Raw genomic sequence first — 121896 nt, forward strand, 5'->3', positions numbered from 1 at the left:
TAATAAAGAGGCAACTGATGGTTCAGGCGGGACGCCATGAGGTCGATCTGTGGTTTTCCCCACCGGCGGACCAGTTGCCAAAACACCTGGGGATGTAGTGACCATTCTCCCGGGTGCATGTCCTGCCGGCTGAGATAGTCGGCTTCCCAATTGTCCACTCCCGGAATGAATATCGCCGAGAAGGACAGAGCATACCTTTCTGCCCAGAGGAGGATGTTGGTGACCTCCCTCATCGCTGCTCGGCTGCGAGTGCCGCCCTGACGGTTGATGTACGCCACCGTCGTGGCGTTGTCGGACTGAACTCTGACTGCTCGACCGCGGAGTAGGTGATGCGCCTGAAGCAGAGCATTGTACACCGCCCTTAGTTCGAGAATGTTTATGGGGAGAGCGGATTCGTGTATTGACCAGCGCCCCTGAAACCGATGTTCCAGGGTCACTGCCCCCCAGCCTCGCAGACTGGCGTCCATGGTGAGGAGAGTCCAACCCCGAACCGCCTTCCTTCCAACAGATGCGTCGACTGGAGCCACCAGAGAAGCGACGACCGGGCCTTTGGAGATAGCGTCACCCTTTGATGAAGGAACAGATGAGATCCTGACCACTGATGTAGAAGACACAGCTGAAACGGTCGAGAGTGGAAGCGACCGTACGGAAGAGCTTCGAACGCTGCTACCATTTTTCCCAGAAGGCGAATGCACAGATACACTGACACCCGACGGTGTCGAAGAACCGACCTTACCAGTGTCTGCAGAGACACGATCTTGTCCTGAGGAAGGAAAACCTTCTGACGGACCGTGTCGAGAATCATCCCCAGAAACAACAGCCGTTGCGAAGGGCACAATTGAGACTTCGGGAAATTCAGGATCCACCCGTGTCGAAGCAGAAGGTCCTGCGTCAGCCGGATATTCCGAAGCAACAGTTCTGTCGAGCTTGCTTTTATTAGCAAATCGTCCAGATAGGGAACAATCGTCACACCCTGCTTCCGAAGCAGGGCCATCATGACCGCCATGACCTTTGTGAACACTCTGGGAGCCGAAGAGAGACCGAAAGGAAGGGCCTGGAACTGGAAATGAGCGTCCTGTATTGCAAACCGGAGAAAAGCCTGGTGAGGAGGCCAAATGGGAACATGTAAGTATGCATCCTTGATATCTAAGGATGCCAGAAACTCGTTTCTTTCCAACCCCGCAATAACAGACTGAAGGGACTCCATCTTGAACTTGAAAACTCTCAAATGTGGATTGAGATCCTTCAAGTTCAGGATTGGCCTGACCGAGCCGTCCGGCTTCGGTACGAGAAACAGGCTTGAGTAATAGCCCTGTTTCCGATGATGAGAGGGAACAGGGATCACCACCCTTGCGGATAGAAGCTTCTGGACCGCTGCCTGCAAGGCACTTCTTCGTTTGTCGGAAACTGGCAAACCCGTGGTAAAAAAACGCTGGGGCGGTTGTTCCTGAAAATCGAGCTTGTAACCGCAAGTGATTAGATCCCGGACCAAAGCGTCTGGACAGGACTGTACCCAGATCTCCTTGAATTCCCACAGACGAGCTCCCACCCTGTGATCTCCCAGGTGGGAGGGAAGCCCGTCATGCGGTGGTAGTGGTAGAGGACTTACCCTCTGAGTGGGCTGAGGCTGCGGAACCTCTACCCCTGCCGCTGCCTCTACCTCTATGGCCACGGAAGGAAGAAGTTCCTCCCCTGGCCTCGAAACCTGGAAGGGGCACGAAAGGAGGGACCCCTATATAGCCTGAGAGTGGCTGGAGCAGCCGAGGGAAGATAAGTCGACTTACCACCGGTGGCCTGAGAGATCCAAGCATCCAGATCCTTACCAAATAGAACCTCACCCGTAAAAGGGCAACGCCTCTGCTGCCCTTTTGGATTCCGTATCCGCTTGCCACTGCCGGAGCCAGAGAGCTCTGCGGGCCGCAATTGCTAAAGCGGAAATCCTAGCTCCGAGTATACATATGTCCTTGGACGCTTCGCAGAGATAAAGGGCTGATTCACGGATGTGTTCCGCCCACTGTATCAACTGATCCGCCGGCAATTCGTCACGAATTCCAGCGGACAATTGCTCCGCCCAAGCTTCGATCGCCTTGTTGACCCAACAACTTACCTGCGCCGGGCGTTGCAATACCCCCGCCGCCGAGTAAATAGTCTTCAAGGTGGATTCCAACTTCCGATCTGACGCCTCCTTAAGCGAAGTTGCCGCCGGAACCGGTAGGACCGTCTTTTTGGACAGATGAGACACCGAAGGATCCACAATCGGAGAGGTCTCATAACGTTTCCTGCTATCTGCTGGAAAAGGATAGGAAGACAACAGTTTTCTTGATACCTGAAATTTTGCGTCTGGATGCTTCCAGGCTGCCGTGATGAGCGCATCCAGCTCCTCCGAAACTGGAAAAGTCACCGGCAGGCATTGGTTGGTGCCAAACCTTGAAGGGCGTAAGGCATCCTGTTCTGTGTCCTCCACCTGTAATACTGAACGAATAGCAGTAATAAGAGCCTCTATACCCTGAGCTACTGGTTCAGAGTCCCCGTATACCTGATCCTCATCAGTATCCTGTACATCTAACCCCGCCTCATCTAATTGAGGCATATCATCGTCCAAGTCCTGTAACACAGAGGCTAGCAATCTCTTTTTAGAAGCCTGTTGAGAGGGACTAAAGGACGGGGCTTGGGAAGGGATTACAGCCCTAGAGAGCCCTTCTACTGACTTTGCCAAAGAGACCGCCCATGCAGGTTCTGGCTCCGGTACCGGGACAAGCTGTCGGAACCGGGCCGCCTCTCTATCTTCCCGAGAGGCCTTCAGTTCCCTAGTCAGCAAAGACATAACTTCTGAGAGTTGTGTCGTCCATGCAGGGGCACTCTGGGGTTCTGAGGAGGGCTGAGCAGATGGCTCTGACTCCTCACATAAAATATGAACCGGTTTTTGTGTTGTCCTGGAGCCTTTATTGGCCATGGCAGCACCAACCACTGTGACCCTCCCCCACAGGAAACAGCAATAAGCAGAAGTGGAGGGAGGGGAGAGAGAGTAGGGAAAATGCAGCCACAGCAGCCCGATCTATCCTGCCCTATAATGTGCAGTGACAGGATGTACTAAGGATTTTATGCCCCCCGTCCCCACTGTAACTGTCTCACATGTGTACAGGCTCCCTCCGTTGCGCTTCTCCATCCCGCGCTGTGAATGGGAAGTGGCCGCCAGCGCGCGCTGTTTCCGGTGGAGCAGAGCAGGACTAAGCTCCGCCCCCTTCCGCAAAGGCGCCAAATTTGAACTTGCTCTGCGCGCTTTAAAGGATCCCCGTAGCGGCTCTGTGAGCCGCGCTGAGCGGGGATCCGAGCGGGAAGGGGGGCGGACGGGAGCGCGGGCGGGAGAAAAGCCGTCTGAGTGCCGTGTCTCTCCCCCATGCAGTAAATAAATATGTAAAGTGCGTAGCCAGAGCTGCCCAAGCCCCGTGTCACCTCCTAACTCAAACTTGTAGCGAGTGGTGGAAGAGGGGGGAGGGAGGGGAAGGAAGGGGGGGCTTTCAGCATAATGTGGTAAAGTGACCGTGACACGCGCCGCACGCAGCTGTGTCCGGCCACGTATACTTACCATTGCCGCGCTGCCGGTATCTTCTGCCGACGGAGCGGCCCCGACACGCGCCGCACACAGCGGTGTCCGGCCGACTCCAGAGAGCTTAGTGTCTCCTTCAGCCAGGGCCCATCCCGAGCCGCACGCAGCTGCGATGGGACCCCGCCGGCAGCTTCCCGCGGTGCAGACTGGCAGTGGCAAAGCTGCCAGTCTGTGGATGTAAGTAAGATTTAAAAAAAAATAATAATAATTTCTTCAGAGAAGACCCAAGTGAACCAGCTCCCTTGGGCACAAATTAAAGACTGGCTTGGAGGGGAGATAGTAGGGGAGGAGCTAGCCACAGTGTTAGAATTTTTAAAGTGCCAGCTCCCAATTACTGCCTACTATTTCCCCATTGTAACTGCGCTCCAGTGGCCCCTAGTGGATGAAGGAGAAATGTGTATACGTTTTAAACTACAATATCCGGACAGCCTTCAGAACTTCTCTTTGACATGCCCAGGAATGGGGGAGCCCGAGATGGCCCGTCCTAGGAAGGAGGCTGGGAGCAATGAAAGGTGAGAAGGAGCCCGGGACAAGGAGGCGTCTAATAAAGTAATTTTGATGGCACTGAGCGGTGCGTTCTGTCAGGTGTATAGGGGGGTGGCGGGGGGAGAGAGTGCTGCCCTTTGTACCTTGTGGGTTGTTGCCCTATTGTTGCTGGTTGCAAAGGGGCCTCCATAACAGTTCAAGCTTCAGTGTCCCAAAAATGTAGGTCGGCCACTGTATAGACCCCTAAATTACTAAATGGTGCTACAGCTAAGATAAACTCACTGTGGCAGAGTGACACTGCCCCATGTGAGAAATTGCTGACTTCCTATGATTTAGGTGGTGAAGGTGGGGAGAGCATTCATTACCTAGGCTCAATGGAGGGGGCTGGGTTAGCCGTTGAGAGGGACACAATTTACAGAATTGGCCAAACCCATTCAAACCCCCCCATGTCAGCTCTTGCCAGCACTGCTCACACCTGGCTAATTCAGGGTGTATTTAAGGCCTGGTAAGTGAACCATATTGGTTCTGTGCTGGTGGAAGGACCTATAAATGTGGCCCTCTGTGGTATGCTGTAATCCTGCCTCATCACTGCTGAAACACTAATGTGCTGCTGTGATTACTTAATGTCTCCCAGTGTTTGTTTACAACTGTGTCAAGACTCTGCTTGAAACTATGCCTGGTACAGTCAATTAGAATGCCAAGGAATGAAATGGCTACACTGCATCCTATAGCAAAGGGAACCAGCAGTAATGTAATGTGGGGCTACAAATCGCAAATACACCCAAAAACAGCGGTTCATGTTACCTGACCAGATACATTAATATATATAACAAAATTAACACAAGTTATAGTTACTTTGGGAGATTGCTACCATACAGTACCAGTAGTATATATTATTGTCACTGGCACCCAGTGTATTTATGTCATTACATTGTTACTTGTACATTATATATAGGTCACATTTTCTAGTCAACGGTTTAGTGGTGACATGGTCAGCAAGTTAGTATGTGTTCCTTAAACTATAACAACTGTATTATTAGGTATATGAAAAATGTATTTACTGATAAACTCATCGCATTTACAACCATGTTGTATTAGGTGTTTTATTAGTTTTGGTCATACTCAAAATAGGCTCCTCCCACCTGCAATAATTAACATACTTTATAAAGTAATGCATAAATTATATACATGCCATAATGGGATTTAACCGGTCTATAGCCTTCTCTCTATTCAACTCATTCCAGGTAATTTTTCAGTACCAGGTTCCATACTTTATTCAAATCCTTAAAAGGTGTCATCCACATTTGGACAAATCCCTCTGACATGGATCCACACGTAGCAGAAGGTTGGGATCTCCCTCCAGTTAACTGAAGCCAAGGCCGTATTAATGGGAGACCCCCCAACGTGGGAAGGTCCAGTGCATCCGGTCCTCTACAACGGAGCTGAAGAGGAATAAGACAGTGCGAGCCCTCCAACAATATGGAGCTATCAGTGCAGTACAGTTACCAGCTTCAGGGCATAGGCTTGGTCCCAGGGGAAGGGAAGTGGGAGGCAAGTAAATAAAAAAAAAATAAAAAAAAAAGAGGGGGGGGGTTTAAAGTAATCAAATATTTTTTCAGAATGATTCAAGTCTCTGGTGACTGTTTATTATACAATGGGACACAGGCAGCAAGAGCACAGACTCACAAATAGCCATAATCGATTTGATGAAGTGTCTCTGTCCACCTCATTTTACCCTAATACGATAAAACATTAAAAACTTTTCATAACAAAAAAAACCAACAGTATTTCACCATGGGAAAGGTCCACTGTTGTCTCTCTTGATCCAATTAAGCAAGTGTGACTATTGCCAGCCACAAAGCAAAAAAAAATAAAATTCATAGGCAACAAAGTGGACTCAATTTTGTGCCCAGTCTGACTCACCTTGGTCCATCCACGGTGGTCTCCACTGAGATGAGTGAGCCACCCCACAGAGAGGACAAAGGGCAGTTGCAGTCAAGCGTTTCCAAGGACGCAGACCAAGGAACACTTTTTGTTTGGATTGATGGAAGCCTGTTACCTTATCCAGAAATGAGGAAGGCAAGTCTAACAAATGGGAGGCTCCTCCGGTGCAAAACAAGCTTGTAACCTCAAACTGTATTGCCGCACAAATTGCCAGAAGTTAGAGAGCGGCCATATTTATTAAACCCAAATTACGCATGTTTATTCCAGGAAAAAGGGTCATGGATGAGACTGGGGAAGAGACACAACACAATAGAAGTATATTAGAGAGGAAGAAGCGCAGGTAGTAGAGAACCTGAAAAGAGGACCAAGAGAGAGCATGGCAGAAAAGTATGAGGGAAGGAGGACAGACAAAGACAAAACCGTATGACAGACAGCAAGGAAGCGGGTAGAGAAAGACAATTCACAAGAAAGCAAAAAATATATAACAGCCCCCTATTGGCAGATGTAAAGAGAATATTTAAAAGTTAGAAGATTATACCCAAATGAGATACTAACTACCATGCGAGCCGTACCATAAAATGAACAATTATTTATTGCACATTTATATATTAGAAGAAAAGAAAAAAAAAACAACAACGTAGTAGCCGTAAATAACAGCATGCTTTCAAACAGTATCCTCATCACCGCCACACCAGACAAATTTAATTTAACAAGGAGAAAGGAAAAGGTCTCCTGGGGGTATATTTACTAAAGCGAAGATCAGATTCTATAATTTTCTAGAATACAATCGGGAAGTGACAGATAGAATGATTGGTTGCTATGGGCACACCACCACTTGTCTCTTAGAAGCTTTTGTAAATCTACTCCCAAGTACACTGAAACTGCAGCGGTCAGAACTTAATATAACTTAAGCTGGGTACACGCTGGCCGATGTATGAGCCACTCAAGCAAACGACCAATATATCAATGAGCCAGCCAGTCGGTGGGTGTGTACCCGATATGTCTGTGAATGACGTCTGTCACACATATTGCAGCAGCTGTGCAGCACAGCAGATATAACTGCAGATATATTGGGCCATCTGGCTGTGTGTACGGACGGTCCGCCGACCACTCATACGCTTACTGTAGGGGTCTGACATCACAGTTGGGTAAGCAAATTCAAATGCTGGCCCAGCTGGGCCTCCTGTCCGACACGTTGAGTGTCTGACCGGTAAGTGTGTACACTTACCTTGAACGTCCAGCATGGAGGCGTGTCCGCCGACATGTTGGTCAGGGGTGTACCCAGCCTTAGACTGATGTACTCTGGTGTTTGCAGAGATATCTACAGTTAGTGAATTTTATATTTACAGTTGGGTTGTGTCAAGTATTTTTTCTTTTTAGATGCATATGCAATAAAAAAAAAAAAAAATATTTTACAATACGGCTCACACAGTAATTACTATTGCATTTGGCCAGAAAAAGACAAACCTCACCAGTCCCATATACATATTTCTAGATGGGGAAATGCCGTCTCAACAAATGTGGTCAGGGATGGGGGATTCATATATAAAACAGCAGCTGATTTACCCCTCAGAGGGGGCTGAACAGTTTATGTAGGGGTGGGGGACACAGGAAGAAGAAATCAGTCTTTCTTTTTGTCTTCTGCTGCTTTTGGTGTTGACGTGTCTTCAGTGTCAGAGGAAAGGAGTGCTGGCATTTCCTGTACAGGGGCAGAGGCGGATGTATCGCCAGTCGTTCCAAACTCATTCAACCGTGTGGGGTCCACTCTATAAATCCAGCGTTGGTACAAATAGATAAAAAACACCACGTCTGGGGAAGGTAAAAAAAAAAACCCATTAAAACAAAATCTGGAACAGGTTGTGGGGAATACTTTAAAACAAAAAGCAAGTAGTTTATCAGGACTACTGTATTCTACGAGTCAAATCCCGGAGATCTGACCAATACAAACAGGGTGGATTTCTAAATCAAACTTGTACGTGGTGACACTGTATTTATCACACACGGGGACTGGATGATTCCCTACAATATCACATCCCACCTAGTGAAGATCAATAAAGATACACTTTCATTCATAATAGACTGTAGCCCCTTTCCTATAAAAGTATTAGATGCATTTTCACATTTTCAACCTTGACCTTAAAACACTTCTTTAACCCTATGGAGTCAGGGTCGTTCTTACCGTCTCGCAGACACCCGATCCTATACATCATGGGCATCTTGATGACAAAGGCAAACAGATCATCTATGAAGGTGTTCAAAGCTTTGTATGTTAACATCCTCCATGGGAGGTGGGCAACCGACTTCATCTTGTAGTTAATAAACAGCTGTGGAGTCATTGTGATGAACCCTGTAACATAGAAAGGGTTAATATACCTGCTGCCGTCTCGGACGGAGCTCTCTCCACTAAGCCAACGCAAGAGGAACAGTTATAAAGTAGAATTGGATTCTATTGCCTTATGCATTATCATGGAATTCATGTTCTAGAGCCACCCATGGAGTTCCACGGCTTGTCCAGCGGTCACAGATTTACTGTATATGTATCTTTAAATTATTTTTATTAAAGCACTATGTGACACGGTAACATATGAGGATAAAGCAAATGAGTGTCGCAGAATATTTAGTTCTGTGGAGTAACTTGTTTAGTGACTGCTTATATACTTGTATAGAGAGAGAGAGAGAGAGAGAGAGAGAGAGCGGGGGAGGGGGAGGGAGAGAGGGTCGGGAGTAATGAGACAGGAAAAAGAAGAAAAAAAAACCCAACTAGGACTAAACACTTCACTGAGCACAGATGAGAGAACCACCTTCATGCCTCACAGATACAGCTAACAACCTGCTGCACCAATTTCCAGACACCCACCTGTCTCATTTGTTTTGGCTTTGCATCAGAGTATTCAACTCAATTTTCTGCTTGTTCAGGGTAATCAGCTTATATATCTTATATGTCTATAATACTTGAAATCATCTATACATATCTCACATGTTATGTGAACATTGAAGTGTTCACCACGATTATTAGTGCTCCCCCAGAGTAGCTCTACAGTATTTTGTTATTTCTTCCTGAGGGTGTCCCCTTTACCATAATATGGGGATTTTTGTTTACTTACCGTAAAATCTCTTTCTCTGAGTCCATCTGGGGGACGCTGCGCCGTTACTTGTGGGTTAGAGGTGTGTGGTAGTGGAGATTGGCACAGAACTATCAAAAGCTGACTCCTCCCCCCTCTAACCCCTCCCATCTCCTTCCTGCTCAGCCCTGATCAGTTAACGTTTAGCCAAGCCAAAGGAGATAGACCAGAATAAAAAATTAACCAATTAAACCAGACAAACTATGGGAGGGATCGCAGCGTCCCCCAGATGGACTCAGAGAAAGAGATTTTACGGTAAGTAAACAAAAATCCCCATTTCTCTGTCCTCCATCTGGGGGACGCTGCGCCGTTACTTGTGGGATTTCCCAAAGCAAGCTAATGAGAGGAGGGAGACGTTGACGGCATAGCCGTCTGTAAAATACGACGCCCAACAGAGGCAGTCTCCAAACTAAAAGTATGAAACCGGTAAAACTTTGTGAACGTATGGACTGACGACCAGGTCGCCGCCCTGCATAGTTGCTCAACAGATGCACCACCGCGAACAGCCCAAGACGCTCCAACTGCTCTAGTCGAATGAGCCTTAATTGAGTCAGGAACCGAAACGCTTGAGGACACGTAAGCCTGTCTGATGGCCGAAGTTATCCAACGGGCCACAGTGTTCTTAGAGGCAGGCCAACCTCGTTTGGGAGCATCAATCAATACCAGCAAGGAATCCGTACGACGGAAAGCCTCCGTGCGAGACAAATAAATACGTAAGGCCCGAACAACATCCAAGAGAGCCAAATGGGAATCCTCCCCCTGAGAAGATGACGGATTAAAAGCTGGAAGAACGATGTCCTGATTTAAATGGAATGCTGAAACAACCTTTGGAAGAAATGAAGGCTTTGTCCGCAGCACCACCCGATTTTCATGAAACACTAACAAGGGTGGCCTGCAAGAAAGAGCCGCCAACTCAGACACTCGTCTAGCTGAGGCAATTGCCAACAGAAAAACAACTTTTTGTGTTAGATAACGTAGTTCCACAGATTCTAGAGGTTCAAATGGAGACTTTTGAAGAGCCTTAAGTACCAAGTTTAAATCCCAGGGAGGAATCGGAGGAACAAAAGGTGGTTGAATTCGAAGTACTCCCTGCAGGAATGTTTGAACCTCTGGAATGATTGCTAATTTCTTTTGAAAAAGGACCGACAAGGCCGAAACCTGACCCTTCAGGGAAGAAAGTTTTAAACCCTTGTCAAGACCCTCCTGGAGAAAGGAGAGCAGGCGAGGAAGTCTAAACAAATGCGGAGTCAAGTTCCTTTTCTCGCACCAAGCAATGTAAATACGCCATACTCTATGGTAAATGCCAGAAGTCACCGGCTTTCTAGCCCGAATCATTGTCTGAACAACCGCACGAGAAAGGCCCTTTGCCTTCAGAATGTTGGATTCAAGAACCAAGCCGTCAAAGCCAGCCGATTTAAATCTGGGTGGCGACAAGGTCCCTGAAGCAGAAGATCTGGTCGCAGAGGGAGGCGAAAGGGGTCTCCGACGACCATGCTGTTTAGAAGAGTGTACCACTGTCGGCGTGGCCAATCCGGAGCCACCAGAATTATTGCAAGGCCTTCTCGCCGAATGCGTTGGAGTAGACGTGGGAGCAGTGGAATTGGTGGGAACACGTAACCCAGCTGAAATTGCCACGGAGCTGTTAGTGCATCGATCAGAAATGCTTGAGGATCCTGAGTTCTTGATCCGTAAACCGGAAGTTTTTTGTTGAGCCGTGACGCCATCAGGTCTAATTCTGGCACTCCCCAGCGATCCACTAGAGAAAGAAACACTTCCTGGTGAAGTTCCCACTCTCCCGGATGAATCGTGTGACGACTCAAAAAGTCTGCTTCCCAGTTTTCGACTCCCGGAATGTGAATGGCTGAAATCACGGGAATCCAACGCTCCGCCCACGTGAGAATCTGAGCAACCTCTCTCATTGCGGACCAGCTGCGAGTTCCTCCCTGTTTGTTGATGTAAGCCACTGCCGTGGCATTGTCGGATTGCACCCGAACTGGATGGCCCTGCACCATGGTCTGAATCCGAATGAGAGCATACCGGATCGCTCTCAATTCCAGAATGTTGATTTGTAGTTTTGACTCTTGATTGCTCCAGCGCCCCTGTAAATGATGAGTCTGGAACACTGCTCCCCAACCGCTGAGGCTTGCGTCCGTGGTTACCATCATCCAAGACCAGACCGTGAACGGCGCACCCTTCCTCAGATTGTGACTGTGAAGCCACCAGTAGAGCGACTGACGAGTTCTTATCGACAAGCGTATCAACTGCAGTTCGAGGCGCGAATCCGTCCGAGTCCAACAGTGGAGAATCTGAGCTTGAAGAGGTCGGGCGTGGAATCTGGCGTATGGAACTGCCTCGAATGAGGCTACCATCTTGCCCAGTACCTGCATGCATCTGAGGACTGATACTGCCGGCAATTTTAACAAGGTTCTGATTCTGGCTTGTAAGTCCTGAATCTTGTCTGTAGGAAGAAACACCTTCTGGCTGTTGGTGTCGAATAGAAGACCCAGAAAAACCATTTTCTGTGACGGGAGTAGAGATGACTTTGGAAAATTGATTATCCACCCGAAAGACTGTAGAGTCTCTATCGTTAGACGCAGGTTCTGAGTGAGAATCTCCGGTGACGGGGCCTTGATCAACAGGTCGTCCAAGTATGGAGTGATGTTGACCCCTTTGCAACGGAGAACTGCGACGACATGACCCAGGACCTTCGTAAACACCCGGGGAGCCGTAGAAAGACCAAAGGGAAGGGCCCGAAACTGAAAATGCCACGGACCTACTGCAAATCTCAGAAGTGATTGATGTCCTGTCCAAATTGGAACATGTAGGTATGCGTCCTTTATATCTATTGAAGCCAAATATTCCCCTGGCTCCATGGCTGCGATAATGGAGCGAATGGATTCCATCCTGAATTTCTGGGATGAAAGGTACGGATTGAGGGCTTTTAGATTTAGAATGGGTCGAAACGAACCGTCCGGCTTGTCTACGAGAAAAAGACCCGAGTAAAAGCCCCGACCTCTCTGAGGAGCTGGGACCGGAAGGATTACTCCATTTTGTAATAGTTTTGCTGTTGCCTGAAGGAGAGCCTGACGTCTGGAGGGGTCGTCTGGGAGAGGCGTTACAATTAGTCGGGCTGGGACTGCTTCTTCGAAATCCAACATATATCCTCTGGAAATGACCCCTATTACCCACCGATCCGGTTTCGATAGGAGCCACACTTCCCTGAAGTGAAGTAAACGAGCCCCAACCTGTATTGATCCCTCCAGAGGGCCCGAAGCGTCATGCCTCAGGCTTGTCGGCAGGCTTACTGGACGGTCTGCGAGTAGCCTGAGCTCCTCTACCTCTGAATGATCCCCTTCGTGGAAATCTGGAGAAGGGTCGAAAGGACTGGAAATTACCTCTGCCCTGCGTACGAAAGGACCGAAATCTTGTAGGCTTTGGTTTGTTTGGAGCAGACGGAAGGAAAGGGCTCTTTCCCCCCGTAGTATCTGAAATAATTTTCTTTAACTCTGATCCAAAAAGAAATTCGCCTTCAAAAGGGACTGCCGTCAAGGTCTGCTTTGAGTCCGAATCAGCATTCCAAACCCTAAGCCAAAGAGATCGTCTTGCGGATACTGTTAAGGCAGAAACACGGGACTGTAGCGCCACCGAATCCAATAATGCTTCACCCACGTAAGTAAGGGCCTCAGAAATCTGTTCTGCTAATTGAATGGCCTCCGACGGATCGTCTGACTGCATCCCAGATACAACCTGTGCAAGCCACTCATCAACGGCTTTAAGCACCCAGGCACTCGCCAGAACTGGACGGAGAGAAACACCTGATAAGGAAAACATAGATTTTAGTAATGCTTCTATCTTCCTATCGGTAGAGTCTTTTAAAGTCGCAGACTGTACTGACGGAATAACCGTAGCTTGCTAAATGCGAAATAGGGGCGTCTACCTTTGGGGCGGTTTCCCAAATTGTTGTATCCTCTTCTGTAAAAGGATATAGAAACTTTAACTTTTTAGGCGCCTGGAAACGGGAATCCGGTTTTAGCCAGGGTTCTTTTAAAATATCCGCAAAGTGCGAGTAAGAAGGGAACGCAGTAACCTGTCTCTTCTGTCGTTTAAAGAAAGAGGAAGAAGTCTCGGCTACTGCCTCATCCTGAATATTAAGGGTCTGACGAATGGCTTCTATTAGTAGCCTAACACCTGAATTAGTAGATAAATCCTCATCTTCCCAAGCCGAATTTTCGTCCCCTTCAGGATCTACCTCCCCTTCTTCCAATGGAGATGTCAGAGTATCCAACTCCTCTCCTGGAAATGCAATAGCGGGTAACGGCTGCGTTCGCTTAGAAGCCGCCGAACTACTGGCCGAACTTACAAATTTATTTACAGACTGAGTCAAATCAGTGAGACATTTTCCCATATTCTGGGCCCACAGCGGTTCCACCTGAGTCTGGGCCAAAGCTGCTTCCGACCTTGACTGACGCAAATCTGAAATTGCGTCCACCATGGCCTTGACCCAAGGGGGCATTGACTGATCTGTGGATCTGCCCTGCTGATCTGCCGCTGGTGCACCAGAGCATGATGTACAGAGGGTCCCTGCGTCAGCACTCCCCTTAGCCAGCTTTGTGCCACATTGTGAACATGAGAAATAAACCACTGAGGTTGTTTTTCCCTTAGTAGGTTTCTCTGGCTTGCTGGTCATCTTTACTCTGGTGAACTATGTCCCCCAAGTTGTGTTAAAAAATATCTGAGATTCAACCCACTAGACTTGCTCTTTGTAAATATGCTGCTCTAGCCACCAGACTAGAGGAGACACTGTGATCCCCCTCCCCCCCTTTTATACTTGCGGTTTTTATCCCCCTGTGTATGTAATCCTCCTCCGTAGCACAGCGTCCCCTGTGTGCAGGCAGAGAAGATGGCGCCGTGACCAGCCGTGCGCGCGCGCGGGCAGAGCTGAGCGGGAAGACGGCTCTGCCCGCCTGACGTCATTCTCATCTCGTCAAAAACCGGAAGTTCGGCTCCCGTGCGCCGCTACACAGAGCGGTTGTCACGGCAGCCAAGTAACGGTCCAGGGAGTGAATAACACCCTCCCGGACCTAACACAGTCCTCCACCTCACATTTCACCCCAGATCAGCCTCCGTGCTGTCTGTGGGTGATCGCGCGCTCGGGGGGGGGGGGGGGGGGGGGGGGGGAGGGAGGGGAGGAGGAGTTTGGTAGTCCCAATAAATTCACCATTAATAACAGGAAATAGGGACATTAATAATAGGAAATAGGGACAGCCCAATACTGTCAATGACAGATTGTGGCTGTCCAGTACCTGATGCTGCTGTCTTCTCTCTTTCTCTCTCTGAAGGCCCCAGTGACCGAAGGTATAGTGGCCTCCCTGCAGCAGTCTGGAATGGGATACTAACCCCTTCCACTGTTATACCTGTCACCTGTAAACAGGGACTAGGTATTTGTGAAAGAAGAAATAATAAAAAAAAAAAAAAAATTCCTAAAGAGAAATCAAAACTGTGTCTGTACTCCACAGGCACAAAACTAAAACTGATCAGGGCTGAGCAGGAAGGAGATGGGAGGGGTTAGAGGGGGGAGGAGTCAGCTTTTGATAGTTCTGTGCCAATCTCCACTACCACACACCTCTAACCCACAAGTAACGGCGCAGCGTCCCCCAGATGGAGGACAGAGAAATAACTGCACTGCTGACTTATATTAATTAGGGTACACAGGTATATTTATTTGCAATAAGCTTGTTAATATTTCCAGATTTCCTTACTTACCAAATGTGAGGAGGAAGCCATACAACATACTCAGCACGAAGGAGTACCAGCCCTTGTGCTCCATGTACAGCAGGCTGTAGACTGAATAGCATCCCAGTAATGGGTACAGGATCCAGGACAGGTACCGGAAGGCCATCTGAATACAGGAAACCAATTTATGATCACATCCTAAACCCAGATTAAAGCACCAGAAACCCTGTTCCTCTACCCACCCAGTGTGCTACAATAACGCCATATTACCTGCATCAAACTAAACCAGAATGTATTATGCCCATCCACAGACCGTAAATAACTTCACTTCTACCACCTTACAGAAATTCTTTTGGATGAGTCATTTACACAATTAAAATGTAAATTTGACTTGAACATAAAAGTTTCTTAAAGTCAACATCTTTAGCTACATATACACTCATCTAAGGCTTTGTCTACCGGACGGAGTGGGACGTCGGGCCTTTCTGTATCACAGGAGAGCACTACTTCCGATACAAAAGCTCCATCTCATAGGGCTCAGAGCACTTACGTCATCATAGATCTTTGTAGCGGATTCAATGTACGTGGACTTGTCCTTCACTGTGAGCCTGGGGAAGATACCAGCTATTTTATTCTCTCTGTCCAGCTGTTGGAAAACCAAAAGGGGCACATTAACCACTTGGTAACCAATGTCACATAAAAGTTCTGTTCTTTGTCCCTTTATGAACTCATCAAGTTTCACTTTTGAATAGCAGTAACGAGGAATATAGTCTTACATTATACTTCAGCTTAAATAATCGGCCTGTTCTCATGAGTACATCATAATCAAATGGACTCACTTTAGGCAAGGTCCGACGCTTACACAGACCAAACAGTAAATGCTCTTATGTGTTGTGAATGATTTGCCCCCTGGACCTGGTGTTATGGCGTTACGCCCAGCAGTTCATAAATCTGGGTACACGTCTAAAGATTTATCTGCCTGGTGGAGAAAACAAATCTGGTAATTGGGAGCAAAAGGACAATCTACAATTTGCTCCCAAACACCGCCAAACAGAAAATGGTCGTTCATATTGCCGTATTTAAAAACATTTTTGTCCAATTGCCAGCATTTGGGAGCAAACGATCTACTGTCATATGCTCCCATACATTACCAGATTTTTGTTCCCACCAGACAGATTGGACACGATTGTTACACTGACACATTGTGGCGCTAGACCAGTGGTTCCCAAGCTCTTTCCTCAAGTACCCCCAACAGTTCATGTTTTCCAGGTCACCTAGCAGTTGAACAGGTGTATTCATTACTCACTGACACATTTTAAAAGACCCACAGGTGGAGCAAATTGTTTCACTTGCAATCCTGTGAGGAGACCTGGAAAACATGAACTGTTGGGGAAACTTGAGGGCCGAGGTTGGGAACCACTGTGCTAGGAGAATATCATCTGGGTTTGGCAACATACATCTATGTGTGCCAGTTATGCATTACGGACTGAGGGGCAGATTTATTAAGCCTGGTGAAGTGATAAAGTGGAAGGTGACAAAGTACCAGCCAATCAGCTCCTAACTACTATGTCACAGGCTGGGTTTGAAAAAATAGGATTTTGGTACTTACCAGGTAAATCCTTTTCTTTGAATCCATAGGGGTCACTGGAGTACTCTTGGGATATGGACGGGCTTCCGTAGGAACACAGCACTGAATATTTAAATTTAGTAACACTCCACCCCTCCATATCCCTGAGCACTTACTCAGTGTTTTTTACTGAGCCGAACAGGAATTAAGAGAGGTTAATAATGGAGTATTACATATAACATAACTGACAATAACGAAGTTAACCCATAACGTTACTGACAACTAACAGTTGACACCCTAACCAGCACTTGTAACTTGAACCAGTCGGTGAAAATGTGTTACCATAAGATCCTCAGAACTAACCCCAAGTAAGTAAACTGCTCTGGGTGGGCGTCCAGTGACCCCTATGGATTCAAAGAAAAGGATTTACCTGGTAAGTACCAAAATCCTATTTTCTTTTTCATCCACTAGGGGTCACTGGAGTACTCTTGGGACGTACCAAAGCTTCCCCCGTGGGCGGGAGAGCAGTTTGGCACTTGTAACACTAGGCGGCCAAAGCTAGATGCTGATGCCGCAAAAGTATCAAACTTGTAAAAGCGCACAAACGTGTGCACTGAAGACCATGTAGCCGCCCGGCAAAGCTGCGTCGCAGAAGCCCCACGACCAGCTGCCCATGAAGTTCCCACAGAACGTGTGGAATGAGCGGTTACTGACGTAGGCGGTTGTAACCTAGCATGAAGGTAAGCCTGGCGTATGGTCAGTTTTATCCATCTGGATAAAGTTTGTTTAGATGCTGGCCAACCCATCTTGGCAGCATCATAGAGAACAAATAACGTATCCGTCTTACGAACTGAAGACGTTCGGGTTACATAAACGCGTAACGCACGAACCACATCCAGAGTTCCAGACTGTGCTGTCAACACAGGAACTACTATTGGTTGATTGATGTGAAAAGATGACACTACCTTTGGTAAGAAGGCGGGATTCGTCCGAAGTTCCGCTCTGTCATCATGAAACACCAAATACGGTGGCTTGCATGACAAGGCACCCAAATCCGAAACACGCCTTGCCGAAGCTAAGGCTAAGAGAAAAATTGTTTTCCAAGTGAGAAACTTTATATCCACTTGTTGTAAGGGTTCAAAATATGAAGACTGTAAGAACTCCAAAACCAGATTCAAGTCCCATGGCGCTGTAGGTGGAATGAAAGGAGGCTGTACCCTGATTACACCTTGGAGAAAGGTGCGTATAGACGGCAATAGAGCCAATCGTCTTTGAAAGTAAATTGACAAAGCAGATACCTGCACCTTTAGTGTAGATAAACGCAAACCTCCATCTAAGCCTGATTGTAGAAACAACAAAAGGCGGCATAACTTGAAAGCTGATGTCGGAAATTTCCGAGCTTCACACCAACCTATATAGGCACGCCATATTCTGTAATAATGAGCTGCCGTAACCGGCTTCCTAGCTCGTAACATGGTTGGTATAACTGAATCTGGAATGCCCTCTCTTTTTAAGAGGGCGGTCTCAACAGCCACCCCGTCAAACGCAGCCGCGCTAAATCGGGGTAAAGAAAAGGACCCTGTTGTAACAGGTCTGGACGTATCGGGAGCGGCCACGGATCGTCTGCGAGTAATCCTCGAAGATCCGAGAACCAAGCTCTCCGAGGCCAATGAGGCGCCACTAGTATGACTGTGAGCGACTCTCCTTTGATCCGTTTTAGCACCAGAGGGAGCAGCGGAAACGGTGGAAACAGATACACCAGACTGTACGGCCACGCGACAGTGAGAGCATCCACCGCGACTGCCTTTGGATCTCTTGTTCTGGACACATACTGGGGCGTTTGATGATTGTGTCGAGATGCCATCAGGTCCACCTGAGGATAACCCCATCGCTGAACCAACATGTGAAACACTTCTGGATTTAATGACCATTCGCCTGGGTGAAGATCCCGACGACTGAGATAATCCGCTTCCCAGTTGTCCACTCCCGGAATGAACACGGCCGACAATATCACCTGGTGGTATTCTGCCCAATTGAGGATTCGAGCTACTTCCCGCATTGCCATGCGGCTTCTCGTTCCTCCTTGTTTGTTGATGTATGCGACCGCTGTCGCATTGTCCGACTGCACTTGGACAGGCTGAGAGCGAACCATGTGCACCGCTTGTCGTAGCGCATTGAAAATCGCGCGGAGTTCTAGAACATTTATTGACAGCAATTTTTCGTGATCCGCCCAGAGACCCTGGAGCTGACAATTTTGAATTACCGCTCCCCAACCTCTGAGACTGGCGTCCGTAGTTAGAATTATCCAATTGCAAACTCCGAACCGTCTTCCTGCGGTTAAATTGTGTTCCTTGAGCCACCATAGCAGAGAAACTCTTGCTATTGGTGACAACCTCACTCTGTGGTGAATCTGCAGATGCGAGCCCGACCACTGGGCAAGCACGTTCAGCTGAAATGGACGAGAGTGAAATCTCCCGAACTGAAGCGCCTCGAAAGCTGCCACCATTGTGCCTAACAGGCGAATGCACAAGTGTACTGACACTGTGCGTGGTTTGAGTACTAATTGTACTAGATGGCGTAGCATTTGTACTTTCTGTTGTGGTAGGTAAATCCTTTGATTGACCGTATCGAGAATCATACCTAGGAACTGAAGGCGTTGAGACGGAATCAGATGTGATTTCTTGAAATTGACAATCCAACCGTGGTGAACCAATACATTGTAAGTTAGCAGCGCATGTTGGGTAAGTATCTGTTGAGACGGAGCTTTGATGAGCAGATCGTCTAAATACGGAACTATCGTCACTCCCAGGGATCTGAGGTGAGCTATCATCACAGACATTACTTTGGTGAATACCCGAGGCGCTGATGACAGGCCAAACGGCAGAGCCTGAAACTGGTAATGGTTCTGGCGTATTGCAAATCGTAAGAATTTCTGATGAGGCTGCCAAATTGGAATGTGTAAGTACGCATCCTTGAGGTCTAGCGCAATCATAAATTCCTTGGTCTCTAACCCCGCAATCACCGACCGTAGAGACTCCATTTTGAATCTGTAGTAAGTTACGTACTGATTGAGGCCCTTTAAGTTCAATATTGGTCTGACTGAGCCATCCGGCTTCGGGACCACAAACAGGCTTGAATAATAACCCTGACCCTGTTGGTGTACAGGGACCGGAATCAACACTGCCGAATCCAGTAAGGACTGAATGGCAATTTGCAAAACTCTCCTCTTGTCGTCCGACAGAGGCAATCCTGTCTTGAAAAACCGCAGAGGCGGCAGACAGTCGAACTCTATTTTGTAACCTTTTAACACTAAATTGCGAATCCAGCCCTCCGCGGATGTGTGGAACCACGCCCCATGGAACGTCTGAAGGCGTGCTCCCACAATTGGAGAACCGAGATGGGCTGGTAACCCGTCATGCCACTGGCTTGTCGGTAACCTTAGCGTCTTGGCGAGTTGTGTTGGTTTGATGGAAACCACGTCCTCGACCACGTCTAGCAGGCGTGGCTGATCCTCTGCCACGTCCTCGAAAGGGCTGAGGTCTAAAGGATTTGAACGAAGGTCCAGCGTACCTTCTTCTTGGCGCAGGTGGAGGCAATGGTAAGAACACAGACTTACCTCCCGTAGCCTCCTTAATCCATGCGTCCAATTCTGGACCAAACAACTTCTTGCCATCGTAAGGCAACGCCTCTATACTTCGTTTGACCTCTGCCTCCGCTTGATAAGTACGCAGGTAGAGTGCTCTTCGTGCCGTAACTAGCGAAGATGAAATACGAGAAGTGAGCTGACAGACGTCAGTAGACGCTGTACAGAGATACTCTACAGCCTCAATCATTTGATTCACCTGAATTATCAGGTTTTCGTCATGTAAAGCCGATTTGAGTTCTGTAAGCCATATTATGAGCGCCTTAGTGACCCAAATGCCAACCAATCCAGGTCTTAGCATCACACCTGCTGCTACATACATGGATTTAAGCATAGTTTCTATCTTACGATCTGACGGATCTTTAAGCGTAGTAGCTGATGGCACTGGTATGGTTAATTTCTTGGTAAGCTTTGACACTGAAGAATCAACTATTGGTGGATTCTCCCATGTACCCGTTACCGATTCTGGAAACGGATAACTAGACTTAAATCTGCGAGGTATAGAAAACCGTTTATCTGGATTCTGTCTGGATTCTACTAACATCTGATTTAGAGAATCCGACACAGGAAAACTTACTGGCGTCTTCCGTCGTTTAGTAAATATGACCTGATCATTGGTGAGAGGCTGCTCAGCTTCAGGAAACCTTAGCGACTGCCGTACCGCTCTGATGAGATCATCAATGCCGGAACTGTTAACATCCTCGCCGTCTGACTCCACTTCGCCCTCCTCCCCCTCATCGTGTTCCGTGAGGTCTGGGATGGAATCGTCAGACTGCAACATAGCAGACACTGGAAAATCATAAGACATATGAAAATTATCCCGTTTGCCCAAAATGGATTTGGACCCTACGCAAGGCTGAGACGCCTCCGGTAGTTCTGGCGGTCTCACCCTAGACTCAGATCTTAGCGTTTCTCGCTCCAGACGAGCAGCGGTCATTTCAGTCTGAAATTTCTCCAGTACATTTACTAACATACCCCACGGAGGGTCCGGTGATGAAATTGGTTGCAAAACCGGAGCAGAAATGGTATTCTGAACGGAATCCACAAAACATACGTTACATGTGGTAGATCCAACCGGTAACACACTGCCACATACTTTGCAAATATGCTTTTTAGTTTTTGCTGGTGCCTTACTCATTATGGCGACAGACAATACAATACACAAAACACAGACACCTGCACGACTCAGTAAAATAGCAATAAGGTGGCTCTGTATATATATCTGGCCCAGTGCAATACACGTGGCCAGTACTATGAAATTTGATCCCAAATTCCCACGAACACCCCTGCGCCTCCGGTGGAGAAGAGATGTAGGACAGGAACGTTCTGGAATCACAGAGGAAGACACAGGAAGCTGTTAAAAATGGCTGCCCTGCTATACTTATACACATAATCACAGTGCATTCACTGATTATACTGTAACAATCCCTCTGCTGCTGCAGTATTTCACTGATATGTCCCCCCTGTAATGGCTGTTTATCTTATTACAGCGGCAGCGCAGCGTGTGGGCCCCCAGCGGGTATCGTAGAGCGCTACGTGTGTCCCAGCGGTGGGCTCCTATATATAGCGTGTCAGCTACCAAGGTAGCGCTGCTGTTCCGAGGTGCCTGGCCGGAGGCTGTGGCCTAACGGGCGGGTACCTGAGCGGGGAGAGCCGCGGCGCCTGCACGGAGGTCTGTGGCCGAACGTGTGGGCGCCTGAGTGGATAGAGCCGCTGCGCCTGCACGGAGGTCTGTGGCCGAACGTGCGGGCGCCTGAGAGGGGAGAGCCGCTGCGCCTGCACGGAGGTCTGTGACGAACGTGCGGGCGCCTGAGTGGAGAGAGCCGCGGTGCCTGCACGGAGGTCTGTGGACGAACGTGCGGCCGCCTGAGCGGGGTGGAATGGGCGGGCGCCTGAGCGGGAAGATGCCGGAGGCTGAGAGGGGAGAGCCGCTCCTTGCCGTCACCCAGCACTATGTCTCCACACGTCGGGGCGGCAGCGGGAGCTGACCGCCCCGTTTCACATACCTCACTCCTGCAGACGTGCGGAGGCTCCGACGGGGCTTTTCAGTAAGCGCCGGCCAGCCAGTGCAGGAGGATGTGAGGGCTGTGAGGGAGCTCTTTCAGAGAGGCCCGACACGCCCGTGCTGCAATCAGCAGCTGCACTATCCCTGACCCTGCCTTTTGGAAGGGGGACAGGGATGTGGTCAAACAGTAGAAAAAATAAAAATAAAAATAAATAAAAGTTTCTTCAACAAAACCGTGACTTCAGCTAAGCATGTGTTGCCACGTTCAGCACAGAAAAAACACTGAGTAAGTGCTCAGGGATATGGAGGGGTGGAGTGTTACTAAATTTAAATATTCAGTGCTGTGTTCCTACGGAAGCCCGTCCATATCCCAAGAGTACTCCAGTGACCCCTAGTGGATGAAAAAGAAATGACAGTTAGGCGCTGACTGGCTGGTGCTTTATCACCTTCCATTTTATCACTTCACCAGGCTTAATAAATCTGCCCCCATATTTTACTCTCAGGTCCCATCTTTCAATCAGCTTCTTCAGTAACCATCAGTGATCTAATGTGAGCTGGATAATCTTTATTGGGACCACACTTTTAGGGATTTTAAATTGAAGCAGGATAAGCAATCAATAAATCCTTAATGAGGCACTACATTCCATCACTACCCTAGCAGAAGTGGTTTTACAGATGAGGCACTAGTAGCCATTACAAATATACACGCAAACATTTAGTAAGTTTATCGGACTAGTTACCAGCCCGTCAACATGATGGAACATCATAACAGTAATGTCAGAGCTGACGGCTGTGGGTGCCCAAATGGAGCAACACTTGAATTTGTCTATCAGGGGCCACCGGTTTGCAAAACACTTACATTTCCCCCATTGAGCAGCATTAGCTCTTTATTATATAGGATAAACTAATGCCCTGACTGGAAGGCTATTTTTGAGGCACCGCAGTGAGCATAAAGGGGCAGAAATACAAAGGACAGCTCACGTCTCTATATACCACCACTGCATCCTAACATGGTTGTCCACAGGATTAGTGCATTACGCCTCAGACAGGAGATACTAGATTCTATACAACTGCAAGCTTTAAAAATGACACATAAGGCCAATGCTAATATTGGGAGCAAATGATGTTGTCTCTGATAATACCCAGCTACGACTTCCATGTTTGGGATCTGAAACTAAACATCTGGGAAACCAGGAAATAAGGGTCAGGAGTTTGTAAACCCACACAACCCTTCAAGAGAACATAATGTGCTACCATGAAGGATAGACTATAGTGGCACTACGACTTGGGGTGGCCCAGTCACCAAAACGCCTTATCCTACTATACACGCCTCGCACAGAACAGTAAGGCCTTTTCATGGCTAACCGCTAATAACTTACATAAACAGAAGCACTTATATTAAAAATCAAGATATGAGGCTGCTATTTATGCATGTGAAGAAACAATAAATGTAGATGTAATAAAAAATAAAATAAAACACTTCTAAGAGTTTAGCAAATACAGCCTCACCGGGATTATACAGTAGGTGATGCAGTTCCTTTTACACAGAGAACTTACACACAAAGCAAAATTGTATGAAGTGTCTTTGTTTATTCTGTATTCGTAAAAGTGTAATATATAAACAGATGAAGGGAAACGGTCTGCTGCAGATAACAGGGAGGTCTATTCGCAGATTATAGTCCGTGACTAAAGGTAATAGAAAATGGTTTCCAGGTTAACATCTCCAAGCAAAAATCTGACAGCTCTCAAGTACAAATCTATGGAGGGTCCTATGTTAAAATATTTAAGGAAAGGCTACAGAAAGTAAGGGTATGGCACCCAATACACCAGCAGACCTCAAGATACCCTATCAGCCCGGAATACATACTATTTACCGGCGGACGGGATGCCAACTGTCAATATCCCAACAGTGGCATCCCGTCCGTCAAAATGCCGGCAGCTGGGCGAGCGCTAAGAGCCCCCTTGTGGGCTTCTCTGCGCTCGCCACGCTGCGGGCTCGGTGGCTCACCACAGTATCTATTCCCACTCTATGGGTGTCGTGGACACCCAAGAGTAAGAATAGCTCAGTTGTGCCAGGATTCCGGCTGTAGGTATTGTCGGCTGTCGGCATTTTAACTGCAACCCATCAGCCCTGATGTATGCTTGTGTATAGATAGCATTATCAAACTGACTGCGGTACTGATTTAACCGCATGTGCTTAGGGATGTAGGGTGCGCCGTGAGGAGAGTTTAAGAACCACCGCTAAACACCATAACCTGTACAGAAAGGACACCTCACCTTGACATCCATAACCTTGGTGATCTTCCAGAAGTCAATCAGCAAGCCGATGCCCACGCTGACCTGCACCACAAAGTTGGTCTCATTGTCCAAGATGTAAAGCAGGACCACAAGGGACTGAAATACCCCAAAGATGACCGATCGCACGGAGAGTCCCTCCAGAGACTGGCGACTGTTCCAGAACTGGATGTCTGAGAGAGGCAAGAAACAAATAAATGAGAACAACCATACTATACATAGAACTTTTACTATCTTTTGACTAGTGCTAGTTATGTCCAGAGAAAAATACGTACCATTTTTAAAAGCCAGAAACTCAAAGATGCTGTGTACAATGGACACAGTGATGGTAAGAGCAAGGAGGTAGGGGTTTGTCTCCAAAAGAGCCACCTAGAAAGATAATCATCATTTATACACTTGCTGGTCACATACTATGGAAACTATACATATTTTGTATCATTGCATTTGACTGCCAGAATGAGAGCTGGTTTTAGTTACTTTTTATGATTTATTGCATATACTAAACAAAAAGAACTAAATAAAAAATGCCTAACACTCTGTGAGGAATGTTTCCAAAAAAAATGCAACAGAGTCGTACTAAAATGCTTGATGCCCATCCTGAGTTGCTGTCTCCCTGTGAATTGTTAAGACTATGGGGTATATTCAATTGAAGTCGAAAGCTGCTGTCTGTCGAAAAGACGTCAGTTTTCGACTTTTAGGTCGGAAGGGGTTCCGACCTATTCAATATAACCCCAAATTATTCGACAAGCAGAGGAATTCGACCTGTCGAAAAGTACGTGGATTGGCGGAATAGCTGTCAATCCGCGTGCTTCTGTCGAAAACGGGGCCAAAACCGACCGTTTTTATCACCGTTTTCAAACATCTCAAAACAGACTTTAAAAACGGTTGGATTGAGATGAGGGAGCAGAGGAGGAGGAGGAGGAGAGGGAGGAGGAGAGAGGGGAGACCAGCGGGGAGACGGGGAGAGCCGCGCTACAGCAGTGACTATAGCAGCATAGCCGGAGCAGCGTCCACCCGGCTCCAGCAAGCGAGACCTGCTGGAGCCAGATGGACGCTATCGTGAGCGGCGGCTGTGACACATCCTTCGGCTACGCTGCTATATCGCTGCTCTCCCCCGCCTCAGCTCCCGCATCTCGATTCGACTTTTTTTAAAGTCGAATTGAGATGGCATTGAATAGCCCTTGTCGGATCCATTCCGACAAATGAATGTCGGAATGGATCCGACTTCAATTGAATATACCCCTATGAATATGAACCATGACTATAGATTAAGCTTACAATAAACATGATGGTTACAGGCTCACTTGATTGCTCGACAATGTAGCCCCCAGTTTCCAGTCTCCAGTACAGGGTTCCCCCTTGTATCTTATTGTTTACACCATTCCTTACATGACACACTTCTTAGTTGCCCAGCACTTGCCTTAATAGAGTCCTGCTCTTCATCTGACTGCTCGTACATGTCATCTCCAAGAAAGCTCCAGGGACTGCGCGAGTTCTGAGCTGCGTAGAGCTGCCACCGCCACAGGGACAGGGGACAGAATGACAGTCGCAAGGGCAAACTGGTTACACTGGAGTTTACTGGGATATAATCTTTCTGAAGGTTCCAGTAGTCGTTGAAGTATAAGATTGGGTAGTAGTCACCACTGACAGCATCAAATTTCACATCTATGGTGGAGGAGATTTAATCGTTAGGGAAGCTAAAGAGGAGACGGAGCCATTGCACCAGTGTAGCCAAGGAGGAGGTGGAACCAAGCATTAATAATCATTACGTCAATGTAGCAAAGGCAGGGTTTGCGCAAAATATGGGACATAGATCACACGTGTCCTGCAAAGGCTCATCATGCACCCAGCAACAAAACACAAATCCAGATCCTCCACTCCGGATTAATGTTAAAGTTTGGCTGTTTGTTGCGCAGTGGTAAGCCATGGAAATTGAGTAAACATGGAGGCTGTTATAGGCTATGTGCATGTAATGATGAAATTCTTGTATGAGGATGGCTTGAAGACTATAGGAAGGCTCCCTCCTTGGGTCACCAGCCTGTGCAGTGACCGGGGTCCAATTCACATGGTGTGATTCTGAGCAGGAAAAATGGGCGTTTAATGTTGTGGGCCGTGCATTTAGGGTTCATGTCTATGGAGGAAATGTCCGGGATCAGGCCACAAAGTGGGCAAGTACTATTTACGATGTGTCTATCGACTGATGTAGATATGTGGTGGGGAGGGGGGCAGTAACTACTGCAGAAATGCAAAGATGTGGGTGCTAAATTACTGATATAGTTGGGAACCGACTGATGGACTACTAAGGTACAAGTCTATGGTAAAGAGTTTGATGGGGTCAGTAACATGCACAGAACTCAATTAGTGGTATGGAGCTGAGGGTGTATATCAGAATAGAGTGATCATGTTATATTAATGGCTGGTGTGAAAGAACTTAGGTACATGCAATTTGATCTTAAATTGAAGGGATCAGTGTTAATTACATGAAGGTAGAAGTGGTCTGTCTGGACAGAAACAATGGATACCAGTAGAAAATAAGATTTTACTCACCGGTAAATCTATTTCTCGTAGTCCGTAGTGGATGCTGGGAACTCCGTAAGGACCATGGGGAATAGACGGGCTCCGCAGGAGACTGGGCACTCTAAAAGAAAGATTAGGTACTATCTGGTGTGCACTGGCTCCTTCCACCATGACCCTCCTCCAGACCTCAGTTAGGATACTGTGCCCGGAAGAGCTGACACAATAAGGAAGGATTTTGAATCCCGGGTAAGACTCATACCAGCCACACCAATCACACCGTATAACTCGTGATACTACACCCAGTTAACAGTATGAAATATAACTGAGCCTCTCAACAGATGGCTCAACAATAACCCTTAGTTAGGCAATAACTACATACAAGTATTGCAGACAATCCGCACTTGGGATGGGCGCCCAGCATCCACTACGGACTACGAGAAATAGATTTACCGGTGAGTAAAATCTTATTTTCTCTGACGTCCTAGTGGATGCTGGGAACTCCGTAAGGACCATGGGGATTATACCAAAGCTCCCAAACGGGCGGGAGAGTGCGGATGACTCTGCAGCACCGAATGAGAGAACTCAAGGTCCTCCTCAGCCAGGGTATCAATTTTGTAGAATTTAGCAAACGTGTTTGCCCCTGACCAAGTTGCAGCTCGGCAAAATTGTAAAGCCGAGACCCCTCGGGCAGCCGCCCAAGATGAGCCCACTTTCCTCGTGGAATGGGCTTTTACTGATTTAGGATGCGGCAATCCAGCCGCAGAATGCTCCAGCTGAATTGTGCTACAAATTCAGCGAGCAATAGTCTGCTTAGAAGCAGGAGCACCTATTTTGTTGGGTGCCTACAGGATAAAAAGCGAGTCAGTTTTCCTGACTCCAGCCGTCCTGGAAATATAAATTTTTAAGGCCCCGACTACGTCCAGTAACTTGGAATCTTCCAAGTCCCTAGTAGCCGCAGGCACTACAATAGGTTGGTTCAAATGAAAAGCTGATACCACCTTAGGGAGAAACTGGGGACGAGTCCTCAATTCTGCCCTATCCATATGGAAAATCAGATAAGGGCTTTTACATGACAAAGCCGCCAATTCTGACACACGCCTGGCCGAAGCCAAGGCCAATAACATGACCACTTTCCACGTGAGATATTTCAAATCCACAGTTTTAAGTGGCTCAAACCAATGTGATTTTAAGAAACTCAACACCACGTTGAGATCCCAAGGTGCCACAGGAGGCACAAAAGGGGGCTGAATATGTAGCACTCCCTTTACAAATGTCTGAACTCCAGGCAGTGACGCCAGTTCTTTCTGGAAGAAAATTGACAGAGCCGAAATCTGGACCTTAATGGAACCCAATTTTAGGCCCATAGTCACCCCTGACTGTAGGAAGTGCAGAAAACGACCCAGCTGAAATTCCTCTGTTGGGGCCTTCCTGGCCTCACACCACGCAACATTTTCGCCAAATACGGTGATAATGGTTTGCGGTTACTTCTTTCCTGGCTTTTATCAGAGTAGGAATGACTTCTTCCGGAATGCCCTTTTCCTTTAGGATCCGGAATTCAACCGCCATGCCGTCAAACGCAGCCACGGTAAGTCTTGGAACAGACAGGGCCCCTGCTGTAGCAGATCCTGTCTGAGCGGTAGAGGCCATGGGTCCTCTGATATCATTTCTTGAAGTTCTGGGTACCAAGCTCTTCTTGGCCCATCCGGAACCACGAGTATCGTTCTTACTCCTCGTTTTCTTATTATTCTCAGTACCTTTGGTATGAGAGGCAGAGGAGGGAATACATAAACCGACTGGTACACCCACGGTGTCACTAGAGCGTCCACAGCTATTGCCTGAGGGTCCCTTGACCTGGCGCAATATCTAGTTTTTGTTTAGGCGGGACGCCATCATGTCCACCTGTGGCCTTTCCCAACAGTTTACCAACAGTTGGAAGACTTCTGGATGAAGTCCCCACTCTCCCGGGTGTAGGTCGTGTCTGCTGAGGAAGTCTGCTTCCCAGTTGTCCACTCCCGGAATGAACACTGCTGACAGTGCTAAGACGTGATTTTCCGCCCATCGGAGAATCCTTGTGGCTTCTGCCATCGCCATCCTGCTTCTTGTGCCGCCCTGTCGGTTTACATGGGCGACTGCCGTGATGTTGTCTGATTGGATCAGTACCGGCTGGTTTTGAAGCAGAGGCCTTGCCAGACTTAGGGCATTGTAAATGGCCCTCAGTTCCAGAATATTTATGTGTAGGGACGACTCCTGACTTGACCAAAGTCCTTGGAAATTTCTTCCCTGTGTGACTGCCCCCCAGCCTCGAAGGCTGGCATCCGTGGTTACCAGGACCCAGTCCTGTATGCCGAATCTGCGGCCCTCTTGAAGATGAGCACTCTGCAGCCACCACAGTAGAGATACCCTGGTCCTTGGAGACAGGGTTATCAGCCGATGCATCTGAAGATGCGATCCCGACCACTTGTCCAAGAGGTCCCACTGAAAGGTTCTTGCATGGAACCTGCCGAATGGAATTTTGCTTCGTAAGAAGCTACCATTTTTCCCAGGACTCGTGTGCAGTGATGCACCGATACCTGTTTTGGTTTCAGGAGGTCTCTGACTAGAGATGACAGCTCCTTGGCTTTCTCCTGCGGGAGAAACACTTTTTTCTGTTCTGTGTCCAGAACCATCCCCAGGAACAGTAGGCGTGTGGTAGGAACCAGCTGTGACTTTGGAATGTATAGAATCCATCCGTGCTGTTGTAGCACTTCCCGAGATAGTGCTACTCCGACCAACAACTGCTCCTTGGACCTCGCCTTTATAAGGAGATCGTCCAAGTACGGGATAATTAAAACTCCCTTTTTTCGAAGGAGTATCATCATTTCTGCCATTACCTTGGTAAAGACCCTCGGTGCCGTGGACAGTCCAAACGGCAGTGTTTGGAATTGGTAATGGCAATCCTGTACCACAAATCTGAGGTACTCCTGGTGAGGATGGTAAATGGGGACATGTAGGTAAGTATCCTTGATGTCCAGGGATACCATGTAATCCCCCTCCTCCAGGCTTGCAATAACCGCCCTGAGCGATTCCATCTTGAACTTGAATTTTTTTATGTATGTGTTCAAGGATTTCAAATTTAAAATGGGTCTCACCGAACCGTCCGGTTTCGGTACCACAAACAGTGTGGAATAGTAACCCAGTCCTTGTTGAAGTAGGGGCACCTTGACTATCACCTGCTGGGAATACAGCTTGTGAATTGCCTCTAGCACAGCCTCCCTGCCTGAGGGAGTTGTCGGCAAGGCAGATTTGAGGAAACGGCGGGGGGGGGGGGGGACGCCTCGAATTCCAGCTTGTACCCCTGAGATACTACTTGAAGGATACAGGGATCCACCTGTGAGCGAGCCCACTGATCGCTGAAATTTTTGAGGCGGCCCCCCACCGTACCTGGCTACGCCTGTGGAGCCCCCGCGTCATGCGGTGGACTCAGAGGAAGCGGGGGAAGAATTTTGATTCTGGGAACTGGCTGACTGGTGCAGCTTTTTCCCTCTTCCCTCGTCTCTGTGCAGAAAGGAAGCGCCTTTGACCCGCTTGCTTTTCTGAAGCCGAAAGGACTGTACCTGATAATACAGTGCTTTTTTAGGCTGTGAGGAAACCTGAGGTAAAAATTTTTCTTCCCAGCTGTTGCTGTGGATACGAGGTCCCAGAGACCATCCCCAAACAATTCCTCACCCTTATAAGGCTCTATGTGCCTTTTAAAGTCAGCATCACCTGTCCAGTGTCTGGTCTCTAATACCCTCCTGACAGAATGGACATTGCATTAATTCTGGATGCCAGCCGGCAAAATATCCCTCTGTGCATCCCTCATATATAAGACAACGTCTTATGTTCGCAAAATAGTATCCCTGTTTGACAGGGTTACAGACCACGCTGCAGCAGCACTATCTGCAAGTCTCAGTCTAGTACCTGAGTGTGTAAATACAGACTTCAGGATAGCCTCCTGCTTTTTATCAGCAGGTACCTTCAAAGTGGCCGTATCCTAAGACGGCAGTGCCACCTTTTTTGACAAATGTGTGAGCGCCTTATCCACCCTAGAGGATATCTCCCAGCGTAACTTATCCTCTGGCCGGAAAGGGTACGCCATCAGTAACTTTTTAGAAATTACCAGTTTCTTATCGGGGGAACCCACGCTTTTTCACACTTCATTCACTCATTTGATGGGGGAACAAAACACTGCCTGCTTTTTCTCCCCAAACATAAAACCCTTTTTTAGTGGTACTTGGGTTAATGTCAGAAATGTGTAACACATTTTTTATTGCCGGGATCATGTAACGGATGTTCCTAGTGGATTGTGTATAAGTCTCAACCTCGTCGACACTGGAGTCAGACTCCGTGTCGACATCTGTGTCTGCCATATGAGGGAGCGGGCGTTTGAGCCCCTGATGGCCTTTGAGACGCCTGGGCAGGCGCGGGCTGAGAAGCCGGCTGTCCCATAGCTGTTACGTCATCCAGCCTTTTATGTAAGGAGTTGACACTGTCGGTTTATACCTTCCACCTATCCATCCACTCTGGTGTCGGCCCCACAGGGGGCGACATCACATTTATCGGCATCTGCTCTGCCATCACATAAGCCTCCTCATCAAACGTGTCGACACAGCGGTACCGACACACCGCACACACACACAGGGAATGCTCTGACTGAGGACAGGACCCCACACAGCCCTTTGGGGAGACAGAGAGAGAGTATGCCAGCACACACCAGAGCGCTATATAATTTTGGGATTAACACTATATTGAGTGAATTTTTCCCAATAGCTGCTTGTATATACAATATTGCGCCTAAATTTTGTGCCCCCCCCCCCCCCCCCCCTCTCTTTTTAACCCTTTGAGCCTGAAAACTACAGGGGAGAGCCTGGGGAGCTGTCTTCCAGCTGCACTGTGAAGAGAAAATGGCGCCAGTGTGCTGAGGAAGAAGCCCCGCCCCTTTTTCAACTGACTTTCTCCCGCTTTTTCTGGAATACTGGCAAGGGTAATTTTACATCTATATAGCCTCTAGGACTATATATGATGTAGATTTGCCAGCCAAGGTGTCATATATTGCCCTCAGGGCACCCCCCCCCCCAGCGCCCTGCACCCTTCAGTGACCGGAGTGTGAGGTGTGCATGAGGAGCAATGGCGCACAGCTGCAGTGCTGTGCGCTACCTTGGTGAAGACCGAAGTCTTCTGCCGCCGATTTTCCGGACCTCTTCTTGCTTCTGGCTCTGTAAGGGGGACGGCGGCGCGGCTCCGGGAACGAACACCAAGGCCAGTTCCATGCGGTCGATCCCTCTGGAGCTAATGGTGTCCAGTAGCCTAAGAAGCCTAAGCTAGCTGCAAGCAGGTAGGTTCGCTTCTTCTCCCCTTAGTCCCTCGATGCAGTGAGCCTGTTGCCAGCAGGTCTCACTGTAAAATAAAAAACCTAAAATAAACTTTCTTTCTAGGAGCTCAGGAGAGCCCCTAGTGTGCATCCAGCTCGGCCGGGCACAGAAATCTAACTGAGGTCTGGAGGAGGGTCATGGTGGGAGGAGCCAGTGCACACCAGATAGTACCTAATCTTTCTTTTAGAGTGCCCAGTCTCCTGCGGAGCCCGTCTATTCCCCATGGTCCTTACGGAGTTCCCAGCATCCACTAGGACGTCAGAGAAAGGATGAGCAAAACACGGCCCGTTGACCACATGCCACCCGCAAAGCAGTTAGGTCCGGACCCACTGTGTTTCAACAGCTCCCTAAAACCTGCCAAGTAGTCCCCTAGCTCAGCCCACCCTAGAGCTAAGGTACAAGTGCAGCCAAGGAGCGCAGGGCAACGAGGCCGAGCGCAGGGCAACGAGGCCGAGCGCAGCCAAGGAGCGCAGGGCAACGAGGCCGAGCGCAGCCAAGGAGCGCAGGGCAACGAGGCCGAGCGCAGCCAAGGAGCGCAGGGCAACGAGGCCGAGCGCAGCCAAGGAGCGCAGGGCAACGAGGCCGAGCGCAGCCAAGGAGCACAGGGCAACGAGGCCGAGCGCAGCCAAGGAGCACAGGGCAACGAGGCCGAGCGCAGCCAAGGAGCACAGGGCAACGAGGCCGAGCGCAGCCAAGGAGCACAGGGCAACGAGGCCGAGCGTAGCCAAGGAGCACAGGGCAACGAGGCCGAGCGCAGCCAAGGAGCACAGGGCAACGAGGCCGAGCGCAGCCAAGGAGGATGGACAAAATTAATTTGGCTACAGAAGCTACAGAGGAGAATTTACTTTTAGGATAAAAACACAATTGAGGGGATGTTTCGATTGAGTCACGAGGAGCCCTAGTGGTTCTCCTTCTAACTTCCATCTAGACTACATGTCTTAAGAAAGTGAAAGTAATCCTATGAGAAGCACAGAAGGGGAGTTATACAAGTGGTACTAAAGGTCCATACACACTGGGCGATTTTGAGCTGAAAGCAGGTCACTTTTGGTGTCTTGAGCTGCTTTCAGCTCAAAACCGCCCAGTGTGTATGCCCCGGCGATGAGCACTGATGCGCGCTCCCGCTTCATCGCCGGCGGCCGCCGTTCATCTGCTGGTATTACCAGCAGATGAAAGGCGTGGTGGATGGCTTTCCATAGCGTCCTGCTATGGAAAGCCATTCACCCCCGCTGACATCGCCGGGCAGGGGGGAAAAGTGCTCAGTGTGTATGCACGGAGCGACAGAAAGTTTGAGCACACACAATCCCATAAAGGCGGCAAGGACAACTGTTGAGCCACTTTGTATTAAACACAGTCACAGAATGTACAGGAATCCTTTCTGCACACATTTACATACAAATCTATTCCTGTATTACATGGGGAAACTATAAAAATGGTGATTAATGTGCACTTAAAGACAAATGTGTTTATGTCATATTGGAGCTTCACTTACATTGGTCTAGAGGTGGCGGGACACTGCCTTGCACCCATGGAGTGTGGTCATCAACAATATTAATTGTTAAATTTGGATGCCAGTGAGAGATGATCTCGATAGGACCGAAATCCTCAGCTCTCTGAAATGAGAGAGCACAGCTGTCAGTATATGCATAAGGTAACCACAAAGTAAATGACTGCTCGATAACTAGACAGCCTCCCACCTTGATAACTTCTGGATCAGCCTCTGTCTCTCCCGTCAGGAGGTTCTTGGTCTTGAGAAACCGCTTGCGTTTGTATTTATTAAGCACTGCAAGAAAGAGGTGTCACATGAGAGATCGTACCACTCAGTGAGGGAAGACAGTGGCGAGAGAGAGAGAGAGAGAGAGAGAGAGAGAGAGAGAGAGAGAGAGACATAATATATTCTTACTACGAGTTGTATATACAGTGGCCAGCCTCCGATGCAGAGCCTTCTGGCTGGGGTCTGGGTGGAAGCCGCTCTTGGTCAGGTATACGTGAATGTAAAAAGAGCCATTGTTCTGGACTCCCTGCGAGAGACGAGAAATAATGTGTCACCACTACGTAGAAATAATCAGCATAATCACCAACTCATGACTGTGTCTCTGAGCTTCATCACTTTGGGTCACCTACAGCTATATGAAATGAAATCTATAACATAAGTGGAAGCTGCACTGCTTGCTATAACAATATACACAGTGGTCAGGAAAGCGCTGTTTACACAATGCATGAAGCGTTAGTTACTAAAGCTTCCTGCTCAGGAGAACAGACTCATCCTGCACCAATTGTATGATGGTCATAAAACTGTAGAGGACAACGTGTGCATAAGGATATATAGGTTAAACAAGAATAAAAACAAGATGCAAAGCCAATAAAAGGAAAGGAGATTACCCAAACTACACCAATGTACATCTCTTCGTTTATCTCAAAATATCTCCCAACCTGACCTCTTCACAAGATCTACGTCTCATCCACACTCATTCGCTCCCATTCACATATGCAGGACTTTCTTCGGGCTGCACCCATTCTGTGGAATGCCCTCTCATGCACAATGAGACTCTCCTCTAGTCTACAATCCTTCAAGTGTTCCCTGAAAATTTACCTCTTCAGACAAGTTTATCAAAATTCCGGAACCACCTACATAAACGGCATAATCTTTCCCATCCAATTACATCCCCACTGTACAGTCCACACATATTCTCACATATTTTCCCATCCTCCTGACGACAGGCCAACATTGCTGTGACCATATCATATAGTCCACCAAAAACCTTTGCAATCTGGTGTGTAATATGATGGACACTTATTCCTATTTATCAGTGCCTATTTCTCTATAGTTTGTAAGCAGGGCCTTCCAACCTCTATGACTGTCTGTTATTACCCAGTTTTGTTTTATCACTGTTTCCAATTGTAAAGCGCAACAGAATTTGCTGTGCGATTTTATTATAATATAATAGTATTAGTATATTGTATAGGTAAATATACATATATAGGTAGATCTAAAACGAAGAAACTTTTGGTTAGATTATATTAATATCTACCTATAGCTTTATCGGAAATTTACTAATAAGGCGTGAAAGCCAATTACATGGGGAAATACAACTACAGGGCAAAGACAACCATCTTTACATATAAAATTTAGACCGTTCTGAAAGAAAATCAGGATTTTGGTACTTACCGATGAATCCCTTTCTCCGATTCCACAGGGGCCACTGGCGTGTAGTTACAATGGGGAAATAGTAGGCAGTAATTGGGAGCTGGCACTTTAAAATTCTCACACTGTGGCTAGCTCCTCCCCTACTATCTCCCCTACAAGCCAGTCTACGTAAAACTGTGCCCGATGAGAGATGGAATAAACAAACCTTAAGATAGAGGAGGTTAATGACGCCCTGTAAACCAGGATAACCCAAACCAAACCTGGAACAGAACCTGACAAAAACCAGGCTAGCCTGAACTCAACAAGCAGTCATATGGTGATCTGCAAACCTTTAAGCAAAAAACAAGGAGGAACAGCGCTGGGCGGGCGTCCAGTGGCCCCTGTGGAATCGGAGAAAGAGATTTATCGGTAAGTACCAAAATCCTGACTTCTCCTTCATCCACTAGGGGCCACTGGAGTGTAGTTACAATGGGGACGTCCCAGAGCTCCCAAAAACGGGTGGGAGAGCGCTGAGAGTCCAGTAAAAACTGCTCGGCCAAACTGTGATGCAGAGGCCGCAAAAGTGTCAAACTTGTAGAATTTGACAAAACGAATGTCGGTTCGACCAAGTAGCCGCCCGACAAAGTATTCATGGAGACCCCACGGGCAGCCGCCCACGAAGGTCTTACAACGCGCGTAAAGTGCGCTGAAATGGAAAACGGAGGCTCCCTAGCAACCGCCAAGAAGACTGTCTGATGGTCAGATGTATCCAACGGCCCAGCGTATGCTGGGACCCCGGTTATTTAGCACGGGAGCATCGTACAGAACAAAGAAGAAAAACACTTAAATCGAATAGCCTAAGACCTCTGTAGAGAGAGTCGGCGAGCCCTGACAACATTCAAAGAGGACCGAAAAATACTAGTGTCAGATTTATATGAAAAATGGACATCCCCTCTGGAAGAAACGACCGCTGAGGTCGAAGCTCAGCCAGGGGAGTTGCCAATAGAGTACTCCCTGAAAAACAGGCCGAACTTACGGCCGCTAGGCTAATCTCTTTTGGAAGAAAACCGAAAAAGACAGAGACCTAAAATTCCGGTCAGTGTGGTTTGAAGCGCAGCGGAGCAAAACCTCCCAGAGAAACCAAAGATGAATGGTAACTGAAAGAAGGGGAAAACCCCTTTTATCCTCATGTCCCATAAAGTTTTCCAAAAGTGGCAAAAGCGAGAAGAGGTAACAGACTTCTGAAATCGGGGCCCAGTAGGCCTAACCGAACTAGGGAACTCCTCCCTTCTGAGGTCTCGTGAACAGTCACACGGTTAAACGAAACCAGTGTAAGATTGAACAAAGAAAAAGGAGCCTGTTGAAGTAGACAGTCCAGTCGAGGTAGGAGCCAAGGCTCCTCTACTGACAACAGGCGTATCTGTATCTTCAAGTCATGCGTGGCCCAACCAGCGCCACCGAGAGGACTAGCACGCATAATCTCCTCCTGTGTTACTGAACATGAGGTAGAAATAGAAAAGGAGGCAGGATAGAATAACCAGAAAACTCCCCGGAGCCCTGAGGGCCTCCTCGGCTACTGCCGCCAGAGCTCACGTCAGAGAGTAATAAAGGGTTAAAGAGTCAGTCAGAACGCCCTGAGGTCGATCCTAAATCTCCGCCCACAGCGGACAAAACTCCGGGGAATGTTCCCTCACCCGGGAGTCTGACCTGGTGGCTTGACATGGAAAGAAGATTGTTGTCCCCCGCTCAGAGAGGAATGGAGGCGACCACTCACTGCGTCGCAGCTTGACTGAAGGAATAGAGTACCTGGTGCAGACGAAGGAAAAATCCTCTGACGGACCGTGTTGAGAAACGTCTACGAGGAGCATAAATTGGATCTGTGTCGAATCAGAAGCTCCTGGATCCTCCGGATATTCAGAAGCCACCTAATGTACAGAGTGGGATAGTAGCATTAGATTGTCCCATTAGGGAACCAACGTCACCCACTGCCCTTGAAAAAGAGTTATTCTGTGATCTTCCTCAACTCTGTGGGAGCGGAAGAGAGACCAAAAGGAAAGGACTGACAGTGAAAATGAGAATCCTGTAATGCGAATCTGAGAAAAGCCCATCCAACGGAAATCAGTAAACAGGCATCTCTGAAGACAAGGGACACGTAAAACTCCCTCTCTTGTTAAAACTAGCAATCACAGACTAAAAGGATTCTAAGGCCAGAATAGGCCTGTCCAAGACAACTGGCTTCGGAACATGAAAAGAAAACAAAGGCCTGAGAACTGTCCTGATTCAAATGATATGTGAAAAACAGGGATCAACACCCTTTGCGGTTAGAAGCCTATGGAGCGCAGCCTGCAGTATGACTCTCTTGTCATCGTAAATCGGCCGACCCATGCCGAGGGACTCCTGAGACGGTTGTACTCCAAAATCTAGTTTGTAACCGCCCAAGACTTCTCCCACCGACCTGCGCCTACCCTGGGACCCTCCAGGTGGTAGGAAAGTCTGTGTAGTGGGTGTATAGGATGACATAAAATCAGACTGGACCGAGGATGTTGAACCTCTGCTTCAGCTTTTTACCCTGAGAACCCCTGGCGACGGAGATATCGCCCGTGTGGAGTCGAAAGCTTGAAAGGGCACGGAAAAATCTAAAGGAAAGACCAGTAAAGGTCTGTCTTGGAGCTGGGGCAGTAGTAGGAGAAAGCAAAGTGGACTTACCTCCAATGGTTCAAGAAATCCTGCAGAAAGTTCCTTCCCCAGAACCATCTGCCCAGTAGGATTTCATGTTCACCTGTCACTGTCGCAGCCCCAGAGGTCGTCGAGTTAAGACAGCCCAAGCGAAGATGCAGGGTCCGAGTCTGCAGACGTTGAGAACTCCAAAGAACATAAAGCAGAATCGTGATTCTGACCTGTACCAAAGTATCAATTGATCCTGATGCGAAACATCATGTAACCTAGAAGACAATTGTTCCACAACCTACCTGCCCCGGACACGGTAGAACCGCGCTGCCGTATATGTCGATGGATCTCTGAGCAAGGTTGCCTCAGGAAAACGGCAGCTTGATGGACCGGCGATACATCGAGGGGTATACCCTAGAGAGGTTCTGATACCATCTCCTGCCGTCTGCAGGGAAAGGATAGGAAAACAAACATTGTTTGATACCTGATATTGTGTATTCGGGTGTCTGTCGGCCGCCTACCGGAGCCTGCCCAGCTCATCCGAAACTGGACCAGTCGCTGTCATTTCGTCATTGGCGTGGAACCCTGATGGACTTGACGTGTCCGCCTCCTTTACCTGCAGTATCAGATGAACTGCTGTATAATGCATCTGGATATTCTGAGACACTGGTTCAGATCCACAGAAAACAGACATCATCAGTAATGTATGGAATGTTAGCAAGGTTCCTTTAGAAACCTGGAAAGGTGAAATGACGTATCAGGTCTCTGGTTAACAGTGACATTACCTGCATAATCTGAGCTGTTCAAACAGGAGTGTTCTGCCGGTGCGTGGAGGGCTAAGCAGATGGCTCCACCGCATACTTCACACCTAAGAGGGAATTCTTTGACTATCCCAGCTGAGACAAACGAAAGGAGAAAATAAGAATTTACTCACCGGTAATTCTATTTTTCATAGTCCGTAGTGGATGCTGGGGACTCCGTAAGGACCATGGGGATTAGCGGCTCCGCAGGAGACTGGGCACAACTATAAAGAAAGCTTTTAGACTACTGGTGTGCACTGGCTCCTCCCACTAAGACCCTCCTCCAGACTTCAGTTAGGATACTGTGCCCGGAAGAGCTGACACAATTAGGAAGGATTTTGAATCCCGGGTAAGACTCATACCAGCCACACCAATCACACCGTATAACTCGTGATACAATACCCAGTTAACAGCATGATAACAACTGAGCCTCTCAACAGATAGCTCAACAATAACCCTTTTGTTAAGCAATAACTATATACAAGTATTGCAGACAATCCGCACTTGGGATGGGCGCCCAGCATCCACTACGGACTATGAGAAATAGAATTACCGGTGAGTAAATTCTTATTTTCTCTAACGTCCTAAGTGGATGCTGGGGACTCCGTAAGGACCATGGGTATTATACCAAAGCTCCCAAACGGGCGGGAGAGTGCGGATGACTCTGCAGCACCGAATGAGAGAACTCAAGGTCTTCCTCAGCCAGGGTATCAAATTTGTAGAATTTTGCAAACGTGTTTGCCCCTGACCAAGTTGCAGCTCGGCAAAGTTGAAGAGCCGAGACCCCTCGGGCAGCCGCCCAAGAAGAGCCCACTTTCCTTGTGGAATGGGCTTTTACTGATTTAGGATGCGGCAGTCCAGCCGCAAAATGTGCAAGCTGAATCGTACTACAGATCCAGCGAGCAATAGTCTGCTTAGAAGCAGGTGCACCCAACTTGTTGGGCGCATACAGGATAAAGAGCGAGTCAGTCTTTCTGACTCCAGCTGTCCTGGAAACATAAATTTTTAGGGCCCTGACTACATCCAACAACTTGGAAGCCTCCAAGTCATTTGTAGCCGCAGGCACCACAATAGGTTGGTTCAGATGAAAAGCTGATACCACTTTGGGGAGAAACTGGGGACGAGTCCTCAATTCTGCCCTATCCATATGGAAAATCAGATAAGGGCTTTTACATGACAAAGCCGCCAATTCTGAAACACGCCTGGCCGAAGCCAAGGCCAACAACATGACCACTTTCCACGTGAGATATTTCAAATCCACGGTTTTCAGTGGCTCAAACCAATGTGACTTTAGGAAATCCAACACCACGTTGAGATTCCAAGGTGCCACTGGAGGCACAAAAGGGGGCTGAATATGCAGCACTCCCTTAACAAAAGTCTGAACTTCAGGTAGTGAAGCCAATTCTCTCTGGAAGAAAATCGATAGAGCCGAAATCTGGACCTTAATGGAACCCAATTTAAGGCCCATAGTCACCCCTGACTGTAGGAAGTGCAGGAACCGGCCCAGCTGAAATTCTTCCGTTGGGGCCTTCCTGGCCTCACACCACTCAACATATTTTCGCCATATGCGGTGATAATGGTTTGCGGTTACTTCTTTCCTAGCTTTAATCAGCGTAGGAATGACTTCCTCCGGAATGCCCTTTTCCTTCAGGATCCGGTGTTCAACCGCCATGCCGTCAAGCGCAGCCGCGGTAAGTCTTGGAACAGACAGGGACCCTGCTGCAGCAGGTCTTGTCTGAGCAGTAGAGGCCATGGGTCCTCTGACATTATTTCTTGAAGTTCCGGATACCAAGCTCTTCTTGGCCAATCCGGAACAATGAGTATAGTTCTTACTCCTCTTCTCCTTATTATCCTCAGTACCTTTGGTATGAGAGGAAGAGGAGGGAACACATAAACCGATCGGTACACCCACGGTGTTACCAGAGCGTCCACAGCTATCGCCTGCGGGTCTCTCGACCTGGCGCAACATTTTTCTAGCTTTTTGTTTAGGCGGGACGCCATCATGTCCACCTGTGGTTTTTCCCACTGGTTTACAATCATTTGAAAGACTTCTGGATGAAGTCCCCACTCTCCCGGGTGGAGGTCGTGCCTGCTGAGGAAGTCTGCTTCCCAGTTGTCCACTCCCGGAATGAACACTGCTGACAGTGCTAACACGTGATTTTCCGCCCATCGGAGAATCCTTGTGGCTTCTGCCATCGCCGTCCTGCTTCTCGTGCCGCCCTGTCGATTTACATGGGCGACCGCCGTGATGTTGTCTGACTGGATCAGTACCGGCTGGTTTTGAAGCAGGGGTTTTGCCTGACTTAGGGCATTGTAAATGGCCCTCAGTTCCAGAATATTTATGTGCAGGGAAGTCTCCTGACTTGACCATAGTCCTTGGAAGTTTCTTCCCTGTGTGACTGCTCCCCAGCCTCGAAGGCTGGCATCCGTGGTCACCAGGACCAAGTCCTGTATGCCGAATCTGCGGCCCTCTTGAAGATGAGCACTCTGCAGCCACCACAGCAGAGACACCCTTGTCCTCGGAGACAGGGTTATCAGACGATGCATCTGAAGATGCGATCCAGACCACTTGTCCAACAGGTCCCACTGAAAGGTTCTTGCATGAAACCTGCCGAATGGAATCGCTTCGTAGGAAGCTACCATTTTTCCCAGGATCCGCGTGCAGTGATGCACCGACACCTGTTTTGGTTTTAGGAGGCCTCTGACTAGAGATGACAGCTCCTTGGCCTTTTCCTCCGGGAGAAACACTTTTCTCTGTTCTGTGTCCAGAACCATCCCTAGGAACAGCAGGCGTGTCGTAGGGACCAGCTGTGACTTTGGAATGTTTAGAATCCAGCCGTGCTGTTGTAGCACATCCCGAGATAGTGCTACCCCTACCAACAACTGCTCTCTGGACCTCGCCTTTATCAGGAGATCGTCCAAGTATGGGATAATTAAAACTCCCTTCTTTCGAAGGAGTATCATCATTTCCGCCATTACCTTGGTAAATACCCTCGGAGCCGTGGAGAGACCGAACGGCAACGTCTGGAATTGGTAATGACAATCTTGTACCACAAACCTGAGGTACTCCTGGTGAGGATGGTAAATGGGGACATGTAGGTAAGCATCCTTGATGTCCAGCGATACCATGTAATCCCCCTCGTCCAGGCTTGCAATAACCGCCCTGAGCGATTCCATCTTGAACTTGAATTTTTTTATATATGTGTTCAAGGATTTCAAATTTAAAATGGGTCTCACCGAACCGTCCGGTTTCGGTACCACAAACATTGTGGAATAGTAACCCCTTCCTTGTTGAAGTAGGGGTACCTTTACTATCACTTGTTGTGAATACAGCTTGTGAATTGCCTGTAACACTGCCACCCTGCCTGAGGGAGTGGTTGGCAAGGCAGATTTGAGGAAACGGTGGGGGGGAGATGTCTCGAATTCCAGTTTGTACCCCTGAGATACTACTTGAAGGATCCAGGGATCCACCCGTGAGCGAGCCCACTGATTGATGAAATTTTTGAGACGGGCCCCCACCGTACCTGGCTCCGCCTGTGAAGCCCCAGCATCATGCTGTGGACTTAGAGGAAGCGGGGGAGGACTTTTGCTCCTGGGAACTGGCTGTATGCTGCAGCTTTTTCCCTCTACCTCTGCCTCTGGGCAGAAGGGACATGCCTTTAACCCGCTTGCCCCTATTGGGCCGAAAGGACTGTACCTGATAATACGGTGCTTTCTTTGGTTGTGAGGGAACATGGGGTAAAAATGTAGACTTCCCAGCTGTTGCTGTGGAAACGAGGTCCGAGAGACCATCCCCGAACAATTCCTCACCCTTATAAGGCAGAACTTCCATGTGTCGTTTGGAATCTGCATCACCTGTCCACTGCCGACTCCATAACCCTCTCTCTCCTGGCAGAAATGGACATTGCACTAATTTTGGATGCCAGCCGGCAAATATCCCTCTGTGCATCCCTCATTTATAAAAGTGCGTCTTTTATATGCTCTACGTTTAGCAAAATAGTGTCCCTGTCTAGGGTATCTATATTTTCTGACAGGGAATCTGACCACGCAGCAGCAGCACTGCACATCCAGGCTAAAGCTATAGCCGGTCTCAATATAACACCTGTGTGTGTATATATAGATTTCAGGATAGCCTCCTGCTTTCTATCAGCAGATTCCTTCAGGGCGGCCGTATCCGGAGACGGTAAGTGCTACCTTCTTTGACAAGCGTGTGAGCGCTTTATCCACCCTAGGGGATGTTTCCCAGCGTGACCTATCCACTGGCAAGAAAGGGTACGCCATTAGTAACCTCTTAGAAATTACTAGCTTCTTATCAGGGAAAGCCCACGCTTCTTCGCACACTTCATTTAACTCTTCAGATGGAGGAAAAGCTACTGGTAGTTTTTTCTCTCCAAGCATTATACCCTTTTTTGTGGTACCGGGGTAACATCAGAAATGTGCAACACATTTTTCATTGCCTCAATCATGTAACGTGTGGCCCTACTGGAAGTTACATTAGTCTCCTCGTCGTCGACACTGGAGTCAGTATCCGTGTCGACATCTGTGTCAACCATCTGAGGTAGCGGGCGTTTTAGAGCCCCTGATGGCTTTTGAGACGCCTGGGCAGACACAGGCTGAGAAGCCGGCTGTCCCACATTTGGTATGTCGTCAAACCTTTTAAGTAAGGAGTCGACACTATCACGTAATTCCTTCCACAGCACCATCCACTCAGGTGTTGACCCCGCAGGGGGTGACATCACATTTACAGGCATCTGCTCCGCCTCCACGTAAGCCTCCTCATCAAACATGTCGACACAGCCGTACCGACACACCGCAAACACACAGGGAATGCTCTGACAGAGGACAGGACCCCACAAAGCACTTTGGGGAGACAGAGAGAGAGTATGCCAGCACACACCAGAGCGCTATATAACACTGGGATCCCACTATCAATGAGTGTTTTCCCTATAGCTGCTTTTTTATATATTATATATATATATATATATATATATATATATATATATATATATATATATATATATAATATCTATACTGCGCCTAAATTTAGTGCCCCCCCCCTCTCTTTTTTATCCTTCTGTAGTATTCAGACTGCAGGGGAGAGCCAGGGAGCTTCCTTCCAGCGGAACTGTGAGGGAAAAATGGCGCCAGTGTGCTGAGGGAGAAGCCCCGCCCCCTTTCCGGCGGACTTTCTCCCGCTTTTTCTGTAATACTGGCAGGGGTAATTTTACATCTATATAGCCTCTAGGACTATATATGATGTATATTTGCCAGCCAAGGTGTTATATATTGCCCTCAGGGCGCGCCCCCCCCAGCGCCCTGTACCCATCAGTGACCGAAGTGTGAGGTGTACATGAGGAGCAATGGCGCACAGCTGCAGTGCTGTGCGCTACCTTGGTAAAGACCGAAGTCTTCTGCCGCCGATTTTCCGGACCTCTTCGTTGCTTCTGGCTCTGTAAGGGGGACGGCGGCGCGGCTCCGGGAACGAACACCAAGGTCGGGTCCTGCGGTCGATCCCTCTGGAGCTAATGGTGTCCAGTAGCCTAAGAAGCCCAAACTACCACCTGTTAGGTAGGTTCGCTTCTTCTCCCCTTAGTCCCTCGCTGCAGTGAGTCTGTTGCCAGCAGATCTCACTGTAAAATAAAAAACCTAAATATACTTTCTTTCTAGGTGCTCAGGAGAGCCCCTAGTGTGCATCCAGCTCAGCCGGGCACAAGAATCTAACTGAAGTCTGGAGGAGGGTCTTAGTGGGAGGAGCCAGTGCACACCAGTAGTCTAAAAGCTTTCTTTATAGTTGTGCCCAGTCTCCTGCGGAGCCGCTAATCCCCATGGTCCTTACGGAGTCCCCAGCATCCATTTAGGACGTTAGAGAAAAGGTGGGTTAAATAAACCGAGCCCTACGTAAGGTCTGCACTATAATGTGTAGTGACCGACACGATTCAAATAAACTTTCTGGAGCAGCGGAGACCTGAACCAGTAGCGCTGCGCTGTGGGACAGGAGTCTTAGCCCTAGGCTACAGGAGCTCTCCTTAAAGTTTTGTTTGGATTCAAACCCTGGTGTTCAGATACCCGCTACTAGCGTACTGAGCCACAGCGCTATTTGTCTGATGCCACACGCATTCCCCAAATTACAAATAGCATTAGTAACTAGTGACACCCAGGAATAATAAAGGGAAGGCAACACCCCGCCCTGTATGTAGTGTACTGCTAATTTAGGTGCACCAGATGTTTCTCGGAGGTTGTGCTGGCTTTTCAAAATGGTGACCAGCCTGTGAGAAAAGATGGGGGAAAATGTTATGTGGCAAAGTGGGGTATTCTGTTATTAGAAAACATTGCGGAAATGTTTGTTTTATCCCCTATATATGGTATTGTATGGATATACAGGTTGAGTATCCCTTATCCAAAATGCTTGGGACCTGAGGTATTTTGGATATCGGATTTTTCCGTATTTTGGAATAATTAGATACCATAATGAGATGTCATAGTGATGGGACCTAAATCTAAGCACAGAATGCATTTATGTTACATATACACCTTATACACACAGCCTGAAGGTCATTTTAGCCAATATTTTTTATAACATTGTACATTAAACAAAGTGTGTCTACATTCACACAATTCATTTATGTTTCATATACACCTTATATACACTGCCTGAAGGTCAATTAATACTATATTATTAATAACTTTGTGTATTAAACAAAGTTTGTGTACATTAAGCTATCAAAAAACAAAGGTTTCACTATCTCACTCTCGCTCAAAAAAGTCCGTATTTCAGAATATTCCGTATTTCGGAATATTTGGATATGGGATACTCAACCTGTATCTATATACATACCCACACACACTTAAATATATATATATACAAACATAACTATATATATATATATATATATATATATATATAATCAGCAAAATCAGCCCGGCACTCTGTTCGGAAGTCCAAACTATGCCCTGGTGCCTTCAGTGAAAGTTTCAATATCCTGCAAAGAAGACTGCGGCACTCAAGGTCTTTAGAAAAAGTCAAGTGTATTTAAATTGTCAGAAACATTCCATCGACGTTTCGGGGACTCCAACCCCTTTGTCCAGATGTGTACAAGTATACTTGAGTGCCGCAGTCTTCTTTGCAGGATATAGATATATATATATATATATATATATATATATATATATATATATATATATATATATATATATATATATATATATATATATAGATATATATATATATATATACACACACACACCCACACACACACACACCCCACAGTGGACCCAACCGGGTAGATAAACACTGTCTATGTGAACCTAATAGGGTAGATAAATACTGTGGATTTGTATGTAAAGAAATACTGCACAGTAGATTTTTAATTATTAATGAGCTGAGCCCCAGCTCCTGTAATAGAGCAGGTTCCCTGATCTACATGTATGAAATGCCGGGCAGAGGACTCTACTGCAGGGAGGAATGTAACTATATTTTAGCAGCACGAAGCATGGAAAAGCTAAAAAAACCCAGATACAGGGTCTGTTGCCTAGAGACACTGAGCTTGGGAGCCCGCTGAGTAAAGCGGGTTATAAGCCTTTACTCCCCCCTCCTTCTACATGCAAATAAATCCTCCCTGCACAGCCAGGAGAGGAATGAGCCTTCAGCGGGAGACTGCGGAGCGGCGTGCTGCAGCGGGGCGGGGAGCGGAGAGAGCCCGCCGTACAGAGCGGGAGTTAGCTCCGCACCCCCCCCCCCCCCCCCCGCTTCGGCGCCCAATTTAAATCTGCTGCCAATGTATCCCCCGGCCGCCTTGCTGCGGCCGGGGAGCGGGTAAATGTAACCCCCGGCCGCCTGTATGCTGCGGCCGGGGAGCGGTGTGTAACTGTAACCCCCCGGCCGCCTGTATGCTGCGGCCGGGGAGCGGAGAGTCTGAGCCCGCCGGACGGAGCGGGAGTTAGCTCCGCCCCCCTGTTCCGGCGCCACTTTTAATTTTAAAAACCCGCTATGTATTACCCGGCTGCCTGTAAGCTTGTATGCTGCGGCCGGGTAGTGTAAATGTATCACCCGGCTGCCTGTCTGCTGCAGCCGGGGATTGAAGAGCGCTGAGCCCGCTTACAGAGCGGGCTGAAGCTCCGTCCCCCTCATAATGGCGCCAAATATTAAGTGCGCCCTCTCCTCTTCTGATGCACTGCAGCCTTATAAGGGGGTTAGGAGGTTAGGCTGGAGACACAAAGCAGTAAAGACAGCACATCTAAAGAGTCTCACTCTGCACATATTAATGTAAAATCACATCAGTCTGGAGGGGGGTAGATTGTACTCACCGCTGTGATGTAGACCGATCGGCCCCGACACGCGCCGCACGCAGCGGTGTCCGGCCCCTTTTGTCTTCTGCTGGTGGAGCGGCCCCGACACGCGCCGCACGCAGCGGTGTCCGGCCGCTGATACTCACCGCTGCCGTGCTGCCGTAATCTTCTGCTGGATGGAGTGGCCCCGACACGCGCCGCACGCAGCGGTGTCCGGCCAACTCAGGAGAGCTCAGTGTCTCCCTCAGCCGGGGCCCATCCCGAGCCGCACGCAGCTGCGATGGGACCCCGCCGGCAGCTCCCACGGTGCAGACTGGCAGTGGCAGAGCTGCCAGTCTGTGAGTGTAATAGGCCCTACACACTGGCCGATTTTTGGAAAGATATGAACGATCTCGTTCATAAATGAACGAGAACTCGTTCATATCTTTCAGTGTGGAGGCTCCAGCGATGAACGATGCGCGTCCCCGCGCTCGTTCATCGCTGGTCTCCCGTCGGCTGTGCATGCAGGCCAATATGGACGATCTCGTCCATATTTGCCTGCACTTCAATGCAGCCGCGTGACGGGGGGAGTGAAGAAACTTCACTCCCCCCGTCACTGCCCCCCCGCCGCCGGGTCGCTCGTCGGCTGTATCCGCCGTCGGGCAGCTCGGCGGCGGATCGGCTAGTGTATAGGGCCCCTAAGAAAGAAAAATAAAATAATAAAGAAAAAAGAAAAATTTCTTCAGCTAAACCCAAGTGAACCAGCTCACATCGGGCACTAACTAAGACTGGCTTGGAGGGGAGATAGTAGGGGAGGAGCTAGCCACAGTGTGATAATTTTAAAGTGCCAGCTCCCAATTACTGCCTACTATTTCCCCATTGTAACTACACTCCAGTGGCCCCTAGTGGATGAAGGAGAAATATTAACATTCAGATAGAAAAGAACACAAAGGATATAAGTATACTAAAGTTATTGCACAATGTTACGCTATTACTGGCTCAGTGTAACACAAGAAATGTAAACACATGAACAAGATTGCCAAGTGCTTTGAGAAGAAGCCAAAAGAAACCGCAGTTAAGTACAGGGATTATGTACAAGTGGAGAGGACAGAGCTTGGATGACAAATGTCTCATTTCACCACAGAAAATCTGCTTTGTTACTACAGAGACAGATGTCGGGTATATTGTTCCGTAACTATGTAAGAGCACAATGCCAAAAGCATTCTGCTTCTGAAGCTGTATAAACTCAGCCTGGCCTCTAAGAAGGACCTGCAAGGCCAGAGGCTGCAATACTTGCAGCATGAATCTTTCGTCTGAGCTTTATTATTACCATCCTTTATTTATATGGCGCCACAAGGGATCCGCAGCGCCCATTACACAGTACATAATCAAATGAGCAAACTAGAAAACAGCACTTATAGTTCAAGACAATATAGGATCTGTATAGAAAACCAGGGTTTAGGTGCCATCAAAGGGAGTATGGAGTATAAGACAGTGCAAGTCAGAAAAGGAAGGGCACATGAGGAAAGTAGTCCCTGCTCTTGCGAGCTTACAATCTAAAAGTCTTATTGTTTAGCAAGTGCTGACTGCCAGGGCCGTGTTCCCTGGTTACTGAAGGAAGTATACATCAGAATAAAGCTGGGCTCGCTGATCCAGTCTGCAGCAACATGACACTCTGCCTACCTCCCAGCTTTGAGGGCTATTTACTGCATCTATGAAAGGAGCGAGTACTAGTTTCAATCATCACTGAATACCTATTTATTTGGACTTCATAAAGAAAAAACAAAATGCAATCCAATGCAAGTAATTCTCTCAACCACAGAACAGCAGGTTACACAAGTGATGGGTGCTGGAGCCCCCTAGTGGCTTGAAACTTGTAACTGACGGACAATTTAGATAAAACACAGAATTTAGCATGGCTGCCCTCAAGTCGTTTCATTTGCATCTGTGTGATGCGGTAACGAAGACATTAGCAAAAACTAGTAGGTAGGTCTATGTAGCTGTAACCATAGCAACATATCAGATGTTTGTTTTTGTTTTTTAGTAAAGTTTACTATTATTTTTTAATCAGCCACTGATAAGGAACTGGGTGGGTGCAAGGCAGTGTCCCACTACCTCTAGACCATGTTAAGATGGAGCTGGCTGAGGATGGCAGATAATAGCTACAGCACAGCCCAGAGAAGCAGCAGTTGCCAAACTTTATTGAATCATGATGCCCTAGAGCACGCCTGGCCAACTTGTAGCTCTCCAGCCACGTTGGACTGGCCCACAGGGGTACAGGGGAAACCACCGGTGGGCCCCACTGTCTGGGGGTCCCTTCCCCTCCACTATGGATCAGGTTCCAGACTGTGCACTTGAATTGTACATTATACATGTTACCTTATACTGCACAGAACTATGGTGTATTACTCTGAAACATTATCATGCATGAGCAGTATTTACTGTATATTTATCAAGGGGCCCAGCCCATGCACACTCTCAAGGTAAACCAATGTGGCGGCTGGCCACACCCATTCAGGAGACGGGCCACACCTCTAAACATGGGCCCCTACCACTGCATTCCCCTGGTGGGCCCTTTATGCCTCAGTCCGACACTGTCTCCAGCTGTTGTGAACCTACAAATCCCAGCATGCCCAGCCACAGTTATGCTATTAGGGAATGCTAAAGCTGTGGCAGGGCATGCTTGGATGTGAAGTTTCACAGCAGCTGGAGAGCCACATGCTGGCCAGGCCTGCTCTAAAGTACCTGCTTTTTTCTCGTTACCCTAGACAAAAAGTCTTTACTGAGAAATGCAGAAAAGAATATTAAATTAAATTGTGTCTACCTGTCATCCAGTTCTGTGGTGGTGGACAGGGCTGGGCTTCTGTTTGTCCAAATATTATATGACTGGCAGCCACTTGCACAGGTATTGCCTATCACATGGACCATAAACTTCATTTGGTTCAGGACCATCAAGCTGTGGCATCCCTGCAAGTGCCCTGTGGCACCCACCTTGGGAACCACTGGCTCAGAGCATGCGATAAATAAACCCACCACTGCTTATACGATTGTATTTAAAATATTTTGTGTGCTGAGAAATCTTCCAGAATTAATGACACAAGAGAAACATTTGTGAGGTAGGTGTTCGCAGTACTGGTGGATATTTTAGTATATTCAGGCACTGAGCTTCAAATTGTGGGTGCAGCAGCTGATCATCCTACTGGTGAATACGGTTACTATACCGTAAACAAAAGGAATCCCAAGCACAAAAATCATATTGAACAGGTTGGTTTGTTAGCAATAGAGTTCATTAACCATCGGGAAAGGGGCAGTAGGCTTCCCATCTCACAGACAGTACATACCTCTGGTACATTGATTTCAGAGTACTGCTCGTAGCAGCCATCACCATTATCCCCGCTGCTCCAGTCCCCGTACACCAAATCCCGCTGCTCCCAGAAGAGGGCTGTGGTGGAGTTGAACTCTGTGAAATGTTCATTCTCTGAGAGGAACACATGGAGGTCCTATAAAACAAGACAGAACACAGGTCATCATACATCACACCTTGCTAGAAGTAACAGTGACAGATCACACGTTGACAGTAGACCAAACAAAATGTATGGGTACCATTAAAGTGTCCTTAGGAAAGAGATTGCGGCTGGGGGGACGGGGAGCCCCGGGAGATGTGGTTTGGTCCTGGGGAGCAGATCCCCTGCGAAACCAGCTGCTGATGGCCCATATTATAAAGATCCTATATGAGACACAAAGCGCAAATGGTCATTACAGTTTACTGCCATAGCGGAACAAAAAGCAGTCACTCTAAACTGGACATATGGACAGTATGCAAAGATAAATACAGCTCAATACAAAAACTTTATCACTTAAATCCAACTAGCACCAAACTCATTTACACCTACCAACAAAAATAAATAAAACTTTGGGGGGGTATTCACTGTACCTGCAAAATTTGTATGCAATTTTTGACTGATGTTTCGCATTGAGCCATTCAATTATAACCCTTTTTTTGCGCAAAAAAACAGGATCTGAGATAAGCTCCCAGACCTACATATGTGTTTTCGAAAAAAACCTGGGCTGATAGGGCTGGTTTCCAGGTATTTTTACATTTCAGGCAGGTGAGGGGGGGGGGGGGGGGGGGGATTACTGTGGCTAATTGTATATCCCCCCTATGCAATAGTATTGCCATACATGGTAATGCAAAATCTCCACTATGGGTCCAATACTGAGCAAAGAAAAATAATCAAGTAACCGTTTACACGGCGCAATCTCCTCATTACTGCCAGTGAGGACTTCACAGCTGGACGACATCTCCTGTGATCATACTGCTGTCTACAAAGAAGTTTTATCTAGTATGACGGCCTCCATACCCAGCTACTGTACATGCTATACTGTAGATGGTCACCACAATGATCTGTAGCGATGGACAGAGTAGACAAAAGGGAGTTATATTTTGGTACTGAAAATGTCAAAGTAAATCAACTGGATTCTCACTTATATTGCGGATCTGTATTTGGCAGTAATGGGTATATTCAACTACACAATTCATATCATTAAATAGGACGAAGTGTAAATCCATTTTAATAGATCAGATGGAACAAAGGGGATCTCTGCAAGTTAATGCAATAGACCCAGCTCTTATGAGATTACAGATTGGAATGAATGACAGATATACAGGGTAATCGGATCACAAGGGACCAACTGTTTCAGATAAGGGGAGAACCAGTTGTAGCTAGAGCACAGGTTCTCAAACTTGGTCCTCGGGACTCCACACGGTTCATGTTTTGCAGGTCACCTGTAGATTTTTAAAATGTGGCAGTTGGTCATACACAGTGCACCTGCTGGGCGACATGGAAAACGTGAACCATGTGGGGTCCTGAGGACAGAGTTTGAGAACCACTGGGCTAGAGCAATTAAACTTGCCGTTTGTGAAGACTGACCGCTAAAAGCAGAAATGTTTGAAATTAACATTTTAAAAACTTAGATAAATGTATTTCTGAAGCATATCTTTAGGATCCTCTGACTAAAGGGGTTGTCACAATTTAAACCGGTATGGTGTCCAAATATCCACCTACTCTACAGTGGTCTGGTTAGGGCTCCTCCATTAGCACCACTGGTTGCTGTGTTACAGTGGTTCCCAAACTTGGCCCTCAAGGACCCCCAACATTTCACGTTTTCCAGGTCACCCAGAGGTGCACTGGTGTATTCATTACTAACTAACACATTTTAAAAGATTCCCAGGTTTGTAAACTTAAGATATTTTTTCACTGCACAGTCTACGAGACTTCTGGTAAATGGGGTTAGGAGTGAGCCCATAACTATGCACAGGGGCACTCGTCAAGTGTGTCCTCTGTTATTTACCGTATATACTCGAGTATAAGTCGACCCGAATATGAGCCGAGGCACCTAATTTTACCACAAAAACCTGGGAAAACTCATTGACTCGAGTATTAGCCTAGGGTGGGAAATGCAGCTCTAGCCGTACACAGCCCTCATACTGCCAGATATGCCCCACAGTGCCAGATATGCCCTCATGCTGCCAGATATGCTCCACAGTCCAGATGTGCCCTCATGCTGCCAGATATGCCCCACGGTGCCAGATGTGCCCTCATGCTGCCAGATATGCCCCACAGTGCCAGATGTGCCCTCATGCTGCCAGATATGACCCACAGTGCCAGATGTGCCCTCATGCTGCCATATATGACAGATATGCCCCACAGTGCCAGATGTGCCCTCATGCGGCCAGATATGCCCCACAGTGCCAGATGTGCCCTCATGCGGCCAGATAAGCCCCACAGTGCCAGATGTGCCCTCATGCTGCCAGATATGCCCCACAGTGCCAGATGTGCCCTCATGCTGCCAGATATGCCCCACAGTGCCAGATGTGCCCTCATGCTGCCAGATATGACAGATATGCCCCACAGTGCCAGATGTGCCCTCATGCTGCCAGATAAGCCCCACAGTGCCAGATGTGCCCTCATGCTGCAAGATATGCCCCACAGTGCCAGATGTGCCCTCATGCTGCCAGATATGACCCACAGTGCCAGATGTGCCCTCATGCTGCCAGATATGCCCCACAGTGCCAGGAAGGGTACTTACCCTCCATCGCTCCCGCGTTGTCTTCTGAAGGAGGGACACGGAGGGCACAGCGCGCAGCTGTCCTGTGTCCCTCCTGCGTCTCCGTCTCCGGCGGCGTGTATGTGTTAAATGAAGTGCCGGTTCGTGAGCCAATCAGAGCTCACGAACGGGCAGTTCATTTAACACACACGCCGCCGGAGACGCAGGAGGGACACAGGAGAGCCGCGCGCTGTGCCCTCCGTGTCCCTCCTTCCACTGACTCGGGTATAAGCCGAAGGGGCTTTTTCAGCACAAAAAAAGTGCTGAAAAAGTCGGCTTATACTCGAGTATATACGGTAATTTAGTATTCATCACCTCTTCAGGATTTTGCAGGAATAAAAGAAAGTACGACTGAATTGAAAATTTCTGCCTTTGCAGAGACGTATTACTCTATATTGCCAACCAAAAGAGGCTCTGCAAAGTATATTGGCTAAACTTGATGAATATGGCGATATCTCCGGTTACACTTAACATGGCTAAATCGGAGGGATTGTTACCTCACTCGCAACTGATTATCCTGAGATGGGCGAGACGGTTGCCATTAAAATGGGCGAAGGGTGCAATTACTTACCTGGGTATTCGACTGCCTAAAAAGATTTTGGAGCTTTATCACCTTAACATCACAAAATTGTTGATGGAAATTACTAGGGAGCTGGAAAAATGGAGCTATCTTCTACTGTCTTATGTGAGTAGGGCTAGCCTCATAATAATGGTGACATTCCCTAGATGGTTATATTTGCTGCAAGCTCTGCCACTTATGTTCAAACAGGCAGACTTATTAGCTTTAAACAAAACCTTCAGCAAGTTTATTTGGAAATCTAAGTTCCCACGTATTAACTTGTTAAAGCTGCAGCAAACTAAAGTTAACGGAGGAATCAATTTCCCTCATATTCAATCTAATAAATTATACTGCGAACCTCCGATTTCTACGTGACTGGTTACATGGTACGGACATATATGCAAATACCTCTATTAAATGTGGATTTTTGGAAAACTGTAATTTAACTAGTTTTTTTACATCATCATGATGCTGAGGTTTCTGAAGATCTGAAGAATAATCCTTTGCTATGGTCTGTCCGAAAATTGTGGCATATACTTAGACATAAAAATACATTATTCATGCCATTTTTACACAATCCGGACTTTGTGTGGTCGGGAGGGACACTTCTTCACACTTTTACAGAGGGAAGGTTTAGCGAATGTGGGATCATTTATTGAAACAGATACTAGACGTCCACTCCAATACTCACAGGCTTCCGAGAAATTTCCAACTTTTTGGTAATTTTTCTTTCGCTTATATGCAAGTGAAACATTACGTTTGTAGTGTAATTAGGGTTTTTTCGGATGATGACTGAAAATAAGAATTTACTTACCGATAATTCTATTTCTCGTAGTCCGTAGTGGATGCTGGGGACTCCGTCAGGACCATGGGGAATAGCGGGCTCCGCAGGAGACAGGGCACATCTAAAAAGCTTTTTAGGTCACATGGTGTGTACTGGCTCCTCCCCCTATGACCCTCCTCCAAGCCTCAGTTAGGTACTGTGCCCGGACGAGCGTACACAATAAGGAAGGATCTTGAATCCCGGGTAAGACTCATACCAGCCACACCAATCACACCGTACAACTTGTGATCTGAACCCAGTTAACAGTATGATAACAAAACGAAGTAGCCTCCGAAAAGATGGCTCACAACAATAGTAATAACCCGATTTTTGTAACAATAACTATGTACAAGCATTGCAGACAATCCGCACTTGGGATGGGCGCCCAGCATCCACTACGGACTACGAGAAATAGAATTATCGGTAAGTAAATTCTTATTTTCTCTAACGTCCTAGTGGATGCTGGGGACTCCGTCAGGACCATGGGGATTATACCAAAGCTCCCAAACGGGCGGGAGAGTGCGGATGACTCTGCAGCACCGAATGAGAGAACTCCAGGTCCTCCTTAGCCAGAGTATCAAAATTTGTAAAATTTTACAAACGTGTTCTCCCCTGACCACGTAGCTGCTCGGCAAAGTTGTAATGCCGAGACTCCTCGGGCAGCCGCCCAGGATGAGCCCACCTTCCTTGTGGAATGGGCATCTACATATTTCGTCTGTGGCAGGCCTGCCACAGAATGTGCAAGCTGAATTGTACTACAAATCCAGCGTGCAATAGACTGCTTAGAAGCATGAGCACCCAGCTTGTTGGGTGTATACAGTATAAACAGCAAGTCAGACTTTCTGACTCCAGCCGTCCTAACTATATATATATATATATATATATATATATATATATTTTTAGGGCCCTGACCACGTCTAGTAACTTGGAGTCCTCCAAGTCCCTAGTAGCCGCAGGCACCACAAGAGGTTGTTTCAGGTGAAAACGCTGACACCCCTTCATGAAGAAACTGGAGACGAGTCCCAGTTCTGTCCTGTTCAAATGGAAAATTTTAATATGGGCTTTTGTAAGACAAAGCCGCCCATTCTGACAATCGCCTGGCCGAGGCCAGGGCTAACAACATGGTCACTTCCCATGTGAGATATTTGTCAACAGCATGGTCACTTTCCATGTGAGATATTTCAAATCCACAGATTTGAGCGGTTCAAACCACTATGATTTTAAGAAATCCCAACACTATGTTGAGATCTCACGGTGCCCCTAGGGGCACAAAAAAGCTGTATATGCAATACATCCTTTACAATCTGGACTTCAGGAACTGAAGTCAATTCTTTCTGGAAGAAAATCTACAGGGCCGAAATTTAAATGTTAATGAACCCCAATTTGAGGTCCAAAACACTCCTGTTTTCAGGAAGTGTAGAAATCGACCTAGTTGAATTTCCGTCGTGGAGCCTTCCTGGCCTCACCCACGCAACATATTTTCACCACATGTGGTGATGACGTTGTGCGGTCACCTCCTTCCTGGCTTTGACCAGGGTAGGTATGACCTCTTATGGAATGCCTTTTCCCCTCAGGATCCGGCATTCAACCGCCGTGCCGTCAAACGCAGCCGCGGTAAGTCTTGGAATAGACATGGTACTTGCTGAATCAAGTCCCTTCTTAGCTCCCCAGGCCCTTAGTCCTCTGTGAGCATTTCTTGAAGTTCCGGGTACCAAGTCCCTCTTGGCCAATCCGGAGCCACTAGTATAGTTCATACTCCTCTATGTCTTATAATTCTCAATACCCTGGTTATGAGAAACAGAGGAGGGAACACATACACAGACTGGTACACCCACGGTGTTACCAGAACATCCGCAGCTATCGCCTGAAGGTCTCATGACCTGGCGGAATACCTGTCCCGTTTTTGTTCGGGCGGGACGCCATCATGTCCACCTTTGGTCTTTGCCAACGGTCCACAATCATGTTGAAAAACTTCCCTATGAAGTTTCCACTCTCCCGGGTGGAGGTCATGCCTGCTGAGGAAGTCTGCTTCCCAGTCGTCCACTCCCGGAAAGAACACTGCTGACAGTGCTATCACATGATTTTCCGCCTAGCGAAAAATCCTTGCAGTTTTCACTGCCCTCCTGCTTCTTGTGCCGCCCTTCTGTTTACGTGGGCGACTGCCGTGATGTTATCCCACTGGATCAATACCGGCTGACCTTGAAGCAGAGGTCTAGCTAAGTTTAGAGCATTATAAATTTGCTCTAAGCTTATTTATGCGGAGAGAATTCTCCAGACTTAATCACACTTCCCTGGAAATTTTTTCCCTGTGTGACTGTTCCCCAGCCTCTCAGGCTGGCCTCCGTGGTCACCGGCATCCAATCCTGAATGCCGAATCTGCGGCCCTCTAGAAGATGAGCACTCTGTAATCACCACAGGAGAGACACCCTTTTCCTTGGATATAGGGTTATCCGCTGATGCATCTGAGGATGCGATCCGGACCATTTGTCCAGCAGATCCCACTGAAGAGTTCTTGCGGGAAATCTGCCGAATGGAATTGCTTCGTAATAAGCCACCATTTTTACCAGGACTCTTGTGCAATGATGCACTGACACTTTTCCTGGTTTTAGGAGGATCCCGATTAGCTCGGATAACTCCCTGGTTTTCTCCACTGGGAGAAACACGTTTTTCTGGACTGTGTCCAGAATCTTCCCTAGGAACAGTAGACGTGTCGTCGGAAAAAGCTGCGATTTTGGAATATTTAGAATCCACTCGTGCTGTCGTAGAACTACTTAAGATAGTGCTACTCCGACCTCCAACTGTTCTCTGGACCTTGCCCTTATCAGGAAAGCGTCCATGTTTCTTTTAAGAAAAATCATCATTCCGGCCATTACCTTGGTAAAGACCCGGGGCGCCGTGGACCATCCAAACGGCAGCGTCTGAACTGATAGTGACAGTTCTGTACCAGGAACCTGAAGTACCCTTGGTGAGAAGGGCAAATTTGGACCTGTAGGTAAACGTCCCTGATATCCAGTGACATCATATCGTCCCCTTCTTCCTGGTTCGCTATCACTGCTCCGAGTGACTCCATCTTGATTTGAATGCTTGTATGTAAGTGTTCAAATATTTCAGATCTCACCGAGCCGGTTGGCTTCAGTACCACAATATAGTGTGGAATACTACCCCCTTCCTTGTTGTAAGAAGGGTACTTTGATTATCACCTGCTGGGAATACAGCCTGTGAATTGTGTGAGGGGGAGACGTCTCGAATTTCCAATGTACACCTGGGATATTACATGTAGGATCCCGGAGTTCCCTTGCGAGTGTTGCTGAAACTCTTGAGATGACCCCCTACCGCACCTGAGTCCGCTTGTACGGCCCCAGCGTTATGCTGCGGACTTGGCAGAAGCCGTGAGGAGCTTCTGTTCCTGGGAATGAGCTGCTTGCTGCAGTCTTCTTCCCTTTCCTCTCCCCCTGGGCAGATATGACTGGCCTTCGCCCGCCTGCCCGTATGGGGACGAAAGGACTGAGACTGAAAAGACTGTGTCCTTTTCTGCCAATATGTGACTCGGGGTAACAAAAGGTGGATTTTTCAGCTGTTGCCATGGCCACCAGGTCCAATGGACCGCCCCTTTATACGGCAATACTTCCATATGCCGTCTGGAATCTGCCTCACCTGACCACTGTCGTGTCTTCGTCTGGCAGATATGTACATCACATTTACTCTTTGATGCCAGAATGCAAATATGCCTCTGCGCATCACACATATATAGAAATGCATCCCTAAAATGCTCTATAGACAATAAAATCCTGTCCCTGTCAAGGGTATCAAAATTTTCAGTCAGGAAATCCGACCAAGCCCCCTCAGCGCTGCACATCCAGGCTGAGGCGATTGCTGGTCGTAGTATAACACCAGTATGTGTGTATATACTGTTATGATATTTTTCAGCTTCCTATCAGCTGGCTCCTTGAGGGCGGCCGTATCTGGAAACGGTAACGCCATGTTTTTTATATGCGTGTGAGCGCCTTGTCCACCCTAAGGTGTGTTTTCCAACTCGCCCTTACTACTGGCGGGAAAAAGGGTATACCGCCCATAACTTTCTGTCGGAGGAACCCCACGTATCATCACACACTTCATTTAATTTATCTGATTCAGGCAAAACTACAAGTAGTTTATTCCCACCCTACAAAATACCCTTATTTGTGGTACTTGTGGTATCAGAAATACGTAACACCTCCTTCATTGCCCTTAACATGTAACTTGTGGCCCTAAAGGAAAAATACGTTTGTTTCTTCACCGTCGACACTGGGGTCAGTGTCCGTGTCAGTGTCTGTCGACCGACTGAGGTAAATGGGCGTTTTTACAAGCCCCTGACGGTGTCTGAGACGCCTGGACCGATACTAATTTGTCCGCCGGCTGTCTCATGTCGTCAACCGGCTTGCAGCGTGTTGACATTATCACGTAATTCCATAAGTAAGCCATCCATTCTGGTGTCGACTCCCTAGAGAGTGACATCACCATTACAGGCAATTTTCTCCGTCTCCTCACCAACATTTTCCTCATACATGTCGACACACACGTACCGACCTACAGCACACACATACAGGGAATGCTCTGATAGAGGACAGGACCCACTAGCCCTTTGGGGAGACAGAGGGAGAGTTTGCCAGCACACACCAAAAGCGCCATAATGTATATAACAACCCTAGAAGGTGTTGTTTCTATATATGGGCTCTTAATATATAATTATATCGCCAATTTATGCCCCCCTTCTCTTTAACCCTGTTTCTGTAGTGCAGGGGAGAGTGGGAGCCTTCCTCACCAGCGGAGCTGGTCAGGAAAATGGCGCTGAGTGCTGAGGAGAATAAGCTCCGCCCCTTTCACGGCGGGCTTTTCTCCCGGTTATTAGGAAAACTGGCCTGGGTTAAATACATACATATAGCCTTAATGGCTATATGTGATGTATTTATTTGCCAAATAGGTATTTATATTGCTGCCCAGGGCGCCCCCAGCAGCGCCCTGCACCCTCCGTGACCGTGTCAGTGAGCCGTGTAGCAACAATGGCGCACAGCTGCAGTGCTGTGCGCTACCTCTCTGAAGACTGTGAAGTCTTCTGCCGCCTGTTTCCGGACCTCCGTTCCGCCGTCTTTCTTCAGCGTCTGTAAGGGGGATCGGCGGCGCGGCTCCGGGACGAACCCCAGGCTGACCTGTGTTCCGACTCCCTCTGGAGCTCAGTGTCCAGTAGCCTAAAACTTCAATCCTCCTGCACGCAGGTGAGTTGCAAGTCTCTCCCCTAAGTCCCTCGTTGCAGTGATCCTGTCGCCAGCAGGAATCACTGATAAGAAACCTAAAAAAAAACTTTACTATACAGCTCCTTAAGAGAGCCATCCAGTTTGCACCCTTCTCGGACGGGCACAAAAACCTAACTGAGGCTTGGAGGAGGGTCATAGGGGGAGGAGCCAGTACACACCATGTGACCTAAAAAGCTTTTTAGATGTGCCCTGTCTCCTGCGGAGCCCGCTATTCCCCATGGTCCTGACGGAGTCCCCAGCATCCACTAGGACGTTAGAGAAATAATAATTTGGATACCATACTTAATTCCACACCCACGAATAGACGAGCTATCTCCATCCATTACTCTACTCTGCGTCCTGAGATCAAACGTGAGGAGACATGTATGGAAAGGTTAGGCAGGGTGCGGGCTATCCCTTCTTTGTCTTGTGGAGATTTACTGAAAGCACTTAATAGGTCCAGGAAATTATTGCCGGCAATACAGTATCAGGATATGTTCCTGAATGTTTCCAGAAAGCATATTTCTCTCCTCATAGACCATTTCTGGCAGGAATGTCTACCTCTCCGTCTTGCCCTCGTTGCCTTTCCCTAATAGCAGATACATATCACTACTTTTGGGGTTGCCCCTTAATACGATGACTTTGGTTACTAGTACGAAATTATGCACTAGTTCATCTGGTAAATTATGTTCCACTTACTGATGTTTCGGCGTTGTTTGGTATACTACCGGAGGGGCAGCAAGTGGCGAGAGGGTGTAAGAAATTACTATTATTAATCGTAATCTGTCTCTTTTTAAAGAAAAGCTTTTCCATGGTTTTAATATGGAGTGGATTGAGACGATATTGGATGTAGCTAGGCGGGCAATGAGGTTTATGGATACGTGGGAAAGTTACATTGGGGCCAATGTATCAACAGTTCTTTTGTGTTAAAAAATGTGATATATTTCGATTTTCAATACTTTTTTGCAGTATGGTCTGAATGTATGTAGGTTTTTCGATTTTATTTATCTTTTTTTTTTTTGCAAAATTCACTTTTCGCATTGTTTTTCACACTTTTCCAACCTCTATTGAAAATGAATGGAAACCTTATGTATCATTGTATTATCGTGAAAATTGTCTGAAACTTTTCATATCTTTTTTTCGCCAGCTTTTACTGGTGAGTTTAGCAATAGGCCATGATTGTTTTTGTAGTTCCACCTCTAAATTTACTTTTTTTTTTACAAAAAGAATATGATAGATAGATAGAGATAGAGATATATATATATATATATATCTCTATCTCTATCAAAAAAGTCACACAAAAAAACAACACGATAAGTGACCATTTTTTTTCAAAACATCACATTTTTGATACATAGGCCCCATTGCCTCTTTATATTTAGAAGTAAGATTCATGCCTCTCACGCAGGTTATACAGCGGGGATTGAAAGTTTGGGCACCCCAGGCAAAAATTAATTTTAATGTGCAAAAAGAAGCCAAGTAAAGATGGAAAAATCTCCAAAAGGCATCAAATTACAGATTAGACATTCTTATAACATGTCAAAAAAAGTTTGATTTTATTTCCATCATTTACACTTTCAAAAGAACAGAAAACAAAAAATGGCGTCTGCAAAAGTTTGGCCACCCTGCAGAGTTAATACCTTGTACTGCCCCCTTTGGACAGCTGAGACCTGGCAGTGTCATGGATTGTTCTCAATCATCGTCTGGAAAGACCAGGTGATGTCAATCTCAAAGGTTTTAAAAGCCCAGACTCATCTGACCTTGCTCCAACAATCAGCACCATGGGTTCCTCTAAGCAGTTGTGTAGAACACTGAAACTGAGAATAGTTGACGCTCACAAAGCAGGAGAAGGCTATAAGAAGCTAGCAAAGTGTTATCAGATGCCCATATCCTCTGTTCAGAATGTAATTAAGAAATGGCAGTCATCAGGAACAGTGGAAGTTAAAGCAAGATCTGGAAGACCAAGAAAAATATCAGACAGAACAGCTCGCAGGATTGTGAGAAAAGCAAGTCAAAATCCATGTTTGACTGCACGATCCCTCCAGGAAGATCTGGCAGACACTGGAGTTGTGGTACACTATTCCACTATAAAGAGATACTTGTACAAATATGGTCTTCATGGAAGAGTCATCAGAAGAAAACCTCTTCTACGTCCTCACCACAAAAATCAGCGTTTGAAGTTTGCAAATGAACATATAGACAAGCCTGATGCATTTTGGAATAAAGTTCTGTGGACCGATTAAGTTAAAATAGAACTTTTTGGCCACAATGAGCAAATGTACGTTTGGAGAAGGAAGGGCACAGAATTTAATAAAAATAACCTCTGTCCAACTGTTAAGCATGGGGGTGGATCAATCATGCTTTGGGGTTGTATTGCAGCCAGTGGCACAGGAAAAATGGATTCAATAAGATTCCAGCAAATTTTGGACGCTAACTTGATGCCATCTGTGAAAAAGCTGAAGTTAAAGAGAGGCTGGCTTCTACAAATGGATAATGATCCTAAACACAACTCAAAATCCACGGTGGATTACATCAAGAGGCGTAAACTGAAGGTTTTGCCATGGCCTTCACAATCTCCTGACCTCAACATAATTGAAAATCTATGGATAGACCTTAAAAGAGCAGTGCGTCACAGACAGCCCAGGAATCTCAAAGAACTGGAAGACTTTTGTAAGGAAGAATGGGCGAAGATACCTCAAACAAGAATTGAAAGACTCTTAGCTGGCTACAAAAAGCGTTTACAAGCTGTGATACTTGCCAAAGGGAGCAGCACAAGGTATTAACTCTGCAGGGTGCCCAAACTTTTGCAGATGCCATTTTTTGTTTTCTGTTCTTTTGAAAGTGTAAATGATGGAAATAAAATCAAACTTTTTTTGACATGTTATAAGAATGTCTAATCTGTAATTTGATGCCTTTTGGAGATTTTTCCATCTTTCCTTATCTTCTTTTTGCACATTAAAATTAATTTTTGCCTGGGGTGCCAAAACTTTCAATCCCTACTGTAGCTGGAGACCAACCAACTGATATTACTAATTAGTCTGGAAAATGCTGGGATGTATGGTCGCCTCTCCTCTGCTCTGATAGCTGAACTCGGCCGCATAGAATAAGGCAACGGATATAAGCAGTATCAGTGAACTTTAAGGCTTTGATCTCTTGCTAAAAGGTGTGCATTATATTATTATACTGCACTGTTGTCTTTATTATGCATTATTTGCTTTATATTGGAAACTTGTAATGTAATTGTGAAATTCATGTATACATCTGATTGTACGGATATTGGGGGTAATTCAGACCCGATTGCTGCTGTGCGTTTTTGCACAGTGGGCGATCAGATCTGAACTGCGCATGCACCGCAATGCGCCGGCGCACCGGACGACTGCACCGTGAATCGGTGCATAGCGACGGGATGGTGCAAAAAAGCGAATGCACAGGCGATCGCAAGGTGATTGACAGAAAAAATAAGAATTTACTTACCGATAATTCTATTTCTCGTAGTCCGTAGTGGATGCTGGGGACTCCGTAAGGACCATGGGGAATAGCGGCTCCGCAGGAGACTGGGCACATCTAAAGAAAGCTTTAGGACTATCTGGTGTGCACTGGCTCCTCCTCCTATGACCCTCCTCCAAGCCTCAGTTAGGATACTGTGCCCGGACGAGCGTACACAATAAGGAAGGATCTTGAATCCCGGGTAAGACTCATACCAGCCACACCAATCACACCGTACAACTTGTGATCTGAACCCAGTTAACAGCATGATAACAGAGGAGCCTCTAGAAAAGATGGCTCACTACAGCAATAACCCGATTTTTTGGTAACAATAACTATGTACCAGTATTGCAGACAATCCGCACTTGGGATGGGCGCCCAGCATCCACTACGGACTACGAGAAATAGAATTATCGGTAAGTAAATTCTTATTTTCTCTAACGTCCTAAGTGGATGCTGGGGACTCCGTAAGGACCATGGGGATTATACCAAAGCTCCCAAACGGGCGGGAGAGTGCGGATGACTCTGCAGCACCAAATGAGAGAACTCCAGGTCCTCCTCAGCCAGGGTATCAATTTTGTAGAATTTTACAAACGTATTTGCTCCTGACCAAATAGCTGCTCGGCAAAGTTGTAAAGCCGAGACCCCTCGGGCAGCCGCCCAAGATGAGCCCACCTTCCTTGTGGAGTGGGCATTTACAGATTTTTGGCTGTGGCAGGCCTGCCACAGAATGTGCAAGCTGAATTGTACTACAAATCCAACAAGCAATAGTCTGCTTAGAAGCAGGAGCACCCAGCTTGTTGGGTGCATACAGGATAAACAGCGAGTCAGTTTTCCTGACTCCAGCCGTCCTGGAAACATATATTTTCAGGGCCCTGACAACGTCTAGCAACTTGGAGTCCTCCAAGTCCCTAGTAGCCGCAGGCACCACAATAGGTTGGTTCAGGTGAAACGCTGAAACCACCTTAGGGAGAAACTGAGGACGAGTCCTCAATTCCGCCCTGTCCGAATGGAAAATCAGATAAGGGCTTTTACAGGATAAAGCCGCCAATTCTGACACGCGCCTGGCCCAGGCCAGGGCCAACAGCATGACCACTTTCCATGTGAGATATTTTAACTCCACAGATTTAAGTGGTTCAAACCAATGTGACTTTTGGAACCCAAAAAACTACATTGAGATCCCAAAGTGCCACTGGAGGCACAAAAGGAGGCTGTATATGCAGTACCCCTTTTACAAAGTCTGAACTTCAGGGACTGAAGCTAGTTCTTTTTGGAAGAAAATTGACAGGGCCGAAATTTGAACCTTAATGGACCCCAATTTCAGGCCGATAGACACTCCTGTTTGCAGGAAATGTAGGAATCGACCCAGTTGAATTTCCTCCGTCGGGCCTTACTGGCCTCGCACCACGCAACATATTTTCGCCAAATGCGGTGATAATGTTTTGCGGTTACATCCTTCCTGGCTTTGATCAGGATAGGGATGACTTCATCCGGAATGCCTTTTTTCCTTCAGGATCCGGCGTTCAACCGCCATGCCGTCAAACGCAGCCGCGGTAAGTCTTGGAACAGACAGGGTCCTTGCTGGAGCAGGTCCCTTCTTAGAGGTAGAGGCCACGGATCCTCCGTGAGCATCTCTTGAAGTTCCGGTTACCAAGTCCTTCTTGGCCAATCCGGAGCCACGAATATAGTGCTTACTCCTCTCCATCTTATCAATCTCAGTACCTTGGGTATGAGAGGCAGAGGAGGGAACACATACACTGACTGGTACACCCACGGTGTTACCAGAGCATCTACAGCTATTGCCTGAGGGTCCCTTGACCTGGCGCAATACCTGTCGAGTTTTTCCCAACGGTTTATAATCATGTGGAAGACTTCTGGGTGAAGTCCCCACTCTCCCGGGTGGAGGTCGTGCTGAGGAAGTCTGCTTCCCAGTTGTCCACTCCCGGAATGAATACTGCTGACAGTGCTATCACATGATTTTCCGCCCAGCGAAGAATCCTTGCAGCTTCTGCCATTGCCCTCCTGCTTCTTGTGCCACCCTGTCTGTTTACGTGGGTGACTGCCGTGATGTTGTCCGACTGGATCAACACCGGCTGACCTTGAAGCAGAGGTCTTGCTAAGCTTAGAGCATTGTAAATGGCCCTTAGCATCAGGATATTTATGTGAAGTGATGTCTCCAGGCTTGACCATAAGCCCCGGATATTACTTCCCTGTGTGACTGCTCCCCAGCCTCGCAGGCTGGCATCCGTGGTCACCAGGACCCAGTCCTGAATGCCGAATCTGCGGCCCTCTAGAAGATGAGCACTCTGCAACCACCACAGGAGGGACACCCTTGTCCTTGGTGACAGGGTTATCGCTGATGCATCTGAAGATGCGACCCGGACCATTTGTCCAGCAGGTCCCACTGGAAAGTTCTTGCGTGGAATCTGCCGAATGGGATTGCTTCGTAGGAAGCCACCATTTTACCCTTGTGCATTGATGCACTGAGACTTGGCTCGGTTTTAGGAGGTTCCTGACTAGCTCGGATAACTCCCTGGCTTTCTCCTCCGGGAGAAACACCTTTTTCTGGACTGTGTCCAGGATCATCCCTAGGAACAGAAGACAAGTCGTCGGAACCAGCTGCGATTTTGGAATATTGAGAATCCAATCGTGCTGCCGCAACACTACCTGAGATAGTGCTACACCGACCTCCAACTGTTCCCTGGATCTTACCCTTATCAGGGAATCGTCCAAGTAAGGGATAACTAATATTCCCTTCCTTCGAAGGAATATCATCATTTCGGCCATTACCTTGGTAAAGACCCGGGGTGCCGTGGACCATCCATACGGCAGCGTCTGAACTGATAGTGACAGTTCTGTACCATAAACCTGAGGTACCCTTGATGAGAAGGGTAAATTTTGACATGAAGGTAAGCATCCTTGATGTCCCGAGACATCATGTAGTCCCCTTCTTCCAGGTTCGCAATCACTGCTCTGAGTGACTCAATCTTGAATTTGAACCTCTGTATGTAAGTGTTCAAAGATTTTAGATTTAGAATCGGTCTCACCGAGCCGTCCGGCTTCGGTACCACAACAGTGTGGAATAATACCCCGTTCCCTGTTGCAGGAGGGGTACCTTGATTATCACCTGCTGGGAATACAGCTTGTGAATGGCTTCCAAAACTGTCTCCCTGTCAGAAGGAGACATCGGTAAAGCCGACTTTAGGAAACGGCGAGGGGGAGACGTCTCGAATTCTAATTTGTACCCCTGAGATATCACCTGAAGGATCCAGGGGTCTACTTGCGAGTGAGCCCACTGCGCGCTGAAATTCATTGAGACGGGGCCCCCCCCCCCGTGCCTGATTCTGCTTGTAAAGCCCCAGCGTCATACTGAGGGCTTAGCAGAGGCGGGAGAGGGTTTCTGTTCCTGGGAACTGGCTGATTTCTGCAGCCTTTTTCCTCTCCCTTTGTCACGGGGCAGAAATGAGGAACCTTTTGCCCGCTTGTCCACGAAAAGACTGCGCCTGATAATACGGCGTCTTCTCATGTTGAGAGGCGACCTGGGGCACAAACGTGGATTTCCCAGCTGTTGCAGTGGCCACCAGGTCTGAAAGACCGACCCCAAATAACTCCTCCCTTTAATAAGGCAATACTTCCAAATGCCGTTTGGAATACGCATCACCTGACCACTGACGTGTCCATAACCTTCTACTGGTAGAAATGGACAACGCACTTAGACTTGATGCCAGTCGGCAAATATTCCGCTGTGCATCACGCATATATAGAAATGCATCTTTTAAATGCTCTATAGGCAAAAATATATTGTCCCTATCTAGGGTATCAATATTTTTAGTCAGGGAATCCGACCACACCAACCCAGCACTGCACATCCAGGCTGAGGCGATTGCTGGTCGCAGTATAACACCAGTATGTGTGTAAATACATTTTAGGATACCCTCCTGCTTTCTATCAGCAGGATCCTTAAGGGCGGCCATCTCAGGAGAGGGTAGAGCCCTTACAAGCGTGTGAGCGCTTTATCCACCCTAGGGGGTGTTTCCCAACGCACCCTAACCTCTGGCGGGAAAGGATATAATGCCAATAACATTTTAGAAATTATCAGTTGTTATCGGGGGAAAACCACGCATCATCACACACCTCATTTAATTTCTCAGATTCAGGAAAACTACAGGTAGTTTTTCCTCACCGAACATAATACCCCTTTTTGGTGGTACTCGTATTATCAGAAATGTGTAAAACATTTTTCATTGCCTCAATCATGTAACGTGTGGCCCTACTGGAAGTCACATTTGTCTCTTCACCGTCGACACTGGAGTCAGTATCCGTGTCGGCGTCTATATCTGCCATCTGAGGTAACGGCGCTTTAGAGCCCCTGACGGCCTATGAGACGTCTGGACAGGCCCAAGCTGAGTAGCCGGCTGTCTCATGTCAACCACTGTCTTTTATACAGAGCTGACACTGTCACGTAATTCCTTCCAACAGTTCATTCACTCAGGTGTCGACCCCCTAGGGGGTGACATCACTATTACAGGCAATCTGCTCCGTCTCCACATCAATTTTCTCCTCATACATGTCGACACAAACGTACCGACATACAGCACACACACAGGGAATGCTCTGATAGAGGACAGGACCCCACTAGCCCTTTGGGGAGACAGAGGGAGAGTTTGCCAGCACACACCAGAGCGCTATATATATACAGGGATAACCTTATATAAGTGTTTTTCCCCTTATAGCTGCTGTATCTTTAATACTGCGCGTAATTAGTGCCCCCCCTCTCTTTTTTAACCCTTTCTGTAGTGTAGTGACTGCAGGGGAGAGACAGGGAGCTTCCCTCCAACGGAGCTGTGAGGGAAAATGGCGCCAGTGTGCTGAGGAGATAGGCTCCGCCCCCTTATCGGCGGCCTTATCTCCCGTTTTTCTATGTATTCTGGCAGGGGTTAAATGCATCCATATAGCCCAGGAGCTATATGTGATGCATTTTTTTTGCCATCCAAGGTGTTTTTTATTGCGTCTCAGGGCGCCCACCCCCAGCGCCCTGCACCCTCAGTGACCGGAGTGTGAAGTGTGCTGAGAGCAATGGCGCACAGCTGCAGTGCTGTGCGCTACCTTGTTGAAGACAGGACGTCTTCTGCCACCGATTTTCCGGACCTCTTCTGCCTTCTGGCTCTGTAAGGGGGCCGGCGGCGCGGCTCTGGGACCCATCCAGGCTGGGCCTGTGATCGTCTCTTTGGAGCTAATGTCCAGTAGCCTAAGAAGCCCAATCCACTCTGCACGCAGGTGAGTTCGCTTCTTCTCCCCTTAGTCCCTCGATGCAGTGAGCCTGTTGCCAGCAGGTCTCACTGAAAATAAAAAACCTAAACTAAAACTTTCACTAAGAAGCTCAGGAGAGCCCCTAGTGTGCACCCTTCTCGTTCGGGCACAAAGATCTAACTGAGGCTTGGAGGAGGGTCATAGGGGGAGGAGCCAGTGCACACCAGATAGTCCTAAAGCTTTCTTTAGATGTGCCCAGTCTCCTGCGGAGCCGCTATTCCCCATGGTCCTTACGGAGTCCCCAGCATCCACTTAGGACGTTAGAGAAAGGCCATTTGTGGGTGGCAACTGACCGCTTTACAGGAGTGTCCGGTAAAACGCAGGATGGACCAGGTGTTTCCAGGGAGGGTGTCTGACGTCAGCTCTGGCCCCGATCACCAGGATCACATCGCAGCGGCAGAGTAAGTCCAGGACTGATGTTTGTGCAGCTCTGCTACAAATGTGAATGCACACCTGCACAGAGCTAATACCCTACCCCTGTAAGCGGCGACTATCTGATTGCAGGGCAGCAAAAAAACGCACCCTAGCGATCAGGTCTGAATTACTCCCATTGTGTTTTAGGATATAGTTATACTTCTAATGTTGTAAATGCTTGTGTTTCAATAAAAAGGATTCACAGGTGAAGATAATGATTTCACTTGTGATTCTGAGAGACCTGGAAAACATGAATTGTTGGGGATTCTTGAGGACAGAGTTTAAGAACCACTGCTGTATCCAAAAGCAACAATTCCTCCAACCACCAGTTGGCTTTTAGTTATGGAAACGGCAGGAGATCTCAACGTCTCTGGAGAGTCCTAAGCAGCGCTGACGCTGGTCAGCAGAGATTCTGGCTATGCAAGTGCCGACACACTGCCAAATACTCCACCAAACTCTCACTTAACTGGACTATGGTAAAATTGGGCACAATACTGCTTTGATGATAAACCCTTTAGTGTTCACTCCAGAATCAGGCAGGGCGCAGCGCCATAATGCAAGGGCAGTAACGCGAGCGACTGAAAAGGGGGAGCGGCCAGGCAGGGGCACAGCCCGGCGGACGTTACTATTCGGAGCTGGGCAGCCCCCCTCAACTTCACTATTGGGGGCGTGCCACAGCGTCTGCGTCACTGAGGGGCGTGTTCATCACCTACGGAGGTGCTGGGCTTCCTTAAGCTCTCCCTTTACCATGAACAGATGCTGTGCGCATGCGCACGGAATCTATTCAAGCGACAGTACAAAGTAGCAGGCAGAGGATGTTTTAGCAGGTCGCTGCCAAAGTGGCAGGGCGCATTTTGCCCTTTAAAAATCAGGCAGGACGTTGCGTGTAGCTAAACCTTTATAAAGCCTCCAGTGCCACACAATAAGCAATACCAAAAGTCTTAACAACAACAAAAAAATCACTGTTTATGGACATCCATACGGGCATCGGTTATAGCATGGTGAAATGTACTCCTTGTGTACTGCAGAGGAAGCCATATTGTGGCTGAAACCAACATTCATCATAATGTAGTCTAAAAGGAGTGCCACTGTTTGTTATCATTGTCCATCTGTTTGCTGAACTGAACAATACACATTATCTTTTATTTATAAGGCGACACAAGGGATCCACAGCGACCATTAGAGAGTACACAAACAAAGGTGCAAAACAGGAAAGAAAGCACTTACAGTTTGAGACAATCTAGGCCAATACAAGGTATATACAGAAAAGCAGGGGTTAAGTGCCATCAAAGGTAGTATTGAGTATAAGACAGTGTTAGTAAGAAAAGGAAAAGGCACATGAGGGGAGAACGCCCTGCTCTTGCGAGATTACAATGAATACATTCATTCATAATCCCGCAATATAATAAGAATTTACTTACCGATAATTCTATTTCTCGGAGTCCGTAGTGGATGCTGGGGTTCCTGAAAGGACCATGGGGAATAGCGGCTCCGCAGGAGACAGGGCACAAAAAAGTAAAGCTTTACTAGGTCAGGTGGTGTGCACTGGCTCCTCCCCCTATGACCCTCCTCCAGACTCCAGTTAGGTACTGTGCCCGGACGAGCATACACAATAAGGGAGGCATTTTGAATCCCGGGTAAGACTCATACCAGCCACACCAATCACACCGTACAACTTGTGATCTAAACCCAGTTAACAGTATGACAACAGAAAGGGCCTCTTAAAGATGGCTCCTTAACAATAACCCGAATTAGTTAACAATAACTATGTACAAGTATTGCAGACAATCCGCACTTGGGATGGGCGCCCAGCATCCACTACGGACTCCGAGAAATAGAATTATCGGTAAGTAAATTCTTATTTTCTCTATCGTCCTAAGTGGATGCTGGGGTTCCTGAAAGGACCATGGGGATTATACCAAAGCTCCCAAACGGGCGGGAGAGTGCGGATGACTCTGCAGCACCGAATGAGAGAACTCCAGGTCCTCCTTTGCCAGGGTACCAAATTTGTAAAATTTTACAAACGTGTTCTCCCCCGACCACGTAGCTGCTCGGCAGAGTTGTAATGCCGAGACCCCTCGGGCAGCCGCCCAAGATGAGCCCACCTTCCTTGTGGAGTGGGCTTTTACAGTTTTAGGCTGTGGCAGGCCTGCCACAGAATGTGCAAGTTGAATTGCGTTACAAATCCAACGAGCAATCGACTGCTTAGAAGCAGGTGCGCCCAACTTGTTGGGTGCATACAATATAAACAGCGAGTCAGATTTTCTGACTCCAGCCGTCCTTGCAATGTATATTTTTAAGGCTCTGACAACGTCCAACAACTTGGAGTCCTCCAAGTCGCCAGTGGCCGCAGGCACCACAATAGGTTGGTTCAGATGAAATGCTGATACCACTTTAGGGAGAAAATGCGGACGAGTCCGCAGTTCTGCCCTATCCGAATGGAAGATTAGATAAGGACTTTTATAAGATAAAGCCGCCAATTCAGATACTCTCCTGGCAGAGGCCAGGGCTAGTAACATAGTCACTTTCAATGTGAGATATTTCAAATCCACCTTTTTCAATGGTTCAAACCAATGGGATTTGAGGAAATCTAAAACTACATTTAGATCCCACGGTGCCACCGGAGGCACCACAGGAGGCTGTATATGCAGTACTCCCTTGACAAAAGTCTGGACCTCAGGGACAGAGGCCAATTCTTTTTGGAAGAATATTGACAGGGCCGAAATTTGAACCTTAATGGATCCCAATTTGAGACCCATAGATAATCCTGATTGCAGGAAATGTAGGAAACGACCCAGTTGGAATTCCTCCGTCGGAACCCTCCGATCCTCGCACCACGCTACATATTTTCGCCAAATGCGGTGATAATGTTTCACGGTGACTTCCTTCCGTGCCTTAATCAAGGTAGGAATGACTTCTTCTGGAATGCCTTTCCCTTTTAGGATCTGGCGTTCAACCGCCATGCCGTCAAACGCAGCCGCGGTAAGTCTTGAAAAAGACAGGGACCCTGCTGTAGCAGGTCCCTTCTCAGAGGTAGAGGCCACGGTTCGTCCGTGAGCATCTCTTGAAGTTCCGGATACCAAGTCCTTCTCGGCCAATCCGGAACCACTAGTATTGTTCTTACTCTTCTTTGCCGTATGATCTTCAATACCTTTGGTATGAGCGGCAGAGGAGGAAACACATACACTGACTGGTACACCCAAGGAGTTACCAGTGCGTCCACAGCTATTGCCTGTGGATCTCTTGACCTGGCGCAATATTTGTCCAGTTTCTTGTTGAGGCGAGACGCCATCATGTCTACAATTGGTCTTTCCCAACGGTCTATTAACATGTTGAAGACTTCTGGATGTAGACCCCACTCTCCCGGATGAAGATCGTGTCTGCTGAGGAAGTCTGCTTCCCAGTTGTCCACGCCCGGGATGAACACTGCTGACAGTGCTATCACGTGATTCTCCGCCCAGCGAAGAATCTTGGCAGCTTCTGCCATTGCACTCCTGCTTCTTGTGCCGCCCTTCCTGTTTACATGGGCGACCGCCGTGATGTTGTCCGACTGAATCAACACCGGCTTTCCTTGCAGGAGAAGTTCCGCCTGGCTTAGAGCATTGTAGATTGCTCTTAGTTCCAGAATGTTTATGTGAAGAGACTTTTCCAGACTCGTCCATACTCCCTGGAAGTTTCTTCCTTGTGTGACTGCTCCCCAGCCTCTCAGGCTGGCGTCCGTGGTCACCAGGATCCAATCCTGAATGCCGAATCTGCGGCCTTCTAATAGGTGAGCCTTCTGCAACCACCACAGAAGTGACACCCTTGTCTTTGGTGACAGGGTTATTCGCAGGTGCATCTGCAGATGCGACCCTGACCATTTGTCCAACAGATCCCTTTGGAATATTCTTGCATGGAATCTGCCGAATGGAATTGCTTCGTAAGAAGCCACCATTTTTCCCAGGACTCTTGTGCATTGATGTACTGACACTTTTCCTGGTTTTAGGAGGTTCCTGACCAGATCGGATAACTCCTTGGCTTTTTCCTCTGGAAGGAAAACCTTTTTCTGAACCGTGTCCAGAATCATTCCTAGGAACAGCAGACGAGTTGTCGGGATTAAATGGGATTTTGGAATATTCAGAATCCACCCGTGTTGTCTTAGCACCTCTTGAGATAGTGCTAAAGCTGTCTCCAGCTGTTCTCTGGACCTTGCCCTTATTAGGAGATCGTCCAAGTATGGGATAACTAATACGCCTTTTCTTCGAAGAAGAATCATCATCTCGGCCATTACCTTGGTAAAGACCCGAGGCGCCGTGGACAATCCGAACGGCAGCGTCTGAAACTGATAGTGACAGTTTTGAACAATGAACCTGAGGTACCCCTGGTGTGCGGGGTAAATCGGAACGTGTAGATACGCATCCTTGATGTCCAAGGATACCATAAAGTCCCCTTCTTCCAGGTTCGCTATCACTGCTCTGAGTGACTCCATCTTGAACTTGAACTTTTTTATGTAGAGGTTCAAGGACTTCAGATTTAGAATAGGCCTTACCGAGCCATCCGGCTTCGGTACCACAAATAGAGTGGAATAATACCCCTTTCCTTGTTGTAATAGGGGTACTTTGACTATCACCTGCTGAGCGTACAGCTTGTGAATGGCTTCCAACACCCTCTCCCTTTCGGAAGAGACGGTTGGTAAGGCAGACTTCAGGAAACGATGAGGAGGATCCGTCTCTAATTCCAACCTGTACCCCTGAGATATTATCTGCAGGATCCAGGGGTCTACCTGCGAGTGAGCCCACTGCGCGCTGTAATTTTTGAGACGGCCCCCCACTGTCCCCGAGTCCGCTTGAGAGGCCCCAGCGTCATGCTGAGGTTTTTGCAGGAGCCGGGGAGGGCTTCTGTTCCTGGGAAGGAGCTGCCTGTTGGTGTCTCTTCCCTCTTCCTCTGCCTCGTGGCAGGTACGACAAGCCCTTTGCTCTCTTATTTTTGTAGGAGCGAAAAGGCTGCGGTTGAAAGGTCGGTGCCTTTCTCTGTTGGGGAGTGACTTGAGGTAAAAAAGTGGATTTCCCGGCAGTAGCCGTGGCCACCAAGTCTGATAGACCAACTCCAAATAACTCCTCCCCTTTATACGGCAAAACCTCCATGTGACGTTTTGAATCCGCATCGCCTGTCCACTGTCGTGTCCATAAGGCTCTTCTGGCTGAAATGGACATAGCACTCACCCGAGATGCCAGTGTGCAAATATCCCTCTGTGCATCACGCATATAGATAAATGCATCCTTTATTTGTTCTAACGACAGTAAAACATTGTCCCTATCTAGGGTATCAATATTTTCAATCAGGGATTCTGACCAAACTACTCCAGCACTGCACATCCAGGCAGTTGCTATAGCTGGTCGTAGTATAACACCTGCATGTGTGTATATATTCTTTTGAATAACTTCCATCTTTCTATCTGATGGATCCTTAAGTGCGGCCGTCTCAGGAGAGGGTAACGCCACTTGTTTGGATAAGCGTGTGAGCGCCTTGTCCACCTTAGGGGGTGTTTCCCAGCGCGCCCTAACCTCTGGCGGGAAAGGGTATAATGCCAATAACTTTTTTGAAATTATCAACTTTTTATCAGGAGCAACCCACGCTTCATCACACACGTCATTTAATTCTTCTGATTCAGGAAAAACTGTTTGTAGTTTTTTCACACCATACATAATACCCTGTTTTACGGTATCTGTAGTATCAGCTAAATGTAACGTCTCCTTCATTGCCAAAATCATATAACGTGTGGCCCTACTGGAAAATACGTTTGAATTTCTACCGTCGTCACTGGAATCAGTGCCCGTGTCTGGGTCTGTGTCGACCGACTGAGGCAAAGGGCGTTTTACAGCCCCTGACGGTGTTTGAGGCGCCTGGACAGGCATTAATTGATTGTCCGGCCGCCTCATGTCCTCAACTGACTGTTTAAGGGAAGATAAACCATCACGTAATTCCACAAATAAAGGCATCCATTCTGGTGTCGACCCCCTGGGGGGTGACATCTGCATATTTGGCAATTGCTCCGCCTCCACACCAATATCGTCCTCATACATGTCGACACCACGTACCGACACACACCGCAAACTCACAGGGAATGCTCTAATGAAGACAGGACCCACTAGCCCTTTTGGGGAGACAGAGGGAGAGTCTGCCAGCACACACCACAAAGCGCTATATATACAAGGGATATCCTTATATTAAGTGCTCCCTTATAGCTGCTTTAATATATATATATATAGCCATTAATGTGCCCCCCCTCTCTGTTTTACCCTGTTTCTGTAGTGCAGTGCAGGGGAGAGACCTGGGAGCCGTTCTGACCAGCGGAGCTGTGACAGAAAATGGCGCCGTGTGCTGAGGAGATAGGCCCCGCCCCTTTTTCGGCGGGTTCTTCTCCCGCTATTTTTCCAGTCAGGCAGGGGTTAAATATCTCCATATAGCCCCTATGGGCTATATGTGAGGTATTTTTAGCCTTGTATAAGGTTTATATTTGCCTCTCAGAGCGCCCCCCCCCAGCGCTCTGCACCCTCAGTGACTGCCCAGTGAAGTGTGCTGAGAGGAAAATGGCGCACAGCTGCAGTGCTGTGCGCTACCTTATGAAGACTGAGGAGTCTTCAGCCGCCGGTTTCCGGACCTCTTCACGCTTCAGCATCTGCAAGGGGGTCGGCGGCGCGGCTCCGGGACCGGACTCCACGGCTGGGCCTGTGTTCGATCCCTCTGGAGCTAATGGTGTCCAGTAGCCAAGCAGCAAATCCACTCTGCATGCAGGTGAGTTTACTACTTTCCCCCTAAGTCCCACGTTGCAGTGATCCTGTTGCCAGCAGGACTCACTGTAAAGAAAAAAACCTAAACTAAACTTTCTCTAAGCAGCTCTTTAGGAGAGCCACCTAGATTGCACCCTTCTCGTTCGGGCACAAAATCTAACTGGAGTCTGGAGGAGGGTCATAGGGGGAGGAGCCAGTGCACACCACCTGACCTAGTAAAGCTTTACTTTTTTGTGCCCTGTCTCCTGCGGAGCCGCTATTCCCCATGGTCCTTTCAGGAACCCCAGCATCCACTTAGGACGATAGAGAAAATAGTAATAATCAGTAGTCTAAAATGTCACATTAAAGTTCAAGAGAGTACGCCACGCAAGGTGGCGATTCCACTAATTCAGGCGCCAGCAGTAAATGTACCGACATATAGGGGATGTTGTCAGGATGCCGCCAGTGGTCGGAACACCAGCTCAGGAATCCCGACATGTGGGACTAAATGCTGATGACAACCAGCATACCAATTGTAAGTATGCCACCCCCTGTACTGTTAAGCCGCAGGGTGGTAGGTTAAGTTTAGCCACCCATGGGGACGGTTAGGCTGTGGGAAAGGGAGGGTCACGGTTTGGCCGTGGGAAAGGGAGGGTCACGGTTTGGCACCACTGGAGTGGGTTTTGGGGGTTTTGGGGGAGAGCAAGTATACATAGGTCAGTATTCTCCCAGTATCAGTAAGTAGTAGTCAGTAATTGGAATGCCGCGGTCAGTCTGCTGACCGTCAGTAACGTATATCACACCCACGTATAGATGTCAGGGATAACTGGCTCCTGGGGATGTCAGCTTTGAAACAAATTTGATGGCTTTTGTGAAGAGATCACTCACCTGAACAGAATGCCTTTTATCACTTGCCAAGCATTAGGGGGCGGTGGTTGCTGCTGCGGCTGTGGATTCTGTTGGTCAGGTGCTACAGCTGCTTCTGTTCCGACAGAGCCATTGAGGGTGGCCTGCTAGAAAGACAATAATACCAGACTGAAAATAAAGATACAAAACTGTTTAATTTAAGTTCTATTGACTGGGTGACCCTCTGACCCTCCATACATCACAGACAGTCAGGTAAATTTATTACACACGCACGTATCATACAGGTATAACGCTTCCTTTACTGAGGTGAAACAGTAAGCGGCAGAGCCGCGATGCACTAACATCTCGGATGATGAAGTCGGGGAGTGAAAACGCCCCCCCACCGGCGATCGCTGCCAGATCCCCCACAGTGCATCAGCTGATGCGCAGTGTCTCTCCTCTGGCCAGCTCAGTGGGCAGGCGCGAGATCTCATTACTGTGGCGAGATTACACATGCACAAGCACACTTCTCATTCATACATGGAGAGAATGGCGATGATACCACTTCTCCCCCATAATGACCCTTCTTACATCTACCCACATGTCCTTTCACTAATAAACAGCTGTAGGAGCTGAGACTCTCTCATGCTGAATGCTTCTGCTGGTGCAGAGCTACCTGCGCCTCATGTACGCCACCTCTCTCAGCAATCAAAGTAAAATTCCCTGGCGCAGCATCCACGCTAGAAACAGAAGTTGACCTAAGCAGCTGGTTCAGACATAAAAAAAATCTAAAAGGTGCATACACACCGAGATATTGTCTATGCCCGATTAGACTATGCGATTTCCCTTGAAGTCCCCTAGAGCCCAGCAGCACAGATATGGTCTATACACATGGTGCGATATTGGCAATGTGCAATTTTGACTATACTATACTTTGTACTAGATAGCCAAAATTGCCTTGCCTGCAGAGTCTATTTTTTCTTCCGCTGGACCACACATCTGTATCGCAAGCTGTGTACACACGGTGCGCTTTGCACAAACTTTCCTTACGACTATATACATTGCACCGTGTGTATTCACCTCAATTTTCTTGAAGATATATCTGCAATCTGTCAATTTAATTATAAAGTATTGTAATAAATATAAACAATACACCGGAAGTCTCTCATAAATGTAAACAATGTTTATTCAATAGCTATATATAATAAAATACAATTTCCAAAAAAGCTAGAGACAAAACATCCCCACAAGTTAATGTAACTTCAATCAGCCAGCCATTTTGAACCAGAAAAAGGGGCAAAAACAATTTATAGCAATCAACAGAGGAAATAAACATTTTATGTACAACCTACTGAGAAACAGCTGGAATAGAACCGTACATCAGGATAACATGGAGCTATGGTTGATCACGTCTTGGCTCTCCACTTACTACTGGAGCAGTGGTATCTATTGTATGGTTGCTCCAAATAAAATATCTATTCAGAGCAATACAACAGTGCCACCTTGAGACCCATGCAGGAAGCATTGAGTTATAACATGCAAGCAGTACAACCTGTATGTATTGTGGCTGTGAATGTGGAAATGTTAGGCACTGTGCAGGAGGCGTTGGGCTACCACGTGCGAGCAGTACTGCCTGTATGTATTGTGGCTGTGAATGTGGCTATGTTAGGCGCTGTGCAAGAGGCGTTGAGCTACAACGTACGAGCAATACTGCCTGTATGTATTGTGGCTGTGTATGTGGCTATGTTAGGCGCTGTGCAGGAGGCGTTGGGCTACCACGTGCGAGCAGTACTGCCTGTTTGTATTGTGGCTGTGAATCTGGCTATGATAGGCGCTGTGCAAGAGGCGCTGGGCTACAACATACCAGCAATACTGCCTGTATGTATTGTGGCTGTGTATGTGGCTATGTTAGGCACTGTGCAGGAAGCGTTGGGCTACAACGTGCGAGCAGTACTGCCTGTATGTATTGTGGCTGTGAACATGGCTATGTTAGGCGCTGTGCAGGAGGCGTTGGGCTACCATGTGCGAGCAGTACTGCCTGTACGTATTGTGGCTGTGAATGTGGCTATGTTAGGTGCTGTGCAGGAGGCGTTGGGCTACAATGTGCGAGCAGTACTGCCTGTATGTATTGTGGCTGTGAATGTGGCCATGTTAGGTGCTGTGCAGGAGGCGTTGGGCTACAATGTGCGAGCAGTACTGCCTGTATGTATTGTGGCTGTGAATGTGGCTATGTTAGGTGCTGTGCAGGAGGCGTTGGGCTACAATGTGCGAGCAGTACTGCCTGTATGTATTGTGGCTGTGAATGTGGCCATGTTAGGTGCTGTGCAGGAGGCGTTGGGCTACAACGTGCGAGCAGTACTGCCTGTATGTATTGTGGCTGTGAACATGGCTATGTTAGGCGCTGTGCAGGAGGCGTTGGGCTACCATGTGCGAGCAGTACTGCCTGTACGTATTGTGGCTGTAAATGTGGCCATGTTAGGTGCTGTGCAGGAGGCGTTGGGCTACCATGTGCGAGCAGTACTGCCTGTATGTATTGTGGCTGTGAATGTGGCCATGTTAGGTGCTGTGCAGGAGGCGTTGGGCTACAATGTGCGAGCAGTACTGCCTGTATGTATTGTGGCTGTGTATGTGGCTATGTTAGGTGCTGTGCAGGAGGCGTTGGGCTACAACGTGCGAGCAGTACTGCCTGTATGTATTGTGGCTGTGAACATGGCTATGTTAGGCGCTGTGCAGGAGGCGTTGGGCTACCATGTGCGAGCAGTACTGCCTGTACGTATTGTGGCTGTAAATGTGGCCATGTTAGGTGCTGTGCAGGAGGCGTTGGGCTACCATGTGCGAGCAGTACTGCCTGTATGTATTGTGGCTGTGAATGTGGCCATGTTAGGTGCTGTGCAGGAGGCGTTGGGCTACAATGTGCGAGCAGTACTGCCTGTATGTATTGTGGCTGTGTATGTGGCTATGTTAGGTGCTGTGCAGGAGGCGTTGGGCTACAATGTGCGAGCAGTACTGCCTGTATGTATTGTGGCTGTGAATGTGGCCATGTTAGGTGCTGTGCAGGAGGCGTTGGGCTACAATGTGCGAGCAGTACTGCCTGTATGTATTGTGGCTGTGAATGTGGCTATGTTAGGTGCTGTGCAGGAGGCGTTGGGCTACATTGTGCGAGCAGTACTGCCTATATGTATTGTGGCTGTGAATGTGGCTATGTTAGGTGCTGTGCAGGAGGCGTTGGGCTACAATGTGCGAGCAGTACTGCCTGTATGTATTGTGGCTGTGAATGTGGCCATGTTAGGTGCTGTGCAGGAGGCGTTGGGCTACAATGTGCGAGCAGTACTGCCTGTATGTATTGTGGCTGTGAATGTGGCTATGTTAGGTGCTGTGCAGGAGGCGTTGGGCTACAATGTGCGAGCAGTACTGCCTGTATGTATTGTGGCTGTGAATGTGGCCATGTTAGGTGCTGTGCAGGAGGCGTTGGGCTACAATGTGCGAGCAGTACTGCCTGTATGTATTGTGGCTGTGAATGTGGCCATGTTAGGTGCTGTGCAGGAGGCGTTGGGCTACAATGTGCGAGCAGTACTGCCTGTATGTATTGTGGCTGTGTATGTGGCTATGTTAGGTGCTGTGCAGGAGGCGTTGGGCTACAATGTGCGAGCAGTACTGCCTGTATGTATTGTGGCTGTGAATGTGGCTATGTTAGGTGCTGTGCAGGAGGCGTTGGGCTACAATGTGCGAGCAGTACTGCCTGTATGTATTGTGGCTGTGAATGTGGCCATGTTAGGTGCTGTGCAGGAGGCGTTGGGCTACATTGTGCGAGCAGTACTGCCTATATGTATTGTGGCTGTGAATTTGGCTTTGTTAGGCGCTGAGCTGGAGGGGTGCAGCATAGTTATTCTATACGCACAAAGTCAGCCAACAGATGCTTGTTTTATGGTTGTGGACAACACTGAATCTAGCATGGTTCCAAAATAACTGTACTGTTCAGATCATGTGACTGAGAAAGCCATGATATATGATTAACATCAGTGTCATGCTATGCAAGTCACCAGGGATACTGCATGTTCTAATGGGATGGGTGGCAGTGTCATCCGGGAAGGCCCTTACACAACCAGGAAATAATAAGAATTTACTTACCGATAATTCTATTTCTCGTAGTCCGTAGTGGATGCTGGGGACTCCGTAAGGACCATGGGGAATGGCGGCTCCGCAGGAGACTGGGCACAAAAGTAAAGCTTTAGAACTACCTGGTGTGCACAGGCTCCTCCCCCTATGACCCTCCTCCAAGCCTCAGTTAGGATACTGTGCCCGGACGAGCGTACACAATTTTGAATCCCGGGTAAGACTCATACCAGCCACACCAATCACACCATATAACTTGTGATCTAAACCCAGTTAACAGCATGATAACAGAGGAGCCTCTAGAAAAGATGGCTCACTACAGCAATAACCCGATTTTTTGGTAACAATAACTATGTACCAGTATTGCAGACAATCCGCACTTGGGATGGGCGCCCAGCATCCACTACGGACTACGAGAAATAGAATTATCGGTAAGTAAATTCTTATTTTCTCTAACGTCCTAAGTGGATGCTGGGGACTCCGTAAGGACCATGGGGATTATACCAAAGCTCCCAAACGGGCGGGAGAGTGCGGATGACTCTGCAGCACCAAATGAGAGAACTCCAGGTCCTCCTCAGCCAGGGTATCAAATTTGTAGAATTTTACAAACGTATTTGCTCCTGACCAAGTAGCTGCTCGGCAAAGTTGTAAAGCCGAGACCCCTCGGGCAGCCGCCCAAGATGAGCCCACCTTCCTTGTGGAATGGGCTTTTACAGATTTTGGCTGTGGCAGGCCTGTCACAGAATGTGCAAGCTGAATTGTACTACAAATCCAACGAGCAATAGTCTGCTTAGAAGCAGGAGCACCCAGCTTGTTGGGTGCATACAGAATAAACAACGAGTCAGATTTTCTGACTCCAGCCGTCCTGGAAACCTATATTTCCAGTGCTCTGACAACGTCTAACAACTTGGAGTCCTCCAAGTCCCTAGTAGCCGCAGGCACCACAATAGGTTGATTCAGGGGAAACGCTGAAAACCACCTTAGGGAGAAACTGAGGACAAGTCCTCAATTCCGCCCTGTCCGAATGGAAAATCAGATGAGGGCTTTTACAGGATAAAGCCGCCAATTCTGACACGCACCTGGCCCAGGCCAGGGCCAACAGCATGACCACTTTCCATGTGAGATATTTTAACTCCACATATTTAAGTGGTTCAAACCAATGTGACTTTTGGAACCCAAAAACTACATTTAGATCCCAAGGTGCCACTGGAGGCACAAAAGGAGGCTGTATATACAGTACCCCTTTCACAAACGTCTGAACTTCAGGGACTGAAGCTAGTTCTTTTTGGAAGAAAATTGACAGGGCCGAAATTTGAACCTTAATGGACCCCCATTTCAGGCCCATAGACACTCCTGTTTGCAGGAAATGTAGGAATCGACCTAGTTGAAAATTCCTCCGTCGGGGCCTTACTGGCCTCGCACCACGCAACATATTTTCGCCAAATGCGGTGATAATGTTTTGCGGTTATATCTTTCCCTGGCTTTGATCAGGATAGGGATGACTTCATCCGGAATGCCTTTTTCCTTCAGGATCCGGCGTTCAACCGCCCTGCCGTTAAACGCAGCCGCGGTAAGTCTTGGAACAGACAGGGTCCTTGCTGGAGCAGGTCCCTTCTTAGAGGTAGAGGCCACGGATCCTCCGTGAGCATCTCTTGAAGTTCCGGTTACCAAGTCCTTCTTGGCCAATCCGGAGCCACGAATATAGTGCTTACTCCTCTCCATCTTATAATTCTCAGTACCTTGGTTATGAGAGGCAGAGGAGGGAACACATACACTGACTGGTACACCCACTGTGTTACCAGAGCGTTTATAGCTATTGCCTGAGGGTCCCTTGACCTGGCGCAATACTTGTCGAGTTTTATAAACATGTGGAAGACTTCTGGGTGAAGTCCCTACTCTCCCGGGTGGAGGTCGTGTCTGCTGAGGAAGTCTGCTTCCCAGTTGTCCACTCCCGGAATGAATACTGCTGACAGTGCTATCACATGATTTTCCGCCCAGCGAAGAATCCTTGCAGCTTCTGCCATTGCCCTTCTGCTTCTTGTGTCACCCTGTCTGTTTACGTGGGTGACTGCCGTGATGTTGTCCGAATGGATCAACTCCGGGTGACCTTGAAGCAGAGGTCTTGCTGAGCTTAGAGCATTGTAAATGGCCCTTAGCTTCAGGATATTTATGTGAAGTGATGTCTCCAGGCTTGACCATAAGCTCTGGAAATTCCTTCCCTGTGTGACTGCTCCCCAGCCTCGCAGGCTGGCATCCGTGGTCACCCAGTCCTGAATGTGCGGCCCTCTAGAAGATGAGCACTCTGCAACCACCACAGGAGAGACACCCTTGTGCTTGGTAACAGGGTTATCCGCTGATGCATCTGAAGATGCGACCCATACCATTTGTCCAGCAGGTCCCACTGGAAAGTTCTTGCGTGGAATCTGCCGCATGGGATTGCTTCATAGGAAGCCACCATTTTTCCCAGAACCATCTCATTGATGTACTGAGACTTGGCTCGGTTATAGGAGGTTCCCGACTAGCTCGGATAACTCCCTGACTTTCTCCTCCGGGAGAAACACCTTTTTCTGAACTGTGTCCAGGATCATCCCTAAGAACAGAAGACGAGTCGTCGGAATCAGCTGCGATTTTGGAATATTGAGAATCCAATCGTGCTGCCGCAACACTACCTGAGATAGTGCTACACCGACCTCCAACTGTTCCCTGGATCTTACCCTTATCAGGGAATCGTCCAAGTAAGGGATAACTAAAATTCCCTTCCTTCGAAGGAGTATCATCATTTCGGCCATTACCTTGGTAAAGACCCGGGGTGCCGTGGACCATCCATACGGCAGCGTCTGAAACTGATAGTGACAGTTCTGTACCATAAACCTGAGGTACCCTTGGTGAGAAGGGTAAATTGGGACATGAAGGTAAGCATCCTTGATGTCCCGACATCATGTAGTCCTCTTCTTCCAGGTTCGCAATCACTGCTGAGTGACTCAATCTTGAATCTGAACCTCTGTATGTAAGTGTTCAAAGATTTTAGATTTAGAATCGGTCTCACCGAGCCGTCCGGCTTCGGTACCACAACAGTGTGGAATAATACCCCGTTCCCTGTTGCAGGAGGGGTATCTTGATTATCACCTGCTGGGAATACAGCTTGTGAATGGCTTCCAAAACTGTCTCCCTGTCAGAAGGAGACATCGGTAAAGCCGACTTTAGGAAACGGCGAGGGGGAGACGTCTCGAATTCCAATTTGTACCCCTGAGATATCACCTGAAGGATCCAGGGGTCTAATTGCGAGTGAGCCCACTGCGCGCTGAAATTCATTGAGACGGGCCCCCACCGTGCCTGATTCTGCTTGTAAAGCCCCAGCGTCATACTGAGGGCTTGGCAGAGGCGGGAGAGGGTTTCTGTTCCTGGGAACTGGCTGATTTCTGCAGCCTTTTTCCTCTCCCTCTGTCACGGGGCAGAAATGAGAAACCTTTTGCCCGCTTGCCCACGAAAAGACTGCGCCTGATAATACGGCGTCTTCTCATGTTGAGAGGCGACCTGGGGTACAAACGTGAATTTCCCAGCTGTTGCCGTGGCCACCAGGTCTGAAAGACCGACCCCAAATAACTCCTCCCCTTAATAAGGCAATACTTCCAAATGCCGCTTGGAATCCGCATCACCTGACCACTGTCGTGTCCATAACCCTCTACTGGTAGAAATGGACAACGCACTTAGACTTGATGCAGTCGGCAAATATTCCGCTGTGCATCACGCATATATAGAAATGCATCTTTTAAATGCTCTATAGGCAATAATATACTGTCCCTATCTAGGGTATCAATATTTTCAGTCAGGGAATCCGACCACGCCAACCCAGCACTGCACATCCAGGCTGAGGCGATTGCTGGTCGCAGTATAACACCAGTATGTGTGTAAATACCTTTTAGGATGCCCTCCTGCTTTCTATCAGCAGGATCCTTAAGGGCGGCCATCTCAGGAGAGGGTAGAGCCCTTCTTACAAGCGTGTGAGCGCTTTATCCACCCTAGGGGGTGTTTCCCAACGCACCCTAACCTCTGGCGGGAAAGGATATAATGCCAATAAAATTTTTGAAATTATCAGTTGTTATCGGGGGAAAATACCTTTAATTTCTCAGATTCAGGAAAACTACAGGTAGTTTTTCCTCACCGAACATAATACCCCTTTTTGGTGGTACTCGTATTATCAGAAATGTGTAAAACATTTTTCATTGCCTCAATCATGTAACGTGTGGCCCTACTGGAAGTCACATTTGTCTCTTCACCGTCGACACTGGAGTCAGTATCCGTGTCGGCGTCTATATCTGCCATCTGAGGTAACGGGCGCTTTAGAGCCCCTGACGGCCTATGAGACGTCTGGACAGGCACAAGCTGAGCAGCCGGCTGTCTCATGTCAACCACTGTCTTTTATACAGAGCTGACACTGTTACGTAATTCCTTCCAACAGTTCATCCACTCAGGTGTCGACCCCCTAGGGGGTGACATCACTATTACAGGCAATCTGCTCCGTCTCCACATCATTTTTCTCCTCATACATGTCGACACAAACGTACCGACATACAGCACACACACAGGGAATGCTCTGATAGAGGACAGGACCCCACTAGCCCTTTGGGGAGACAGAGGGAGTGTTTGCCAGCACACACCAGAGCGCTATATATATACAGGGATAACCTTATATAAGTGTTTTTCCCCTTATAGCTGCTGTATCTTTAATACTGCGCGTAATTAGTGCCCCCCCTCTCTTTTTTAACCCTTTCTGTAGTGTAGTGACTGCAGGGGAGAGACAGGGAGCTTCCCTCCAACGGAGCTGTGAGGGAAAATGGCGCCAGTGTGCTGAGGAGATAGGCTCCGCCCCCTTATCGGCGGCCTTATCTCCCGTTTTTCTATGTATTCTGGCAGGGGTTAAATTCATCCATATAGCCCAGGAGCTATATGTGATGCATTTTTTGCCATCCAAGGTGTTTTTATTGCGTCTCAGGGCGCCCCCCCCCCCCCCCCCCCAGCGCCCTGCACCCTCAGTGACCGGAGTGTGAAGTGTGCTGAGAGCAATGGCGCACAGCTGCAGTGCTGTGCGCTACCTTGTTGAAGACAGGACGTCTTCTGCCGCCGATTTTCCGGACCTCTTCTGTCTTCTGGCTCTGTAAAGGGGCCGGCGGCGCGGCTCTGGGACCCATCCATGGCTGGGCCTGTGATCGTCCCTCTGGAGCTAATGTCCAGTAGCCTAAGAAGCCCAATCCACTCTGCACGCAGGTGAGTTCGCTTCTTCTCCCCTTAGTCCCTCGATGCAGTGAGCCTGTTGCCAGCAGGTCTCACTGAAAATAAAAAACCTAAAACTAAACTTTTCACTAAGCAGCTCAGGAGAGCCACCTAGTGTGCACCCTTCTCGTTCGGGCACAAAAATCTAACTGAGGCTTGGAGGAGGGTCATAGGGGGAGGAGCCAGTGCACACCAGGTAGTTCTAAAGCTTTACTTTTGTGCCCAGTCTCCTGCGGAGCCGCTATTCCCCATGGTCCTTACGGAGTCCCCAGCATCCACTTAGGACGTTAGAGAAAACAACTTTCTGCAACATGGGGATGAAGATGATTACCCAATACACACATTACATAGCGATAAGCATAGATCTCGCCTACTATGGGAATGACTATCTAAACCTAGCCAGAAATATATAACGGATCCTCTTTAATGGGCATCAGTCTCTAGAGGGCGCCGGCTGGCAGCAATTTAGTTGTGCTGCCGTATGGGTGTGCTGGCCTAAACCCAGTCTATCTGGGCGCGATCAGAGCGTAAGAAAAATAAAAAATATACAAAAAAACAACTGAACTGCACCCACGATCTCCCGTCACTTTAGACGGGAGGTTGAGTGCGCAAAAACAAGTGAATCGTCTCCTTAGGGCTGTAAAGCTCTTCAGAAAATGAAGCAAAAAACAAAACAAAAAGAAAAAAAAAAATGGAAGACTGCAGAGGTGAAGAAGGTTACAATAATTTCTCTTTAATCTTTAGTACATTGGGCACGATTCAATTCACAGAGAGTTGAACAGCACCGGGAATTAGCTCCCGGGGTTATTCAATACAGCGCCCTGTGATACCCGACGATGGGATATCTTCTAGCACCCCCATAGGGGTGCGAGCAGAAATTCGACAAAAGTGCCGGTGCGATGCCGATTTCTGTCCTTAGGCCCTCATTCCGAGTTGATCGCTCGCTAGCTACTTTTAGCAGCCGTGCAAACGCATAGTCGCCACCCACGGGGGAGTGTATTTTCGCTTTGCAAGAGTGCGAACGCCTGTGCAGCCGAGCGGTGCAAAAACATTTTGCACAGAACAAGACTAGCCCTGTAGTTACTTATTCTGTGCGATGATTGCAGCAACGAAGGTCCCGGAATTGACGTTGGATACCCGCCCTGCAAATGCCTGGACACACCTGCATTTTTCCAAACACTCCCAGAAAACGGTCAGTTGACACCCAGAAACTCCCACTTCCTGTCAATCTCCTTGCGTTCGGCTGTGCGAATGGAATCATCGCTAGAAGCAGTGCAAACTAAGATTTTACTTACCGATAAATCTATTTCTCGTAGTCCGTAGTGGATGCTGGGGACTCCGTCAGGACCATGGGGATTAGCGGCTCCGCAGGAGACAGGGCACAAAACTAAAGCTTTAGGATCAGGTGGTGTGCACAGGCTCCTCCCCCTATGACCCTCCTCCAAGCCTCAGTTAGGATACTGTGCCCGGACGAGCGTACACAATAAGGAAGGATATTGAATCCCGGGTAAGACTCATACCAGCCACACCAATCACACCGTATAACTTGTGATCCGAACCCAGTTAACAGTATGACAAACGTAGGAGCCTCTGAACAGACGGCTCACAACAATAACAACCCGATTTTTTTGTAACAACAACTATGTACAAGTATTGCAGACAATCCGCACTTGGGATGGGCGCCCAGCATCCACTACGGACTACGAGAAATAGATTTATCGGTAAGTAAAATCTTATTTTCTCTGACGTCCTAAGTGGATGCTGGGGACTCCGTCAGGACCATGGGGATTATACCAAAGCTCCCAAACGGGCGGGAGAGTGCGGATGACTCTGCAGCACCGAGTGAGAGAACTCCAGGTCCTCCTCAGCCAGGGTATCAAATTTGTAGAATTTTACAAACGTATTTGCTCCTGACCAAGTAGCAGCTCGGCAAAGTTGTAAAGCCGAGACCCCTCGGGGCAGTCGCCCAAGATGAGCCCACCTTCCTTGTGGAATGGGCATTTATATATTTTGGCTGTGGCAGTCCTGCCACAGAATGTGCAAGCTGAATTGTACTACACATTCAACTAGCAATCGTTTGCTTAGAAGCAAGAGCACCCAGTTTTTTGGGTGCATACAGGATAACAGCAAGTCAGTTTTCCTGACTCCAGCCGTCCTGGAAATCTATATTTTCAGGGCCCTGACAACATCTAGCAACTTGGAGTCCTCCAAGTCTCTAATAGCCGCAGGTATCACAATAAGCTGGTTCAGATAAAACGCTGACACCAACTTAGGGAGAAACTGGGGACGAGTCCGCAGCTCTGCCCTGTCCGAATGGACAATCAGATATGGGCTTTTGTGAGACAAAGCCGCCAATTCTGACACTCGCCTGGCCGAGGCCAGGGCCAACATCATGGTCACTTTCCATGTGAGATATTTCAAATCCACAGATTTGAGCGGTTTAAACCAACGTGATTTGAGGAATCCCAGGACTACGTTGAGATCCCACAGTGCCACTGGAGGCACAAAAGGGGGTTGTATATGCAGTACCCCTTTGTCAAATTTCTGGACTTCAGGAACTGAAGCCAATTCTTTCTGGAAGAAAATCGACAGGGCCGAAATTTGAACCTTAATGGACCCCAATTTGAGGCCCATAGACACTCCTGTTTGCAGGAAATGCAGGAATCGACCGAGTTGAAATTTCTTCATGGGGCCTTCCTGGCCTCACACCACGCAACATATTTTCGCCACATGTGGTGATAATGTTGTGCGGTCACCTCCTTCCTGGCTTTGACCAGGGTAGGAATGACCTCTTCCGGAATGCCTTTTTCCCTTAGGATCCGGCGTTCAACCGCCATGCCGTCAAACGCAGCCGCGGTAAGTCTTGGAACAGACATGGTACTTGCTGAAACAAGTCCCTTCTTATCGGCAGAGGCCCTGAGTCCTCTGTGAGCATCTCTTGAAGTTCCGGGTACCAAGTCCTTCTTGGCCCATCCGGAGCCACGAGTATAGTTCTTACTCCTCTACGTCTTATAATTCTCAGTACCTTTGGTATGAGAAGCAGAGGAGGGAACACATACACCGACTGGTACACCCCTGGTGTTACCAGAACGTCCACAGCTATTGCCTGAGGGTCTCTTGACCTGGCGCAATACCTGTCCAGTTTTTTGTTCAGGCAGGACGCCATCATGTCCACCTTTGGTCTTTCCCAACGGTGCACAATCATGTGGAAAAAACTTCTCGATGAAGTCCCCACTCTCCCGGGTGGAGGTCGTGCTGAGGAAGTCTGCTTCCCAGTTGTCCACTCCCGGAATGAAAACTGCTGACAGTGCTATCACATGATTTTCCGCCCAGCGAAGAATCCTTGCAGTTTCTGCCATTGTCCTCCTGCTTCTTGTGCCGCCCTGTCTGTTTACGTGGGCGACTGCCGTGATGTTGTCCCACTGGATCAATACCGGCTGACCTTGAAGCAGAGGTCTTGCTAAGCTTAGAGCATTGTAAATTGCTCTTAGCTCCAGTATATTTATGCGGAGAGAAGTCCCCAGACTTGATTACACTCCCTGGAAATTTTTTCCCTGTGTGACTGTTCCCCAGCCTTTCAAGCTGGAATCCATGGTCACCAGGACCCAGTCCTGAATGCATAACTGTGGCCCTTTAGTAGATGAGCACTCTGCAGCCACCACAGAAGAGACACCCTTGTCCTTGGAGACAGGGTTATCCGCTGATGCATCTGAAGATGCGATCCGGACCATTTGTCCAGCAGATTCCACTGAAAAGTTCTTGCGTGAAATCTGCCGAATGGAATCGCTTCGTAAGAAGCCACCAATTTTCCCAGGACCCTTGTGCAATGATGCACTGACACTTTTCCTGGTTTTTGGAGGTTCCTGACTAGCTCGGATAACTCCCTGGCTTTCTCCTCCGGGAGAAACACCTTTTTCTGGACTGTGTCCAGAATCATCCCTAGGGACAGCAGACGTGTCGTCGGAGACAGCTGCGATTTTGGAATATTTAGAATCCACCCGTGCTGTCGTAGAACTACTTGAGATAGTGCTACTCAGACCTCCAACTGTTCTCTGGACCTTGCCCTTATCAGGAGATCGTCCAAGTAAGGGATAATTAAGACGCCTTTTCTTTGAAGAAGAATCATCATTTCGGCCATTACCTTGGTAAAGACCCGGGGTGCCGTGGACAATCCAAACGGCAGCGTCTGAAACTGATAGTGACAGTTTTGTACCACGAACCTGAGGTACCCTTTGTGAGAAGGGCAAATTTGGACATGGAGGTAAGCATCCTTGATGTCCAGGGACACCATATAGTCCCCTTCTTCCTGGTTCGCTATCACTGCTCTGAGTGACTCCATTTAGAATAGGTCTCACCGAGCCGTCTGGCTTCAGTACCACAATATAGTGTGGAATAATACCCCTTTACTTGTTGCAGGAGGGGTACTTTGATTATCACCTGCTGGGAATACAGCTTGTGAGTTGTTTCCAATACTGCCTCCCTGTCGGAGGTAGACGTTGGTAAAGCAAACTTCAGGAACCTGCGAGGGGGAGACGTCTCGAATTTCCAATCTGTACCCCTGGGATACTACTTGTAGGATCCAGGGGTCCACTTGCGAGTGAGCCCACTGCGTGCTGAAACTCTTGAGACGACCCCCCACCGCACCTGTTTTTACGGCCCCAGCGTCATGCTGAGGACTTGGCAGAAGCGGTGGAAGGCTTCTGTTCCTGGGAATGGGCTGCCTGCTGCAGTCTTCTTCCCTTACCTCTATCCCTGGGCAGATATTATGGGGACGAAAGGACTGAGGCTGAAAAGACTATGTCTTTTTCTGCTGAGATGTGACTTGGGGTAAAAAAAAGTGGATTTTCTAGCTGTTGCCGTGGCCACCAGGTCCGATGGACCGACCCCAAATAACTCCTCCCCTTTATACGGCAATACTTCCATGTGCCGTTTGGAATCTGCATCACCTGACCACTGTCGTGTCCATAAACATCGTCTGGCAGATATGGACATCGCACTTACTCTTGATGCCAGAGTTTCGCATATATAGAAATGCATCTTTTAAATGCTCTATAGTCAATAAAATACTGTCCCTGTCAAGGGTATCAATATTTCCAGTCAGGGAATCCGACCAAGCCACCCCAGTGCTGCCCATCCAGGCTGAGGCGATCGCTGGTCGCAGTATAACACCAGTATGTGTGTATATACTTTTAGGATATTTTCCAACCTCCTATCAGTTGGCTCCTTGAGGGCGTCCGTATCTGGAGACGGTAACGCCACTTGTTTTTATAAGCGTGTGAGCGCCTTATCCACCCTAAGGTGTGTTTCCCAACGCGCCATAACTTCTGGCGGGAAAGGGTATACCGCCAATAATTTTCTATCGGGGGAAACCCACGCATCATCATCACACTTCATTTAATTTTTCTGATTCAGGAAAAACCACATGTAGTTTTTTCACACTCCACATAATACCCTTTTTTGTGGTACTTGTAGTATCAGAAATATGTAACATCTCCTTCATTGCCCTTAACAAGTAACGTGTGGCCCTAAAGGAAAATACGCTTGTTTCTTCACCGTCGACACTGGAGTCAGTGTCCGTGTCTGTGTCGACCGACTGAGGTAAAAAGGACGTTTTAACGCCCCTGACGGTGTTTTAGACGCCTGGACAGGTACTAATTGGTTTGCCGGCCGTCTCATGTCGTCAACCGACCTTGCAGCGTGTTGACATTATCACGTAATTCCTTAAATAAGCCATCCATTCCGGTGTCGACTCCCTAGAGAGTGACATCACCATTACCGGCAACTGCTCCGCCTCCTCACCAACATCGTCCTCATACATGTCGACACACAAGTACCGACACACAGCACACACACAGGGAATGCTCTGATAGAGGACAGGACCCCACTAGCCCTTTGGGGAGACAGAGGGAGAGTTTGCCAGCACACACCAAAAACGCTATATTATACAGGGACAACCTTTATATAAGTGTTTTTCCCTTATAGCATTTTAATATATATATACATATCGCCAAATAAGTGCCCCCCCTCTCTGTTTTGACCCTGTTTCTGTAGTGCAGTGGAGAGCCTGGGAGCCTTCCCACCAGCATTTCTGTGAGGGAAAATGGCGCTGTGTGCTGAGGAGAATAGGCCCCGCCCCCTTTTCGGCGGGCTTCTTCTCCCGTTTTTCTGAGACCTGGCAGGGGTTAAATACATCCATATAGCCTCCAGGGGCTATATGTGATGTATTTTTAGCCAGAATAAGGTATTATACATTGCTGCCCAGGGCGCCCCCAGCAACGCCCTGCACCCTCCGTGACCGTTGGTGTGAAGTGTGTGACAACAATGGCGCACAGCTGCAGTGCTGTGCGCTACCTTCATGAAGACTGAAAAGCCTTCTGCCGCCGGTTTCTGGACCTTCAATCTTCAGCATCTGTAAGGGGGGTCGGCGGCGCGGCTCCGGGACGAACCCCAGGGTGAGACCTGTGTTCCGACTCCCTCTGGAGCTAATGGTGTCCAGTAGCCTAAGAAGCCAATCCATCCTGCACGCAGGTGAGTTGAACTTCTCTCCCCTAAGTCCCTCGATGCAGTGAGCCTGTTGCCAGCAGGACTCACTGAAAATAAGAAACCTAAAAACTTTTTCTAAGCAGCTCCTTAAGAGAGCCACCTAGATTGCACCCTGCTCGGACGGGCACAAAAACCTAACTGAGGCTTGGAGGAGGGTCATAGGGGGAGGAGCCAGTGCACACCACCTGATCCTAAAGCTTTATTTTTGTGCCCTGTCTCCTGCGGAGCCGCTAATCCCCATGGTCCTGACGGAGTCCCCAGCATCCACTTAGGACGTCAGAGAAAACAACGATGCTCTTTGTATCTGTACGCCGCGCGTGCGCATTGCGGCCCATACGCATGCGTAGTTATGCCGTTTTTTAAAATGATCGCTACGCAGCGAACAACGGCAGCTAGAGATCAACTCGGAATGAGAGCCTTAATGCGGCAAAAACAGCATCGCGTCGGGCACTTAAGTAGGAGAATGCAGTTTCTCCCGACAAAACACCCCGTTTAGTCTGGGAGAACGGGCATTTTCTGACTTACCATTGTGCTGTATTGAATAGCCCGGGAGCTAATTCCCGGCGCTATTCAACTCTCTGAATTGAATTGTGCCCATTGTGTGCCAATCTTTCAGGCGACTGGTTTCATTCTCTGCCCTTAAGACAGACGGAAACATTGCCGCACGCTGATGGACACCTCTGAGGATTACTCACCTTTGAGTGAAGTCCTGATATATACTAGGATATTTTTTGCTATCGCCAAAGTCTGGAGTCTGTGAGGCAAACATGCATATTGTATTCCTCATGGCACGGTTGGAAAATAACCAAGAGGCAGAAAGGTGGCCAATCAACCTTAAAGTCTTCTTGTGCCTAATTTTTTGTATTTATTTCTATAAATAAAAATGTGGTTCCTTAAATGATTCTGTGTTCTGAGCAGCTCATGTAGGTATAGTGTTCATGCTAGGCTGTTTTAGCAGGGTGCCGCACCCTACCCGAATTTTTAAGGGCAAAATCCGCCCTGCCCTTTCTGCGGCGCCCTGCTAAAACAGCCGCCCGCTTCGTGCCCTCCCAGCGTGTAAAGATCCATTCACGCTGTGGGAGAGAGCTTGGGGGAAGCACGCCCCCAACAGTGACATCGCCGGCCGCCCACGCCCCCTGTATTAACGTCTGTAGGTCGCACCGCCCACTTCTATGACGTTAAATGACCACGCTCCCTGCCCGATTCCTAGAGTGAACACTATAGGTATCATTATTTTACCTACAAGTGTACTGTATGTACATGCTACAATTTTGAGAACAATTACACTTACATGGCAGCAAAGAGTAGGGGGAACCCAAGGCATCCGAAGATCCTGATCAACACCAGATCATGATCGATGATATGCTGATCAAGATTGCCAGGGAATGTAGGCAGAGGATGCACTATAATAATTATTTTAATGAAGGGTGAACTAAAATTCTATTGTACTATATTTCAGTCTTATCGCTCCTTCAGAGCACCATTGTTCCTGTATACTGTGTTGTGAGAATAAAAAGGCTGGCAGGACATACTAAGACTTGCAGGTGGTACACAACAGCTGGAAGTCACAGGTTTCCTACCTATTCGTCTGGATGTTTAAATGCCTGTGAAAGTCTCCACCCGAGTACAGCACCCTGTGACGCCTATATACAATCCCTACAAGAACCACAAACATCAATGTTTATACCGAAACACAACTTGAATAACTTCCCTGTGTGCACTCAATTACCAATGAGCCCTTTGTACTATTAGACAAGGGGGAACTGGTTTCTTTTGCGTAAGAGAATGACACACCACACGGTCTATGCACCACCTTGCGTTCTCGAAGCGGCCATATGAATGGAGCGCCCCACTCCCAGAAATCAACCGTCCTTCATTAAAGTGTTTTCTGCCTTCAACTTATGCATGCCTTCCTGCAACTTCCACTACACACACTGCACTATCTGCTATACCTTTCAGCCATAGATTTACAGCAGTCGATTATTGTTGTGCGTCATAATCCCAGGGTAATTGTATAATGCGGATTTGGCCACGACACCCAAAGAGGCAGAACAAAGCACGTGGCAAGCAAAGCTCACCACCGAGCACGCAAGGGGCTTCGTTGCTCTGGCGCCCTCGCCTTCCCCCCATTGGCATTTTAATGACCTGGATCCCAACATCGGTACAATGACCGCAGGGATCACATACTGATCCCATAGGTGTTATAAGTACTGCGTAAACCAGCAACTGGATGAAAGTTGTACAAACCTCCTATATAAGCCACTATTAGATTTACAGACTATAGCTGCATTCACATGTTGTGATGCCTGCTTTTGGCCAGTACGGACTATATTGTGTCCGGAGGCATGTAGTCAGTATCGTCCCCGCCTGCACACACTATATTTTCTTGCAATGCCGATACCGCGGGACCGGACATCTGCATCGCAAGTTTATACACACGGTGTGATATGCACTAGATTTCCGTGCCATATATATTATATAGTCCATATCGCTCCGTGTGTATGCAGCTTTAAATGGTTTGGTGTCTCTCCATAATGGACAATGCAATGTAGGCAGTATCAGAGGATGACAGTAAATAGTGACCAGCAATGAAGACTGGAGATATGATCCTACACCTATACATTGTAAGCAGGGCCTTCCTACCTGTTTGTCAGTACCCAGTTTTGTTTTATCATTGTGTCCAATTGTAAAGCGCAACAGAATTTGCTGTGCTATATAAGAAACTGTTAAATAATAATAGTAGTAGTACTTGTTGCAAGTGGAAGATCCTTTGCAGATAACCAGCTCCTATACTCCTCAGCTGTAGAATCTGGGTAAAGGTCCCAATTAGCTGGTGATGTAGGCAAATCTGTGATACCGACTAGGTGTCCGTCACCACAGAGGATCTAATGTGTTTCCTTGAGACAAAACCCGCAGCTTCGTCAGAGGTAGGTTTGTCTGATGTGTGCTGCTAAAAATTCCTGTGTAGTCCTTAACTAATTAAGATCTGAGCATAATTAGCACCAAGTCCACAGAAATCATCATAAAAGCCGCAAAGAGTCACATAAGAATAAAGGCAATCACCATAACGCACTGCTCTTCCGTTGGAACTCTGCCTGCCCCACACTGGTACATGTGCGGTTCAATAGATCTACATTAAAAATGTCTACGGTCAATAGGTCAACCCCAAATGGTTAACAAGGTCAAAGGGTCATCAACTTTTTTGTTTTTTGGGGTGTTTCTCCCCCCCCCCCCCCCCCCACACACACACACACACTTTTTACCCACCCCAAAACCCCTAATAGTGTACCGCTGCACCCGGCACAGGTTACTATTCCCAACTGTAGTCCACGTGGATGGTAATGTATGAAAAAGTTGACATTAGTGAAAAAGATTTTTTCATAGTGTCGCCCATTGTCATGTTGAACTTTTGTACTCTACCTTTTACATGTCACCTTTTGTACCTGTTGACCATTTGGGGTAGACCTATTGACTGTAGATCTTTTTAATGTAGATCTATCAACCGGATACCCGTTGGTACATATTAGCCTGTGCCTTCAGATCAGTGCAGTTTTCAGCACTGGGAGACATCCTAAAGCCCCATACACACGGGGAGAGATGTGCACTGAGCGATCTAGCACAGACCACTCAGCACACAGCGCAATGTGTGCTGAGCGAGGAGGGGGGCCACTGATTTAACCTACCGGTGAAATGAGCGATCTCCCTAGATTTGGCATGCACGCCAAATCTAGAGCCGGCAACAGCGACGCGCGGGACTGCGCATCGCTGAAGCCGGCACCCTACACACGAAGAGATCCATGCTTCATTTCTAAGCAATCTAGTCAGAATGCTTAGAATTTAAGCAAGGATTATCTTTGTGTGTAGCCCCCTTAAAGCAAGTTGATTAAACTAAAATTTAATTTGGAGACTTCACGGACAAGTTGGTGACCACCATGTAGCCATCTATGGCCCTGGTAAAGTTCAAACATAGCCAAAAACCTAATCCTGGTCAAACTACACCACCAGGCCAAATTTGGTGGAGCTAGGTATAAACTCTGGCCATGCATAAAGGACAGACACACACTTACTCGCTTATGTATATTTATCATATTGCTAAACATTAAATTATACATTTCAATGCTCTAAATTCAATTATTATTAATTTCATTTATCGCGTTATAATAAGAATTTACTTACCGATAATTCTATTTCTCGGAGTCCGTAGTGGATGCTGGGGTTCCTGAAAGGACCATGGGGAATAGCGGCTCCGCAGGAGACAGGACACAAAAAGTAAAGCTTTTCCAGATCAGGTGGTGTGCACTGGCTCCTCCCCCTATGACCCTCCTCCAGACTCCAGTTAGGTACTGTGCCCGGACGAGCGTACACAATAAGGGAGGATTTTGAATCCCGGGTAAGACTCATACCAGCCACACCAATCACACCGTACAACTTGTGATCTAAACCCAGTTAACAGTATGATAACAGAGGAGCCTCTGAAAGATGGCTCCCTAAACAATAACCCGAATTAGTTAACAATAACTATGTACAAGTATTGCAGATAATCCGCACTTGGGATGGGCGCCCAGCATCCACTACGGACTCCGAGAAATAGAATTATCGGTAAGTAAATTCTTATTTTCTCTATCGTCCTAGTGGATGCTGGGGTTCCTGAAAGGACCATGGGGATTATACCAAAGCTCCCAAACGGGCGGGAGAGTGCGGATGACTCTGCAGCACCGAATGAGAGAACTCCAGGTCCTCCTTTGCCAGGGTATCAAATTTGTAGAATTTTACAAACGTGTTCTCCCCTGACCACGTAGCTGCTCGGCAGAGTTGTAATGCCGAGACCCCTCGGGCAGCCGCCCAAGATGAGCCCACCTTCCTTGTGGAATGGGCCTTAACAGATTTAGGCTGTGGCAGGCCTGCCACAGAATGTGCAAGTTGAATTGTGTTACAAATCCAACGAGCAATCGACTGCTTAGAAGCAGGCGCACCCAACTTGTTGGGTGCATACAGTAAAAACAGCGAGTCAGATTTTCTGACTCCAGCCGTCCTTGAAATGTATATTTTTAAAGCTCTGACAACGTCCAACAACTTGGAGTCCTCCAAGTCGCAGGCACTACAATAGGCTGGTTCAGGTGAAACGCTGATACCACTTTAGGGAGAAAATGCGGACGCGTCCGCAGCTCTGCCCTATCCGAATGGAAAATTAAATAAGGGCTTTTATAAGATAAAGCCGCCAGTTCAGATACTCTCCTGGCGGACGCCAGGGCCAGTAACATAGTCACTTTCCATGTGAGATATTTCAAATCCACATCTTTTAGTGGTTCAAACCAATGGGATTTGAGGAAATCTAAAACTACATTTAGATCCCACGGTGCCACCGGAGGCACCACAGGAGGCTGTATATGCAGTACTCCCTTGACAAAAGTCTGGACCTCAGGAACTGAGGCCAATTCTTTTTGGAAGAATATTGACAGGGCCGAAATTTGAACCTTAATAGATCCCAATTTGAGACCCATAGACAATCCTGATTGCAGGAAATGTAGGAAACGACCCAGTTGAAATTCCTCCGTCGGAGCACTCCGATCCTCGCACCACGCAACATATTTCCGCCAAATGCGGTGATAATGCTTCGCGGTGACTTCCTTTCTTGCCTTAATCAAGGTAGGAATGACTTCTTCTGGAATGCCTTTTCCTTTTAGGATCCGGCGTTCAACCGCCATGCCGTCAAACGCAGCCGCGGTAAGTCTTGGAATAGACACGGTCCCTGCTGAAGCAGGTCCTGTCTTAGAGGTAGAGGCCACGGATCGTTCGTGACCATCTCTTGAAGTTCCGGGTACCAAGACCTTCTTGGCCAATCCGGAGCCACTAGTATCGTTCTTACTCCGCTTTGCCTTATGATTCTCAATACCTTTGGTATGAGAGGCAGAGGAGGAAACACATACACCGACTGGTACACCCAAGGTGTTACCAGCGCGTCCACAGCTATTGCCTGCAGATCTCTTGACCTGGCGCAATACCTGTCCAGTTTTTTGTTGAGGCGAGACGCCATCATGTCCACCATTGGTCTTTCCCAACGGTTTATTAGCATGTGGAAAACTTCTGGATGAAGTCCCCACTCTCCCGGGTGAAGATCGTGTCTGCTGAGGAAGTCTGCTTCCCAGTTGTCCACTCCCGGGATGAACACTGCTGACAGTGCTATCACGTGATTCTCCGCCCAGCGAAGGATCCTGGCAGCTTCTGCCATTGCACTCCTGCTTCTTGTGCCGCCCTGTCTGTTTACATGGGCGACTGCCGTGATGTTGTCCGACTGGATCAACACCGGTCTTCCTTGAAGCAGAGGTTCCGCCTGGCTTAGAGCATTGTAGATTGCTCTTAGTTCCAGAATGTTTATGTGAAGAGACTTTTCCAGGCTCGACCACACTCCCTGGAAGTTTCTTCCTTGTGTGACTGCTCCCCAGCCTCTCAGGCTGGCGTCCGTGGTCACCAGGATCCAATCCTGTATGCCGAATCTGCGGCCCTCCAATAGATGAGCCCTCTGCAACCACCACAGAAGAGATACCCTTGTCGTTGGAGACAGGGTTATCCGCAGGTGCATCTGAAGATGCGACCCTGACCATTTGTCCAACAGATCCCTTTGGAAAATTCTTGCATGGAATCTGCCGAATGGAATTGCTTCGTAAGAAGCCACCATTTTTCCCAGGACTCTTGTGCATTGATGTACAGACACCTTTCCTGGTTTTAGGAGATTCCTGACCAGGTCGGATAACTCCTTGGCTTTTTCCTCGGGAAGAAAAACCTTTTTCTGAACCGTGTCCAGAATCATCCCTAGGAACAGCAGACGAGTTGTCGGCATTAGTTGGGATTTTGGAATATTCAGAATCCATCCGTGCTGCTTTAGCACCTCTTGAGATATTGCTAATCCCATCTCTAGCTGTTCTCTGGACCTTGCCCTTATTAGGAGATCGTCCAAGTATGGGATAATTAATACGCCTTTTCTTCGAAGAAGAATCATCATCTCGGCCATTACCTTTGTAAAGATCCGAGGTGCCGTGGACAAACCAAACGGCAGCGTCTGAAACTGATAGTGACAGTTTTGTACAACGAACCTGAGGTACCCCTGGTGTGAGGGGTAAATTGGAACGTGGAGATACGCATCCTTGATGTCCAAGGATACCATAAAGTCCCCTTCTTCCAGGTTCGCTATCACTGCTCTGAGTGACTCCATCTTGAACTTGAACTTCTTTATGTACAGGTTCAAGGACTTCAGATTTAGAATAGGCCTTACCGAGCCATCCGGCTTCGGTACCACAAATAGAGTGGAATAATACCCCTTCCCTTGTTGTAGAAGAGGTACCTTGACTATCACCTGCTGAGAGTACAGCTTGTGAATGGCTTCCAAAACCGTCTCCCTTTCGGAAGGGGACGTTGGTAAAGCAGACTTCAGGAAACGGCGAGGTGGATCTGTCTCTAATTCCAACCTGTACCCCTGAGATATTATCTGCAGGATCCAGGGATCTACCTGCGAGTGAGCCCACTGCGCGCTGTAATTTTTGAGACGACCTCCCACCGTCCCCGAGTCCGCTTGAGAAGCCCCAGCGTCATGCTGAGGCTTTTGTAGAAGCCGGGGAGGGCTTCTGTTCCTGGGAAGGAGCTGCCTGTTGCTGTTTCTTCCCTCGACCTCTGCCTCGTGGCAGATATGAATAGCCCTTTGCTCTCTTATTTTTAAAGGAACGAAAGGGCTGCGGTTGAAAAGTCGGTGCCTTTTTCTGTTGGGGAGTGACTTGAGGTAGAAAGGTGGATTTCCCGGCTGTAGCCGTGGCCACCAAATCTGATAGACCGACTCCAAATAACTCCTCCCCTTTATACGGCAAAACTTCCATATGCCGTTTTGAATCCGCATCGCCTGTCCACTGTCGCGTCCATAAAGCTCTTCTGGCCGAAATGGACATAGCACTTACCCGTGATGCCAGTGTGCAGATATCCCTCTGTGCATCACGCATATAAAGAAATGCATCCTTTATTTGTTCTAACGACAGTAAAATATTGTCCCTGTCCAGGGTATCAATATTTTCAATCAGGGACTCTGACCAAACTACCCCAGCACTGCACATCCAGGCAGACGCTATAGCTGGTCGTAGTATAACACCTGCATGTGTGTATATACTTTTTTGGATATTTTCCATCCTCCTATCTGATGGATCTTTAAGTGCGGCCGTCTCAGGAGAAGGTAACGCCACTTGTTTTGATAAGCGTGTTAGCGCCTTGTCCACCCTAGGAGGTGTTTCCCAGCGCTCCCTAACCTCTGGCGGGAAAGGGTATAATGCCAATAATTTCTTTGAAATTATCAGCTTTTTATCAGGGGCAACCCACGCTTCATCACACACGTCATTTAATTCTTCTGATTCAGGAAAAACTATAGGTAGTTTTTTCACACCCCACATAATACCCTGTTTAGTGGTACCTGTAGTATCAGCTAAATGTAACGCCTCCTTCATTGCCAAAATCATATAACGTGTGGCCCTACTGGAAAATACGGTTGATTGGTCACCGTCACCACTGGAATCAGTGCCTGTGTCTGGGTCTGTGTCGACAGACTGAGGCAAAGGGCGTTTTACAGCCCCTGACGGTGTTTGAGGCGCCTGGACAGGCACTAATTGATTGTCCGGCCGCCTCATGTCGTCAAACGACTGCTTAAGCGAGTTGACGCTATCCCGTAATTCCACAAATAAAGGCATCCATTCTGGTGTCGACCCCCTAGGAGGTGACATCCCCATATTTGGCAATTGCTCCGCCTCCACACCAATATCGTCCTCATACATGTCGACACACACGTACCGACACACAGCAGACACACAGGGAATGCTCTAAACGAAGACAGGACCCACTAGCCCTTTGGGGAGACAGAGGGAGAGTCTGCCAGCACACACCAAAAAGCGCTATATATGACAGGGATAGCCTTATAATAAGTGCTCCCTTATAGCTGCTTTATATATATCAAGATATTGCCATTAAATTTGCCCCCCCCCCTCTCTGTTTTACCCTGTTTCTGTAGTGCAGTGCAGGGGAGAGACCTGGGAGCCGTCCTGACCAGCGGAGCTGTGAGAGGAAATGGCGCCGTGTGCTGAGGAGATAGGCCCCGCCCCTTTTTCGGCGGGCTCGTCTCCCGCTATTTTGTGAATACAGGCAGGGGTTAAATATCTCCATATAGCCTCTGGGGGCTATATGTGAGGTATTTTTAGCCTTTTAATAGGTTTTCATTTGCCTCCCAGGGCGCCCCCCCCCAGCGCCCTGCACCCTCAGTGACTGCGTGTGAAGTGTGCTGAGAGGAAAATGGCGCACAGCTGCAGTGCTTTAGAAGACTGCAGGAGTCTTCAGCCGCCGATTCTGGACCTCTTCTTACTTCAGCATCTGCAAGGGGGCCGGCGGCACGGCTCCGGTGACCATCCAGGCTGTACCTGTGATCGTCCCTCTGGAGCTGATGTCCAGTAGCCAAGAAGCCAATCCATCCTGCACGCAGGTGAGTTCACTTCTTCTCCCCTCTGTCCCTCGTTGCAGTGATCCTGTTGCCAGCAGGAATCACTGTAAAATAAAAAACCTAAGCTAAACTTTCTCTAAGCAGCTCTTTATGAGAGCCACCTAGAATTGCACCCTTCTCGGCCGGGCACAAAAATCTAACTGGAGTCTGGAGGAGGGTCATAGGGGGAGGAGCCAGTGCACACCACCTGATCTGGAAAAGCTTTACTTTTTGTGTCCTGTCTCCTGCGGAGCCGCTATTCCCCATGGTCCTTTCAGGAACCCCAGCATCCACTAGGACGATAGAGAAAAGATCTTAGTGTTAGGTGTTTTGTTTTCTGCATGCTACAGGTTATACACCTTTGTTCTCCGAATTTGGAAAAACCTTTTGGTTTGCAGTGTAACCAGCTACCTCCTGTAGGATTCTCGTTTTTGTTGTTAATTGGTCATAGAAACCTTGAGGCAAGATTCGTTTTTAGTCATTTTTTCTTTTTATAAATAACCAAAGGCCCATTCGGAATAATAGGATTTTGGTACTTACCAGGTAAATCCTTTTCTTTGAATCCATAGGGGGCACTGGAGTACTCTTGGGATATGGACGGGCGGAGCCGAACAAAGGCACTGAATATTCAAATTTAGGACTCTCCCCCCCCTCCATATCCCCAAGTACCTCAGTGTACTTTGCCAGTGTTTTTTACTGAGCGAACAGGATATAGAGAGGTTGACAATGGAGAATCCCTATAACATAACGGACAACCACAAAGTTGATCCGTAACCTTATTGTCAACTAAACAGTTGACACCTTAACCGATAGAACTTTATAATTTGAGCCAATTGGTGAAAATGTGTTACCCTAAGCTCCTTCGAGCTTAATACCATCCAAGTTAAATTTGTTCACTAAGCTCCCTTGAGCTTACAACAACCCAGGTAAAACTGCTCTGGGTGGGCGTCCAGTGCCCCCTATGGATTCAAAGAAAAGGATTTACCTGGTAAGTACCAAAATCCTATTTTCTTTATCATCCACTAGGGGTCACTGGAGTACTCTTGGGACGTACCAAAGCTTCCCTCGTGGGCGGGAGAGCTGTTTGATACTTGTAACAGTAGGCAGCCAAAGCTAAATGCTGATGGCGCCACCATTCATAACGTGTAAACGTGCACAAACGTGGTGCACTAAAGGCTATGTAGCCGCGTCGTAGACGCTCCACGACCCGCTGGGTGTGACATTCCCACAGAACCTGTGGGATGCTATTACTGACGTAGGCGATTGTAACTTAGCCTTAAGTAAGCCTGACTTGTAGTCATTATTATCCAACTGGATAAAATCTGCTGAGAAACTGGCTAACCCCAGTTTGCAGTATCATATAGAACAAACAACGTATTCATATCACGTACTACATATATAAACGCGTAACGCGTGTACCACATTCAGAATTTTAGAATGTGCTGTCCCCACAGGAACCACTATTGGTATATTGATGTGAAGAATACGAAAGCGGATTTTGTCGGAAGATCTGCTTTGTAATGAGAAAACTCAAATACGGTGGCTTGGAATACAAGGCACCCAAATATGAAAACAAAATCCTTGCCGAAGCACCCTTGGCGAAGCCAAGGCTAGAAGAAAAATGTTTTCCAAAGTGAGAACTTAATACCCATTTGTTGTACGGGTTCAAAAATATGAAACTTAATTCCCATTTGTTGAAAGGATTCCAAAATATGAAAACTAAGAAATCTGAACCCAACCTCAAATCGCCTGGCGCTGTAGGTGGGATAAATAGAGTCTGAACTTTGGTGACACCTTGTAGAAAGATGTTTACAGACGTAAATAGAGGCAAACGCTTTGAAAATAAGTTTACCACACAGATACCTGCACTCTTAGTGCAGATGAACGCAGTTTTCCATCCCATCCCGTTTAACAGAATACGGGTACTTGAAGTATGATGTTGGAAACTTCCGAGGTTTACAACCTATGTAAGCACACGAAATTTTTTAATTATGAGCTGCCTTAAGCGGCTTACTATTTCGTAACATGGTTGGTATAACCGATACTGTAATTCTCTATTTTTTAAGAGAGAGGTCTGAACTCTCACCCCGTCAACCGCAGCTGCGGTACATAGATAATAGGTACATAGGTAACTATGGGTAAAAGAACGTTCCGTGATGTAACAGGTTGGCCGTATTATGAGCGGGGCAAGATCGTGTGCAAGTATTACTTGAAAATTCGAGAAGCAAACTTCTCCGAAACCCATGAGATACCACCAGTATGACTGTGACGAACTGTCTTCTGATCCGTTTTGGCAACGAAGAGAGAAGCGGAAAATGGTGGAGCCAGATACACGATGCTGAATGACCCCATGAATGTGATGTACATATACTGAGCTTTTGTAATTGTGGCGAGATGCCATTATGTATACTTGGGGTAACCGCCTTCTGTGGACTCACATATGAAACACCTCTGGATTTAATGTCCAGTTTTCAAGATCCAAACCCTGACGGGTGAGATCTTTTGTCTAACAAATGTCCACTCACGGATTGATGTCTTGACATTTTCACATAATGGCGTTCTGAGCCATTGAAGATTTGAGTTACCTGCCGCATTGCCATGCGGCTTCTTGGTTTTCACTGGTTGTTGTGTATGCAACTGCCGTTGCTTTGTTTGACTGCTTAAGGGCAGCGTGAGCTAGGCATGAAAAAACAAAATTACATGAAACTCACGGTTGTTCCTGTCTACAGAAATCTTTAGTAAAAAGCGAAAGATTTATTCGTTCTGAAGAGAACCCAGAGTCTATCCCTGGACAGACTGAAAACGAATTATTTATTGCATTGTAAAATGCACAGAGTTCTAGGACATTTATCTATTGCATTGTAAAATGCACAGAGTTCTAGGACATTTATTGACAGCAATCTGTCGTGTTTTAGAACCTTTGCGTTGATTTTAACTACAAATCCTGACTCTCTGTGACTGTCGTCCAGAGTATACGCACCCTTGTCCCTCTGTGAGAAACGCGATTGAAAACACATCTTGATTCTTAATAAGTGAATACACCAATGTACCGCTAATGTGCGTGTACCTTTGTTCTTGCTGGTGTAGTAGGTAAAAGTCTTTGATTTACCGTATTTATAATCTTACCTAGGAATTGACATCGTTTAGACCGACTTAGATGTGATTGTTTTCGAACTTAATCTGCTACCGCAGTATACCTTAGTAGCGCAAGATAGAGGAACTTTGTTGATACATAGTTCTTATGTGAGATGAGCGATTATTCCAACATCACTTTGGTAAATACCGGCAGCGATAAGCAACGGTATAAATGAAATGGTTAATGGTTGTGGCGATTTGCAAACGCTAGAACCTGTGATGAAGAAACCGGACTGGGTAAATACGCATTGTGAAGATCAAATGCAATTATACAATTTTGTGGCTGCAATAAGCAAAAACTAACTGCAGAAAATCCATTTTCATTTTCTAACTGTAGTAAATGACTTGCTGATTGATATTGCAACGGAGCTGTTTGATTTTGCTCAAACAGACGGGAATAAGTCATTTTGACTCTGTTGGCGTACTATTGACTGGTTTATAACCCAGCAAAGACTAAATGACAACCTGCCAAACCGTTCGCCAGAAGCAGTTTTGTACTCTAAGCTGTAAATAGCTGAGACATATATGAGTTGAAGTCATGAAACCTCGCAAATGTAACCTGAAAAGACGCACTTCCACAAATGTAAAAGAGGTCATCAAACCACTGGCTTGCTGACTGTAACGTCCTGTCGTTACAAGACGTGACTGATGTTTATAAAAGAATAAAACGCTGTTACAAGTATATTGTATGCGCTAATGGCAGAATACCGTAAAGGGATAAAATGTCGTTACACATATATCCAATTTAGGAGCAAACAAGCTCTGGGCTTGTCGCGCTTAACTAGCGACAATTTGAAAATAACCGGCGTTAGCAAAAGCTTTACAGATATACTCTGCAGCTTCTTTTAACCGTGATCGGCATGGTTCCATAGATAGATTCTAGTGACCCAAATGTATCTGTGGTTTTTATAATGTTTGACAGAAACGCATATACCAATGGCGGATCGCGTCCTTTTGGAAACTATTATGTATGGTTGTCTAAAACCCCGCACTATCTGAGTGCTGGACTAATGTACCCTGCTCACTTGTAGTTATCGGTGTGAGATTTGACATAGAATCGTGCATTAAATTATAAGACTAGTGAAATAAACACTCTGGTACCCAAAGGAAAATTGTCACTTTGGAAAGATTGTCTTTTGTTAGCGCTGGCGGAGTTATTCTGAGACTCCGATTACCGCTGTTTTAATTTGAATTGCCAATGTTAACATTTTTAGTCTGCACTAGAGCCTTATTCGCTATGTAGACAGACATCATAATAGGCAACAGACAGACACTTGCACGATTATTATATGGCATATATATCTATATATATATGTTATTGCTGAACAGCATATTTATTAGGAAACCAAAGTCTTTATGTGAAAAGCAGTTCACATGGGCATGAAACCCGAACCAAATTCCTACTAACACCCCTGCGCCTTCTGGTGGCTTAAAGATGTAGGGCAGGAATGTTCCAGAATTATCTTGAACTAAAAAAAAAAAATTCCCACTAACACCCCTGCGCCTCCTTGTGGAGTAGAGGTGTATGGTCTGGAATTATAACTGGAAAACCAGCAATGATTAAAATGGCCGTCATGCCATGCTTTCCCAGAAAATCATAGTACAGGGTACCTGCTGCAGTTTTAATATAGGCTTAATAGCCTATTATACAGTTATTATGCTTAATAGCCTATTATACATAGGATACAGTAAAATATATGTATTCAAATAATATGAGCACTGCCTGCAGTGTATTTATGCAACTGTAACCAAAAATAACAGAAAACATGGTTAAACGTGTAATAGGTTATGCCACTGATAACCTATTGCCAGCCAAAGCCTCATATATATATTATATATATATACAAAGTGTTTACACCTATAATCACAGTTCATACTGATATTATTGCCAGCAAAAGCTTCATTATATTTATATATATAAAACGTGCTGTTAACGTGCTGCGCTGCTTGTGTATTTTGAACCCATGCAGCCTTTGCTGCTGCTATGGGTATTATTCCCCCCCCCCCCCCCTGCATCCCTTACCTGCAGCGTACGGAGATCGGGAGCAGGGAGAGCCTGAATCTAGCGCCGGGGAGCCGTCCGGCAGCTGCTTCCTACAGCAGTACACAGTCTCCCTGTGTCTGCGGTGTTTGGAAAAGTGGCCTGCGTCCTTTAGTGACGTGCGGCCACTGTCTCGGCGGCGTGTAGCGGTGCCGGGCCATGAAAGCAGTGAGAGCGGCCGGCGTCTGAGTGACGTGCGGCCGCTCTCTTAGTTGAGCGCCCGGAGAATGTCGGCGGCGTGTAACGGTGCCGCAGCAGAGCAGTGAGAGCGGCCGGCGTCTGAGTGACGTGCGGCCGCTCTACTTAGGTCAGCCCAGGAGAATGGCGGTAGCGTCTAGCGGTGCCGTGCCCTCAGAGCAGTGAGAGCGGCCGGCGTCTGAGTGACGTGCGGCCGCTCTCTTAGTACAGCGCACGGAGATTCTCGTACCGGGCCATCAGCGCAGTGAGAGCGGCCAACGTCTGAGTGACGTGCGGCCGCTCTGCGCATCGTTCAGCAAGACCTTCAGCGGCGTGTAGTTCACGTGCTCAGCGGCTATGTCATTTCTACAGCATAACACACACACAGCAGGGCGGCAGCGTGAGCTGACCGCCCTGACACTCATACCTTGTGCCGCCTTCTCTTCTCTCTGCAAGCTCCGTTTCAGCCTCATCTTGGCTGTGACGGAGCTTCTGTAAGTGTAAGCTCCTTCCAGCTCTTTGTCTTATCCTGGCTGTAACGGATCTTCTTTCTGTAAGCTCCGTTCAGTTTAAAGGAGACAATGGCTGCCTGTGGCTGTGAGGGTGCTCTTTGTGAGGACCGACACGCCATGCGCTTGTCTATAGCGCCTGTGGCTGTGAGGGTGCTCTTTGTGAGGACCGACACGCCATCCGCTGCCTTGCAGCGACACCATCCCGGACCCATGTTTTTCCATAAACTGAGACGGGCAGTGTAAAAATTAAAAATAAAAATAAAAATCTGAAAAGTGGCCATTGCCACAAGCCGATGTTCATCTGTGAGCACCGAAAAAACACTGGCAAAGTACACTGAGGTACTTGGGGATATGGAGGGGGGGGAGAGTCCTAAATTTGAATATTCAGTGCCTTTGTTCGGCTCCGCCCGTCCATATCCCAAGAGTACTCCAGTGACCCCTAGTGGATGATAAAGAAATAATGTTTTTAGAGGTTATGTTTATGGATTTCACAGTTCCAATTAATGCTGTGCTTGGCTACACGGGAGCAGCTATTACATTTAGAAACAAACGACGTGTGGGTTGTGTATTAAGTCCGTTGTTTTACTTTTTTTGGTTTCAAAAGCGCAAGCTCCACTCTATTTAACTTCCTCATGAACTCATTCTAATATATTGCCAGGATAAGCTCTATTCAATTGTTGCCCCCACTGGGCGCGCATGCGCCATATGCACACCCATTAATACCAGGTTTAGCAGCACAAAGCAACTAAACTGACTTAAGTACAGGTTAGGGCGCTCAAACCTTAGAGTCTACACACATTTCAGCTCGCACCTCAGGAGGCTGTGAGTCGAAATGTGTCTCCCCAGCTGCATACGCGCCTGAACAGAGCAACAATTGAATTGTTCTGTTGGGTGCCATCTAGTGAAGGCCGGGAGTCCAACAACTGAATTACCCCTTAAGTGTTTTTAAAGCTGGGAGACATCCAGGGGTAACAATATTAAGTTAGGAGGGGGAAAAACAAAAAAAACACTACAACATCTTTTAGGTCAGCATTTTCCAATTTGCTGTTATTTAAACTTTGATGCCTCTTCACCAATGTACAATGCTATCTGGACTGAGGGAACAGAACAGTATCCCCAACCTATGTGCAGTATGACAGACCCAGGACATCATTATTAATCAACATGTCCCGTCATAGTAACAAATTAATACTAACCTCCACTGTAATTTGGTAATAGTGGTAGACAATCACAGCTCAGACAACTCCTAATCTAGAACCCTGAAATGTGATTGGTTGAAAATCTGGGTTACTAAAAACTAGAGCTTTCTTTTATTAGTCATTGAAACAGGGCAAACCCTGATTGCAGGCGGACATAGAAAACACAGTGTGCTCCAACTCAAAACATGCAACAGTATCACAACACAGCAGAGCCCTCACTAGAAGATCCATACAATAATGTTCAGTGTGTATATACATGAAATTAAGGGCATAACACCACACTAAAACCAATCTGAATTTAAACAACTCCTTATACCTAGCTACAAAAATGCAGTGATTTAAACACCTATTTCACTATCAATCACCTACCAGGGGATGCAGGAGCAGTTTAAGAAGTGCTTTGCTTTCTTGGAGTAAAACTTAAAGAGTTAATCAACCCACTGAGACAGGGATGAGGTACATCCATCATTATGCCAGGCGGGGGTAACCAGATGTTAAATTAAAAATAAGAATTTACTTACCGATAATTCTATTTCTCATAGTCCGTAGTGGATGCTGGGAACTCCGTAAGGACCATGGGGAATAGCGGCTCCGCAGGAGACTGGGCACAAAAGTAAAGCTTTAGGACTACCTGGTGTGCACTGGCTCCTCCCCCCATGACCCTCCTCCAAGCCTCAGTTAGGATACTGTGCCCGGACGAGCGTACACAATAAGGAAGGATTTATGAATCCCGGGTAAGACTCATACCAGCCACACCGATCACACCGTACAACTTGTGATCTGAATCCAGTTAACAGCATGATAACAGAAGAGCCTCTGAAAAGATGGCTCACAACCACAATAACCCGATTTTTGTAACAATAACTATGTACAAGTATTGCAGACAATCCGCACTTGGGATGGGCGCCCAGCATCCACTACGGACTATGAGAAATAGAATTATCGGTAAGTAAATTCTTATTTTCTCTGACGTCCTAGTGGATGCTGGGAACTCCGTAAGGACCATGGGGATTATACCAAAGCTCCCAAACGGGCGGGAGAGTGCGGATGACTCTGCAGCACCGAATGAGAGAACTCCAGGTCCTCCTCAGCCAGGGTATCAAATTTCTAGAATTTAGCAAACGTGTTTGCCCCTGACCAAGTAGCTGCTCGGCAAAGTTGTAAAGCCGAGACCCCTCGGGCAGCCGCCCAAGATGAGCCCCTTTCCGTGTGGAATGGGCTTTTACAGATTTTGGCTGTGGCAGGCCTGCCACAGAATGTGCAAGCTGAATTGTGCTACAAATCCAACGAGCAATAGTCTGCTTAGAAGCAGGAGCACCCAGCTTGTTGGGTGCATACAGGATAAACAGCGAGTCAGATTTTCTGACTCCAGCCGTCCTGGAAACATATATTTTCAGGGCCCTGACTACGTCCAGCAACTTGGAGTCCTCCAAGTCCCTAGTAGCCGAAGGTACCACAATAGGCTGGTTCACGTGAAACGCTGAAAACACCTTAGGGAGAAATTGAGGGTGAGTCCTCAATTCCGCCCTGTCTGGAAGATCAGATAAGGGCCTTTACAGGATAAAGCCCCCAATTCTGACACGCGCCTGGCCGAGGCCAGGGCCAACAACATGACCACTTTCCATGTGAGATATTTTAACTCCACAGACTCAAGTGGTTCAAACCAATGTGACTTTAGGAACCCCAAAACTACATTGAGATCCCAAGGTGCCACTGGAGGCACAAAAGGAGGCTGTATATGCAGTACCCCTTTTACAAAACGTCTGAACTTCAGGAACTGAAGTTAGTTCTTTCTGGAAGAAAATTGACAGAGCCGAAATTTGAACCTTAATGGACCCCAATTTTAGGCACATAGACACTCCTGGTGTGAAAGAATGGTGTTACTGTAACAAATACAAAAGGTGGCGCAAGGGAAATGCTGCCTGGGAAAACGCCGACTCAAAACAGGATATCACCTTTATCCAACAACATATACAAAAAAAGGGGGGTGAGTCAGTTGTCTCCTTTGGCGCATGGGAAAAGGGAACAAGGGAGACCTATGGAAACGATACAGATTATTTCCCTCGGTAAATTGAAACTAAGCTTGAAGGGAATAGTTTGCGTACCCCCACTCACACTGTACGGGGGTGAGATGTATCCATAAAGGTATCTTTCTCAATCGTAAAACCGGGGTTTACATGTATCTAGGCCTTCTCTCGGGCAGGCGGTCAGAAATGTAGAGAAGAAGAAACGACGGGTCGTACCCCAACTCACATGACACGGAACTTGATGACTCCTATCAAGGTATCTTTTAAGTGTTCAATGTAGGTTTTTGATGTAACTTCTCAGCAAAACGACGGTCTCATAGGATTTGTAAAGATAAAACAAACACACAATGTGTAGTATTTCAAAATGACCCCACTATCATGTGAAATAACATGGAATGTGGGTGACCTACACCGTGGTTATGTGGTATACTGATATTATGTTTGCTGGGTGCACTGTGAATCTGCCCTTCACGATGGTGGAAGAATAAAGCCAAAACGTACCCCTCACTCACACAAGAGAAAATGGGGTGACTCCCATCAAGGTATCTTTAAACCACCAAACACATCTAATTGGCGTACCCCAACTCACGAGTGACGGTGTGGACCAATTCTCATCTGGGTTTCTTTATTGTCTTGATATCTTTCTTAATCGTTAGACAATTAGACTCAGGAAACTCTTCTTATTGTATATAATCCATAAAACAGTTTATTGTTTCCAAACAGAATTCCATCAAACTGATAGAATGTATGCAAAGTCCACAAAACCAAAAAAAATTTTTTTTAAAAAACTTCCCGCAAGTCATTCATTGGTTGATACCAGGATGGGTTTTCCAACCAAATTGAACAGAACAAATTCAAAAAATGAAATAAATTTTTTTTAAAAAGTTAAAAAGTCACAATACATCCAAAATGTACTCCAGTGTAGTCTATTAAAAGAAATTGATGGCTACTCACACAGTGGTATGTCGACGCGTTTCGGTCCTGGGACCTTCCTCAAGACAATAGACTACACTGGAGTACATTTTGGATGTATTGTGACTTTTTAACTTTTTTAAAAAAAATTATTTCATTTTTTGAATTTGTTCTGTTCAATTTGGTTGGAAAACCCATCCTGGTATCAACCAATGAATGACTTGCGGGAAGTTTTTTAAAAATTGTTTTTTTTGGTTTTGTGGACTTTGCATACATTCTATCAGTTTGATGGAATTCTGTTTGGAAACAATAAACTGTTTTATGGATTATATACAATAAGAAGAGTTTCCTGAGTCTAATTGTCTAACGATTAAGAAAGATATCAAGACAATAAAGAAACCCAGATGAGAATTGGTCCACACCGTCACTCGTGAGTTGGGGTACGCCAATTAGATGTGTTTGGTGGTTTAAAGATACCTTGATGGGAGTCACCCCATTTTCTCTTGTGTGAGTGAGGGGTACGTTTTGGCTTTATTCTTCCACCATCGTGAAGGGCAGATTCACAGTGCACCCAGCAAACATAATATCAGTATACCACATAACCACGGTGTAGGTCACCCACATTCCATGTTATTTCACATGATAGTGGGGTCATTTTGAAATACTACACATTGTGTGTTTGTTTTATCTTTACAAATCCTATGAGACCGTCGTTTTGCTGAGAAGTTACATCAAAAACCTACATTGAACACTTAAAAGATACCTTGATAGGAGTCATCAAGTTCCGTGTCATGTGAGTTGGGGTACGACCCGTCGTTTCTTCTTCTCTACATTTCTGACCGCCTGCCCGAGAGAAGGCCTAGATACATGTAAACCCCGGTTTTACGATTGAGAAAGATACCTTTATGGATACATCTCACCCCCGTACAGTGTGAGTGGGGGTACGCAAACTATTCCCTTCAAGCTTAGTTTCAATTTACCGAGGGAAATAATCTGTATCGTTTCCATAGGTCTCCCTTGTTCCCTTTTCCCATGCGCCAAAGGAGACAACTGACTCACCCCCCTTTTTTACATAGACACTCCTGTTTACAGGAAATGCAGGAATCGACCTAGTTGAAAATTCCTCCATCGGGGCCTTACTGGCCTCGCACCCCGCAACATATTTTCGCCAAATGCGGTGATAATGCTTTGCGGTTACATCCTTCCTGGCTTGATCAGGGTAGGGATGACTTCATCCGGAATGCCTTTTTCCTTCAGGATCCGGCGTTCAACCGCCCTGCCGTTAAACGCAGCCGCGGTAAGTCTCGGAATAGACAGGGTCCTTGCTGGAGCAGGTCCCTTCTTAGAGGTAGAGGCCACGGGTCCTCCGTGAGCATCTCTTGAAGTTCCGGGTACCAAGTCCCTCTTGGCCAATCCGGAGCCACGAGTATAGTTCTTACTCCCCTCCGTCTTATAATTCTCAGTACTTTTGGTATGAGAGGAAGAGGAGGGAACACATACACTGACTGGTACACCCACGGTGTTACCAGAGCGTCCACAGCTATTGCCTGAGGGTCCCTTGACCTGGCGCAATACCTGTCCAATTTTTTGTTTAGGCGGGACGCCATCATCATGTCCACCTTTGGTTTTTCCCAATGGTTTACAATCATGTGGAAGACTTCTGGGTGAAGTCCCCACTCTCCCGGGTGGAGGCCGTGCCTGCTGAGGAAGTCTGCTTCCCAGTTGTCCACTCCCGGAATGAATACTGCTGACAGTGCTATCCCATGATTTTCCGCCCAGCGAAGAATCCTTGCAGCTTCTGCCATTGACTGCTTCTTGTGCCACCCTGTCTGTTTACATGGGTGACTGCCGTGATGTTGTCCGACTGGATCAACACCGGCTGACCTTGAAGCAGAGGTCTTGCTAAGCTGAGAGCATTGTAAATGGCCCTTAGCTCCAGGATATTTATGTGAAATGATGTCTCCAGGCTTGACCATAAGCCCTGGAAATTTTTTCCCTGTGTGACTGCTCCCCAGCCTCGCAGGCTGGCATCCGTGGTCACCAGGACCCAGTCCTGAATGCCGACTCTGCGGCCCTCTAGAAGATGAGCACTCTGCAACCACCACAGGAGGGACACCCTTGTCCTTGGTGACCGGGTTATCCGCTGATGCATCTTAAGATGCGACCCGGACCATTTGTCCAGCAGGTCCCACCGGAAAGTTCTTGCGTGGAATCTGCCGAATGGCTTTGCTTCGTAGGAAGCTACCATTTTTCCCAGAACCCTTGTGCATTGATGCACTGAGACTTGGCTCGGTTTTAGGAGGTTCCTGACTAGCTCGGATAACTCCCTGGCTCTCTCCTCCGGGAGAAACACCTTTTTCTGAACTGTGTCCAGAATCATCCCTAGGAACAGAAGACGAGTCGTCGGAACCAGCTGCGATTTTGGAATATTGAGAATCCAATCGTGCTGTCGCAACACTACCTGAGATAGTGCTACACCAACCTCCAACTGTTCCCAGGATCTTACCCTTATCAGGAGATTGTCCAAGTAAGGGATAACTAAAACTCCCTTCCTTCGAAGGAGTATCATCATTTCGGCCATTACCTTGGTAAAGACCCGGGGTGCCGTGGACCATCCAAACGGCAGCGTCTGAAACGGATAGTGACAGTTCTGTACCACAAACCTGAGGTACCCTTGGTGAGAAGGGTAAATTTGGACATGAAGGTAAGCATCCTTGATGTCCAGAGACACCAGTAGTCCCCTTCTCTTGAATTTGAACCTCTGTATGTAAGTGTTCAAAGATTTTAGATTTAAAATCGGTCTCACCGAGCCGTCCGGCTTCGGTACCACAACAGTGTGGAGTAATACCCCTTTCCCTGTTGCAGGAGGGGTACCTTAATTATCACCTGCTGGGAATACAGCTTGTGAATGGCTTCCAACACTGCCTCCCTGTCTGCTTGTAAAGCCCCAGCGTCATGCTGAGGGCTTGGCAGAGGCGGGAGAGGGCTTCTGTTCCTGGGAACTGGCTGATTTCTGCAGCCGTTTCCCTCTCCCTCTGTCACGGGGCAGAAATGAGGAACCTTTTGCCCACGTGCCCTTACGGGAACGAAAGGACTGCGCCTGATAATACGGCGTCTTCTTATGTTGAGAGGCGACCTGGGGTAAAAACGTGGATTTCCCAGCTGTTGCCGTGGCCACCAGGTCTGAAAGACCGACCCCAAATAACTCCTCCCCTTTATAAGGCAATACTTCCATATGCCATTTGGAATCCACATCACCTGACCACTGTCGTGTCCATAACCCTCATCTGGCAGAAATGGACAGCGCACTTACTCTTGATGCCAGTCGGCAAATATCCCGCTGTGCATCACCCATATATAGAAATGCATCTTTTAAATGCTCTACAGGCAATAATATACTGTCCCTATCTAGGGTATCAATATTTTCAGTCAGGGAATCCGACCACGCCAACCCAGCACTGCACATCCAGGCTGAGGCGATTGCTGGTCGCAGTATAACACCAGTATGTGTGTAAATACATTTTAGGATACCCTCCTGCTTTCTATCAGCAGGATCCTTAAGGGCGGCCATCTCAGGAGAGGGTAGAGCCCTTGTTTTGACAAGCGTGTGAGCGCTTTATCCCCCCTAGGGGGTGTTTCCCAACGCACCCTAACCTCTGGCGGGAAAGGATATATGCCAATAACTTTTTAGAAATTATCAGTTTTTTTATCGGGGGAAACCCACGCTTCATCACACACCTCATTTAATTTCTCAGATTCAGGAAAACTACAGGTAGTTTTTCCTCACTGAACATAATACCCCTATTGGTGGTACTCGTATTATCAGAAATGTGTAAAACATTTTCCATTGCCTCAATCATGTAACGTGTGGCCCTACTGGAAGTCATATTTGTCTCTTCACCGTCGACACTGGAGTCAGTATCCGTGTCGGCGTCTGTATTTGCCATGAGGTAACGGGCGCTTTAGAGCCCCTGACGGCCTATGAGACGTCTGGACAGGCACAAGCTGAGTAGCCGGCTGTCTCATGTCAATCACTGTCTTTTGTAAAGAGCTGACACTGTCATGTAATTCCTTCCAGCAGTTCATCCACTCAGGTGTCGACCCCCTAGGGGGTGACATCCCTATTACAGGCAATTTGCTCCGCCTCCACATCATTTTCCTCCTCATACATGTCGACACAAACGTACCGACACACAGCACACACACAGGGAATGCTCTGGAGACGGTAACGCCACTTGTTTTTATAAGCGTGTGAGCGCCTTATCCACTCTAAGGTGTGTTTCCCAACTCGTCCTCACTTCTGGCGGGAAAGGGTATACCTCCAATAATTTTCTATCGGAGGAAACCCACGTATCATCACACACTTTAATTTATCTGATTCAGGAAAAACTACAAGTAGATTATTCCCACCCTACATAATACCCTTATTTGTGGTACTTGTAGTATCAGAAATATGTAACACCTCCTTCATTGCCCTTAACATGTAACGTGTGGCCCTAAAGGAAAATACGTTTGTTTCTTCACCGTCGACACTGAAGTCAGTGTCCGTGTCTGTGTCTGTGTCGACCAACTGAGGTAAATAGGTGTTTTTACAAGCCCCTGACGGTGTCTGAGACGCCTGGACAGGTACTAATTTGTTTGCCGGCCGTCTCATGTCGTCAACCGACCTTGCATCGTGTTGACATTATCACGTAATTCCTAAATAAGCCATCCATTCCGGTGTCGACTCCCTAGAGAGTGACATCACCAATACAGGCAATTTGCTCCGCCTCCTCACCAACATCGTCCTCCTACATGTCGACACACACGTACCGACACACAGCACACACACAGGGAATGCTCTGATAGAGGACAGGACCCCACTAGCCCTTTGGGGAGACAGAGGGAGAGTTTGCCAGCACACACCAGAGCGCTATATATATATATATACAGGGATAACCTTATATAAGTGTTTTTCCCCTTATAGCTGCTGTATTGTTTATACTGCGCCTAATTAGTGCCCCCCTCTCTTTTTTAACCCTTTCTGTAGTGTAGTGACTGCAGGGGAGAGCCAGGGAGCTTCCCTCCAACGGAGCTGTGAGGGAAAATGGCGCCAGTGTGCTGAGGAGATAGGCTCCGCCCCTTTCTCGGCGGCCTTTTCTCCCATTTTGCAGTGTAATCTGGCAGGGGTTAAAATTCATCCATATAGCCCTGGGGGCTATATGTGATGTATTTTCGCCAGCCAAGGTATTTTTATTGCTGCTCAGGGCGCCCCCCCCTAGCGCCCTGCACCCTCAGTGACCGAAGTGTGAAGTGTGCTGAGGAGCAATGGCGCACAGCTGCAGTGCTGTGCGCTACCTTGGTGAAGACAGGATGTCTTCTGCCGCCGATTTTCCGGACCTCTTCTTGCTTCTGGCTCTGTAAGGGAGCCGGCGGCGCGGCTCTGGGACCGGACTCCATGGCTGGGCCTGTGTTCGATCCCTCTGGAGCTAATGGTGTCCAGTAGCCTAAGAAGCCCAATCCACTCTGCACGCAGGTGAGTTCGCTTCTTCTCCCTTTAGTCCCTCGATGCAGTGAGCCTGTTGCCAGCAGGTCTCACTGAAAATAAAAAACCTAAAACTAAACTTTTCACTAAGCAGCTCAGGAGAGCCCCTAGTGTGCACCCTTCTCGTTCGGGCACAAAAATCTAACTGAGGCTTGGAGGAGGGTCATGGGGGGAGGAGCCAGTGCACACCAGGTAGTCCTAAAGCTTTACTTTTGTGCCCAGTCTCCTGCAGAGCCGCTATTCCCCATGGTCCTTACGGAGTTCCCAGCATCCACTAGGACGTCAGAGAAATGCTATTACTGTATATCAATCATCTTTAATACCCTTCAATGCAATTGCGAAGTCATTTTTGCCACTTACAACAAGTCATACATTATACATTGGGGCAGATGTATTAACCTGGAGAAGGCATAATAGTGTTCACTCTAGGAGTGAAAAGGGTCAGGGCGCCGGACTCAGTCGGTGCTGGGCTTCCCCCAGCCCTCTCCAAATGCGTGAATGGATGCCGCGCGCATGCGCACGGCATCTATACACGCCGGGAGGGCAGGAAGCGTGCGGCTGTTCTAGCAGGGCGCCGCAAAAGGGGCAGGGCGGGTTTTGCCTGCTAAAAAACGGGCAGGGCGTGGTGCCCTGCTAAAACAGCCTAGAGTGATAAAGTGATAAAGCAGTGATAAGTGCAAGGTGATAAACGCACCAGCCAGTCAGCTCCTGTCAATTTGCATATTGGAGCTGATTGGCTGGTGCCTTTATCACCTTGCACTTATCACTGCTTTATCACTTCCTTATGCCATCTCCAGGTTAATACATCTGCCCCATTGTTAGGACAAAGATGCTCCACCTACCCTATAGCGGAAACCCTGAGACTGGAGAGCTCTGAAACATCAGAAGGATGGCCATATTACGCTTAATAAATGTGTACATCTCTAAAGCTGGGTCCACCCCTATACAATAGTTGTCCCGAACAGCCAATATAGCTGATCAGCCCAACTATTGTATAAATGTGTTGCAGAAGCGTTAACTGAGAAACTACATAAAACGCTCCCGCAACAGTCAGACTGGGAGGTCAAATCTTATGTGCAGTTTAATATTTTAGATGCTGACCTCCCGTTCCCATAGAAGACCATGCACAAAAGACTGAGCGATTTCTAGCTCAGCAAGTACGGGGTCACAGGGGGTCAAGCTGCCTAAATACTACTATGCTGATTTGGAGCATTTAACCCAGTCAGCCTTGTGTGCCCAGCTTTACGCTACTGTAGGTACACTCTTGTACAATCATGCAGTACTTTCAGTGATTTTACGCTCACGATCACTGTATGAATGTGACACAGAGGCTGGAGATGCATACAATACTAGCACCACTAAAACATTACTAACCTAGTTAATAAGTGAAGAAGCCACCAACCATTAAAATTCCAGAATAAAGTCCATCAAAGTGTAGATGACAAATTAAAGACTGATTTATACATGGCAGGGAAGCCGGTCAAGATCCCGGGTTTAGTACTGATCCCCATGGCAGAAGGGGAATACATACATTGCATTTTAGTGATAGCTATGCATGCATTCTCCATCTTAGCATGCAACCTACAGGCCCTAGCTCCCACATGAACACAAGGAACTTACTATCTTCATCAAAGAAACTACTTCTTAGGGAATACCTATAGCCACCACAGTCCATAGTCCTGCAATGAGGTCTACTAGCGCAGTGTGGACTGTACCTAAGGGGATTGTGGCCATGTATGCAGGGTGATAATGTGCCTTTAATTAGCCCACCATACTATCATTTATACCCTTATTATACCCTTTATGAGTGATAAATTGCACCAGCCAATACGCTCCTATCATTTTTCAAACACAGGCCCAGATGTATCAAGCCTTGAAGAGTGATAAATAGCACAGTGATGAAGTACCAGCCAATCAGCTCCTGTAATTTTTCAAACACATACCCTTATTTATCAATGAGTGATACATTTTACTTTGAGTGATAAATTACACCAGCCAATCCGCTCCTGTCATTTTTCAAACACAGCCTGTGACATGGAAGTTAGGAGCGGATTGGCTGGTGCAATTTATCACTCACAGTAAAATGCATCACTCATTGGGGTCGATTCTATTCGGCAACTAATGAATAGCGCCGGGAATTAGCTCCCGACGCTATTCAATTCAGCAACTAGTTACGTCGGCGATGGCCCGTTCTCGCCGACAAAACAGGTTGAATTGTCGGGAGAACGGGCATTCTCCGACTTAACTCCCCGGCGCGAGGCTGACTCCCGACAGAATCAGCCTCGCGCCGGCCGCACTTTTGTCGGGTTTCTCTTCTCATCCCCCGGGGATGAGAGAAGAATTCCCGACAATTGCAGGTAATTAGTTGCTGAATTGAATAGCGTCGGGAGCTAATTCCCAGCGCTATTCATTAGTTGCCGAATAGAATCGACCCCATTGATAAATAAGGGCAACAGTCTGCAACATGGCAGTTAGGAGCTGATTGGTTGGTACTTTATCACCGTGCTATTTATCACTCTCCAAGGCTTGATAAATGGGGGCCACAGTCTGTAACACGGCAGTTACGAGCTGATTGGCTGGTGTAGTTTATTACAGTGATATTGGCTGGTGTAATTTATTACAGTGATATTTATCACTCATTGATAAGTAAGGGCATTAGTCCTCAGCCAGCAATGCCAAGGGGCAAATAATAGGGATAAAATAAATGTAATTCCTACGTTAATGCAGTCATTATGAGAAATAAATGCTGGCAGCTCTATGGCTGACTGGTCACACAGCCATTATTATCCGTGTCCACCCTGCCCATTGTTGGGGACTACACGAAGACTTGGCGGTACACCTCACTAACACTGTCCCAGGCAGAACACTACACTGGTCTTGCCGAGGAAAAAGCAGCGCAATAAGCTGTAAGAATAGGGCCATTCCCTATTATGCTACCAGCAGCTCATTAGCTATACATGCAGCGGGGTCAGAGGCTGCAGAAGGGCAGATGATGCTCGCAGGGCCACCTGGCTCTCCTGCCTGCTACTCATGAGGTACCGCGCCAGGCCCGAGGCACACGGCCACTTACCTGGCTCTCACCTCCCGGCACCGCCATCTTGCTCTTTGCTCTGTCACTGAATTAACCGGATCTCGTGAGAAGCCGCCGGGACCACGGCTACAGCAACTACCGCCATCTCCGCCAATGGGATCTCAGTACGTCTCTCGAAAGAGACGTCAGAGGAACTGCGGGCTTAGGTCACCTTGCATGCACTTTCCGGGTCTCGAAGCCATCGGCGCCATGTTTACCAAGGGCAAACTGAATGTAGTGCTACACATATGCCATGATTGTAAAGGGAACACCCATACATAATCATATACTGTACGCGCACGCTGCCCTGTACAGTGCACTGCACACCCAATAAGCTGCCATGTACCTGTGGTACGACACACGCTGCATGAGCGCCATATTATAGAAGGGCAAAGACAACGCTATCAGCTTTACTCCAATCTCTACCAGAATAAAACACTTCTAGGATATATAGAGAAAGTTGGATAAACTATATATACATACATTTGATTCTAATTGATTTTTTTTTATATTATACTGGATGTACTGGTCTTTCCTACTTTCTATTAATTACATAAGCAGGTGCTTCACCTATTAATAGATCATACCTCCCAACATGGGACAAAATGCTCTACTCATGTACTTTCCTATTAATTTATGATTGCCGGCATCTGTTTTGAATCGGTTAATTGATAAGAAAGTTGTTTCACCACAGGTGAGGGCAATCATAAATTAAGAAGGAAGTCCAGGAGCAGAGCATTCTGTCCCTCCTTGAAAGGGTCATGTTGGGAGTTATGATAGAAGGTGTGGACTACTACTTTCCCATCTCTCTCCCCCTCCTCCTTTCCCATTTCTCTCCTCCCCACCTCCTGTAAATCCATTCCCATCTGTGGATAAATGCTAGAGACAAGAGGGCTAAAGGGCCACTGACATCACAATCATGTGACCTGCGACGGCAGAGGTAGGAGCAAGGTCAGTAGGCTAACAGTTTCATTATCCATGTCAATATCTACATTCTCTTTAGAAACCTGGTGGCGAGTGGAGCAAACCACTGAGCCCGAAGAATGGCAAGGGTACATTTTGGGTCCTATGTTCTGGCCTTGCCCCTCCCCCTGCTGTTGCAGATTATGTGATTGTGACATCAGAGGTCCTTTAGCATGGCTG

The 121896-nt window shown here is 47.6% G+C and overlaps 1 protein-coding gene and 1 non-coding gene across 3 annotated transcripts; both read right to left on the reverse strand.

Annotated features, from left to right (window-relative positions):
• Positions 1-5182: 5182 nt before the first annotated feature.
• CLPTM1 (CLPTM1 regulator of GABA type A receptor forward trafficking) lies at positions 5183-120911 on the reverse strand. Of its 2 annotated transcripts, none has more exons than XM_063937600.1 (14): positions 120754-120911; positions 76773-76894; positions 50769-50892; positions 50507-50665; positions 34210-34327; positions 34004-34089; positions 33799-33919; positions 25823-26067; positions 24678-24771; positions 24385-24575; positions 15443-15538; positions 14923-15058; positions 8217-8384; positions 5183-7846 (listed from the first exon to the last, which is right to left on the reverse strand). In XM_063937600.1, the coding sequence occupies exons 1-14, from the start codon at positions 120778-120780 to the stop codon at positions 7659-7661; spliced, it is 1875 nt and encodes a 624-aa protein (XP_063793670.1). In that variant the 5' UTR covers positions 120781-120911; the 3' UTR covers positions 5183-7658. The 2 variants fall into 2 exon arrangements, with proteins under 2 accessions (XP_063793670.1, XP_063793669.1); XM_063937599.1 differs by having other exon boundaries at positions 76773-76897; positions 120754-120909.
• On the reverse strand, positions 104824-104939 carry LOC134953790 (U5 spliceosomal RNA). Its single transcript, XR_010185783.1, has one exon. It is a non-coding gene; the product is annotated as a U5 spliceosomal RNA (small nuclear RNA).
• Positions 120912-121896: the final 985 nt, after the last annotated feature.

Source organism: Pseudophryne corroboree, chromosome 8, assembly GCF_028390025.1.
Source record: "Pseudophryne corroboree isolate aPseCor3 chromosome 8, aPseCor3.hap2, whole genome shotgun sequence".
NCBI classification, from domain to species: domain Eukaryota; kingdom Metazoa; phylum Chordata; class Amphibia; order Anura; family Myobatrachidae; genus Pseudophryne; species Pseudophryne corroboree.

Excerpts from the sequence above, each read along its gene's own strand:
- CLPTM1 (XM_063937599.1), bottom strand. The coding sequence starts at position 120,780 with ATGGCGGTGCCGGGAGGTGAGAGCCAG. Across the intron at positions 76,898-120,753 it reads TGCCGGGAGGTGAGAGCCAG|CAGGCCACCCTCAATGGCTC; the intron begins GTAAGTGGCCGT and ends TTGTCTTTCTAG. Across the intron at positions 15,539-24,384 it reads CCAAGGTTATGGATGTCAAG|CTGGACAGAGAGAATAAAAT; the intron begins GTGAGGTGTCCT and ends GTTTTCCAACAG.